At 40.6% G+C, this 103,382-nt stretch overlaps 1 protein-coding gene across 1 annotated transcript; it reads left to right on the top strand.

Moving 5' to 3' along the window:
* The first annotated feature begins 1,779 nt into the window (after positions 1 to 1,779).
* RFTN1 (raftlin, lipid raft linker 1) lies at positions 1,780 to 97,167 on the top strand. The gene is made up of 10 exons (XM_037384860.1): positions 1,780 to 2,039; positions 11,797 to 11,952; positions 42,203 to 42,389; positions 52,178 to 52,286; positions 66,186 to 66,606; positions 70,662 to 70,865; positions 79,818 to 79,933; positions 90,683 to 90,786; positions 92,176 to 92,257; positions 95,638 to 97,167. The coding sequence occupies exons 2-10, from the start codon at positions 11,808 to 11,810 to the stop codon at positions 96,076 to 96,078; spliced, it is 1,809 nt and encodes a 602-aa protein (XP_037240757.1). The 5' UTR covers positions 1,780 to 2,039; positions 11,797 to 11,807; the 3' UTR covers positions 96,079 to 97,167.
* The last annotated feature ends 6,215 nt before the right edge of the window (positions 97,168 to 103,382 follow it).

Here is a 103,382-nt window from a genome sequence, read left to right on the forward strand (position 1 = left end):
TGGCACATCCAAATAGGAAAAGAAGTTGGGCTGGGACATTAGCTAGGCTAAATGGGGAACACCTGACTGGACTTCCTTGCAAAACAATCACGGTGGAAGCAAGAACAGGTTATGGTGAAGGAGTTATTAGAAATGTTACCGAGGTAAGTAGGGGTGGTGGTGATGCACACGAGGGCTCGTGGAATCTCATGTTGCTCTCAAAACACGATGTTAACAGTAAGAGGCTGAAGAAGGAACGTGTGGGCCTGTTGCTGAATAAGCACAAGTATGGCTGATGTACTCGGAGCTGCCTTTGCCTCAGTCTTCCAGACCTGTGTGCTTGGAGGCAAGGTTCAAGCAAGCAAAGAGCTACCAGCAGTGGATGAGGATGAAGGCAGGGTTTCTTCTAAGAACTTGACCTGTACAAATCTTGAGACCAGCTGGTCTGTGTCAGGGTGCTGAGAAGAGCTGGCTGATGCCTTGAAAGCAGCTGCTTTCTGTACTCTTAATTTAGAGTGGGGTGAGGGATGTCCACAACTAAAGCAAGGCAAATAAATGTTGCACCCGTTTTCAGGAAAGGCCAGAAGGACCATCTGGGGAACCATGAGGAAATCGGTCCCTGGGAAAATCATTGAGTCGCCTTGGAACAGACTTGCTTTTGTATATTTCACGTGTCTAGAAAGGGTGATATCACGCATCACCAACTGTTTGCCTTCTATGATAAAATGGCTGCTTGTGTAGGCATGGGGATGGTTGTGGGTGCTATGGCAACTTTAGGAAGGTGCTTGGCACGGGCTGCTGTGCTATTTTAGTATGTGCTTAGGATTCTGTAGTCTGGGTGGGTGGACAGCTAGACGGGTAAAAAGCTGCTTGTGTGCTTGGGTTCAGTCGCGGTTTAATGGTTTGCACTTTGCCTGGAGGGCTGTAGCAAGTAGAGGCCTGTTGTATTTTAACATCTTTTTCATGGTCCTGGAGGAGATGCTGGGGTTCTCTGTTGCCATGTTTGCACATGGCTGTGTACGGGGGGGTGCGGTTGATGAGCCTGGGGGATGGCTGCTGTCCAGAAGGACCTGGGCAGGCTCGGGAACAGGCCAGCACGATTAACGAGGACAAATGTTCTGCCTCTGGGAAAGGAGGACACCTTGTGCAGATGGGACTGGGGCCTGCCTGCAAAGGCTGTGGGCACATCACGCAGCAAGCTGACCATAGCCAAAAAGGACAACAGAGTGCCAGTAGCTTGGAAAAAGCGATTATCCTCTTCTATTTGGTGCTTACTGGGGCTCTTCCAGACCTCATACCCTGTCCAGGTGTGCCATCCCCCCTTCACAATCCCGCGACAAGAAGGTTGGTGACAGCTGGGCCAGGCTCAGTGGAGGGCCTGTGGCGAGGGGCTGAGGGAGCCGAGCTTCTTTGCCCTGGAGAAGGGGGGGGGGGGGGCGGCTTGCCCCAGCGGGGGAGGGTGAGCGAGCAGGCACCCTGAGGGAAGATGCTCGGGCTGTAACGGGGCCGGTTCCGCTGCGGTGAGCCCGGGTCTGGCGGGACCCCGCGGCAGATCTCTCCCGCCGCGGGGCGGAGGGGAAGGAGCGCGGCTGCTGCCGGGGGAGCGCCGGGCCGGGGGCTGAGGCGGGCAGCGCCCGAGGGACTCCCAGCCCTGGCCCGAGCCCCCTCCCCTTGTCGCTGCCGCTGCCCCTTGCCTGGCCGCGGCTCCCGCTGGGCGCGGGGCTCGGAGGAAGAGGAAGTGGCCGCGGCCGCCGGGCTCGGCGCGGAGCGGAGCGGAGCTGCCCGGCACGGCCCCGCCGAGGTGCCTCCCGGCGCCGCCGCCCCCGGGCTGCGCGCCTCAAACTTTCTGCCGGGCAGCGGGACCGTGTGGCGGCGCGGCGCTGCCCCGGCACCTCCCCGCCGCGGAGCCGAGGGGGGAGCGGCCCCGGAGCGCGGCGGGCGGGCACGGGCGGCAGCCGGAGGAGGAGGAGGAGGAAGCGCTGTCAGTGGGGCCGGCCGTCTCCGCCCGCTGGGCATCCTTCAGCACCGCCGGGCTGCGCTTCGCCCGCCGCCCGTCCCAGGTACCGCGCGCACCCGCCCGGCCCGGCGGGCGAACTTGGCGAGGGGGCGGGCGGGGGGCCCGGGGCCGGGCGGGGGCTGCGGCGGGGCAGGGCGGGGGAAGCCGCGCCGGGGCTCGGACTCGTCTCGATCCTTTGGCTGCCGAAGTTCGGAGGGGCGCCCCGGCTGCCCGGCGTGCCCGGCTTTGGGGGCGCCGCTCGAGGCTTTCCCGGGGGCGCGGGGGAGGCCGCTCCCGCCCCCTCCCCAAGCGGATTTCGGTTGGCGCAGCGCTGGGGAAGCGCCGCTCCGAAGGGGGCGGCGGTCCCGCCGTGTGCCGCGGGGCCGGTGCGGGGCCCGCCGGCGCTGGCCGTTGGGCCCGGGAAGGCGGCGGGGCGGGCGCGCGGCGCCGTCCTGTCGGAGGCTGAGGAGGGTGCCGGGCCGGGCCCCGCCGGGGCGCTCCGCCGCCGGGGCGCTCGCGGGGCCGGGGGCGGCGTTGCTGGAAATCGCTCCCGGCCAGCGCCGTTGCTGGCGTTCCGGCAGCGCCGCGGTGAGGCGGCGCCGGGGAGGGAGGCGAGCTCCGAGGGCAGCCGGGGTGGGTGCCCGCCCGCCCGGCCCGGCGCCGCTCGCCACATGCGGGCACCTGGAGGCGGCGGTGCCGCGGTGTGCCATCGTGTGGCTAGCTGGGGTCTGCGACTGTGCGGTTGTTATTTTCGAAGGCTGGGCTGGGTATCGCCCTTGCCGCGATACCGTTTCAGCGCGTTTTCATTACAGCGTAAGGAGGGGCAGCGTGGACGTGGGTCAGCGGCTGTGGTATCTTGAGTGTGAAACGCGTCTCTCCTCTCTGGCTTATCTAAATTCTTGTCAGAGCAGCTACTTCTCGCAGCCTGTGTATTTCTGGAAAAGGGGAGTGTAGTCGGATGGGTTTTTAGAGCTCTTCTGTGTAACTTCCAACTTGGTCAGATAATTAATGGGACGCATTTGTTCTGCATTACGACTGAGCGTGCTGCGCCGCCGAGCGCTGCCAGCCCCGGGCCGGGGAAGGACTCGAACCCGTGGCAGGCAGGGCTGGGGCCGGGCCGGCCGGTGGTCGCGGCGCGGGCGGTGTCCTGCTCCAGCCAGCGCTGGCCGTAAAATAATGAAAACTTCACTACACCTGGCAAAACGTTCTTTACTGTTTTCAGCCAAAGTTTGGAAGCTTTGGTACGATTGTGTACTGCTTCTATTTTTATTCCCGTAAAAAGCAAATTGTGTTGGTTTTGGTTTTGTTTAGTAGAAGAATAACTAACGTTGTCAAGACATAGCTGATCTCTAGTTTACAAGGGGAAATCTTGTTGTACATCTGCGTTTATGTTTTATTTTTAATGACTCCAATCCATTTCAGCTTCTGGTATTGAATAACAAGTTACTGGCAATAACCCTCTTTTTCACAATACTAGTGGTCACATTTGTGTATTTAATTTCTGTTTTTTCTAAGGAAAAAAAGAAAAGTCTCAGAATGAAGGGTTATTTTAGGAATCTAACTTAACCTCAAGTCAGTTTCATTAGACAAGGGGCTTTCCACCTCTTGAATGCTGGCATTCCCCGGGTCTGAGAGCGAGAATGTAGCACAAAATGAGTAGATACAGCTGTGATTAAATACCTAGGGGAGTTCTGAGCTGTGGTACTGGGAAATGCAGATACCATATTGGGTATAACGAAGTGGCCTCAGAATCTGTGGTGAAAAAGCTGGAGCCACAGGCTTTCAAAGAATAAAAATAAAAATTCATGAAGCCTGTATTTAAAAGAAATAAATAAAAAATAGTTGCGTAACTATTATTCCATCCCCCAGCTTCATGTAAGATCCCACATCTTCACACGTGGCTCCAGTGGTCCATTTTTTACCCCAAATTGGTTGGCCAGGGTTTGACTTCATGGCAAACTTGCAAAAGACAGTAAGCATAGGACGGTCAAGTCTGTCTAGCGTTGTGTTTTACCATGGTTTTACTTTCTGTCCTGGAAGCTACTGTGCATACATTGCAATATGCATCTGTTTTTCCTGCCTGTGGGTTCAGCGTGGTGGGGGATTAGCCCTAAAGGAAAGGTGGATTCGTATCTAACATTCCTATGCACGCTTCTGTTGGGTCCATTCAGTCTTTAATTTGCTAGATTATAAATGTTAGCTGCTACAGTTTCCCCTGAAGTTCTTGAGAGTAGTTCTTGAGTCCTTCTTAGCATCTCCATAATTTCCTGTCTTCATGTGGAGGCACCTTGCTTTAACTTTTGCAGCTGTGGTATTTCAGGAGAAATTTTACCTGTGCTTTGTTGAGTGACATCTTTGTCTTGACCAGAAACGCCCTGCCTAAAATTATACCGTAGAAATATGTGGTACCGTCTGAATCTTTTGCTGTACTGAAAGACAGAACCATGGTATCGCTCAGTATCAAACCTTGTGGATGAAAGTTACGGGGTGATGTGGGTGGGGTAAAAAGACTGTCCCGCCAACTTTCTGTTCCTCAGATTGCTCCCCAACACCAGCACAACACTTGCCTTACTCCTCCACCAGTTCTCTCTGATCCTCTTTTTCCTCCAACCCTCTTGCCCAGGTGCACACGCACATGCAGACCAGCTTTGTTTTCCTAGAGGCGGCTAAGCGCAGCCTGATGACGGGCAGGGAGCCCGCAGGCCCAGGGACAGCACAGAGCCAAGGAAGCGTGTGTTACGCAGGGCAGCACAGTTGAGCCCAAGACTAGTGTTGTGAACACTGTAATAAAAACGATAGCACCTAGTAACGTTTTGTTGAAATTGCATTATCGCGGTGGCGTGTTATTTAGCATGCTGCACGCTAGGGTTGTGCTTGCTTTGTGACTTGTGTATGCAAGACCCAGCAGGGCAGTCTGTTCTAACTTTACTGAATCCATATTGTATTTATCCACATATGACTTTGTTTTCTTCCTAAAGCTTAGCAAACTCTTTAGGCTAGACTAGTAATTGCCTTAATTGGCCAAAATCTGTTTTCCTCCTTTTCTTGTGTAGGCAGTATGTTTTCTCGTCTGCCAGGGAGATGGTACCAAACCCGGTGCAAGAGTCTGGTTTTTTAAGTCTAGCAATTGGATCTTCAGTTCATCATGACAGGTCTTCCAGAGTTCTTGGTATGAGTCCAAATCCGTACTCCTGATTTGCACTCTGCTTCCGTTTAGTTTGCGGTATCTTTGGCCTCTCTAACTGGGCTTGACTTGTGGCATATTTCACTTTATGCTGGTGTTTCTTGACCCGAGACCGTAGTTTCCTCTGCTGAGCTTTTTTTTTCTGTCCCTTGAAAGCACTCTTGCTTATTCTACCTTTCCTCCTTTATTAGGTAATCCATCTCACTGTGTCTGGAAACCTTCTTGTGAATTCTCTTGTCACTTCCTTGGGTTCCAAATTCTGCAGATATTCGTATTATAGTTTAAACATGATCCAGACCTCCGCTGTGCTCACACCCTCCAACTTTTCATTCCTGTTCATCTCACTAACGAGTTCCTTTAGTTTGAGATTTGCCTTTTGACATGGAAAACCTTAATTGCAGATTTACTTAGGTTGCTCTGCTGTTTAATTTAAATCAAATCAATCATAAAGAATAAATCTGGTATTATTCTTTCACCAGCCTTTCAATAAGCTGAGATTTAGTTATCAGCTGGAAGTCTAAAATCCTGGTGGCGCTAATCAAATTGGTAAGTATATGGTGAAAAAAATTGGTCAGCTGTGACATCCAGCAAAGATAGGACTGATTTATGGTAATTGTTCTTCGTATTTTCAAAATAAGTCGTCCAGAACCTCGGTAAACGTTAGTAAGTTAAAAAACTGATCCCTCCCCCCTGTATGGTAATACTCTTGAAAAAAGGCCAAGTGGGTATCTCTTGGTAAGGAATTTCCCTCTTAATGGTGTAATATCACAAAAAGCCTATGCAGTGGTAAGTCAGGGTGGGGAAAAATGGGGATACGTCAGGAGCATGGGTCTATTCTGGGAACCTGTAAAGGATCATCCTACCATGGTATTCTCCTTCCTTTGTTTTCCTGGACACCCAGTTTGTCAGGTCTGGTGGTTTTTAATCCTCTGCTTCGGTTATGCTTCTGTGCCTGATTGTTTTTTTGCCTTGTTATTCCTCCTCTGTTTTGTTGCTTTAACTATGCTAGGAAAGGGACTCACCCCTAAGTTGCAAGCTCTCTCAGAGTTTGTTTAGAGCTGAATGGGGGACTAAACACTGGTGTTTTGTAGCCTGGGAAGAATGCAAGAACTTAGTGACCACATGCCAGCAAGTGAACTGAGCTGAGCATGAAGTGCTTATTATTTTGAAGATGGCAAGATTAGGATTACAGGAGTGAGTGTTTAAGAAAATAAGTATGTCTCATTACTGCACGACAAATGTGAAGTCCTGTAATTATTTTTAAAAGCCTTCTAGCATCCCTTTGAGGTAGCTAGGTATTACCCATGGAAGGAAGAACCAGGGTGAAAGGACTTAACCAAAATCAAGAGAGAAAACCTATTAATAATTGCAGCTACCTTGTTTCCCAGCAGCTGCATTAACCAGTAAGAACACTGTATTCCATAATTTTGTGAAAGGAACATTAGCGGTAACTTATGATATGTATTTTACAAAATAAATTAATTTGTGATAAAGCTTACAAAACGAGGTCACTAGTTCTGGACAATAAACATTTTAAATATATTAATGCAAGCAAGTACTAATTGCACTTAAAAGCAAGTTGGCAGTAGCATAATTTGCCTGTACAGCACATTTTCTTTGGATGCCATTGTAAATATTAAAACTACCTTGTTTCTTTTGGTAGTGTATTGTGCTTACAGGTGTATTAGAATATTCAGTTTAATGCTATATGCTTAGCAGTTGACTCCAATATTATAATCCTTTAAAAGGTTTGTTTAGGAATTCTTTTCAAATCATCCCTGTAAGTAGTCATCAACATGATGCTTTCTGTAATATTGATACAGCTGAAATAAACTATTTAGCCAAAATATACTTAGTTCATAAACATCCCTGGAATTACTTAACTTGGTAATCTATCCAAACTTCCATTAGTCATGTGGTTCTGTTAGGTTTGGATGTAATTTTCATTCTTATTCCTTGGAGATACATTGTTACGGAGCTCCATAAAAAGAAGGGGCAATACATCAGAAAATTATCTCCATTTGTTCCCCAAACCGACCCCAAACAGAAAATCGCGTAGAAGGTAAGAGTTTTTTACCTCTCTTCCTGCTGAAAAGGAATCCTCGGGCCTGAACCATTATTAACAAGAAAAGTTGTTAGCTACATTATATTGTTTTATGCTTGTTGTTCTTTGCTAATTCTGAAGTTGTTGTATTTCATCTGTTTTGAACACAAGCTAGAAAAGTGAGAAAGCGAACCCAAGCTGCAGAGTGTATTTTAACACAGGTTAAGTTCAGAGATCATAAGCTGAAAACTTGCCAGATTCCTAAAAGAGCTATAAAAATTCCCATAATTTATTTAAGATACGCTCATTTTCATGGATCACAGAAGTGCTTAAGAATGGAAATACCAGTGTTCTTTTTTCTCTTTCCGAGTACAATTTCTTGTAATTTTTTGTTTTTCATGGCAAAGGATGGTACCAGTTTCAGTAAACCTTGCACTGGGAAGCAGTTTTCGGGGGCAGGTCATTCACCCTGCACGGGTGGGTTGCTGGTTTCTGTCCTGTTCCGCCAGGTATTTGCCAGAGCTCCTCTACTCCTAAAACACACGATGAAGGACAGTCATGGGGAGGAGGAGGTGGCAACAAGAGGCTTATTCTGTGGCTTGCAAGTTGGACATTTACTTGGGATGTACAAATTCCGGGTTAAATGTTTGAACTCAGTTTGCAGAAGGAAGCTGCTCATTTCCTAAGCAGTGGGGACCTTTGCTGTCATTCACAAGACAAATTTAGGAATAAATTGACTCTAGGCTTTGCTGTTGTTCTGCAACTCATCACAGTTTCCATTTTGGATGTTTTGCAAAATTAAAATAAGACACAGACTAAAAAAAACCAATCTGTAGCTAGATCTGCGTTTCAGTTCTAGTTTTATCATCACGTGGCTGAATACAAGAACAATTTTAGAATTATCAAGATCATAGAGTATGCGTAAGATTAATTCATAATATAAATGAGTTTGTGGACAGAATTAGCCTTTCCAGCATATGTAGCTGTAAAAGCCCATAGTGAAATCTTAATTTTACTGGTTAATATTTTTCGTTAGATGTTACTTTTTCTATCGCTCAAGGTATTTTCTTGTAAGTATGGAACCAGTGAGTCGATAATTAATTTTTGCATTTAGAACCTACTGCAGAGTAAAAAATATTTGAAAATTTGGCAGTGTTTTTGAAGAATTCGGGTTTTTTTATTTGCTCTACTAAAAAGTGAATATTAGTGATAATATTTTAGTAATAATAAAAAAAGTACAATTCACATGCAGGTGTAGGAAGCCAGGATAAATATAAATAGTACAGTAAGCTTAAGCATCCCTTATAGCGAAACAATATACCTGCTGAAAAAAGGTATTGAAGCGGGTTTAGATTACTTTGAATGCATCAATGATTAACATTCCTTACAGGACTCTTTGATAACTTCAGCGTAGAAAATGAAGAAGGTGAATAATGTCCTGTTGACAACTAGATTTGTAGCTGAAAAGCAAGGAGATATTTTAAGATGAGGGTAGAAAGACTCAGAACAGCACTAATTTTGCTGCAAAGGAAAGGAAGGAAGAGGGTAATAACTAATGTTAGAAGTCTTTGAAAGGTTATAAAGTAAGCTGTCCCAGTAGGAAGTTTGTGGGATAACACTGAGCAGAATTTGGTGATTCAGTGATTACTTGTCATACACGCACCATCAGTCTCTTCAAGAAAAATTTTAAGTATTCATACATCTCTGGATTTTTTTAAATACTTACACTCCTATATTAAAGTAGAAAATTTATTTCTTAAGATTTATTTTCTACTGCTGCAGCACTTGCATCCTAATTACTGTGGAAAAGATTGTGATTTTGTGAAAAGTATTTTTTTTACTGATACCTCATTTTTATTAAAGTGAAAACATCCTTTTCCATATGTGTGCTTCAGTGACATAAATTTAAGGGTCTGTAGTGAACAAAATTGAGGAAGTATTTATCCTCAAGGTTACTAATTGAAGTTTTAGCCAAGCAACGGGAAGATGAAAATCAGTCTTCTGGTAAGCAGTCACTCGGTGAATTAATACAAAAAAATGTATGTTTTTAGTTCAGTCCCAGGTGGGCAGGTATCTCCATGCTGAATGACTTGTCTGTTGGCACTGTTTGCAGAGACTGTTACTTGAATGGGCAGTGAGGGTGGACTGGTTTTCTCAAAAGGGCTGAGGAAACGTTTGCTAAAGAAGCACAGAACAGTGTCTGTGGCTGCTGCTGGAGGAGCAGGCTTGTATTTTCTAGCACTTTCACCCCAATTTAGGAAAGAATGCAAAATTCTCCGTGATGTGAAATACCGAGTCCCCAAGGCCTCCTTCTGCAGCCATCGCTGTCTGAAGAGTTCTGTGGATTTGACTTTTTGTATAACTAAAGGTTGCAGGCAGTGCAGCTTAATGACCTCTGAAATGGAATTTTATTCCTTACAAAATGCTGTACTTACAAGAATTACTGGGGCATCAGTGAAACAGGAAATTTGATACACTTGCTAACACTTACTGCTGTCTTAATTCCTCACTACAATATATTGAAGCACAGATAGACTGCTAGATGTGTTCTGTTACAGTCCATGGAAATATGCATAGTATCTTGTAGGGCACATTAATATACAATATACTTTTACATATTAGAATAAATAACATTTTAGACTTAAGTTAATGATATTGCACAGGGAAAAGAAAGGAGCTGCTGTATATATGAACGAATAATCATTTTCTTAATGGTGATAGTTGTCATTACAAAAAAAAAAAAAAGTAGAAAGTATCATTTTGGGAACAGTAAAAGATACTGAGGATTTTTAACTTTAAATGCCAAAATAAAAAAAATGAAACTCCCCAAACCTAGCTTTCATTCATAGAAATTGTTAAAATAAAGTAGTTTTTGCTTTTCTCTCAAAATGAATAGGGAAGGGCTTTTTTCTGTTGGATGAATCCACCAAATACTTAAAGTTCAGGAACATGTATGACATATCATCCATTTTCCTTGATGCTGCAGGTCTTTCTAGCAAATGTTTTTTCTGCTTCCAGTTTCAGTGTGATCACGTATTTACTATGGTATTTTTTTAAGGTTTGATGTGTTGCTCAGGCCTATTTTGATGTATTTATTAGTGACTTTGCAATAAGATGTAGGTGTGCACTTACAGACTCTGCAGATGATATGAAGGTGGGCAGCACTGCTGAGCCTGGAAAGACTTCCAGCTCTTCCAGGGGTGCAGGAGAATGGGATGAGATTATTACTGAGTAGCAGAAATGCAAAGGAATAGAGCAAAGTTATGGGGGATGGGTTGGAAACTCCTCAATTAGCTGTGTTGGATAAAAATAAAGACATGGGTTCTTTGTCTATTGGGAAGCTGACAGTAAACTGTGAATGTGATTCAGCTGTGAATGATGATTTTAGGTGCAGTGGGCATGTTACTTGCAGCAGAGACAGGGAAGCATCAATGTTACTTTAATAGGCCGTGTTAAGATCTCAATTTGAGCATAGGGTCACCTGTGTTCACACAGAGAATTGGAAACAGGAGTGATGAAGGGAGCAGAGATCCTGTCTCCTGAATGTGAAAGATTGATCTGTCAGAGGTTGCAGGGAGGGTGAAACAGCAATCTTTGCGATGCTTCATGCGGTGCGTTTAAACTGAATGGATCCCGCGCCTCAAAGTGTCTAGGGTGGCCTGCGGGAGTCCCTCTTCGTCGCGGAGTGTTTATTGATTCCCCTCCCCATCCCCAGTGCATGAGTGTCTCCGTGTAGGCGGAGGCAGGATGTTGGGTGGGTTGTGATGAAAAACCTCAGGTGCCTAACTGGTATGTCATTATTTGTGGATACTCACTGCTGGCTGGAATAATTTGCCTCAGTCTGACCAGCACTGTTGAAAAGGAATGAGAGCATTCTGATCGTCCCTGTATTTTCACCAAGCAGCTCTTCCATTCTTTCATACTCAAATGCAGTGTAACCTGCAGGGCATTGAGGAGCATTTATTGGGGAGCAGAAATGGTTGTCAGGAGTAATCCTTTAAAATGTGTGGACTTGAAGCTTATTCTTCTATAAAGTGCCATTATTTCCTGTGGTTTACCTGAAAAAATGAGGTGGAAGGAAGCGAGGTAGTTTTCTAAATGGTGGTAGTTCTCCGCAAGCCTGCTTTTTCCACTGAATTACAAGTCTAGGTGTTTGAATGTTATGGAGAACGATGTAAAAGATAATACTATCTGCTTTCATAGTAACTGCATATATAGAAATTTTATCAAGTTGTCAACCTTTACCTAAGCAAGTTATTCTGCATTTTCAGCCACTTTTTATAATGGAGTTCGTGTCTTTCAGAGTATTATTCTGAAATAATTTGAAAGATGCAAAATACATGTATTAAACTATCAATTTTCCAATTAAATAATAGCATGCCTGAGGGCTGATATGAGTAATATATACCTCTGTTACTATTTAAGCATTTATTTAATTATACTATTTCATATAGGCCTGTAGGTAGCTTGTATTTAAAAACCAAGAATCACCATAATGTGCTAGTGTGGTACATGAAACCAGAAAAAACCAAACCAAAATGAATGTTGTTTTATGCATTTTCCCTTTTCCCTTTCCCTGCCTCTTTGTATCAGGAGCTGCTGAAATGGGTTGTGGATTGAACAAACTGGAGAAGCATGACGAAAAACGACCTGGTAATATCTATTCAACTTTGAAGAGGCCCCAGGTAGAAACCAAGATAGATATTTGCTATGAATATCGATTCCTGGACTTCACAACATTGAATGATAGTAAGTACACAATATTTTTCTTTATATTTTTTTACTATTCAAATAAACATGTTAAGTGCTCCATAATGTTTTTTGAATTGTAATTAAGTTTTTTTAAATGTCTTCAGTTTCTTTAAGTAAATGCCATCTCTTCAGTTATAATGCTTACATGCAGAGATCTTACTGGGAATTTTATGTGAATTTTTAACCTTTGAGCTAGTTGTAGGTTATCAGATTTTAGGTTTTTACACCACCCCCATCCACTTTTTTTTTTTTTGTTACTCTAATATGGATGTTTGTTTCCTTAATTTGCATTTTATCCAAATTTTATGTGGTGAAACAATTCAGGTCTGCCAGGTTGTATGCTTTACTGCTATTTTTCTCTTCCTCCCCTTCTGCTCCCTGTGCTCCCACCTCAGGAGTATTTTGAGAGGTTGAAGTTGGTGTTTTCTGTTTTGCTAACTTCGCTTAAATAACTCTTTTGTGGTAACAAATACAGGTGCACCCATGTGGCTGGAAATAGGATAGTGGGAGACATTGAAGGTCTGAAACATCAAAGGGGTGAAGGTGGTGTCTCATGCAATTTTTATGTTGGTTTTCTTTTTTCTCCTGTCTGAAATAGTCTTGCTTTAATTCATATGACAATCCACAGATATTTCATTTCTTTCCTTCCTGATTGACATCAAGCATCTCTGCCAGTATTGCTCACACCATCGCCTGTGCCCTCTTTCACTTCAAAATTAGCCTGTTCTACAAGCAATTACTCCTCACACCATTTGGAAATCTGAAGCTTGAGCAGAAGGCTGGGACCTGCTTCTTGCTATATATAAAACAACACAGTATCAAAATCTGTTGTAGCTAGCTGGCAGGATGCCAGGTAGAGCCTCTATGCTTTGGCCCTGCAGTGTGCTGCTACTTCTCTTGTTTTGCAAGTCGGGTCAAAGGAAAAAACAAAGCGGTGCGTCTCTCACTGTGTGAGACGAAGAGCTGCTGGTGTGTCGCTTGATATGATGCCTCTAGTGCTGTTCAGTATGTTCAGCCCACAGTAATGTGAATTTGTTGTTTCTTAAAACATGCTGCAAGTGAACGTGAATTTGGGAAAAGGTGGAGGTTTGGAATAGGTGGTTGGACAGGAGTGTGCTTTTGTAGGCAGCGTGGCAGCTGAGAAATTGTGTCTTTCAGACTTCTTTTAGTGCCTGTCTCCTCCACTCATGAATTCTTGCGGTTTTTGTTACTAATTGGGATGCACTGCACTTACTGAGAGCACCAAACAAATGGGAGAGGTTTTATGTTTATGTATTGTAGTTGTTTCTACGTTTATGTATTTTTATTTCAAAGTGAACTGTTTACATCCTTTGATAGTTTGATAACTTTTAGTGATATGTACTGCACGTTGTGTCATTAGTGAAAATGAATTAATATTGAGGACACTTCTATGGACTTTTCTGGGATGCCCACCACTGTTCTGTCTCATTGCCTCACAAGCTTTAGCGTGTGCATTCTCCTGATACCTCATGAAGTCACATCTTTGTCTCTGCATGGAGGAGGAATCAGTACATGCGATAGCAATGTGACTTGCCTCAGGCACAGAGGATGTCTGGCACAGAGCAAAAAATTAAACCCAGACTTTCCAAGTCTGGTTAAATGGATAGGTTTGTTGTAAAGCATACTCGCACATTTTTCTTAATCATCATGGATTGTTTTATTGTGATTTTAGGAGGCATGTTTTTAAAGAGACTGTAAGTAGAAGCACTTATACCAAATTCTTTGGCTTGCTAAAGTGTAAGTTATCCAGCTGCCATTGAGTTCTGCTTTGGCATGTTGTGTTCCCCTCACCCCAGTCGCTGAAGATGCTGGTGGACAGGCAAATGAGGAGGGGATGGAGCTGTTGTTCCTGCTCTTTTTCCTTGGTATCACCCACGACTATGTGCTCTCAGGATTGGCAGGGCAACAGCTTGTGGTTATGCAGCTCCTTCCCTGTTCATGTCACTGGATGTATGAAGGCTTGTGTCACACTACGTAGCATTACAACATTCCAGGTTTTTCTCAATGGTGACAGCATCACGGTTTCATTTATATTTTTGTTCAGAAGTAACCTTTGCAGATAACCAGAGTTAGTGATGAATGTTTTGCCTATTTCTACATGGATTCAGAGGCATTTCTAAAAATGAAATGCTCACAGCTGCGCAAGAAAAACTTTCCGATTGTGAAGGCTGTCTTCTGTGAATCTACTTTTGCCCTTTCAGTGGGTGTATATATATCCTGATGTCATTTCCCCCACAAGTTTTCTGCTTCCTTAGGTTTTTAGAATAAGCCAGGCTAAATTACAAGTGACTGCAGAGTATTTGTTGTATCTTTATGCTAGGCCTTATTTACAACCCTAGTGAGCTTGGCTCTGAAGACAGGTACTCATTTTTCTCCGGGGCTTTTCTACAACCTTTACCGCTCTGATAAGTGCATCTCTCACAAGCGTTTAATCTTAATGGTGAGAAGGATGTGGTTATCTCCATGTTGCAGGTGGGAGCTAATACGCAGATTACTGCCAGAGGTTTTCAAAGTCCTTTGCGTTTCTTCATGCGTTCCAAAAGCAGCTCTTGTTGACTTTAGATGTGAAGGTGTATGCTGGTCGTATCTGCAGTTTGGAACTGCATGTGTTCTCAAATCAGTATCCAGATAATCAGAGATCTCTTCCAGAATGTGATGTGTGTTTTAACTGTGGTTTCACAGGCAGCTAGGTGGGCGTGAGTTTTCTGCAGCTGTACGTGGGGAGATGCAGCTGACCTCTCTCACCTTCTATCAGATCTGTGAATAGATTCAACTCATGGATCTGGCAGAAGGCTATGCAGTGTTTTTTTTCTAGTTATCCTGAGCCAGATCAGTGTCTTGTGGAAGTGTCTGAAGAATTCCAGAGCTGGTAGAAGTGGCTGGGAGTATGCAGTCAGGAAAAGAAACAGGATCTTCTTTAAATCAGCTCACGTTGTTATGGGCTCAATCCCTTGGCATCACTCTATTGAAAAGAGTGAAAAGATAAAATACTGTTCTGCTGGTCATTTCTCTGGTATGTTAGCCAGAAACTTAACCTTGCTTACTTGCTGTCTTTGGTTATTGTGTACATTTTTGTTTTGTTCCAAACTTGAGCCTTGCTCTGCACTGATGCAGATGTCCAGTGGAAAATACTGTTTGATCACTTACTTAAATACTGTATAGATAAGATAATGTGTAGATGCAAAAGACAAGGTTTTGCATCATTAAGGTTACAAGTGTAAACTTCATTCTGACATTTCCCAGTGTTACAGGATTGATGTACTTGAAAGTAAAGTTTCTGGAGACATATTTCCCAAGCTTTCAAGGAGAGCCGGTTATGAAGAACCCATTGGTTTCCATTGTGTGCCACAGCACTGATAGTCTGCATGGTTCTTCAGAACTAAACTGGTTAGATTTGTCACTGTCTTTTTACTTCTTGAGCAAGTGTGATAATTGACAGTAGCAAAGGGTTATCATCTGGTGTAGATTGGCGCTTGAGGAATGAAGAGCACTTGCTAAGATGTTTCAAAACCTGGAGGTGGGTATGCTCGTTTTGAATTGTTGGCTTTCTAATGTCTGCTTATAAGACTTAGGTATCTTGTTTCTGCTAAGGTGTTCTCTTCCAAAAAAACAGTCTGTCTTTAGTGTTGTCCCTTGACAGTGTCATCCTGTGTACTGGCCAAAGCTTGTTGGCTGCTGGTCTTCCTCAGAAGAAATCACACCAGATTTCACCCAAATAAATTGATAAAATAATCATATATATTTTTAATTGTTAAGAAGACATTAATAAGTTTTAAGTTGGATGGCTCATTGCTGGGTCAGAGCAGGATCTTTCCTCTGTTGGTAGCTGCGAGCTACTAGGTTTCCCTGGCTGTAACATGCAGCTTCGTTCCTGCTGTGCTCATCCAGTTCCTGAGCTCTACCCACCTCACAGTCATCTTGTAAAGCTCATTCCTTCGCTGGGTCAGGCTCGTCTGTCACTGTACAGTCCGGTCCTGTGTCATCTCCATCTTCAGCTGGTTTCTTCTGACAGGTTTCTACCTTCAGTCCTTTCTGTTGCTGCTCTCCTGAGCCGTTCCGTCTCAGAGACCCACCGCTCCCAGCAGGGGCATGGAACAGATGCAGGTAATGCCTCAGAGAGTGTCCACTTTAACAAACGGCTTTACCTGCAGTTTGAACGCTCTTCGAGCTCTCTGCTGGCTAATCCTCACTTTGGAGTTGGTTGGTTGGTTGGTTGCCCTGACTTGGAGACAATACAAATGCTAAGTGGCAATGATTGAATTTTATAGCAATGTAACAATAAAAACTTTGAGGAAAATAAAAGGCAGTAGCATTAGATGAATGTTGCAGCCAACCTTTTGCTACAAAGCTTCAAGAGATAAATTAGGGTCTAGATGTATATACTTCAGGCCTTTACTGGAAAAAAAGCCCGAAAGATTTTATCACTTGTCCAAAAGAAAAAAAAGTTTATTTTGCATTCCTTTCTGTATAAATAAAAGGAGATGAATAACGATAATCTTGTACCTTTCTTATCTCCAGCTTCTATTAGAAATAAGAGGTAAATAAACGGTGAGTGAACCTGAAGGAGGATGTGTGTTGACAAATAGAATAGCCTTAATTAAAAGTAACCGTGTTTTCAACAGAGACTCTGTGGGGCAGGCTGGTTTGTTTTGTTTTGTTATTTTGGTTGAGAGAGAAATATTTCAATAATCTGCATTCCTTCCCTGCTCTTATCTGATCTACTTGTTTTGGAAAACTTCACTTGCAATGACAGTTAGTACAGAAACTGAGCTCTCCCTCTTCTTCATCCTTTTCTTCCATCTCATTTCAGTTGTGATGACCACCTGATGGAAACTGGGAATCTGATAGTTATTTCTTCCCTTCTCAGAGTAGTGTAGAGTTTTTTGGTATTTAGGGGATTTTTTTTTTTTTTTGACTGACTTGATTGGATCTTTTTTTTGCTTTGCTTTACATTCCTATAGTAATTCATTGGCCTGATGAGTTACGACAGGTTTTGGCCTTGAATAAAGTTGGCATGAAACATATGCTAGCCATGTGATGAGAATGAAATGGGGGTATAAATTTTTTTAAATGGGGAAAGGCTATACTCTGAACAAGCAGTTTGTGCTATAAAACCACTAAAATCCAGATGTTTTGACTAATGGAATGAAAAATAGCAATACTTCACATGTCCCAAAGAAGTTCTTAAAGTTGTAATGTGAATACGAGGGTGTATAGTTTTTGTAATCATTGTCAAGAATTTGTCTCTTTAGTAAAAAAACAAATATTAAGAAAATAATTTAAAAACTAAGGTTATTAATTACATTCCAACATTTCCACCGTATTTTTTGCTTGAGTGTTTTAAGGGTTGTTGTCCAAGGACATGTATTTTACCTGGACATTACTTCTAGTATAACAAATTTACTAGACACATAAAGCCTTCTGATTTGAGGCATTTTTTTATATATAGATGTGTGTATATATATATGCATGCATATATATATATATTTAAAATTTGAAGTGTATCTATCTTTCAGGTTCTGACAAGCTTCTGGATACTATACAGTAATGTTTTGGAACCAGTTATACTGCTCAAAAGCCATTTGTTACAGTAGTATAGTAACTGCAATGGCTGAGATTTTGATTTATTTTTATTGCTTTTTTTCCTAATACAAGACATGAATAATGTGTTAATGAACCTTTACGAAAGACATAGTTAAACATTTCAGTATGAACATATTCTTAATTTGGGATTAAATTTCAGTTGTGTATAGGCTTAAATTAATAAAAGATGCTCATTTTTCCCCTCAGAGTGGGGGGAAAAGTAGTCTAACTAGAACTTGGAAGTGTCATGCAATGAAGAATGTGCAAGTTGAGGATAGAGAAGGTATTTTTACTATAGAATATGTATGCATTTTAAATCAAAAAATACTGTTTGCTACAGAATGTAATATTTGTTGTTGACTTCAGTGCTTTCTGTCTCTTCCTATCAGTAATTTTTATATTACATTAAGCAGTTATTTGTGCCTGGCTTCTGCTTTCTGTTTCTCTTCACCATTCTCTTAAAAAAACCACCAAAACACCATCAGAAACAAGCAAAACCCACCCACTTCCCTGATCAAGTGGCTGTTCATCTGAAAAAATAACAAACCCCGCAACCCTGCATTTGCAGGTGTTATTATTTGATTTAAGACTAGTAAAGGCAATTGTTTCCCCACTGGTGAAGTTATTTAATTTCCTGTTTTCATTTCTGTAAGCAAAAGAACATAAATGAAATTAGCATTTGAGTTTTGTATTTCAAGTTGACCAGGTCTGTTACCACCATTTTGTCCGCAGGAGTGATGAAATAAAATTAGCGTGGCAAAATATTGTTAGGTTATTAATGTGATGTGATAGATTGAACCAGACTGTGTGTAGATCATCTACGACACTCTAAAACATTGCTTCAGAGGAGATTAGTAATGGGTTCAGAGTTGTAAGATAATGAGTAGAAGAGGCCAATGGATTACTTCTGTGTAGTCCAGATTCTGCTAATACTTCCCCTTCGTTTAAGCTTTGTCCACGTGCATATCCCTTTCAACTTAGTTTGATTGTATGCACATGATAAAAAGTATCAGCATGAGGGCTTTGCTGGATCTGGGCTTCAGTCCTCTCTATTAACGCAAACATGAACAAATGAATTTTTTTGGCTTCTCTTGGTATTCTGTTTCAAGTGAATTACAGTCTGTAGTAATATGTAACCCTTCAGGACTTGCCACTGTAAGTCACAGCAAAATGAAATGTTCATGCTGTAGCAGTCTATAAAACTTACTTGTGCGTCTTGGGAAACTTGCAGTTTGACATAAAAGGAGCATGCCATATGTTAGTAGTTTAATAAATGCAATAAATTACATCATAAATGTAATTGTTCTAAATATTGTTAGGAATAATTTCAACTTCTTTACCATGGTTGCCTTTTTTAACAAGGATGCATAACTCAAGTAAAATCTGTTAGATATATTCTAGTTTCTAAATACGAGCTTTGCTTTCCATAATTATTTTATCTAGATCCTTGTTATGGTAGACTGTGTGCACATGTTCTCTCTTCTATATGTATAAGTGTATCTGTACATCAATAATGTGTAATACATATGCACATGTATATGCATTTATATTATTGAGAGGGGTTATTCATGAGGACATGAACATTCAATCTTTTACATGTTGCTGTATGGCTACGCTTAATTTTACTACAACAGAAAGTATGAAGAGCTTTATTTAAAGTCCTGTGGTGACTGTGACTGACCTGGGAGTAGGTCCTGGGCAGTCTAGTGCTCGAGCAACTAGCTCATGGCCTTCAAAGCACCCTTCTCACTGAATCTAAAGCAAGAAGCTGGTCAATATTATGAATTAAATTTCCGAGCCCGTATCTTAACAGTTAGATACCTCCAAAAAAGCTGCACCTTTCACATACTGTCAAATGGAAAAAAGATAATAAAATTTGCAGGTATTCCCTGTCTCCTCAAGATCCAACTGAACTGTGGCAGTTGATCTGCTATTTTGTGTTAGAATAATAAATTATAGGCCAGCTGAAAGCTTAGATACATTGTGGTAGATATATTAGAAGTCTGAAAAGTGTTAAAGAGCACGCGTATGAGTGGGTGTGTGCCAATGAAAAAATGTACTGGGGAGGGGAGGAACATATGCAGGATGTTTTCTATTTATGCATGTTCCACATTGTGAAAAAATATGGATCCTGCAGTAGTCATGTTTGAGCTCACTTTCCTACTTCCTACCCATTCTTAGACTGAAGAATGCGTAGCTATTATATCCCATTCTTACAATGCAGTCGTTGATTCTATCTACTCTTAGCAGAAGCTTCTCTGTGATGTAGTTATTGAATTCTTACAGGAGATGCATACTGTACATCACACACACAAATGTTGTAATTAACTCGCTTCATGGAAAAATGGTTACAGACCTGTCTAAAAATCACTCTGAACTTCCAAGAAACTTTTCTATCAGCAACTCAGGAATTGCACATCATCTTTCTGAGTGGCCCTGTCTTTTCTTTTGCCTCAGGCTTTGCACATTTTTCCAATCTTCATGTGGTTTTCATCCTTCTGATGCTGCTGTTCAAGAGCCAAGGAGCTGGACTTGGCTGTCTGCAAGTCTGGTATTTCTGATGGAATGGCGAAATCCTTCAAGCCACAGGGGCCCAATCCTGTTTTCTCAGAAACAAAACTTCCCCTGTGTTTAGCTGGAAATGCCGCATGGTTCTATTATGGGAAAGAAGTGATTAGGAGTCATCTCTGTAGTAATCTCCGTAGTCTTTTTATAACTTCTTACTACAGATTCCTTGACATCAGCCAGATAAAAGGTGATATACCAAATCTATGCAATATTTCAATTTTAATGGAGTTTTTAATAGTTTACTTTGTAAATAAGTGTTGTTGTTTGGCTAAAATCCCTTGAAAATGAACGGTTTAGAATTTGTTAATCTTGAGTGGAGGATACCTGCTTTCAGAGAAAACAGGACTTGTTTGTGTCAGCTCTTCTTGCCTGTGAGAAGTCACTTTCCTTAATCATACTGAAAACACTGAGTAGATGTACCTTGATGGTGTGGGATTTTTTATGTTTGCATTTGTTTTTCTAATCTTTCTGTATGAAGAATAAAGAGTCCATATTGTGATGGAAACGGTGTGGACATTTAGGTACTCCACATAACCTAAAACAGTGTCTTGGGGGTCAGACCCAAGGGTCTGCGTAGGTAAGGGCTGGTGTTGGGCCATGCACACCATAAGCCAGTAGCATGGTGCAAGAGGAGTAGACAGCCAGGTTGGAACAGTTGTTTCTGGGTGAGTTTATACTGCATTAAATGCATTTTGAGGGTTTTACTTCGGACAAAAGTTAGTGTCCTCTGCTACACTGAACATCTCACTGCATGTGTTTCAAAGTAGCCTGAAGGAAAGGCACCTGAAAAACATTTGCTTTCTGGCTTGCAAGCCCTTCTGGAGGCCACTCTAGGAGATGCCATTTTGTCCCAATGTCTGTCTCACGCAGATGACTGCAGCTTGTCATTGCTTCTGCTAGCGACGTTTGTAAAGAGATTTTACATGCAGGAGTAAGTTTAATTTCTGTTCTACTTCTGTTTCGTGTTTATTGTCTGTTCCTGCTTTTTCATACGTGCTACCACTGCACCTACTGCCTGATGATTTCTACTGATTCTTTTTGCCACTGGCAAAATAGGTGAGTGTCCTCCTGCAGTTATGGCAGCTACTGTGTGAGCACACCCCAGACAAGCTGACTCCCTCCTGCTCCTTCCCTACTTTTTTTCTGAGGAGGATGTGGACTGTGATTTACTTTCCTGAGTTTTCACTCTTCTGTGTGCTCTGACCTGCATCCACTGGAAGGAACTATGGGTGTGGGACACAAGGTTGGGCTGGTAGGGCTAGTGGTTGCCTGTCTGCACTGAGGATGGTGTGGTATGTCAGAACTTGCTCTTGTTACAAGCTACTGCCATGACTTTGCCATTAACGGATGGAATTTTGGGAGTCCAAACCTGCTTTCACAGGTGTGGCTGTCGCCCTGTGGAGTGCCATGATTGCAGTACATATTGGTCAGTGGCTAACCAGTTTGGGGAAGGAGGGCAAGTTTGCAGTAGGCAAAGTCACAATCGAGGTCTGCAATGCCATCATCTAAATGCTGCTCCAAACAACTGCCCTTGCAGAGAGGCACAGCAGAGCTGAGTGTCTGGAAGTGATAAAATTAATTATTTTATTGGTGGCATTTAACCATTTATCCCTTTTAGGTGGGCAGGGTTATTTTTGTGTCTTACCTGACTCTCCGTGCCCGTTTTGACTTTTTCTTCCTGTTGGCAGATGCCTTTGCCTGCTGGATCAATGGCCCTCAGGAAACCTAACACATTTAGGACTGAATTCTTTGCTAAGGAAAAGCATAGCTGAAAAGTAGCAGCAGCACACCATGCAGGAAAAGGGAGGGGTAAGGGTGAAGCTTGTGCCCTGCTCTTCTGAGAAGTGACAAAGGAGGGAGAGCTAACAAAGGGAAGAGGGATAAAGTCTGTCCTTTTCCTCCCCTGACTTGGAGAGACTTTCAAGGACAGGGAAGGGGGTAGTACAGGCTGATCAAGTCCTGCAGTATGGAGATCAGCTCTCCTCTATTCTCAACAAGACGACATGCATCTCTCCCTAGGAAGCATCTGTTCCTTCCCCACTTTCCTTTTAGCTTACTGAGGCAATGGCCTGCTTGCTTAGGCTTTTGGCTGAAGCACCCCATTCAGAGCAGGACCGTGCCCTGTCAGCTGCTTGATAGGCTGTCAACACTCAGCTGACATGTCAGCTCATCTGAAGCTCCAGAGGGTCTTCATAGCCAGAATCCTTCCATGCTAGAAACTGCCGCCACGTTCTTTGCCACAAAAAATGCAGCAATCAAGATGTCTGTCAGCCTTGTGATGAGCTGTAACATCCCTAGCCCAGGCTCCCTGCCATCGCGTTCCTGCTGCTGCACCCCAGAAAACGCAGACATCTAAGGCTTCTCCACTGAAAAAGTGGAGTGGAAGGCACAGCTGCAGCTGAATAGCAATGCATCAGAGAAAGAGTTCAAGCAACACCTTTGCCAACTTTATTCTTAGAGAAGGCCAACATGGCCCAAAAGTTATAAGGAAGTGAAAAGCAAAGGAGAGAGAGGGGGATCTGGAACTTCTGGAGCAGGGACAAAGATAGGGAAAAAGGGTGATGAGGTGTCGATACGGCCTACAGCAGAAACATCCCCCAGTGGACCAGCATGTCCAGAGGATGGGGCAAAAACTGAACAGCAGAGCCAGCTGGGCATCTGGCATTGCACCTCTAGTCGTGGGCAGAACATGAGAGGTGTACGCCCTGTGCAGGCTGCATGCTGAAATGGGGGAGAAAAGCAAGTCTGTACCCAACATCCTTCCACTGAACAACTCCCCACTTGCCCCAGTACCATCACACACAGCTGGGAGGAGTTCCAGGAGCAGAACCATGCTGCCGCTGTTCCCCTCAGGGAGTACGTGACCCAGGTGACTTTTCTTGAGTGCAGAAGGACACGACGCTGCCCTGACAGCCTCTGCCACCTATTGCTCTTTCTTCTAGAGAGGCAGGACCACCCTGGCCTGGACCCATGCTGTTGTAGCTCCTGGGCATGGAGACCCCGGACATGGCGCGGTAGTGCCGTTGTGGTGTCAGCTGCTTTGTTCCCAGGTGTTGGACAGGGAAGGGGCTTCACAGCAGTATCTCTGCGTCAGGAAGCCTAAAAGGTGTGTGTTAGTGTGACACTTCATATGCCCTGCTCTCTGTGTTGCCAGGATAGATGTGGGTGCTCACGCATGCTGGCAAGAGGAGACAAGGTCTTCAGAAAGGAGCGGGCATCAAGAGAAAGTGGGGCAGGTACAGCAGGGAAAGAGTATTAAGGGACAGGAGGAGCTGAACACAAACTGGAAAACCTTGAGGGTGATGGGTGGCAGTAAAAATGGAGAGACAGATATAATTTGACTTGTTGAGTAGGAAGAGAAGACGTGGCATTGTTTTCAGCGTTCTGGGAGCTTTCCATTGCTAGAGGGATGCGTTTTTGTTGTGTTCGTATCAATGAGGCCCAGCAGGGACTGCGGCTGACATTCTGGCAAGGTTTGCTCTCAAGTTCTGCCTGAATAAAACCCATGGTATCGTGCACAAGCAGGGACATGGTCTTGGACTGAAGAAGCCAACTTAAGTTTCTGGGTTCAGATCCCTTTTGGGTCTTTCATGACAACTTCTTTTGTTTGTTGAATCTCAGTGTGACATGAAAACCCTTCCCTGAGTGCGTTAGACTTATTTCATTACTGAACAGGGAAAGGTTACTTTAAACCTTAAAATGCTATCATTTTTAGGAAAGATCAACATTCTAATTAAATTTTGTCTGAAGAATAACCTTCAAACATTTAGGTAGTTTAAATCTATCTAATCTGTTGTGCATGGAGACTGCAGGATTTCTCATGTTCTTTGCCCAGTTCTGTAAATAGGTAGATTTGTTGCTTTAGCAACAAGCATAATTGTGACTGCAATTTAAATTAAGGTTATGAATATTGTACTCAGCAAAATCATGTAGTTTGCAAACCTTAATGATTGTGTCTCAAGTGTTATCTATTCTTCAGGTTGGTCTGCTTACAGCATTTGCATGGCTTTTGTGTGCGAATGCCTCACCTGCGTTTTCTTTACCTTGACTTTGTACAGAGAGAGGCCCTGATCCTCTGTCGGTCATAATGCATTATCTACATGAGACCTTTGTTTCTGTTTGGTTTTCAGTGCCTGCATGTATGTGCACAGGCGATAGGTAGCCTAATAAGCGTTCTGTCTGTTCAAGATGTAAATATACTGCCAAGCAAACGTCTGGAATGGGGCCTGGTATAATGCGCCTTTTTGCAATAGGTCTGTTTAGTGCTACATTCCAGGTGCTTCTGCTTGCTGATCATGGCCAGTCGGCAGCAATTTCAGAACTCTTCAATGCGATTTCTTGGTGAAATACTATTGGAACATTACTGTCTTACAGCCGTAACATATTACAAAGCCAGTAAAGGCTGATCCAGGCATCCAGATTGTGGCCTTCTCTTTAAGTGATGAGTGAGTCTGGAAAGATGTTCATGGCTCGTGTAGAGCACAATAACTTATTACCATTTGCTGATCACTGTCCTAGTCTCATTTCCAGTTCCTGAGCTAGCTCCTTTAGCTTTTGTTCAGGTATGTTGGCAAAGCTCTGACATGTGTTCTATATTTTTGCCCTGTATCTTAAACACTAAACACAAGTCTCAGTGGCTTGGTTTCATCTTACAGCAGTCATACAAATGTGTGCTATCTCCAGGTGACATTATTACTGCATGAAATTGCAACTTGCTTTCTGTGATATAACTTGCACACCCAGCAAACTCTTGGTTTGTGTGCAGTCATGCCTTTGCAAATGATTTGGTACTTGTGACATACTGTGCTATGTGATAAACTCAGGATCAGCAGCAGTCTTGGCATTCCCCAGATACGAGGTGGCACATGAGAAATTTCAGCTGAGTCTGATGCTTAGTCAGCTGCTGCAGCTAACTGGTACGGCTCTTACTGGTGTGGGGTAACCCATGCATTGTGATAAGATACAGGAACTCAAAGTTTAAGGCTTTCCAGCTATTTGGGTTTTGCAAACCCTGCTTGTTTCATAGAAATGGAGTTCTGTTTAGTTGAATTGTAAAGAACTCTGTTTCCTTCCTTTCCTTCTCCCCCCAAATAATCATCCTCTCAACTTGAGACTTGCCATGATTAGCCACACATTCTTCTTGAAAGAAACAGTCTTTTCAAGGGAAAGGGAATCTCATTAAGCCTTTGCTGTGAGCTGCAGCTCTTGATCAGCACACGAAAGACAAGCCTGACAGTCATCAGGTGAGTTTAAGAACTGGAAAAATATTACCTGTCTCTGTTAAACAGTCATCAGCTGAAAGAGTTCATCCCAGTCTGAGAATGCAGAAGCTTTTGCGTACTATCTGGCACATAAAAAATTAAAGACATCAAGGACGTGAGAAGTCCTAAAGATGCCATGCATTTCCACATGAGTTGATAAAAGGCCTTAAATCTGAAAGAGAATGAAGTATGAGGTTTACAGATAAATAGATGGAATTTTGAGAAAGTTAGAGATAAGCCAAGACATGGTTACTGGTGAAATATAAATAAACAGCAGTCGACTGCTGTAGTTCCTCAGTTGCTAAGCCCCCTATGGGTGTTCTTTTATTTGAACAATTGTTTCCTGAATTTCTTAATAACAACTGATACAAGAATTGACAAATAGTGCTAAATTGCATGGGTTAATTCACTAGCAATTATTGTACAGATTATTAGTAAGCAAAAAAAATTAGCATCTACTTTTATCTCAAATCACAAAACAAAAGAACAAAAAGAGAGTGACAGAATAAATGGTCTTTTGTTAAGTTATTGTCTCATAAAGTTTGGAACTGTGTCAGAATTGCTTTTTTGTTTTGTTTTGTTTTTGTTGTTTATTTACTAAGGAATGCTCAGCTCAGATGCAGCATCTGTCTTTCTCTGCAGTCGTCCTTCTACCCGATTTTTCCAGCTGGGTTGAATGCCTTGATGAAGCCTTTCAAATGATGAAATAGAAGAAATTGTACATATTCTATGGGATTATTTTCATTGTTCTTCACCACATGTTCACTGAATTAAAATACTTTATAATTGTTAGACACTGTTTTCAAGCTGCACTCTTGCACAACTTGTTGGCTTCGTTGTTTGTTTAGGTTTTTTATTATAGTAAATTTTGGGGAAAAATTGGTCTGCTCATCAACAGGTACTTCCAAGGAACCCTTCCAGAACCATTGGTGAAAACTCAGGCTGTTTTATTGGTGATACTTCGTTATTAGCCCATAGCAGGTCTGGCCTTTCTTGACCTAAAAGGGCTTTGAAATGATTCTCTGTTTTGCAGAACACACTTAGGAATGGAGAGAAGTGAAAGTGTCCTGAACATGACATGGGTTGTCATATGATTAGAAGTCAGAGCCATGTGAGGCTGCTTGTGACTTCTCTTCGGGCTGCATTATTGGGAACGGTGAAAAAACAGTATGAGCTGAGGTACAGAGGCAGTGTGCTTTGCATACCATCACAGGTTTGCTCATGAGGCATTATTGCCTGTGCTAGCAGTAGCTGGCAGCAATAATAGTGAACAGTTGCGTTGTGTGCTGGCTGTGAATATGCATTGTCAGACACCACCGTGACACCTATAAAGTTTGTTTTCTATTCCTTATAAAGGGGACTGAGAAACTGACCTATTTATTTGCTTCTGTAATTTTATTATTTAATCAGTAAGAATGTGCATTTTGAAACTAATTTTTTGATGTCACTAACTCAAAAGGGTTCCTATTCAGAGGTAAGGGAAGTCTTAGATCTTAAGATTGTCTGTATAACGCTTTTTAATTACCACCTTCATACCACGAAAGAATTCTGTCCCTGTTGGACAGGACATATGTTACATCTTTATTGCATATACTTATTACTTTGGGATTAGAGTATAATATTTTCATTAACTCATTCTTTGGCAGCTTTGAAGGTAAGGTCTCTGCTTCTTGCCTTTTCATTTCCAATAAATGTTTTAGATGCAGCACTTTTTCTGACAGAACTACACTGAGAAATAAATAAAGGTAAAGTAAAAAAGATGCCCTCTCAAACATCTGGAGAAATACTCTGCTTCTTGGCAAACAAAATTGCAACGACCACCATTTTATTGCAAAATAATAATAATAAAAATTATTATAATTTGGCTTTGGTCATTCCATTTTAATAATGCCTGAATTTGTGGCCATTTTCTCATGACCCGTATTAAACAATAGACTTGCACGCTATCAGGACTATTGTGTGGGAATTCTTCACTTGAAAAGAGAAACTGGCCACATTTTTCAGAAACGAGGGAGTAGGAGTTCAAATTCTGGAGAGTGACAGGAAAATTTGCTCTAAGCAAAAAAAAAAGCAGGGTTTTTTTTGCCAAGAAAAACTTTTTTCTTTAGTAAATCCATCACCCATGCTGTAGCAGGCTTGCTTAAAAAAACAAAACAGTACTTTTGGGAAGTGCTTTGTTAACTTTTAACAGCCTTTTCCACTACTCTTTGGCTTTCTATCAAGCGTTCTTGCCAAGTTGAAGTGATGTGGTGTGTTTGGCAGCGACATACTTCTTTTAGATGCCAGTGGTGAACTATTGCTTGTAAGTAGTTTTCAATATTCTGTGAAAGCCTTATCATTGTTAAATACACCATTAGAGGTGTTACAGAAGGCAATATCCTGTAATACCTTTTGTAGGATTTTCTTTTCGGGCCCTTATTTTTGAAGGATTATTTTTCAGACTGTTTGGAAGAGGTGGTGCGATGGGTTTTTCTGTTTTGTTTCTGAACTGGTTTCCTAGGGAAACGAAAGTTAAAAAAAGGCTCCCAGTCTGTCTGTCTCATTCCTCCAAATAATTGTAACTGCACAATTTCAAACCAGTTTGCTAGAAATTTTGAAAACAATTAGGCTGCTCCTAATTTTGTGGAAGCTGGCAGCTGGGTAGAGGACAGAGACCTCTGTTGACAGGGGAAGGTGAGCAGAACCAAGGCATGCATACTCCTCCTCGGGGACAGCTCACTGGCCAGCAAGCCTGTGCATCGCTCCAACGTAGCCGCAGAATCACTGTTTCTCATCAGCCTGACGAATCTAAGGGGTGGAATGAAAACAGAAGAAGGGAAATTTGAGGCTGTGGCAGCAGAGAGGTTGGAGCACAAAAGCCTCATCAGTGGGAATCAATCTTCGTTAGCTACGCTACTGGAAATAAACCTTGAGTAGGCATTTGTATAGTAGCACTGTATATAGTGATACAGGTAGCAAAAAGTCAGCAAAAAGTATTTTATCTGGTACCGATTTTAACCAGACCTTTAACCATCTTAGTGTACCAATAGAATTGGAAATCCAAGAACTTACCAACTGGAGCGTAGGTCCTCTTTGGGATAGCTCTAACTCTCCTTCACCTCATTTCTAAAGGATGCGGTTGCCTGATTCATTGCAAAGTTAACTGGACCATTTGGTGATTCTAGCTTTATAGCTTCTGGAATTAGTTTTAGTTTACACGGTCATTCTAAAAGTCATAGAGGGGGTAATGTAGAGGAATGCAGGCAGCGGGTTGATCAGCATTGATAACATGCAGCTGTGGCCTTGCCGCAGAGGCAGTGGGTTGATTGACATGGACGATGTGCAGGTGTAGCTCGTTCTGCTGAGTGGTTAAATAGCCCTGAGGATGGTGGAAAAGGGGGTTGGATGGAGGAGGAGCAGCAGTGTGGTCTGACCTCTGGAGGAAGGAGAAACGGCACAGACAGTAGAATCTGACCAACGGTAAAGCCTTGTTGCAGCCTACTAGTTTAGAGAGTGCTGCGATAATTAGTGCCCTCTGTGAGGCCCTTCACATTATGAGACTGAGCGCAATGAGCGGCGACAGCGGTGATGGCTGTGCCAGGGGCACCCAACGTAGCAGAGACAGGCGGGAGAGCGCAGACACTGGTACGGGTGAGCTGTTGGGTCAAGGAGAAGGCAGCAGGGACTGGCATGGAGAGTCTGTTGGTATGAGATGGTAAAAGCCCTTGTTGCAGCCGGCTGGTTTGGAGAGTGCTGCGATAGGGTAATACATGGTTCTTCCACATGCCAGATTGATCAGGAGCCATTGTGGAAATTGCTTGATCGGCATTACTGCCACTCTGGATTTTCATACGTTCCCAGACAAATCTTTGCACGTTAAGTAGGTAATCGGAGAGAAGGTTTCCTGTGATAATTTTAAACAGTGAGGATTTGGATCACAAGGTCTTCCTCTTCAGGCCCGTTTTGTTGCAAATACCAGAAAAGCTTTAGTTCCAACTGGATTGCTCCCTTTGATACTATGGGGTAGCTGAGATCTGCAAGTACAGCTAAAGGGTGGCACTGAGGGCAAGTCTTGTGAGGGTGACACAAGGTCTGCTGTGACAGTAAAATTTAAATCTTGCTTGTGTACAGACACAGATTCTTTGTGTGAGATTCACATACTAACAGAGGTATGCTTAGAATACCTGCAGTGATGGGAATATGTTCCCATTATCAATGCAGCTGAAGAAAAGGTAGCATTGCTGGGCAGGAGAGCTGAGAAGAATGTAAAAAAACTTCCTGGACAAGGTTTTGCATTTGATTTTTAATTGCAGTTCCCCAGGTAGGCCTAATGATTGGAAACAAAGACAGACCTTATTTAGTTTTTACTCCTTTTTAAAATCTGAAGTTTTCCTGGGAAGTTTGATGGAGTTACGTGGATCAGTTTGGCTTCTGTTTATAATCTAGCAGCTGTTGTGTGTTCTGTGTCTTGTATAGGTGCCCATGGAACTGTTTTTCTTAGAATCATGACAGTGTAATGTGATTTAAAAAAAAATCCAAACACATTATATTTCCCTTTCATCTAAATTTAATTTACCTGCCCCTGAATATCTCCTGTTTATAGTGAATTTCATCATGTAGCATTCTCTTACCCAACTTTCTTCTTTCAAACATAACCAAACCTGGAGCCAAGCAAGACTGCTTGCTTAGTTATGCAATGTATGTTACATTTTTGGCTACTTTAATATATATTTAGTTTTGCCAGTAAAGCTGAAAAAAATGTAAGAGATATTTATGAAAAATTACAGGATTTTCCAAATAGGGGAATATGATTTAAAGGAGCACCAAAAGAACACTGGGAAGATACACTTTGTTATCTTCCAAATGAAAAACATGCATAATTTGGAAATGTCGTCTTTTTATCTAAAAAATGAAATACTTCAAGCCAGGAAAAAGATGAAAAGATGAAAGTCACTAAGATAGTTTACCTATTAGAATTTTAGATATTAAGTGATCAATATGTACCACTACTTACTGAAGAAAAGGAATGTTATTGGTTGATACAGTCAAGAAACTAGAACATCTGAAATAGGGTAATATATGGACTTCAGTGACAGGGTAGGGAAAAATCCATTTCTAGCTTTTAGAAAAAGGAAACAAACTTGGCACACATCATCATCCTAAATAAGATTTTACAAGAAAGACTGGAAACACCTATTACAACAGAAGGGGAAAATGCATGTGAAGATTTAAGGTGAAAAGAAACAGAAACCAGCAGGTAACATTTGAATAAAGCCTTCAAGCATTTATAAAGCTATCTGTCTTTTTCTGTATATATAATGCAAAGTGTTATGTATAATATATATACAGGCATGACCTGCCAAGAGGATTTTGGTTTCCCTGGAGACTATCAGTTCTGTGTTGCACAAGTTAGCTTGGGGAAAAAGAGCTATCCTGATAAATCCAAACCTTTCTTCCTGAGGTTATTGGATATGTCAGTGAATTCAGATCTTTGTGTTGAAGGCTGAATTTATAAAATGCAAACTTTTAAATGTTTTCTTTAATTTCCCATTATTTCTCCTGGCATGTGCTTACAACATGCAGCAATTTTGTGAATTGGGGGAAAAAAATATCCCTTTATTGTAATACTTTGATGGTAGTTCTAACTTGTTTGTCTGAGTTGTGCCAAGTCTTTGATTTCAATCACCATTTTCAGTGTACCATGAAAAATGCACATCAGATCATAGTGCATGTATTCAGCCACAGTTACTACACACAGTTGACTTTTCTCCTCCCTTTTCCTTAAATGTTTTGAAATCCTGTTGTCATTTTTCAGTTTGGAAACTAGGCTTCAATGAGATTTATAGTTAACTATCTCGTGAGTATGGAAAAAAACCAAACTAATATAATGCATGCAATCTACTTTGTTCATTTGTGCTTCATTAAAAATAAAAAAACTAATCTCAGGGTTGTTCTCAGTTGGTTTGGATGGAAGTATGTAGATTGATATATGAACCTGTCTGCTTTTTAAGTCGTTGAAGAGTTGGCACATGCAGTGCGCAATTTTATTGGTAACAGGGTATAGTTATTTGAAAAGCTTAGAAATGCTACAAATGCCATTTCAGAGATTTTTCTCATCTAGAAAGTATACCATAAAATGAATAAACTCTGCATAATTTGGAACTTACTAAAGTAGGCAATTTTTTCTACTCTTCTGAGGATATTATCTGTGCTTTTTACAGTTCCTTCACTGCAGTCCAAGTTTGCTTATTGTAAAATTTGCAGAGAATCCAGTGCTGCTACTTTGTTATATTCTGCAGCTCTGAAATCTGAAATGAAAAATTGCCAGAAACATGGAAAGAAAATCAAAGTGAAGCATAAAACGGAGAGAAGGAGAGGAAAGGGAAAAGGAGGGGATTATGCCAGAAAGAAAAGACATATATGTATTAAAAATATGAGAAGGGAGAGAATGAGAAGATTCTGTAGGCTGCAGATTGCTAGTGAAACTTGTGAGTATTGCTGCTAAGAAAAATGGTGAGCACCTTAGCTAGAGTGGTCAAAGCAAAAAATGCATCAGCCCTCCAAATTTTATGAAGTCACCAACTAAGATACCAGATCTCTTCAGGAAGTTTCACTTTTATTTTTCTGCTTGGGTAACTCCTCTTTCCTCCTCCTTTAAAGTATGTGATTACTGGCTCCTGGATGTGAGAGGACATAGCTTGCTGCACCACTGATGGAAGTGGTGGCAAGTCCTATTCCACTGCTTCCTAAGCCGTTCAAATGAACGGCATTCAGTGTTTGACTGTGGCAGCTGAAGTGTTGCCATCAGGGGATTAACTTGGTGTCTAAAGGCTTTAGGGCAGGGAACCAGTGCTTTTTGGGGGCTTGAAATAGATGTGAATTGACGTGCTGGCTCTTCCTGTAGTTCAGAATTAACTCATTCTGTCCTCTGGAATTCAATGTAATACTTGCCTTTTGGAGTTTATGCAGATAACAAGTCTGTATGAATAAAATATTGCAACTTTGAACACTTTCTTCTTTTGGTTAGACATAATTGGAGTTTTCTTGGATTTGTGAAATGTAAATTATCTGTCTTTGTTGTCTGTGTGTTTGGACTGCATCAATTTATGAAGTAGAATCAAGAAGGAGGAAGGGACAAATAAAAAATACCATTTCAAAGAGCTGCTCAAGTACAGAAGGGATAAGATTTGGTTCTTTTCTGTGCATAGTTTAAATGAGAAGTCCCTTTCCTTTTTCATCTTTTTTTTTTTCATTTTGTTTTTTGCACAGCCATTAACTCGTCTTGCATCTAGTAGATGGTCTTAAATTTGCCCACTGTGTATAATTCTGCTCACAAGCTAATATATTAATTTAAAAAGTTCTTGTCAATTTATTTCGGTAACTAAACTTCTGTTTAGTGGTTTGTTTTTTGTTTTTTTTTTTTCACTTCATGGAGGTGATAGCCTGGGTATTTCCTTTTCTCTGAAACACCAAAAATGAAACCATTTCATCTATAATCACATCATGTTTGTGCCAAATGTACTCGGTTCTTAAGATACTTATTTTATGCTTGCAAAATACAGAAATGAAACTTTGACTGGACAACAAAAAGGTAACTCAAAGATGCAATGACATTAGACAACACAATTGATGAGACAAAGTTGTCTAATCTTATTGCATCCCTGAGTTATCTTAGTACTTTCTCGATTTGACTAATGCACACATCTACTATTTCCTAAAGGAAAGAGAAGGATGTTGGTATATGTGTCTCTGTGTGTGTACATATACATAGGTGCACAAATATACATGTGTACATATATATACACATATCTATATACATCATTTCAAAGGGTATGCATGCAGTTTCACAGTCTTTCTGTGGTTTTTCCCCTCTCTGCTTTCTTAAGATACAGTACTTCTGAATATTTTTGAGTTCCATTATTACATTTTCACTAGAAGTAAAAGCAGGAGCTTGTGGAACAGTCATCCTTCATTTAAAGTTCTGATTGGTCTTGCATACTCATTCTTGCTTTGATGGGGCCATGTATTGTAGTCGCCTTGAAGATTGAAAGAAAACCCACTGAGGATATATTTAGCGTGACCAAAGAAGCAACATGATATGTTAACATCTAGTGCCTTGCCTTTGCCAAACAACCTGAACAGTAATGCACCTGGACTGTCTTGTCTTGAAATTAAGGAACCTCTGTATACACCTTAGAGAAGCTCAAGCCCTATTAGAAAGGAAAAGAGACTAGAGTACAGATTGTATAGTTGTTACGTGAAAAGCTTGAGCTTTTACTCATTAAATTTTAACATTAGTGTGTTTCAGGTAATTAAAGCAGTGTGATAGTTTCAGAAGCACTGTATGTTTTCTGCTAGGTTAGTTGTACTGCTTTAGCATGTGTTTGGTAGGTTTTAGTTCAGAAACAGTTTGGAATGCCTCACGAAACTCCCCAGAAATCTGTTTACTGATTTGGGTATTATTAGTGGGTTTGCCTTTATTTTCATTGAAAGTACTCAGATTCTCTGATAGGTTTTTGTTGTTGTTGACAAGAAACTATTCGTGTGTTGAATGAGGAAAGAATATTTATAGTTAAATGAGAGTAACATGACTGCATTGTTTTGCAAACAATTTGTGCTGTGTAGAAGAGTTTCCTAGTGTTTGTAACAAAGAATGATATTTTGCAATAGATGCCTTCGTTATTTATTTTTTTTTTAGATTGATACTGATAGGAAATAACCATGTTCTCTCAGGATCAGTCAATAAGTGTTTTGATAATATTCAAGTAACAGTTTGCTTTCTGCTCTCCAGAGTAATGAATTGGCCTTACCATGCCTTCTTAGTTGGAAGGGATGATGATCTGGATTCCTTCAGCTGTTCCAAACCAACTGCTACATAAGTCAGTGAAAAGTGCCTTGAAAACTTTCTGATTTATAATACAGAGAGGGGATCTTTCTCAGTCTGTGCCGCATTGTTAAATGAAAGCAAACACTTTGCAATAAATTTGTACCCTGCACCTTCCTCCAGGTGAATTCTGATGTTTACCTGTCTCCCTGCAAGGACCTGTGTTACTGTTCAGCCCTCAGAGCCTGCACAGGTAAACCCAAGTACTTTGGCAAAGTGAAGAGAGACCTGACAGGATGGTCCGTGTTGGTTTGTGTATCCCAATTGTTGGGAGTGTGTGCCTTCTGTCATTGCAATGAGATATCACAGTAATAAGGGAATGGCAAAATTTCAAGGAGTGGAAATTCACAGAACCACTGAAAAAAATGTGCTTCTTTAACCACTTTGATCGTGTAAAACATTAATACCTTTTATTTAAACTTCTGAACATCATCCAAATTAAAAACTTCACTGCATTTGACATGTTCCTACAGAATGTAGGTGGAACTGCATCTTCTGACAGTTTCTAGTTACATTTTTTGCAAAGACAATGCTTTGCTCTACTAGAACTTAGTCTGCTGTAGATTCGATTAAATTTGCTGGAAAGGAGTTAATATTAAATTAAGAAACAACAATTCTCATTCTAAATAGAGGAAGTGTGCTTGCTTTGGTATTCTATAAAATGATCAGGGCTGTTATGAACAACCATAAACCTCTTCGGGAAGTGCCCTGTGTGGAAACTTGGGAAATTTTGTGGACTTGGGCCAGATTTTTGTGTCCACTCACACATGTGCTTGGTGATACAGTCTTTTCCCACATTATTGTCTCCATTCGTTGTTGCTATTTAGTTTCCTGCCAGAAAACAGGCAATTACAACCACCTTGTCGGGATAAGTAAGGCACAACAGAGTTAACTAATGCCATTTTCCATGAGGTGGTCACTGAAGGCAGGAGCTAAATAGCCAGATCCGTTATAAAGCCTTTCAGGACGTCAACGGATGGTGTTGGGGTAGTGACTTTATTACCATATGACCATAATTTTGCTTGTACCTTGTTTTCATCTTACATGCTCGTTGCTAGATCTGTTAAGGACTGTGGATGCTAACACCTGACCTCTATCCAGATTCTTTCAGGTGGTCTCCTACATGCTTTGCAGAGTGTCGGAGGGAGATCTGGGTGCTTTGGAAGGGCAGCAGCAAAAAAATCGTGCTGGGTAGGGAGCTGCGTGGAAGTAGTGAGTGGGAGCGACAAAGTGTGTAGCGTGTGTCTGAATGTTTGCTCCTTGCTAGCTCACAGGCACAGCCCTGCCCAGTGGAGACAATTTGAGGCTGCAGCGGGGAGAGGGAGAGCTGCGCTGTGATTGCCCTTGTTGTTCTTCCATCACCCTCATCCCTCTGCTGAGGGCTGCATGAGCCTTGAGCTATCCTGGAGAGGAGATGTGAGGACATTGTCCTTTCCGTGAGGCACCTGGAACAGCTGTAGCTTTGCAGAAGGGGCTTGCAAGGTTGGTGGTGTTGGAAGCAAAAGGTATGGTGAGGACCGTGAGTGACTCTGTAGCTGGCTGGCTCTGGGTGCCTCAAACGGGAATGGCTCACAGGAATGACCACGGGTTTGGGAATGGCCTCATCCTGCGCTTTGAAAAAGAAAATAGTTATAACTGTATTTCTTGAAGGGCCTGAGCCTGCTGATGTCTGTTAGGCCTGATCAAATGACATTGTGGGATCAAGTGCACCCTCAGCAAGTTTGCAGATGACACCAAGCTGAGCAGTGTAGTTGATGCCCTAGGGGAGATGATGCCATCCAGAGGGACCTGGACAAGCTCAAGAAGTGGGGCCCGTGTGAACCTCATGAGGTTCAACAAGGCCAAGCGCAAGGTCCTGCACCTGGGTTGGAGCAGCCCCCAGTATCAACACAGGCTGGGGGATGAAGGGGTTGAGAGCAGCCCTGCCGAGAAGCACTTACTTGGGGGTACTGGTGGATGAAAAACTGGACATGAGCCAACAATGTGCACTTGCAGCCCAGAAAGCCAGCTGTATCTTGATCTGCATCAAAAGAAAAGAAGCGTGGCCAGCAGCCCAAGGGAGCTGGTTCTATCCCTCTGCTCTGGTGAGATCCCACCTGGAGTTCAGCGTCCAGCTCTGGAGCCCTCAGCACAGGAAAGACATGGACCTGTTGGAGCTGGTCCAGAGGAGGGTCACGAAAATGATCAGAGGGATGGAGCACCCCTCCTGTGAGGAAAGGCTGAGAGAGATGGGATTGTTGAACCTAGAGAAGAGAAGGCTCTGGGGAGACCTTATTGTGGCCTTTCAGTACTTAAAGGGGGCTTATGAGAAAGATGGGTACGAACTTTTTAGTAGGGCATGTTGCAATAGAAATCTACCTTCTTTCCGTTTGATATAAGGAATAGTTTTGGTTTGTGTGGTGGTTTGGGTTTGGGTTTTTTTTTCCAATGAGGTTGATGAAACACTGAAACAGGTTGCCCAGAGATGTAGTAGATGCCCCATCCCTGGAAAAATTCAAGGTCAGGTTGGATTCTGGGGCTCAGAGCAACCTGATCTAGTTGAAAATGTCCCTGCTCACTGCAGGGGGTTGGACTAGATGACCTTTAAAGGTCCTTTCTGACCCAAACTGTTCTGTGGTTCTATGAAATCGGAGTATTGTGCTTACAGCTACCAGGTAACTGAGCTGCTGCATCACTTAATAGCGTGGGTCGTTAAGTTTGCCAGTCTTCCTTTCTTTGTTTAGGACCCTATTTCTTTGTTTAGGACCACATTTGGGGCATGTATTGGTGTAAAGTGCTTTCTTCTGTACCCAGTATAGACAGAGAGTGCATACACACCAATTCAATCTTTGATTGTTTTAATATAAAGGAAAAAAGCTTATTAATGTTTCATAATAAAATGAGGAACATTTTTTTTGAAAATGCAGATGAACACGAAAAGTTTAAAAGGGAACTAGTTGAAAGGAGTCCACTATTTTTGTGGAACATTTTCATGTGTAATGTGAATCATCATTAAGGTAAACAACTGTAACTGGAATAAAAGCATAAAAGCTTAATCAGGAAACTGTTAAAAAAATGAAGACCAAAAAATCCCAACACTTAATTTGTGTTGTAAGAGTAAACAAGTAAGCACTTAACACAGGATAATAGGAATTTAGAGTAGAAATATGTGCTTGTCCTTTTAAATAAAGTATTAAGGATAAGCACTGAGAAACTAAAACATATCTGGCCCTGAATTTGACCATTTCATAAAGAAAAATCAAATAAATGCCATTTTGGCATTTAGTATTTTATTTTTCCTGCAGCATAGCTATCATTCAAGTAGAAAGAAATTAAAAACCAATGAAGTTTGTTTTAGCTTTGTCATAAACATAACTAGCCAGAAAGGAAAATTGCTGCTTATGAAACAGAATATAGTTAAAAGCATCTGATTCTGTTGAGTCTATATATTTTTTTTATATATATGTACTGTATATATGTGTGTGTAGATATATATATGAAAGATTTACTGTAGTTGATTTTCATTATTAAGCATGGGCTAACAGGTGAATCCATGCTTTATTTTATAAAGCATAATATGCTTTTCTTTTTTGAAAGTGTTGGGTGATCACATCTCAAAGGTACCCAAATCTATTGTTTCAATATAGAAAAAGTAGCCTAGTTGTTGGGGACAGTTGCTGTAACTGTCTTTTCTGTTAATATTTGATTGGGATGTATCTACCTCTTCAGCATGGACCATAGCGCAATTGTCAAAAGTCATACGAGATGCTTGTTTGAAGCTGGTCGGTGGCTGTTTGACCTCTGTGATAGCAGCCCTGGATGACCCACTGGGAGGGAAAGCGGAGCTCCTTAACACAGGAGAACCAGTTCTCTCCAATACCTGTCTCCCCAACCATATTTCTCAGCCTGCTCTCAGTCCCTCAGGATCCCTGTGGCAGACTGCACCACCTTCCTCCATTTCCCATAAATTGCTTTTTGGAGCTGCAGAGATGTCCTCTTTCAAATATACATGACTCAAATTGTAGATTTTTATGTCAACTCAATCCTTTTATTGATTTTTCTGTGGCAAGGTGGGGACGGTGTGAGTGTTTGGATGGGTTCTTACATTAGCAGCAAAGAATGTGCAAGTCCCCAGACCCAGGAAAGTCACCTTACAGTGTGTAACACACAGTTTCTTTTGTTTTAAAGGGATCTCTAAGCTGTAGTTTTCTGTATGTATCCAAGGCTTGCTGTCAGTGTTTTCAGCTTCAATTATCGGTCGGGCAACAAGCTTAATTTGCCTAGTAATCAGTTGAAAAAGCAGTCAACACTTATATTTCCTCTTTCAGCCTTAGCGAAATCGAAAACCACAGCATCTGTAATTTACAAGTTTCTTACACACTAGTCTAGATGTAGACAGAACGAACAAAGGAATCTTCTGAGGTCAGGCTGTGAAGTGCAACAATAAATAAGGAAACGTGAAGCAGAATATAAAACTTGGAGCTAGCTGCATTTCAGAAGCAATGTGGAGGCTGCTAAAAGAATTCAGATTTATCTTTTGGCAAAAGAGAGGCTTATAGTAACTTCTGGAGTTATACAAGGTTTTATTTGGTTTTTCATTTGCTCTTTTATGCAAGTCTGTGTTGTACACAATTTTGGTTTTCCTTGTTCTCTCGAAAGTGGCATGATTAGAATTCTCTTTAACAACTAAAACAAAAGATGTAATGGATTTTATTGGAAGTTTTCAGGTTTTCTGAAAATGTTAGCATTTTTCTGAAGTAAAATAATGAAAGACTAGATCAGCAACTGGTTCCATAAATTCGGTGTTTTCAAGTAGATTGAACCTAAAGTAAGCCACTTAAAGGAATCAGCTGAAGAAATAATTGAAATCTGACTGTTTAAGTTTGAAGACTGTTGGAGGATGAATGTGACTTTCCAGGCAAGTGTGACATCCTTTTCCAACCTACTTTAGAAGAGACCTGTATGATTTTTAGCCTAACTTAATGCCTAGAAAGATACTGGAACAAATAATTTATCAAATATTCAGAGGATGCTGAATAGCACAGATTTCTGGGGAGGAATATGCATCACACAAACCAGTCTGTCTGTGGGAGAGCAACGAGAACGCACAGCACAGGTCTGCAGACCCAGGAAACTCATGTAGACTTTGTGGGCCTTGATTGTGTAAGAGGAACTTCCTTGTCTTTTTGAAGGATCTCTAGTCCAAGGCAAAATTAGCAGTAATTCAGCATCACACTGCAAAGACGTATTAACTGTAAGGCTTAAAATGGTTTGGTCCAGAGCCTGTTAAAATTCACTGCTTTCATTTAACTATTCCAGCAATAGACTGCTGACTATGTTTATTGAGGTTTGCTGACCTGAGAAGTGCTGTTTGCACTGTGGACGTCAGAATCACCTTTGAAAACTGAAAGAAAAAACTCTAAAAATCACTAAGAGTAGGGACATTTGGCCAGTGCTAGTTGTGGGGAAAAGAATTTCCTTCCCCCCCCAAATGATGCAAACTGACATGGGATGTATAATAAGCATGAAAGACCTTTTCCATTCTACAAAGCCGTGATGAGGCTTGTACTGGATCACTGTGGTGACTCTTAGATACCTGAAGAAGGATGTGGACCAGTTGAAGGGAAGCAGGAGAGAACCATCAAAAATTATTTAGAAATCTAGAAAACACAAGGGAACAGGAAACATTGAAAGGACTGAGTTTATACAATCTAAAGAAGGTAAGATAAAGGTGTGACAGGTATCAGGAATTGTAAAATGCTGGTGCAAGAAAGAAATACTCTAGTGAGGAAGCAGCACTCTTGAATTTCAGACAGGCAAATTTGGGCCAGGTGCTAGGAAAAAGTTTTGAATAGTAAGACCAGAGAAGTACTGAAACATGACTTATGGGGGCTTGTGAATCTCTATTACTAAAGGTTTTTTAAAAATAGATGAGAAAAATTGTGAGAAATAGCTAAACTAGAGCTGATCTGGCCTCCCTAGGTAATAAGATGGACTTGCTGGATGATCCCTCCTGTCTCTGTTACCTTTCTTTTTCAATCATCAAATGTACATCCCAAGGCTCCAATTCCATGTGTTTTCACACTTTTCCCTCAAGTTTAGCTTTCAGGAGGAAGCAGTTGCTCTCCCATGTTAACAACTAGACTTTCTACTAGTTTTACAGAGGCATGCTCAGAAGAATCCAGATACTAGACACATATGCAAGGCAAGCACCAGTTGTCATAGATGGTTGTTAAAAAGTGGAGCATCATTACCAAAATTAACATTGCTGATTTGTGTTTAGCCATTCCATTGTATTCACTTAAATGCCTCATTTAGAAATCTGTTCTGGCTTTTATATTCTTTTAATTAATTAAATTATTTGCAGCATAGTCTGAAATTTTTGGAGTCTCTGAGCCACAGGAGAGAAAAAGTAGTTCTAATGTATGGGTTTCCCCGTTTTGATCCCCAGTAGGGTCCAGTGAATAACAGTCAGTTTTATTATTCATTATGCATTATTCATCATGCCATCTCTTTTTATGACTCTGAAGTGATTTGTATGCTGTTGTAGAAGGTAGAGCCCTATTGTCTGTCAATGTACATGTTGCTTGGATTTCTCATTTTATTTGCAGAAATAATAAAAATTCTGCATCTTGTAGTTCTTGGTCAAAAAGTTCCATTATCCTCTTCTGGAACATGGTCTTATATGAAGATAAAGCATACCAAGCACATCTAGTCTATTATTATTTAAATCATTCCTCTCTATTATTGGTTTTGAATATTTATTAGTTTTTTGACAACCTCTTTCATTATTCATAAAGGGTAGCCACACAGTTTGATGAAAAAAGCAGTACAATGAAACCTTATTTTGCATAGCTGGCTTCTTTCATAGAAAATGTTCTCCAGTGCTTTCTCTCTTTTTTTTTTTTTTTTTTTTTAACAAAAGACCTGCAAGGTGCTGGGAACCTCTGTCATGTTTCTTGCAACGTTTCCATCCTATTGGTTTCAGTGGGAGAGGAAACCACCCGGAACCTCACCACCCTATGTGCTCTAGCATGGTTAGGGATGAAATAACAAATACCCTCCAGGAGAAATTGAAATGAAACGGCAAAGGTCAGGAAAGAAAGATCTCTTTTCCTGTAAGATATGGAAAACATATGAAGAATTACTGATGTAGAGAGAAAGAGAATGGAAGGTTGTTTTAGGTGATTTATGGGGCTTTCTTTCGAAGCCCACAAGACTCCAAGGAAATAAGGACAATTGCCATACTGACCGCAGTACCTGAATCTCAAGGATCTGACTGGAGTCAGCATCGAATGCTTCACAGGAAGGCATAAAACCCCCCAGTAAGCAGACTGGGGAAGGACTATGTTCATGTACAAGGTCTCGTCCTCATCTCTAATACGTGTAGGTTTGCTTAAACCCTGAGTTATAAAGTTTAGTGTCTTATTCTGAAACAAAGTACTCTTTAGACATCTTGGTAGGTATTTAATCTCAACAGCATTTTGTGTCAGCGATCTCTTAGTCTGATAGTACAGCTTTCATGTAGATGGAATATTTTGTTTATTGCTTTTGAATTTGACATGTTCTACCTTCGTTGACTCTCCCCTTTTTCTTGTTTTATATTTTTGACTCATGGCTTGCTGTCCTCAACTGGCATTACTATGACAACTACTAAAAATTAGAATATCTTTTGACCAACTGCCTTGTTTTTACTAAATCCTCCACTTCGTCTCTGCCAGACTACATAGTGAATTTGGCATTTTAATGTATCTGACTTCTTGTTTAATTGCAGCAGTCTCTTGTGTGAGACAAGTCCTTCGCCAAGACAGCCTGCTTAAAATCTGAAATATAAAATGGGCTTCAGGAAGGGTCAATTTCTGTGTTAATATTGTAGATCAGTGTGAAGCTTGCTTGATTCTGAAGAGCCTGAGCTTAAAAAACCGTGATAGTCCAGTGTAGGATTATTGACCAATTTCTTTTTTGTTTCCAGCTGAGCTGCCAGGATCATCTGCAATCAAGCTCTCCTCTTTGCGTGATCTTCCAGCTCAGCTGCAAGAATTGTACCAGCAGGGCTTTGTCTTGGCTGCTGTCCACCCTTTCGTGCAACCAACTGATGAAAAAGAGAAAACTCCCCAGGAACAAATCTTCAGGGCTGTGCTTATCAAGAAAACAGAAAGGTAAAGCACTTCCAATGAACTGGGATAAAAATAGACAATGTGATTTCCTGCTGAGTTTTGACCTACATCAGGAAATTACAGCAGAGTTTACTGTGCAAGACTTGATTTTTTTTTTTTTTCTTTTTTTCTTTGGGCTTGAATAAGCTTAACATGTTCTTCATCTTTACAATTCATCTGCAGTTTGGCAGATGACTCGGAGAATAAAAAGCTGAAATGTGGTCCATATTTTGGGATGCATTGTCGTGAGAGGGAAACAAACAAGCCCTGCGCCTGACAATTTGTGATGATGGTCCTGTTGGTACCCTTTAAGAGTTTATTAGATTAAATTAAGACAGAAGAAATGTTTGCTTAGAAAAGGCATACTTATGGTTACAGTTAATGCAATTAATTTGAGAACTGCAGTACTAATGCATACTTCTTAAATTTATGCCTAGACTTTAGGCTCATCTTTCCTCTAAACAATACAAGTTCATTTAATTTTTCAGTGGGTGGAAACTCCCTAAATAAAAAGATGACTCCCCTATTTTGTTTAGTCTCTTAAAATGTATTAGGAGTGTTTTATGTAATCAAAGTCTGAAGATGAATAAACAAACAGGAATAATGTTCTTTTATGTTTTAATCTGGATTTAAAAAAAAATAATCAATAGAATGTGCTCCTAAGTAGCCCAGAAGAAAATTAGAATGTGAATATTCATAAACATATTTATGATTTTTAATTAATGATTTAAAACATAATTTAATGTTATCTGACCGCTCACAACTCTCTAGCTAGCTGTGTTGTTGCAGCCCTTCTGTACGGTTTTCCTACGTTAGTTGCATTCCCCAGTCCACCCCTTCTTACAGTGACCTGTACTGAAGGCTGGGGATAACTAAACCTCTATTTGTCAATCCTCTCTCTTTATGCTGACGCTTGAAAGAAAGGATGTAACTGTTTTAGATACCTTTTTAAAACTGAAGTAAAACCACTATTCAATTTGCTACAGCCTGGTAATCAATCGGTAGCAATTATAGATGGGGTTGAACTTCAGTCTGTGACCTAAGGAGAAAGTTTTGCATTTCATTAGCAAATATATGTGGGCGTTGGGGGTCACAGGCAACTTTAGTTTCTAAAATAACTCTCAGTTTACCTTGTCTTGCTTTTAGTTTTATTACTACAGAGCTTCATGCTGGCTTGCCTGATATTATTGTTTAAAGGGTTTCCATTCCATAAAACGTTTGGCTGAACAATGGATTTCCTGAGTAATGCTGGGCTGAGCTTGCCTGGTTTTGGGGCCTTGCTTTCCCTGCCTGCGGAATACCCTGCTGCAAATAATGAAAGTATTTACATGCATAAGTTGGCAATGTTAAGTAAGCGCTTAAGCACTTCTGCTGGACTGGGGTCCAAGGGTTCAGCATCATCCAGGACTAAGCTGTGAAGACATCAGGGGGAAGCAGCACCCTTCTCAGCAGAGCGATCTTCTCTTCAAGCCAGAGCGCTCCGTGTGTCACTGCTGTCTTGTACCGTATCCAGTAGTTTACATCTGTGCAGAATGATTCTGAAAGAGTACAAAATCTTAATTGCCTACTCACTCACTTGGGTGCCAGTGTTTCACACACTCTAGACAGCTGTAAATGACTGTACAAAATTGAAGACAGCAGAGAGTCTTGAACCAATTAGATTTCCTTTTACATTCACACTCCATTTCTTTGCATTCTCTTATCTGTCACTTCTGACTGCCTAGGGAAGCGGAAGAGACTCGGTGCAGCGGGAAAAAACAGAGAAGTACCAGAAAGGGAAATGACATCAGTTTGGTGTTTCATGTAGTAGTTTAAATGTTCCTGAGTTTGGCTGAGAGAATGGGAGAAGCTGTGAAGTTCCTTCCATAGTGTGTGGGTGCAATGAGTGTTTGCATTGCCAAGTGCAATGAAGGCAGGTGGGTGTTGCAGATTTTAGATGACTATGGCCTGCATAGAGATTATCACATTCCACTGACAGCGGGGGCGAAAACAAAAATGCAACAGGAGGAAAAAAAAAAAAAAGACATACTGTTATTTTTTTTTATTAACCATTCTTGTTACACTGTCAATTTTACTTTTTTTTTTTTTTTTTTTTTTTTTTTTTTTTTTCCCCACTGAGGACTATCAGGTCTCTGGCAGTTGTAGGCTGTCTCTATATAAAACAGTTGAAGTCTTGGGTCACGGTTAAGGTCTGCTTAGTATTTGTGTTGATCGGATGAGTGTTTATTTCTGTCATAAGATTTTAGGAGTGTAAGTAGTCCAGGTACCGTTGTAGGATCGTTAGTAACATTATTTATGCTTTGATGTACAAAGTGGTCCCCTGCTGTTTTCCGTAATGGTGGTGCCAGGCGTTCATGGGGAGCCAAGGAGTCATAAAAAGCTCTGTGCCTTGGTGTGGGGCCCACTCTGCAAAAAACCTGAGGCTGTAGCTCCTTTTTTACTGCAGGTGTTTTACCATGGATGGCTCCAGTGCTACATGCTTCATATGTCAGCTGTCTGGCAGGTGCCGGGTACATATATCTCACCTTGCTATTTTTGTTGCCTGAATGGAACAGAAATGAAACTGTTGTATTAGTGCCTCTTTAGTACAGCAATATCAATTCTGTGTATACAGAGACAGAACTGAACTCTTGTATTGGTCTTTAATCGGTGTTGCATCTTTATATGTCGGTTTTTTTGTTTTAAAATGAATACTGTTGACTCGTATTTTGAGGGCTTAGTGTTACAGCACTGCCTCTCAAAAGGTAAGAAGAGGCTATACTGGCTGCAGCACATGTCGTGTGTCAGGAACCACATGCTGCTGCTGTCACCGAGACTTGCAGTACCTTAGTTTGTTGAAGAGTAAAATGGAAGAAATAGCACTTAGACATATTATGCGTTAAAACTCATGAAAAAAGTACCTATTAGTGTTGTTACTCCGATTTTGCTTTCGTCCTGGAGTTTTAAAGTACTCACTGTAAATTTGCGGTGTCATTGTACATTTAAGGTGACTTTTAAAGTTACTACAACGGTTTTGTGTTTGATCTGCACTGATATGTACATGCCTTCATTATCTTAGCTGTCTAATGATTTCTGGTAAATAAGGAAGTGGAAGTCATTCCTGCTCTAGGACATTTAAAGAAACACATTCCTAACGTATATGGAAGCTGTAAATATTGAAAAGCAAGGTTTGTTCCTTGGAAATGTTAGGGAGAATATGAAAATAAAGGACAGATTTATTTTTGAAACATCTACACTTTTTGCAGTGCAAACAATTGTATTAAGTTCAATTAAAGTAAATGAAGTCATGTAGGAGTGTTTAATTCTTTAGAGGCACTTGGCATGAAGGTAGTTTACCAAGTAGCTGAAGGACTCTGCCATTGCTCTTATTAAATTGAATGTAATAAATTTTAAATATTTCTGTAGCACCTAATTGCATTGTGGACACTAGCCAGTTGATTTGGTTTGGAAGTTGAATAGAATAAGTCAGATAAGAGAATAATAACTTCAATGTTCCGGTGGATACTTTCTATCTCTAAATTTCAATGGACATCTTAATTAAAAAGCAATTGGCTTTTACTGTCGGTGCTGTATACTTGAGTTTCTCAGAGAACACATAAAATAATATGCAAAGAAAAATCTTCAAGCCCAGGTTTTTAGGGCTTTTTTTTTTTTTGGCTGAAGGCTCCAGGTGTGCAGTATAGTCCCTGGCCTCCTGGTTTGCATTGGTTCACACTTGAGAAAAGTTGGTTCACACTGATTTATGCTTGAAGACAAGAATCTCAGGAAGGGGGATGTATGGTGGTACCCTGGAAAGCATGAACATGTGACAGCACGTCTCTCCTGGTGGAAGGGACAGGGGAAGGTCTGTGCATTTGGAAAGTTCTGGCTAACCAAGATAAGGAGAGTAGCATGGATTTCATGTATGTTCCCCCAAGGAACAGAGATGGTTAGGTCTTCTTGCATGTAATGACCTTTCTTTCTTTGCCTTTTTATTTCCATACTCACTAGTTTTTAATATAAGACACCTAAAACAGAGATTTTTATGTGCATTACTATTTTGGAGAGCTTGTGGCTGAAGAAATTGCAGTCAGCCTTTGAACAAAATTGTAATAAAATCATAGCACAAAACTGCTCTAATTTATTCCCAGTGCCCCGTAGTGTCACTCCCCTGTCTGGTATCTTAAAGATTCTAAATTTAATGTCCATTAAAATGTTTTGATTTCTCTTTCTAAATACTGTGCACTAGAAAACAAGTTCCATTCTCTTCCAGTAGGAAAGAGACATGGTCCAGGCTCATAAACGGTCTGCTTAGAGCATCTGCAAATATGTCAGAACTATCCTATTTCACCACAGGAGAGTGGCAGGGGATATAAATTGAATTCCAAAGAGGTCTGTCTTTCTGTTGTTCCATCTATCTCCTAGGACATACCCTTCTACAGATTTTGCCTCCAATCAGTAAAGCAATCGGCAGGGAAACATTAGTAGACTAAGTAGTATAATTTAAGAGTAATTTTTTTTTAGAGTAGACTTCTATGTTTACCTCAAGCAACTTTGCAGCTGTTTTCCCTTTCTGTAAAATAATGAGGTGTCAGGTGTTCCAGTGATTCATTTGATGAGATGATTCTGATTCTATTTCTATAATTTCCCTATACCAATTAATCCCGATGAAATGTAAACTGTCATCACTAGGCCAAAAATAATTGTATTTATCTGCAAAAGAATTTGACAGAGTGAGTTCAAAAGTTTAATAGTAAAACAGGATTTTTACAGGGTTGGGGTTTTTTTTGTTGGTATGCAATGTTAATTCCAAGTGGTTTCAATTAATGGCATCTTCTGAGATACAGCTAAATTTTTGTGTCCTTTGTGTCATTTTAAAGTCTGGATTTACAGAAAATTTAGAAAATGGGTTTATAGAAAACGTAAAGTGGCGTGGTGTAAATGCAAAAGACTGAAATGGCTTAAACATGCAATGTGAAATGACTTAAACAAAACAGTAGTCATTGTATTGCTTCTTTGATGCTATGTTTGTATTTCCATTTGTCAGTGTCCACTTGGTATTTGCTTAATTATGTTAACTGGAGGGGAAATTCTGTTCTTTCACACCTGAAAAACCAACTCTCTCACTCTTTTTCCAGTCATACTAAACTCCCCTCGTAATATAGCAGTGAACAGCCCTTCCCATGAATAAAAGGAAACCTGTATTGTACTAAGGAATGGATGAAATATGAAAAGACATAATTATGTAGGGAAGAAGCAGCAGCCCCCATAAGTGTTATGCTTTGTGAAGTCTTGGTTTGGTCCTCTGGCATTTGGATTTGCACATTTGCCTTCCAGAGGCAAAGGAAAATGTTTCTAAAACATTCTCACACCTTCTAGCCCCCAAAAGCTTTTCTTCTGTTCAAGCTTTTTTGCTAGTCACTGGAAACAGGGAGTTCTTCCTCTGGCTTTCTGTGGAATTTAGTGCATAGAGCCTTGAGCCATGACTGGTGCCTCTGCCTAGCAAGTCTGTCTTTGAGTTTGTGATGGATATTTCTATGTGAAAATTTCACGCTCTATGTGAAAATTTTTCATGCCACGTTTGACCTTCAGTGGCACATCCCTGTATAAAATGCACACAGTGGCCTGGAGCTTTCTTGGAGTGCGCGCTCTGCCTCATCAGCTGCGCCCCCTGCTCCGATGTCATTTGCAAACTTGGCAAGAGGCACACCTTGTCCCCTCCTCTGTGGCATCGATGAACATGTTCAACGTGACATGTCCCTGGTTGCAGACCCCTGGATGGGGACTCCACTAGTCACTGGCCTCCAGATGGGGCATCACCATTAACCATGGAACTGTTTTCACTCCTCTGGTTTTCCAGCCTATAGTATCCTAACTTGCATACAAGAATAGTGTGGGAGCCAGTGCCAAACCTCTTGCTAAAATTGCCTCCAATGACAGCCACTTGCGTCCCTCCACTCTTCCACAAACCCGCTCGTTTTAACACCAGAGGCCATCAGGTTAGTCAGGTATGATCTACCCTTGCTACACCTGTGCTGACTGTTCCCAGTCCCCTTCTCCTTCACCCCTGAAATGTGCTACAGAAGACCCCTAGGACCTCCAGCTGAAGGAAGGTGTTTTACAATGACACAATCTGACAAAAAATGTCAGTGATCTACTGTAGTGCTGCTGTGCTTGCTTGAGTTGATGAAAGTAGATACTTTGCATTGGTACAATGTATTTTTAATGTAAATGTAAACGCGTGTGTGTGTGTATGTGTATCTATTTGGTTTTCACATAGGATTTAATCTTGAAGACGTCAAATGTCAGACTTTGTCTTCATCAGCGTTAGGATCATACACATTTTGTGTGCAAATGCAGCGTGTGTTGTTGCTCTCAGCAGGCTGATTTCAGCTTGCTGAAAAAATAATATTTATTCCATACCCAAGAGTCAACAGATATCTTCCTTTAGCTCGAGGGACAATGGCTTGAGTTTTTAAAGCTTGTTATTTGTTTCAAGTTCAAAGAAATACATATTTCCTCACAATAACTTCTAACATTCACCCAAAATAAATGTTCTTTCATCTGTGTTCTCAAAATTATAAACACTGCACGTTAAAGATGCCTATGTATCCATATGTGCCTGCACTTTTCTCAAGAAACTCTATAGACAGACATTAAAAAAAGTTTATAAAAATTTACTAACAAATAATATATATTCCAGTGACAAAGTTTCCTATATGAGAAAATTCCTAGTAAAGAAAATGTTTAGGTAATAAAGTTAAAACAGTGTCACGTGGATTAGAGATGAGGTTGTCATAATACAATATACCTGCTTTTATTTTTATAAAACCCTGGGTGTTTGTTGGGTGGGCATCATAAAACCTTTGCGTTTTTAATTTTTGCCTTCTTGGTTTTCAGATACTCTAGTTTTACTAGGTTTTTAACCTGAAATTATCCAGATACCAACCGTTCTGGTTAATCATCTGGATGTGGGCTTGGTTTTTTGTAACGTAGATCAGTTTGTTGTAAAAGTACAGTTGCATTTTGAACTGTAGAGCTGTTCCTACATAGTGGAAAATCTCAAAACTGCACTTATATTCTTAGCATAACCTTAATCAAATAGTCATTTTGGAGAGTCTGCACAGCTTACAAGTGTGCTTATTGGCTTGCCGAGTTTATGGGCATGGAGAACATCGGGAAGATTAGGACCAAATGTTGGCTCCCTCATTTCCTTCTTGTATCTGAAAAGGATTGGAAATCCAGTTTGTAACAGACACTGAGTTGTCAGCTTTAATAGTTACTGTGTAAGTTACTGGTACTCTACAGCCGGTTATGGTTTATCTACCATGAAATGGCGCTTAACTGCAAACAGCTGTGCAGGAAATGACAGCCTACTGAAACAACCATCGTAAAATATTTTTGGCCAGTGAACTCCCCATTATAAATGAATATCTTATTTATTCTATGTATTTTCTTCTTCTTTAGTGGCACTAGAGGTCCTATTTAGGATTCAAGATGCCACTGTCTTTAAGTCTGTGGTACTCAGCCTTTTCTGTAATGCTTGAGGGTGCCCTCCTCCCCTGGGCTGCAAACGCCGTCCCCCTGTACAGCACCAGGCTGATGTTCCCTCTCAGCTCTTCGCAACACCATGGTTAAGATGGCCATGGTGGTCACTGAGGGTACCTACGGTGACAGAAAAATCCTTCTTCAGAAAAATCAATGGAGAGAAACAAATGATGAAGTCTTTAATGAAGAAAAACATAGCTGAGGGTGTATAAGATACAGTGAATTTTTCTGTCAGTCTCCACGATTAACCAGTGGTTTGTCCTCTTCTGGGGCGGCAGGCAGGAGACTGCCCTTCCCCACTGTAGGTGAAGTGCTGGTGGTGTTTGCACTGTCCCTTCTGTTCCCTCAGGTATCGCAAAATGTGTCGTAGTGAGCACAAGGTGTTGTAATGTGTCAGGGTGTACCAGCTTCTCTGGTTTGTCTTCGTTTCCAACACGAGTGCAGCATTACTGTGTCCAGTTGTGCTTCTTTCAGAGCTGGGCCATTTCTAATTAACCCAGGGATTTTTTTATTAAAGGAACAAAGGTAATTAAAATAACTCGAATATTTGCAGACAATGAAGGGGGGAAGATTCAGTTTTCCAACCTAGGAGGAGGGAAGGAAGAGGAAGAAGTCACTGACTGTACATCCAGAAGAAAAGGAAGATCTTTCAAACTGTTGGGGCTTATACATTTTTGTAACTAAACTTATCTCAGCATTTCTATTTTTCTTGCTTTTGTTGAGAAATTGTATATGATGGGAAAGTGGAAACGAAAACCATTGTTTTAATTTTAAAATATATTACATATTGGACCCCCAGTAACTTCCAGAGATATAAAACTGATAACCCAATAAGCCGTACTCTGGAGTCTCTTATTTCTCAAATGATTACTCTCGGTCCTTCTTCAGAAGAGAACGGGGGATGCAAGTGCAGGGACAGGACTGAAGCAGGAGATCTGAGCTCTACTCTTGACTTTTCCTCTGACTTCTGTGATCTTGATAGATGTGCATATTTGGGGGGTCCTAATTCATAGTCTGGAAGGAAAGTGGTCCCGAAAGTAGTCCCATTAAATGAATAAACCCAAAACTATAATAATTTCTGTTCAGTATAGAATTTACCTGTAGTTATATTTAGCTAATTCTCTATGTTTATGCTAATAATATTCAAAGGGGTTGAGAGACTTCTGTGATCTTTGTGAAATACTTTATGATTCATATCTGAAATGTATTGTTTATTGTATAGAGGCTGGAAAGAATTTCTTGCCCACCTGGATTTACTCAGAAAATTATTTTGTGGTCTGTGACATCCACAGCTATTTATTATTTTCATACGAAAAACTATGACTTTTGTTTTTGACAGAATAGGCTCTTAGATTTTTCTACCAGTATAGACAAAGACTTGCTTTTAACATATCTGGACATGTTTTACTTGAAAGCATGGAAAATTCTTTTTGGTAGTATAAAGTACTTCTGTTGGAAGGTTTTAACTAAAGATTCTGTAGCCTTCAGTAGGATCTGTTACGTGTGTTCTGTAAAATAATGTTCCTAACAGGGTGCCGTGGTATTTGATGGAATTTCTTTCATGAGCCCTAGTGAAGTTTAGAGGAAGAATTCACTGTCTCCTGTTTCCTTAAATATTCACAAGCAGCAAGTGTATTTCAAAGTAAGTGCTAGTTAAAGGAGAAAAAATAAACAGGTCATTTTAAGCAGTTGCAGCAAGAATCACTGTATTTTTATGGATATAATCTGTATCACAGATAACTCTTACTCCTTTCAAAGAAGCTGGGAATGGGTCCTCCAAAAACTGCAGAAAATCAGAGCCCAGGGAGCCATTGAGGGGGAGAGGGGGAATTAGGAGACAGTGGTTCAAGGGCAAGCTTCACTCTTCCTTATACCTGTGTAAACCTCACCAATATATGTGGGGCCCAGAGCATCTGTCAGCTCATTGCACTGGAACCCGCTTTCTGCGTGTTCTGAGTTGCGTCACCTCTGCATCTCCTTGATACCAGGTTGACAAAGTGTTTCTTGGACAGATAAAGAAATTTGGAAGTCCCCAAGACATTCCACCATCCGCAGTCATTGGTATGATTTCTTTCCCTAGCAATTAAGTGAGATGCTGTAGCTGCTGCTTGTCAGAACTGTGTTGAGCTCAATGGAGTCAATGTACCGGGGCTGAAGTTCTGTCTAAAGTTTAGCTTTCCGTGAGAAATGTTTATAAAGGACGTGTCTGGGTATCCAGTGTTAACAACAGAAACTAATTCTTTTTTTCCTGTCTGCCTGTTTAGGTCTTCAAAAGCTGATGTCCATAGTGAAGGATATGTCTTGGAGGTAGAATGCTGCTCCTCTTTAAACCAACTTTCAGACAAAAAGGAGATACCTGATTTTATTAAGAAAGTGAGTAAAAAAAAAAACCACACAACAAAACACTTTTTGGTTTTGCACTATATATAAAACAGTATGATTTTGCACTATAATTATTGCTTCTAGTTCTGTCAGTCTGACAATAGGAATATGTGTACACTTTGTGCAGTTGAAACACTGCAGTAGAATTAGGTGTTTTGTGATTTTAAATATCTGAAGGGCAATTATGTTTATTGAGAGAAAAATAATATTTGATCATATTATTATAGAAACTGACTACAGGAGAATGACCTCTCTCAGATTATATTAATTAGGTCACCAGTGTAGAAGACAGTCCTGTAATAGACATTTTAAGTTGAAACAATATATATAATTTCTGGTTTAGTGTCAAAATATCCTGTTGGATAGTACTGTAGCTAAAAGACCTATTAACTCCCAGAATCCCCCAGATTACTTAAGTTTTGTTTCATTATCACATGATGTTAGTAATTAGAAATGGTACTGGTAAGCTAAAACCCTTTGTCATCCAGAATAGTGTGGCTTTCAATGAACTTTTCTATATGCTGGGGTATTGAAGAGAGACCTGCAATTGTTTATTTGTCGCCTTCTTTTTAAAATTATTTTTGATGCTGTAATATTCTGCCAGACTGGAAATTAGCAGGTTATGTCCATTTTAGTGAAGAGAGATTCATTGTGCATGTTTCAAATTTTGCAGCATCTGTTGTGTCCTATCACATGTTATAAAAACTAGCATTAAATACTATATTTACTTGGCCACATGGTGCAAGGATAGTGTGAGTAGGCATACTCTTCTAGCTTTAATCCATCTTGCAGTGATAATAGTTCAGAAAATTCTGTAAAACAAATTTCATCACAGGCTGTGTGAGCTTGATAGGGACTCAGCTCGACAGACTACGCTCATGTTCAATCTTTCCTTTTTACTGTGAATTGTAAAAACTGGATTAAAAATAATGCAGCTATGACTATATGATCGTCATCATCATACTTAAAGATATACAGATTTTGGTATCAGAACAAACAAAAAGTTTTCTGAACACTTAAGATTGAAAAGTTGGAGTCCAGATTGACTTCAGGTTTTAATGTGGTATTGCACTACTATTCTGATGCTATCTTGGACTCTTACAGTATATTCACACTTAAACAAAGCTGGTGTATTATTGTGTATCAGTTTCAACATGTTTGATTTTGTTCTTCAGTTCTTTCAGTCAGAGTAGAAATAAAGGCTTATCTGTCACAACTGGTAGCAAAATTTTGCATCATTGCAACAGAAAATTTCCTTGCATTTGTAACTTCAGGAAGAGTATGGCTAACATGAAAACAAAATGACAATCTAGGAGTCATCTTATTTCCATAAACATCCAGTTCTGAGACTCTTTAGAATGCTTTTCTAGATACGGCAAAGTTTCTGTTGGTAGAAGCCATTTGATTATGGGGTTATGAATATGCCTTTTTGAAAGATAATAATTTAAATTTTAATAGCCGAAACGTATATTTACTGTTTCTCTGTAGGCTGAGTATGTGTCTCATCCTCAGATGTTTTTTGATGTAGAGGAATTTGAAGTTCTTTGAAGCTGTTGCTGTCAAGTGTGTGGTGTGTCACTGTCTATATCTGATTAAACGCATTGTGAAAGTCTCAACACTTTTATGTAAATCTAACTCGGCGAAACAGGACTTGTTTGGGAGTAGGGATTAATCGTCATATTAACTAATTTGTCTGAGCAACAAAAATGTCCGTTTCTTTTAAGGGCATATAAACCAGATGTTTACAAAAAAAAAAGAAAAATAAAGGCTGTTCTTCAAGGAAAGTAGTAACAAAAAGCTGTTAGAGGGGGCAATCACTTGCTTTTAAAAAAGAACAACCCTATAATTCCTCTCAAACTGTGGAATACAATTGAAGTTAATAGAGTGCTGTAATTGAATAGGCAAATTCTTGATCACAGAGCTTTTCGTAACAGAGGCTTTTAGCACAGGTTTACCATCTTACTGCATTGCAAATTACTATGTTTAAAAAAAAAAAAGATACCAGATAGAGTAGCCATATTTTCAAAACAAATAACAAGTCAAAATTTTCTCGGTGAATTTACTAGAAAAAAACCCACTCTATCCTGGAAAAACTAATTTTTAATATTTTATTATGCACAGATGAGCAAGTATTGTTTACATGGAGTTTGAACAAGGATGCAATTTTAGTGACTACTTTTCTCAATTGACTTTTTGTTGCATTGAAAATGTCTGTCATATTGAATATTAACTGCTTGCTTCTGGCAAACATAAAACAATTCTGCAGTGCCATGCAGCATGGGTAATCTCTTTTCTTCTTCTGTAACTCCATATAAATGTTTAAGAGTAATGAAGTAGAAACAAGGATGTTATTTCACCTAGCGAATGCTTCTTGCTCACTGAAACAAAGTGCCTCAGTACAATGTTGACTGTAAACCATTTAAAAAATGACAAAGACTCGCTGGTCAAACCTGTGTTCTGTTGCTGAGATCCTTCTGTGCTTTAGGACTCGGTCCCAATTCTTTACTCTCTTCTGTAAATTTTGGCCACTACTGTGGCTTCTGACCGTGGTTAAGAGCCATGGAAGACAGGAGGCAGTTAAGTATTGGGGACATAATGTTGCATAGAATACACTCTTCCTGTAGCTTAATGTTGTGTTGACATCACCCCGTTGTTTGTTCTTTCACATCAATGTGGATCTGTTGCGGCTCAGCCTGTCCTAAAGAGTTCCAACCATCCCATGGTCTCTTTGTCACATAATTCCTGGGCAATGAAAGAAGTAACTTAACTGTTGTGTATGTACTTACTGCTGTATTGGTATTAGCACTCCTGTCTTTAGCTCTCAGGCAAAACAGAAATTAAAGATTTGCTCATTTGCTTTTTAATGAGCAAAGCTAACTTCTGAACTTCTGATCGCTGTGGCTCAGATCATTCTGAAGTTGTTGTAAGTCAGAGATGTTACTTCTAAGATACCGTGTTTTGTAAGACTTTGACTTGCGTCTCATGTAAAATAGGGTAGCCTTTAATTACTTCCTTAGTTGCTCTTTATTTCTGTGTATTCTATTATCGTTTTTTTCATCTGAGAGTGTTCTCCTGAATCTGCTGAGACAAGTAAGGGAAGGAGAAGCTAGGCTGACATCCCAAGAAAAGTTATTTTGGATACGCAGTCATATATGAATGCCAAATATGTTTCTCATTACCTGTTTTCCACATCAGTTACGTGCTGTAGAAGAACTGTAACAGGCACAAGGTTTTACTCCTGTGTTCACATCTTTGTGGTGTTGGTGAAAGGTTAGGAAATGGAGGCTAATTTCTGTACCGTTTCTTCCCAATTCTGACTTCTAAAATTTAGGAAGCACATTTTTGTATCCTTAGTTGCCTGCAGAATAATGCTCTTTCAGAACTAAATTCTTGTATGTTAACATGTTTTCAGTTTGAGCCCATTGCAGAGTTCATATTTCTTGTCCCTCGTCGACTCGTTATCCTTCCCTAGGGAAGTATGTTAAACATGGAAAAGCGTTTAAAAATGCAGCAGTTTAACTGAAACCCAAATGCTGGCATCTTCAGTTTGTGTTTTTGACTAGACGAGGACCCCTCTCCCTGCTGATCTGTCCTTACTTGACTCAGAATCGAGTCTAATTTCTTCCAACAAACCTAAGGCCGTACAGATGGATAATTGGTTTTGCATTTTCAGACGTGGACCAGTTCAGCTCGGAACACTACTGCCATCTTGAAAACACCTATGTGGTGTTTATCTTGGGATGAAATCTGCCATATGAGAGTCCATCAGATCTGCTCGTTGCTGTTCCCTCTGTTCATAGTCTTGGTGAAGTTCAGTGAGCATACAAATGCCAACACCAGCAGTAGCTCCAGAGCTGCCAGTAACTTGTCACTTCCTTAAGTGGTCCTCTGAACAACTTCCATATAGTCCAAAGCACCTTAGAAATAATCTGGACTCCTGCAGATGTAGTGACTTGGCCTGTAAGTTTGACATTTATTTTACAGTTATAGCATTGTTGGGCCAAGGAAGTGATGGTACCTCTCAGACTTAAGTGAGTTGGGATCCCAGGGAGGAATATGCCAACGAAACACAGTGCAAGGACACTGACACCCATGTACTTGTTCTAGAGCTGGCGTCTGAAACGGTAACTCCCAGTTCTTCCTGGTACAAAGGCAAGTTGCATGGGGAATGGGACTATTCTGAAAGAAAGGCCATACAATACTAACACTTGTATGAAGAATTCACATCCTGCGTTGAAATATGGTTCTACCGTATTTGAGCCGTGTTGCCAGTTTTATGGAATATATGGTATCAACTGGTATTTACTGGAATTTTTCTAAATGTCTTTTAAAAAAAGAAAATATTATCAGGAATAGAACTGGCATGAGGAATTAGTACATTTCGAGTGTTGGTTTGTGCACTCGACATTCATAGACGTGACTACCGACAAGTTCAAACTGTAGTTGAACTTACTCAGTGTAGTCCTGAAAGGCAAGACGTTTCTTGGAGGGGTTGGATTCTCCTGCCTGTTCCCTGCCCTCTCTCCTTTGGAGGAGACAACAGGCAGGAACCTGTCTGAGTGGTTGGGTAAGGGATGGCTACACTCTCCGACCAACCGCAAGTCAGCCTTGCTGCGTGTTTCTGCATATGGACATTTTTATCAAACTACTGAGATACTTCTTTTCCTGGTCTTGTGGGGTTTTTTCCTCCATTCTTCTGTAGCTGTTTTGGTGTTATCAAGAGAACTGCTGTATTAGTTCATGCGCGTTGTTTTCTGGAGAGTCATCTGTGTTACGGCATTAATTGGTGAAATATTTTTATATTAGTATTGCTGTTAAAAGACAGGTTAATTCTCCAGCTTCTCTTAAGGTAGAAGCAGGGTTGGAGTATTTACGAGGACTTCTGTTTCTCCTATAAAATAAAACCCGAGTACCTATATGATGAATTCTCAAGAGCTTTTCAAATATCTTCCATAGATGTTCCTACTCAAGGGAGTGATTCAGACCAGACTTGGCTCTTCACTTATTTCCTACGTATTTACTTATATCAGAATGAACATTTGTCTTATATGATCAAAACAAGGGACTTCACATATCCATATGTTGTGTGAAAGCAATATTAAATGATTTTGAACTCTCAGCTTCTGAGTTTTGAAACTCAGAACAGCATCTAACTATGAAACAGTAAGAAAATGAGAAATATGTCAGAAAAAATTTGTCCATGATAGTGTGTACTTTTTATATAAGTATATATTATTTGTGTTTGTAACAGTATGGCAAGCAAATGAAGTCTGCAATTCCCTAAAAAAAAAAGTGAAAACTACTAATCTTGTCATTTTTTTTACTTCTATTTATAATTAAGAAAAATACTGGTTTTTTATATAACTGTTCCAGTATTTCTTGCATTCTTGTCTCTTTTTGTTTGTCTTATTCTTCGTTTCTTAATTTTTGCATTGAGATTTCTTTAGAAGGAACAAAGAGATGCAGCTTATGTGCTCTGAAGAGCACTAGACTGACTGTTGGATTTCATGACTCTGTGGCTGCAGTCCTACGAAGATCTCTCCTGTGAAGTCTCCGATTGCTCTGTTGGTGTCAAGGTTCCTTAGGCGGTTATTGTAATCCTAAGCATTATTCTTTACTTTAAATATGTTTTAGCTGGCCTGTTCAGAAGTTTCTTGCAGGGTATGCAGTCAGAGCAGGTGGCAGTACAAGCTGGAAGAGGGGAAAAAATTGAGTCTTTTAATATTGCTCAGAGGATCATTCTTCAAATGAATAAGCAGTTTAAATTTACTTTTGTGGCTAGAAAATGACCCCTCTAGAGTACTGTTTATTACCTAGGATTACTTATCTAGATGTGATCTCAACCTCTTCTAAAATCATTTCCATCCTTAAAACAAACCCAAAAAATCCCACCCCAAAACCTTCACTCTCCAGGGTATTTGCAAAAGAACAATACAACATTTATTTCTTTAGTACATTGTAATGGAAACCATTGCTGAGCACTTAGTGGACTGCTTTGTTTTCTGCATGTTTTCAATGCAGACAGAGCCTCTATTTTATTTTTAAGTATTTGGATCTTAGAAGTAGATACGGTCACAAAGCAGAAGTTGAAACTCAACATCAATGGTTCAGCTGTTTATGATCTGCTGTGATAATATTTATTAAAGTGCATTTTGTTAACATTTTGTAAGTGTATATATAACAAGAGATGGTAAAAAATAGCATATTCTGTATTTTAAACAGCCTGGTGTGAAGGGAAACATCTGTTCCTGGTTAAGCTTCTTTCAACTTCTGTTCGACTAAGCCCTATAAGAGCAGTGTTGATATATATCTTCCATGAACATTGCAAAACTATTTTCAGGACTCTCCCAGGAGCTTGGTTGTGCTTTTATAATCCTTTGCCCCCAGCAACTTTCAGAGTCATCTTCTTGACCAAGATAAAAATAGATGTTATAAAGTATGCAGTTGATGTTTTTAATGATACCACTTCTGCCTGATGGGAAAAATAACGTTTTTAATAACAATAAATATGATAATATTTTATGCTGTGCTAAAATAAAATATGGGCAAATTTTTCAAATTGTAATTTTGGCTACAAGTAACAGATGGCTTGATGAAACAATGTGATTTTCAAGAAACACTCCTTGGTTTATATAAAGTGTTCCCTGCAAATTAAATGTGAAGTCTGTAAGTTTGAGACTGGATTCTTGATTTTTAGAATATTCCTGTTGTCTTGAACCTTTTAATTTTTTGTTTTCATTGCTTAGGATAGAGATGGACTAAACTGATGTCCCAGTTTGCATCACATTAGTGCTAGTTGATCACAAATAAGTGACTGCTTTCTCATGTTCTCCAACGAACACTGCATTGTGTTCATCCAGCTGAAACAATTGTTCGATACAACACTCAACTGTCCATCTCTATAAATCTTTATTTTCCCCTTGCTTGTGTTCACCTACTAGTGTAGGAGTTTCTCTCAAAAGATTCATGCAGAAGACATGGTCTGCATTTTGGAAATGCCTGTTCTCTAGAGCAAGTGCATGGGATGGAGTTTGTACAGACTTTTTGACAGTTCTAGTCTGTCTAATATATCTAGTATTTGGATTGAGTGGGCATAGCTGGCTGCTCTGTAGCAGTTTATCTCGGGTCTAAAACAATTTTTAGGGAATAAATCCTAAGTGATGTGAGTAAATTCAGGAATTCTTTTAAGAGTTTAATGATGTGAGTAAATTCAGGAATTCTTTTAAGAGTTTAGGGCAAGGATGGGAGGGTGCAGGTATGTTTTTGGGCAGGTACCACAGTCAGTGAACCTTTGTAGCCTATGTCCAGCAATGTTTGCCCTTTGCCAGTTCTGTGAAGGAACAGATGCTTAAATAAGATAATTTGGGAAGAATCATCACACCCAAGACTGTAGAGGATGAGACAGTGTGGTATCATGAGCTGTTATCTAGTGAGATATGCTGAAAGGAACGAATGTACTTGCACGGTGCTGCACTACATGTTTAGTATGGTTATATTGTTCTCAGGAATGACTGTACACCTAATGCAAGCTGAAAAGGACTTTCAAGTTGTTGCTCTTGTACCTGCCTTGGCTGCAGTAGCAGGAGACATATAGCTTGCAGCGCTGTCTTAAGAGCCTCTCTTCTATTTTACTCAGCATAGCAGTTAAGTTGCAGTAGCAACTTGCTTCGCTGTGATTCTCCTTGTAGCTTTCATTTCCCTTTTGCAGAAGCTACTACCAATGGGTGTGTTATAAAACGGCAAAGTTTGCTTTCTTTTCCGCGTTCAGTGACTTGTTGCGCTCTACTACAAATACAACAAGAGCTTAAAGTCTCAAGTCAATGGTCGTGTTGAATGGGCTGTGTCTGTGTACTGCAAAGATGGAAAGTCAGCATAGATCTGTTTCTTCAAGAAACTGATTTGGTTTTAGACTTTTGGGGGTTTTTTTTGAACTCTGTTATCTTCTTTTGGATCTGTCTGCTTCATTGTAGTAGTCTTCTCTAAAGTTCTGAATGATAGAAGTCTGGTCAAGGTTTTCATTGAAAGTATTGATACAAACACTGTCAACAGCACCGCTTAAAGCATGACTCTTTGGTTTGGGATTATGGTAGCATTTTCCAAGGCATCCCTCCAGTGTTTTATCCCTGATGGCTGTTTTAAAGTAATTGACAGTGAAAATACTTGGTAATTTGAAAGCCTAAATGCAGGCTTGGATTTGACTTTCTACAAGCTACATTTGTATCTACTTACCTATCTCAAATTCAGAACTGGTGAGTGTAAACTGGAAAAAGTAAAAAATGCATGGGAAGCACAGGCCTAAGTGACAGAGCATCCTTGTCAGAAAGGTTGCGTGGTTTGGAAATCTGCGAGCAGTGAAACAGAGTCTCAGAGTAATAGGACAGAGAAGTGATTAGTAGTTGCTCCTTTGCTGGTTGATTAGTAGAATTACCTTTTTTGGTAATGTAGTGTGAGATGCAAAAACGCCAAAGTCACAAAAGCTTTGAGTTGTTCAGAAGGCCTAAACGCTTCCCTCAGAACATGGGTTAAGCTTAGCTGGTTTTAAAGTAAGCCGTAAACTTTTGCTGACTGTAGCTGTCTTCTCAGGAAGGGGCATGCGAGACCTACAGAAAGTATCAGAAGCAAGCTAAAAGCCTGTCTTAATTTTAAACATCTGTTTTCAGAAATGGAAAACTAGAAGGGGTGTGCGCAATATTTGTGATGAAACATGTACCGCTAAATATTAATGAAGGAGGACATAGTTGGAAGACTGTAGTCTTGAACATCCTTTTCCAGTTCCAACTGCTGGCATGTAGTGCATAGTGTTCTCCTCAAACCACAGGATCATGTTCTTTGCATGAAGAACCGTGGTGCTGTGTCTGTTGTCAAAGGCAATTTGCTTGAATCCTAAAGGAAGGTAGAAAAATAGTGGTCTTATTTGGGTACACGTTAGGAGATCTAACGCCTCTAAGATTGTTCTTTTAAAAACAACCAAATAAACAGACAGACAAGCATTTCTTTTTATTGGCTAAGAAAGTTTTTGCTTGGTTTAAATAGATAGCTCTGAGCAAAATTAACCAGCTATTGTTTCAAAGGCCATATGTTTGGCCGTCAGTAGGACTAAGTAGCAGTCTTTCCCTTAGTTCACTGCAGAGCTAACTAAATGCATCTGACCATTGGAACATCAGTTCAGGGCTCCTAGAGAATGTTGTCCTTTCTCCAAGCACATTTTTGCTGTGTGTGCTCTCTGTAAATTTTCTGTTGTTTTTATATTGGCAGCAGTCCCCTTTGCTGGTTTGCTACAACATTCTTTCAGTATTTTGTTATATCGTGAGCCATACAGCAAACCTATTAATGAGATGTTCAGTCCTAATGCCTACGTTTTGAAGGTGGGTTTTTTCCAGGTGATCAGGAAGTGTAAGGCTTGAGACTGTTTAGGACTGCTATAAACTGGAATGCTCTGATGACATCAGAGAAACGGCTTTTCCTCTGGATGCATCCCAAAAATGTCCAGCTCCTGGCATACAAGAGTTAAGAGAAATTCCTAAACTTGTCTTATTAAATCAATTGTTTGAAAACCCTTATCCGAAAGAGGGGTCATCATTATTAAATTGCTGCGTGTTATTTCTCATATTTTATTGATGTGGGTGGAATACTGTCCTGAGCTCGTGGGAAGTGTTTGATTTGCTGTGTGCCATCCCATGAAAGAAATGTACAGAAGTTTCCTGTAAGCAATTACTGAAGCGGACAAAAAGTACATGATTCTGTTCAGCATGATATCTCTGTCCTTGAACTTCGGTATTTATAAGTGGTGCCTTCATGCCTGCTATGAACAGGAGGTTATTACAGAGCTGATAATGCAATAAGAAACACAGAATCACAAACAAGACGTGGACTGTATGATGTACTTGCCAAGTGTCTTTATTCTAAATAGATTTGAAAAGAAAACCTCTCTGTGGCTGTTCAAAATGAGCTTTCAACCTGGAATCTCTGCATGTCTTTCATGGCTGTGAGGCCTGTAGTTTAAAAACAAAAAAAAAAACCCACCAGAAAAGAGGATTTCATCATTCGGTGTGGTTTTAAAGATCTTTAAATGAGATTGTCAGCCATTTTCTAATTAGATAGGGAGCCTTCAAGAGAACCAGAAGTATTTAAAAAGATGGGGCATAGATTTGCAACATCAACATAATGTTTTCTGACACCGCTTTGTGCTGCTGCTGGTTCCTTTTTTCCAAATGCGGTATAAAAATAGTGCTCAGTCCGTTCTGAAATAAACAATAACACTCCACAAATGTTAAGAATGTTAACACAAGTGCCCCAGCTAAAATTCAATTAAGGTAGTGACATCAGGGTTGGACACAGGGCTTGTCCTTATTCCTGCCAGAGTTTAGTGGGAGATTTGATATTTGTTTCACAGTTAGCAAAGGCTACATCTGTCATTTCTTTTTTCCCCTCAGGAAAAATGCCAGGTTTCTAATCAGACAAATTATAGGGACGACATTAAATTCTTTAACTGCCTCAGCCCTCTGTACCTATGAAATTTCACCCCGTCTTTAAGCAGGTTCTATTTTTAAACTGGCGTAAATCAAATTTGTGGCAAGCCAGTTATAAATGAATTTGGACGTACCCACTTGGGAGTTTATCCAGATTGAAATAAATGAGTTAAATTCTGCTTCTGATGTTGAACAATGACATCTTTTGTGATGGAGACCTTTTCTTGTATTTGTGGTTGATATCATCCAAGCAGCACTTTATGAGGCAATAAAAATGTTTCTGTTCCTGTCTGGGGAAAGAATCAAAGAACATTTTTTAAAAAAAATAATTATTGGAATTCCCCTTTTAAAATTTTCCCAAGATGTAAAGAGAAAGTATGTAGCATGTTTAAACTACAAAAAAGGTCAGTAAAACAGTTGAAATTAGTATGTAAGGGCCTTTTTAATCTAGCTTTTTTTCTGATGCAGTAAGTGGTAGAGATGTAGTTCTGGTTTTTATGCTTTTTCCTCTCATTTAGTCGTACAGCGTAGTATGACAAGGACCTTTGTTAGTACCCTTGTTAGTCCTCTAAACTGGCACATGAAGACAAGTGATTGTGTAGCATTTCTCTGATCTGAAATACGTTTTGGGTGACCCTGTCAGAGTAGCATCACGTTCTTCCCATTCAGTTCAACTTTACCACTGCTTTCTCCCCTGCATTTCTCTCTTGCTGATTACCAACACCACATATCTGCCAAGGTATTTTCCCAAAAGGCTGACGCAGACAGGATCTGTCTGTGTGTATCAGCAAGGATACTTCAAGGGGTCCAAAACCTACAGGTGGCTTGTAGAAACAGCCCTTTTGCCATGTGTAGCTTCTGGACACGACCTGTCTAGGTGCTGAGGTTTGGGCTTGTTTTAAGGCTGGGATTTTGAGTTTTATCATTCAGATATTTGATTTTTCAAACACAGGAAATGGGAACGTGTACTGGATGGCATAATTCACTCTGGCTGTGAAGGCACCTAAAATTTTGTACAATTTAAGCTCTCAACAGGATACTGAAAAATCAAATTGTCCTTGTTTGTAGTTTGAAAATGTGCAAGCTTTTTACTTTATTTATTATAACAGCTAGCCTCTTCATGGTTTTGTGGAAAGTTGGAAGGCAGGACTATGTCTGCTGATACATCACTTTGCTGTTCTTTGCACTGTTGACGTAATATTTCCTGCTAAATTGACTTTCTTGAAAAAAATGAGATGCTTGGTTCTGTCTTATGTAATAGGGAAAATTTGAAATATAGGTTTAAGTAAGATTTTGTATTCTGCATGCTATGGATTAATTTGTTGGGAAAGGGCTTTGAAGATACAGTCTTTCTAATCTTTCTGCTAAACTATTAGGCTAATACGCCTTAGACTATCATTCAGTCCTTAGTTTCTCCTATTTCCATTCTGAGAACAAGAGTCTCAGAAGAAAAACCTCGCCATCAGGTATTCCGTAGAACAAACACATTTTTTTGAGTGAGCCAAGACTGTAAAACATCGCTACAATAGCTGTGAAAGCTGTTCTCATCCAAATCACAGCGTGGGAGAGTCTGTTATAGATTGACAAGCAGCAGTCTTTATTGACCAAGACCAATAAAATCACTACATATGTACTATCCTCAAACTCTTAACAGTTGCATACTAGTTAAACTTCTATAATTAGCTGCCCTCCAACCTACTAAACAAATGTAGTGGTGTGTCTGTAGATTAGTGATGAGAGATGAACTGAATTTGCAACTCTGTTACTTACTGTATAAAAAAATATTTTTAAAGTTACAACAAGGAGTCAGGATCATTAGGCATATGATGAATGCATCTGTCAGTGACACTCACTTTAAACCTTTCTGAGCAAGCTAGTTAATAACATGTTTTGTAGAATTCATTTGATCAGAATAATGCTAGTAGTATTTTTATTTGGAGGTTATTGTCCTTTTTAGTAATGAGCTTGAAGTCAGCATCCCCTGTTTGCCAGGCTAAACACCTGTGAAAACTATTGCCTTGTTCCCTGGAGAGCTCTGTTCAAATTCCTGTGATCACAAAATCAAGAGTTAATTTAACATGGAAAATGTAATAGTGGTTTGGAAAAGGAAGTGCTTGTTGTAGATCAGGTATCATCTGTTGGTTTATGTGTTCAGAACAGTAACCACGTTACCAGGAAGCAGATGATTCATTTTAAAAAAATAAATAAATACATTCTGGGTAGGGAAGATGCAGAAAAATAAGCTTTACCTGAAATAAAAAAAATAAAATAAAATAGTTGTACAAATTTCTATTTACTTGCTATTGAAAATTGAGCCTCAGAGAATAATAGAGACACCTTAACTCTCTGGAATTACATGGTATGCAGGGGAAGTGAAATAATTTCCCCATTTTCAAGGCATTTCTTTTTGAAAGTGTTATGTGTGTTTAGACTTTATGTTATATGAAGAGTATACATTACATGGAAGCCTTTCCTTTTTGGTGGGTGATTCTGATAAATGAATCGGGAGACACTCATGTGTTTTCACAGAAGTCTGGATTTCACTGCAACTTCTCCTGGGTTTGAGGAGTGTGAGGCTGGTGACTCAAATGGATGGTGCATCCATAGTGCTCAGTCTGCTTAAAAGAGATTTCTCTTTCTGCTTCATCTCAAACCTTCCTTAGTTAATTCTGGCTTTATCTAATTGTCATTACTACTAGCCCAGTTTTTTTCCTTAGGATATTTTGTGATTTGATTCCTTTGTTTTCCTCCTTTACCTAAAGTGTAAAGGATTAATAATAGCACCCCTTAGTTTCCATTTTTCTTCTTTTTAGCTCATCTCACAGTGCCTTTTTCTGTTCCAAGTTCTGTACCTTCCCAAAAGTGATGTATTAAAATAGCTTGACTTCTATGTACTCATTCTGTGAAAGTTTGCCATTTGTGTCTCAATCCAAAACAGGACAAGCAACAACTGTTGTTATAATGGTGCATATAACAGAGAGAATTAATAACCTTTTCCTTGCATAAATGTCGTAATCACACACCTAATACAGCAGAAAATGTAATATTAAGTCCCTGACTTCGTAAGGGTGATACTAAAGCTTTTTGTGAGTAATACCACTTCTTGTAATTTAGCATAAATAAACTTTTCAAACAGATACTTTATCCCATGTGAAGAAATATGTAGGCATTTTCACTGTGCCCCCCCCTTTTTTTTCCCCTCTTTTTTTTCTCCACTTTTGCATTATTTCAATGGTTTAGGGAACTTTTCATCCTGCTTCTCTAAATTGTACCTTTTTATGTAAATGTAACATGACAATTTCTTGTGGTAGTGGACTAAAGTAGCAAAATGACATGTTAGCTGCCTTGAAGGGCGTTATTTTCTGTATTTCTATTTAGCGAAGACAACTTGACAGTTAAAAATCTAATCTTCCACTTGTAGATTCAAGATGCTGCAAGTCAAGGCTTGAAATTTGTTGGAATTATACCTCAGTACCATTCCCAAAAGAACTGTCTTGTCAGCACCTCCCTGACACCCGCCAGTAACAACTCTGTAGAATCAAGAGATAATAAAAGTGTTTCAAATTACCCTGAGGATCATGCTTCACTGGATGGTGAGAAAATAGATGACGTTAATGGATGCAATACTCCAGCACTGAGTGAGGAAAGCGCTGACCGATGTGCCACATCCAGGGAGGGCTGGCAGGGTGAAGGACAGGCTACCGAAGAGCTGAATCTCACGCCTGCGAAGGGAAATGAGCAGATTCAACATGCGAACACAAGTGTAAGAGAAGCAGCGGACAAGCCAAATGGACTGGCGGCGAATGAAACACCAGCACGATGCTTAAAACCTCTTACTGGCAGTAAGTATTGTAGTGACCTCTCATACATAAAAGCCAGGTTAAAATTGCCTCAAATTACGTTCCTAGCTCCTTTGGGGGGTGAGGATGTGGGGAGGACCTTACTGCTGTAATAGCAAAGAAAAGATGCCCCGAGTGAGCCACTTAACCCGATTTCAGCATGGTTACACAGTTCACAATGACTGAGCGTTGTCAGATGGCAAGTGAAGAGGTGATAGAAGCAGGTGCAACTTTGTTATGGCCCATTTGTATGCCTGAGAGTAATGACTGATTGTTGTCTGCTGTTCAGCTGAATTGGTTCATTTCTGTATTTGTTGTGATACCCTGAGAGCTCTTGATCTTTGTATCCTTTTTGTCTGTTTGAATAAAAAGCCCTGCTAAACCGCCTGAGAAAGTTTTGCAGCGATAGAAGGAAGAAGACGTAAAGTCTTATCAGAGTTAGCCCCTTTGTAGTAGGTGAACAGATAGCTGAAATTAAACCACATCAGGAACAGCAAGAATGTATGTGATCTGGACTCTGAAGTCTCCTAGTATCCTACAGGCAGGCTGGGGTCAATGCTACAGTAAGAATTGTGATCGCAGGAAAGCAGCAGTTATTTTTGTGATGGCTCATGTTTGCCGCTTCATTATAAAGGTCCTCTTGGTATTGGTGCTCCTAATGATTTGCCTTCCAATTCTTATTTTTTTGTAAGATTATTCTTTATATTTTCTTTCTTTCTTTCATTTCTTTGACATATTTCTCCTCAAGCATGCTTTCCACTTTTAAATGTCATTTTGTGCCATCAAAAACAAAAGTCTCAGCTGAGGTCTCCAAATTAAGGTGCTTGTTGCTCTGAGGTTACTTCAGTAGGGAGGAATCATAGTTCAGAACAGGACGGAGGACAGAATAATTTAGAAAATGAAAAGTCATCAGGAAAAAATATTCTTGCCCCATGTCCAGTTTAAATCTCAAAATATTTTTCTTTCCTATATTTTCTTTTACCCTAGAAAACTACATGTACACTTATTTCTCTTACTGCTTGCTTACTTTCCTTACAAGCTACAAACCTATGTAAGAAGAATGTAGATGGAATTTTTTTGGCTGGTACTGTCCTTGACTTTAATTTATTCCTATTATTTATGTCTTGATGGATGCAGTTAAACAATCCTCCCCCTTTGGGGATTTTGTATATAGGACCAAGAATGACTTTGCATTGTAGCCTCCTTGGGCTATTGTCTTGGTTTCCGTTGCATTTTGGTGTAATTAGCTTTTTGCCATCAAATTTGGATCGTGCTCTAGTAACCTTTCACCGTGCTTTCTTCAGTTTGTGTTGGACAAGGGAGCACTCAGTTTCATTCAAAGTATAGCTGCTATTTGGATAATTGTTCTGGTTTACACTAGAATCTTACACATTATAAACCTCTTAGTTTTATAATTCTAAATCGGTTATCTACAAGTCTCATCAGACCAGTTCTTTCTCTTTTATATATGCTGTCTTTAGAGAGTTAACCTAGCGAGTTTAAGCATCTTTTTGGTGTTCTTCTCCATACTGAACAGTGAAAATCTTTTGCTGCAAGTAACCACGTTCTTAACATTCCTGTGCAATACGAAGCTATTCACCTCCAATCTTCCCAACTTCTGTCTGTAACCGCCCAGGATTTTATGGCAGCTGCTGATTTGCCAGATAAGAGGGTTTATTTTAAAAATGCATTTAGATTCCTTATTTATCTGTCTGTCTTAGAGTGCTTTTTTGTTTCATTTCTCATACATTTATTTAAAATGGTGAGTTATGCAAATACTTTCCAAGACTGAAGGTCTGGGAAGGCAGTTTTATGCAACAGCTCACCAATAGGAGGATTTTCCCAAGTCTATTGCCTGTACAACATTGCTGATTTCTTTATTGCTCTTGTATGAATTTTTGTTATTACAGCACTCCCTTTTCCTCCTATGGAAAATGTATTTCAGTCTTTGGCACCAGTTCTCCATCCTTCCTCTGGAACGTGAAGATGGAAAGCATCAGGGTTTTTTTGTTGGCTTTGGGGTTTTTTTTTCTTCCAGTTAGCCTACTTAGTCCGTAGGAAGTTACCACTCTTGAACTCCTTCCCTACATAAAACTTAAAAAAAAAAAAAAAAAAAAAAAAAAAGGTAGTATTTCCTACTATTTGTGGAATCTTAAGTTTGTTCTTTATTTTAGCTTTTATACTATTCAAGTGTTCTTTTTATGCTTCTTCATACTTTTTCTAATATTCTGTAGTGCGCGTTTGATTTCCCTTTCGTTAAAGGGCTTTTCAAACCAGTGTTGACAATTATTTGCCTGTGAACAAGGCACAGGCATTCCACTGGTATGTCCAAAAGTGCTGTGTTACCTAGAACCCAGCTGAAGGTCCATGCGTGAGCAGTTGGACTCATTGGTGAAGTCTGTTGTCAGCAGTGACTTGAAGAGTGGTTAGGGCTGGCGTAGTGTACACTCGGTAATGGTGGCAAATCAAGTCAACCACTCAGAGTCCCACACGTCTTAAACGTATGTCGTCTACAGGCCAGTGTCAAATCCAGATTCTCCTCGACCTATGGATTTTCAGCTCCATTATTTGCTGTTGTTAGTATAATGTCTTAATAGGCACCAGAAAGATCTTAATTTCCAATGTGAGTGTCTTTTGAGGGTCAGAATCAAAATGATCTTAAAAGTTTTCTACGTGTGCTCTTCTGAGATTAACCACTTGTTTAGAAAGAACATAATTATGATATCAGCAAGAAGATTAATGTTAACAATTCATTCCTTTTTACTCCATTTGAATCATGGTTCATGTCTGAGGTCTCTTGTTCATGTTTGGTTATATCGTGAGCTTCCTGCTCTCTTCTTCAAGTGCTGCCAGCCTGTCTCTGAGCATCTCCCTTCTACTCATTTTTTCAGTTTACACACTCCTCCTTGCTCAGTGATGTCTTGTCAGAAAGCAATCTTAACATTTCTCTTAACATCTCTTTCTTTAATACTTGAGGTTAGAACATAATAACTTGGAAACAAGAGGAGCTTATTGAATGAATGAATTTCCTATAAGGTCTTTACCTTTTATATTAATTTCTTCTGGGAGAATTTTTGTTGTTTGGAAGTCATTAGAAATTTTACATTGATTTCCATGTCCATTAATAAGTAAAATGTCCAAAAAATGTTTATCAGTAATTTTATTGATGGTTGTACCCTTCTGAGAATTTGGAAAGTGTATCTGCACTTAAACTTTCTTCCAATTTAAGGCTGTGAAAGCTCAGTTTTGCTGTCAACAATGTCTTTTTTTGTGACGGTAAGTATACATTAACTACTGCTATGATACACTAGAGGAGAAGGGGAGCAGAGTCTAGAAAATGTTCTCATTTGTAAGAGCCTTCACAATTCCACTTTCAAAATTCATTTGCTGTCGTGTTCATGTCTCACCTTGGCTCAGACCCAGAGTAAACCAACAAACCAGCAAGTGTCTTCTCTACATTAGTGATTCATTGCATTTTCTTTAGATGAGACTACTGCTTGCTGGTTCCATGCCATTGTGTTATCAAAACCAAGTTATTTAATACTTTTGTTTAACGGCCATGAACTATAGATTGCAGTTCCTCCTAAATTTGCAGTAAGATTTTGTATTTGAACTGTCCTCAGTGTCACAGCTCTGTTAACAGTTCAATCGGGAGGAAAAATAAAGGTACTCTGTGCATTAATTTTTAGTGATTTTGTGACTGCTACAGTACTTAAAACACCGTGTGGAGAGTGTTTTCCTATTGTGGCTTACACTGATAACTCCAGTGAGGGGTTGTGCATTAGTACTTGAGGTATTACTGTCTTTAAATGTTTTATTGTCAAGATTCAGTCCTTTATTAGTAACAAATATTGTAACAGCAATCAAAATAACATATTGGGGTTTGGGACTCTACTGTGCTGGACACCGCAGAAACGTATTAAGGAGGTGACCGCATCCCAAAGTATTTTTTGCAGTGGCACAGTGTAATCGGGCAAGGGCAAACAGGGGTTTTACATTGTTTTAGCTGAAATATTATGATATGGTTGTTGCATTACTCCTTTTTTACTTTTTGGTAGAAGCAGAGATCTTTGCTCTCTTCAACAAGCCAAAAACCCCACAAAGATGCAGCCAGTATTATACGGTGACTATCCCTATGAGGATCTCCAGGAATGGGCAGACTGTCAACAGCTTAGAAGCAAATTGGCTGGAGCACATGACAGATCACTTCAGGAAAGGAGGCTCCTTGGTAAATGCCATCTTCAGCCTTGGAATGGTAAATGGTATGGAAATTACAGAAAGCATTATGCTGTGATTATTTTCCTTTCTCCTCTAATAGAGGTCATTATCTTTGAAGAGAAGACATTCGGGAGGTGCTTTAATATAGGCTTGGGGCAGATTTGTTTTGGATCAGCCTGTTTCAGTGAAATGGAATGAAAGCACGGGAAATATTTTGGCATTTGAATAAGGAAAATAGATCATGTATTTTATAAACATACTAGAGATGATCCTGTAATTGCAGAAATAGACAGAGTTAATAAACAGTACCAAGTAAAATGAATTAAACTAATAAGATTGTAAAGCAGATGACGTAAATGAAAGAGTGGCTTTCCTCTTGGCTGTCTGGCCACACACGGCATCTGGGTCTGATTACAGGTCAGCGTAAGGACCCTCCAGTTTCATCTGGCCAACATGTAGTCAGTTACTTCCAGTTCTTGCAGAGACCGTTTCCACCTCAATGGCACAGTGTTTTACAGAATTGTCCTCTATGTTTGTTTCATCCTAGCTAATGTGTTCATTGGAGTGATGGATAAATGTTGATCTTACTTTAGGAGGAGAAGTTTAAAAAACCAGATTTTTGCAGGTTGTAAAAATGTGACAGAGTCCAGCTTAATGCCATAGCCAGCCTGTACTACACCCGTGGCCGCTACGGCTTTGAAGATAGGCCTGCTGTTCAAAGAAAGGCTTTGGTTCAAAGTAGAGGTCGGAGAGACATAATAAAGGGACCAAGAGAACAAACCAAGGGAAGTACTTGAGCATAAAAATGTTGAAGTTATAGCCAGATTAATTTTACTGGACAATTACATGACTAGTATACTTCATGGTTAAAGTGCTTATGGCTGAATCTTTCACCTAATTTTGGTTTGTTTTGCATTCTTCAAAAGGAATGTGGTTACCCATAGATTGGGGACTGCTGCTAAGATTCATGGGTTTGTGCCTCAAAATTGTAGGGGAACTGCTTCTGCAGCATCTTCTTCCTGTTTTGCTGCTGGTCAGAATTCCAAGACCCACGATAAAACACAGTAATATGAGTTGGTTCTGGTAAAAGTCAATCAGGAAATTAACAGGCAATCCTAATTTTTCATTTTGCAAGCCAGTAGTAGCAAAAAAGGAAGTTCTAAAGTTCAGCTGATGGAATGCTTTCACATGGCTTCCTGGAAAGCCTTGTAATTGCTAGTTAACTTGCTTAAAAACAAATGGTCACTTACTTTATGTGTACAAATTGCAAATTGTAGAGGCAAACCTAATTGGCTCTATCAGGTTCAGTGTTTTCTTTAATAAAAACTGCTTATCAGCGCGTACTAAAATGCTTTAAACACAGCATTTTTCTGTTATTTAAACTTCTAAAGTTCATTTACATAACAAGAGTCCTGGGGGAAGTTCATGTACTTGGATACAGAGTGAGGAGAGCTGGATAACTGCCTGCAGACGCAGATAAAGTAGACTTGAATGACGACAGTAAATTTTCAACACAAAACAGGACAACAAATTATGTAAAAGTGGAGAGGTTCTGGATTAAGTTAGATTAAAGATTGAAGGTGAATAATTGATGAATATTTTTGTTAGCATTTTACAGTTACAGGAAGAACAGGTTTAGAAGTCAAAAAGCTCAGTCTTACGGTTTCTAAAAACGTATTAATTAGAACAGTTACATTAAAGCACTGTGAACATGCCCATGTTATCAGAAGAACATTTGCTAAGAACATCTGTAAGTTGCTGTCAGTTGCAGTTGAATGTTTATGATTTAAATTCTAAATTTTTCCTATGCTGCAGAAAAACGGAACAGCTTTTTCACTCATATGCCAACCAGCATGAAAGAACCCAGGGTAGGGAGGAGGGGAGAAAGAGGGGTCTGAGGGCTTCTCAGCTCCTTACTTTTTTCTTGTCTCTTACGACAGCCTGACCAGCTCTTCATAGCTGGCTTATTCTCTGATTAATCCTCTTCCAAATTAAGGTAATATTAGCATACTTTCTTTAATTGGTTCTATCTCATTTCTTTGTACTGAGGGCTGGTTTTCTCTTTGGCTTAAAGTATGAATTCATTATTTTGCTTATTAGACTTAAAAGCAGGGTTATTATCTTCTTCTTTTCCCCGTTGTCCTTGGAATGCCCAATGAAGTGAAGATTTCCAGATTGTCAATAGTCATAAATCTGTTTCTTCCTTCTGCCAACAGTTTAATAATTAGACTTCAAAAGAGTTTTAAAGTTCACTGATAACAATTGTTTCTTTTTGCTTATTGTACAGATAATTATAAACAAAAATATAACACAATTGCAAATTACAATATGTAAACCACACGGAGTTACACTGTATATTAAACGTGTTCAGATTTCACTACTAAGTTAGAAACAGCAGCTTACTTGGTCCTTGAATGTTCTTATGTTGACAAATAAGAGTTATTTAAATTGGGAGTTCAGTTGCTTGCTGATGTTTTTCATCCAACTCATGTCATTGCTAATACTGCCTGTAGTCCCAGGTGTAAGCTGATGCTGCGTCGTGATCTAAAGTGATCATAAGAATTCACCCTTGCCCTGTTCTAGTGAGAAGTGGGGTGTAACAGATGGGGTCTCCTTTCCTATGACAGTGAGTCTCCAATTAGCAGTGTGAGAAGGGAGGAAGAGTCAAAGCTAGGGTTGTATTTTGATGCCTTAACGGAGTAATCACACACCTGCTCATCTTTAGTTGTTCTGAACTGCAGGTCTTTAAACGCCTGGCATTCTTGTATTTGTTTTCACCCTTCTGCCTGTGAATTTCCCACCTTTCAAACTTACAAAAAGCCAGCCAGCCAACCAACCAGAAAACATTGACAGTACTTAAAGCAAATGAAAGAAAATGTGAGTTGCTTGGAAGAGGAAAGTAGACAGGTTTTTAGAGGGTCAGATTGATTGTCTCTGTTACATTCGCACTGCCTCTGACAAAGGCGAGCCAGTGATGCATTTGACCGGTTATAGTCACTGAAGTGGCTGGGATTTTTGTCATCCATATGGAATTATTTTCTCTGTGTATACTGAAGGCGAAAATATTCAGGAGAAGGGAGGAATACAAATATGAAGCAAAGGCCAACATTCAGGTCACATGCCACATGAAGCCACAGATACCTAGTTTTTCTCATAGAGAGCAACAGCAGCCTAAAGGTTAGTTTCCTAGATAAGGGGGATTTATAGTTCAAAGGCAACGGGGAAAATTGTTGCCCATTAGGAAAGCTGTCATGGTAAAGTAGGAAATCTTTTCCTGTATATTTCTTGTAAATCAGAAGCAAGAACATCAAAATAGCTTTTTGTCAGCTGAGCTACATCAAATATTTATACAACCCAGTGAAAATAGCTTTTTGTGCACAGTAGGATACCTTAATAAAAAATGCAGTGGTAATGGAACATTTTCAGAGGAAGGACAGTGATTATAACCTTTACGTTTAGAGCCTTTTCTTTAAGAGTGAAGTTATGTCAGTTAACAGTGGAGATTGAGGAATGATACCACAAACAGCAAAATTAAAATGGTTTGGTTTATTGACATTCCTTACTGCCCTGTTGCAAATGAACTAATGTTTGGAATTCCTAAAGACCTTTTTAGTGTAAGCTTGTGTAAGTTCCAGGAGCTAAAACTTGTTGAACAAGAGATTACCAAATACAAGAATACAAAGAGAATACAAATGCATCAGAATCAGGAAATACCTTGCATAAGAAACAGTGGAAACTGGAAAGACCAACTCACCATCTGAAGCTTTAGATGGTTGGTCTTTGTCGATGGGTGAGGTAAAGTTCACATGAATAAATGTAGGCATCTGCCCTGCAGGTATCTGCATATGAGTTGTCATCCAGAAGTACTGTTATCATCAGTGGAGGTCTAGGCCTAGGCCAATATAGTCGACAGGATTTGTGTTGTGATCCATCTCATCCTACATCAGATGAGTGAAAGAGATCAGATGGATTGAAGTGGGGGATTTAGTGACAGCAAAACTAGATAAAACTGAGATACTCTGTGCCTCCTTTGCTTTAGTCTGCACTAACACAGTCTTCCAGGCCCCCAAACTTAGAGACGAAGTTCAAGCAGTTGCAGGACTAGCAGCAGTGGATGAAGATCAAGACAGGGGTTGGTTGAGTTCCTGAGACTAAATGGTCTACATCCAAGGATGCTGATGTCATAATGCGGCCACTCTTGGTCATCTTTGAAAGGTCACGGAGATCAGACAAAGTTTCCAACACTTGCAAAAGGCAAAGGTTGCAGCCATCTTTAAAAAAAGGCCAAAGGGACAATCCAGGGACCTATGGGGTGGACAGCCTCACTTCATGCCTGAGTAGATCATTGAGTAAGTCCACTTGGAACACATTTACACATGAAGAACGAGTGATTTGGAACAGTCAGAATGGATTTAACAAGAAAAAATCATACTTGACAAAACAGATTGTCTTCTGTGATAAAATGACTGGATTTGTGGATGGAGAGAAAGCAGTAGATGTCATTTTGAGTGAATTCGTCAAGGTTCCCACAATATTTTTGTGTCCAAGTTAGGACCCTGCAGCCTAGATGGGAGGACAACTAGATAGGTTAAAATTGGTTGCATGGCTAGGCTCAGAGGGTCATGGTTAATAGGTCACACTTTACCTGGAGTAACAAGTGGAATACTACAAAGATCTCTCCTGGGACCTGGTGTGTTTAACAACTTTTATCAATGATGCAGAGAAGGCAACAGGGCTTGGTTTTGTCAAATTTGCGGACAATCGCATACTCAGGGGTTCAGTTGATGTGCTTCAGAACTAACTGGGCTGCTGTCCAGAGGGACCTGGGTGGGCAGGAAGAATGTGCCAGCAGGAGCTTTTTGAAATTCCATGAGGACAAATGTCCTGCCTCTGGGAAGGGAGAGGCCTTTTCACTAATCCAGGCTGGGGACTGCCTGGCTGGGTAGCAGCTCTGTTGAAAAGGTCCTGGGGGATGTTAGTAGGCAGCAAGCTGAAGATGAGCCAGCAGTATGCCCTGGCATTAGGGAAGGCAATGGCTTGTCAGGCTGTAATGACAAGAACATAGCCAGCAGGTAACAGTGATTATCCTCCTCCATCCAGACCACACAGCGTGTCTAGTTTTGGGCCCTCCCCCAAAGGGGGCAAGGAAGATGCTGACAAACTGCAGCTAGTTTAGCAGAGGGCCAACATGGTAGTTGGTGGCTGGAGCACTTGTCCTGTGAAGAAAGCCTGAAGGAGCTGGGTTGGTTCAGCCTCGAGAAGGGATAGCTTTGAGGGACGTAACACTGCCTGGCAGTGCCTAAGAGGAGACTGTCAAGATGATGGATCCAGGCTCTTGACTAAAGCGTATGGTAGGAGGATGAGAAAAAATGTGAGGAGATTGAAGCAAGAGAGGTTCTGGCTGGATATAAAGAAAACCTTTTTCATCATGAAAACAGTCACACTCTGGAAGAGGCTGCCCAGGAAGTTACGCAGTCTCCATCTTTAGAGATTTTCAAGATACAACTAGATAAAGGCTTGAGCAATCCGGTCTGCACTTGTATTGAACCTGCTTTGAGCAGGAGATTGGACTGGAGAGCTCCTGAGGTCCCCATCCACCTGAACAATTCTATAATTCTACGAAACTTGATCCCAAATGAAATAATGATTTCTCTTCATCAACTGTAAAGAGCGCCTTGGATGACTTAACTCAGCTGTAGACCTCTATATCATAAATATCTAATGCTAGATTATATGAATCTCACCTAGCGGGCTGGCTCTAGAGCATGTGACTGTGGACTTAAGTTGCTCTTAGAGCTAGAGCATCTGTGTGGTAAAGGTATTGCAGGTAGACTGTCCATCCTCTTGCCCTTCCACACCTCTGTGTAAGAGTTTCGCTGAAATTCTTGCCGATCCTGTCATCTTAGCATCAGTTATGTGAGCCTTTTTTCTAAAACATGACCCTGTTAGCTCTCTTTTTTGCTGATTTCTACTTTCCCCCAGTTATTCTCAGCATCACAAATGCTTCACATGTGAAGGAATTAATGATTCAATTATTCTTTCTTTTATCTCCCTCTTTTCTCTGGAAGAGTAGTAAATGACCCGTAGAAGTGAAGATGTGTGGCCAAGGTGTGAGAACTGACAGACTTCCATTCACGGCATGAAAGTTTAAACATTGTGGCATGACAGGTTAGAGAGGGTGTTGGTTATGGTTAAGAGGGAAAAACTTCGTAAGTGTCATCAACCAGTTTCTATTGCGGAGTTTTTCACCAGCAGCACTGTTGAGCAGACACCAGTATGCAGCAGCTGTGTCTCCCTCATCATTTTCCCCTTCCAGTTTTCTCATTTTCTGTAAGTTTCTTTCCTGTATCCTAAGATTGTCTGGATGTAGCATTCAACAGTAATCATTGTACGTCCAGAATGGAAGCAAAGTCGTAGAATCAGAATTATTTAGGTCAGAAAAGACCTTTAAGATCATTGAGTCCAACCATAAACCTAACACTGCCAGGTTTATCTGCTGCCTGTAGGGTCGCACAAGCTCAGCTATTAGTTTCTAAAACATTACATATGCGCCATAACGTTCACATATGTGGAAGCTGTGAACTCCATGAGTGGAATGCGCAGCAGAGTGAAACACGAAGGATGATTTATGAGCGAGTGTAAACACACACATGCTGATGGTGTTTTGATCACTTATTAATTAGCCGGTAAACTTGTGGGGTGAGCTCAAGCTGCAGTTGTGCCAACAGTGCCACACTGGATTTCATTAAGAGAATTCACGATACAGGAGCAGTGCACCCGTGCTGCATAGAGCATCCCTGGCAAGATGTGGGTGTCTGTGTCTAGTGGGGACCTACAGGTTTCTGCTTTCAGCTGTAGGTGCCGTTCTGTCATCCCTGCTTTGGAAAATGAAAGGGGTTATTTGTACATTATGCATCCTCAAATAGATTGGGGTACAGGTTTGGGTGTTGGAACGTGACATGTTGCACAGAAATTGAGTCGGTTCCCGCTTTGAAATGTAGGGTCCTACAAAGTGCCAGTTCTGAATGAAATATGATAGTTAAATGTTGTACCCATTTGTGTGTGGCCAGTTTATTCTCCCTGTATTTTCTGACCTGTAACCCAGCTACTTAGTGATCTGGCCTGTTATTTTACAACAAAAATGTCTGTTCTCCTCACTTGGATGAGAAATCTATCCAGATGACAGGAGTTACTACTTTGTAGTCCAGCTCATCCTCCTTGGAGCAATGTGTATTACAACCTTGCTGTAGTGGTGAGGAGTCTTCGTCTGTCTTTATTCTAAACGGTTACAGGAAACCTGTCTGGGGAGACAGTCAGCGTGAAAGTAGACCGTATATTTTTCTGCAATCCTAACAGAATCCCATGAATCCCTAGTAAGTGGTTTACAAATTTTTTCCTTCACAACCAAACTAAAAAAAAAAATAAATGCTTTATTTTTTATTATATCGTGTTAGTTTAGATACAAGTATTTGCATCTGCTTACTTACAACCTAATGGTGGCTGAAACTGGAGCAAGAAAGAGTAGTGGGCTGTGCAAATAGAAGCAAGGGGGTGTGCAAATGCTTGACACCTGCAGCAACAGTCTTCCTGAAGTGTATTTGTAGACATAACCCTCCAACTGCAGGAGTCTGGTTTGTTGCCCACAACAGAGTGATTTCCAAATAATAAATTGAATTTAGATCATTTAATGACATTGGAAGATGTTTACTGAGATTGTGCCACAACAGGTAAGAACCCTTTTAATCCTCTTCACTGCCTCCTTTGTGAGGATTGGTTCGGAGTTTTCTATATGTTTTCCCTTGGAGGCAGCAATGCCTTCTTGCTGGCATTTCTTGACCTCGTAACATCCACCAGGGAAAGTAGGAGGACCTGATGAAACAGCTAAGCAGACTTATCGAGAAGACTCTCCTGTCAGTTCAGGAATCTGTCTGGCATGTGTGGTTGCATTTCAAAAACATATGTCATACCAGTGCAAAGAACACAATTCTTCTAAAAACGTAAAGAAACTGTCATGCAAAATACAACACTTGAGGAGGGCGATGAGCAAGGTCTTTCTAACAGTCATACGGGGTAAGTGGATTATTTCAACTAGAAAGGCTGAAACACGCTTTGTGACAATGTGAGAGGAGTTGTCTGTGTTCATAGAGTTCAATACTGCTTATTTACAGTTTTTCTAAATACAATTCTATTGCTTCATCATTTAGCTTATTTTAGCAAAGAAAGGTAAGTTCCCCCCGCCCTCCCCAGGTTATTCTGATTCTGTTCTCTCTTGGAGCTGACAAAACTTGAGTTCTTGCGTATGGGGGTGATTGCTGATTATGGGGTATACAGCTAATTTGAAGGAGAAAGTGCTGCTCGAGTAACTCTAATAGTATGCGTTGTCTGAAAAAAGGCTGAACATGCTGGGAATGCAAATGAGAATAGAGAGGCACTAAAGCAGATGGTCAAAATGCCTTCATAAATTGATTAAATAGTTATGAATGTATCTTTTCTTTCCCCACCATTCAGCTATGCCAGATCATCCTTAGTCCATGTAGATCACTGTAACTGCAATGGCCGATCTGTATGTAGGGTTCTGACTTGTGTGAATGAACGGGTATAGTCATTAATGTCAGTGTACCTTCAAAAGCCCTTGAAAATTTGACATAATAGATGGTCTTTAGCCCCTAAAGTGTGTGTGTAACTTCAAGTGGGTGAGCAGTACTGCTGAGCTGAGGACTGAATTAATTTTACCTGTTCAAAATGGGTGAGCTGTGTTTTTTGATGACAAACTCTGGACTAAGAGAGTGGACAGTGAGGTTTGCTGTTAGAGAGTATGATTACTCTTAAAAACTGCTAGAGATACTAGTCTTCATTTAATAGAGCTGGACTATCAGAGGAAGATCTATGCACTTTTCTATTAACATCCTTGGAAGAATTTGTTAGTAATATTCAAATGCCTCGCTGCACATGGGGTGCCTTCCATAAAGTTTACAGATAACTCTGTCTTTTCACAGATTCTTTATATGGGACAATGGATGGAGTATTCCTCTTTGAAGATGTTGCTGTGGAAGACAGTAAAACCATGCAGGGCTATGATGCAATTGTTGTAGAGCAGTGGACCGTCCTGAAGGTATGTCTGCAGTTTTCTTTCTTTGATTTTTTTTTTTTCTTTTTTGTAAATCAAAACACTCCAAAACTGTGAGGCAGACTCACATACTGATCTGTGAGCTTCAACATACCAGACGGGCAACTGAGGTGAAGGGATGCGACATAACAGCAATGCCAGTTAACCACACTCTAGGTTTGTACAACGCACTTTTGATTTTGATAATCTCTGTGCTTTATTGAGGGGGGTGGGGGGCAGGAAATATGAGCTATTGTGAGCAATGAAACTTAGGACAATCTGTCCCAAAATTACAGATGTCTGCTAGATTAAAGAGGATCTCCATTGGTTGTCAGGGCAACATGATCACACAAGTCACTGTAGCATCGCAGCTCTAAGGAAGGCGGCCCTTTAGGAAGGCTTAGCTGCAGGACGAACGCACAGATAACTGCATTTGCTTCCATCTGACCTCCTTCGTATGCTGGAAGAGCTGTATATTCTGGATAGGTCCCTATAAACAAACCACGTGTGTCATAGATCAGCTTTTTACTGATCCAAATGTATGCTCAAATAAGTAGAAACACTATTTAGATCAGATCAGTCGGTACCGATCTTCCACAGCAAATTTGGTACACAGATAGGTATTTGAAAAGCTGGGCTTTAAATTCTTTGTGACTTGAAGCAAAGATGGGGGAAAAGAAGATACTGTTGCATAACTCTTAGAAGCGGGGTGGTTTTTTGTTGTTTTATTTGGTTACTTGTCTGCCAGAAAAAGCTGTTACGTATCTATAAAGGCAGTATCTGATCTTTTCACTTGGAATATATTGTAAATAGTGTAAAATCCTGACAGACAAGCAAGGCGCACGCACATGCCAAAAGGATGGATTAAGGGAAAAAGGGACAGATGCTAGACTAAATGTGTAAAATTCCAGGAGACTAGGATTAAGAGGTTTGTTATTAGATGAGGACTTTGTAGCGTAGCAAGAAATGACCATCTAATAAATGGCTTGAAAATTCTTGAACAACAGTGTAATGCATTAATGGCAGCTTTTCTTGTGCATCTGAACAAACGATTCCTGTATTATATTGAATGTTATTCTAGTTATTACAGACTTGACTGTAAGTTCTTGTTCATTTTTAGGGTCAAATTATGGTGTTGCCCAGTCAGGAGCAAGGTTTTGGGGTAATGACAGATGGTTCCATGAGTGCATTAGGTCGGTGCTGATCAAGGAGGCAAATGTTAAGGAGCATTAATGTTAACCGTATATTAAAATCTGTTGGGAAAGGAATAGAGGGTGAAACAGCAAGCAAGCATATACTGCTACATATTACTGTATAAGCCACGGTTTGACGGCAACTTCTTTCAGTAGGTTACGTTAGCACAGTAATTGTTCAGAGAAGAGCAGTAAGCATGATCAACGACACAGCATTCATATTAGGAAGACTTTACATGGTGTGTCCTTCCAGCCTGCAAAAGAAAGAGTTGCAGGGCATGGAATAAGTAGAGGTCTCCGAAGTTGTGTTGAGGTACGTAAATAGGGATTGACTGTCAAAGCCATCTCTTCCAGTATAAGAACTAAGAACTGTCAGATGGCACTAGTCAGGGCCAGGTGCAAAGCAAACAAAAAGGGGATAATTCAGCTAATTCTTTCTGTGGCAGGCAGCAGATACGTGGAACTCTGTTCTGAAGAATGCTGTAGGTTCAAGAAGTTCAGATGGGTTCAGGTGGAAGCAATGTTATTTTTTCCTCTACCTTATCTATCTCTGTGTTTATACAAGCATTTTAATTCAGGAGTGTGTTTTTGAAATGAACCTCTTGGTCCTCCCCACTTAATACGCCTCAGCTCACCTCACCCGATGGTCTCATATTGCAAAAAACAGATTCCTTTCATTAAAAACTAAGCCAGGCATACTGAGAGGAAGAGCACTAAATATTTGGGGCAGTTATCCTACGTGCTTGCCCTGATCTGTATTCTTCTTCCTTAACTGTCACAGCCACGTTGGAAACGGCTTTCTGAACTAAATGGGTTCTTGGTCTGAATCAGTTTGGCTCTTAGACAACCAGTGAAAGGTTCTCTGTCTCAGTAGGATATTGCAACAAAATCATGCATAACGGCCACTACGCACCTCTTAGTTTGCTCTGTGTGGACACAAGAAAGTTTGTCTCAAGCTACATGACAAGGACAGCATCTGATAATAAGGACTGTGGGATGGCAGTAGTGCCCAAAACACTGGGACACAGCAGAAGAGTGTCTTCTAGCAGGGCCCCTTGAAGTGTTAGAGCCCTTGGAGCCCCTGGTAGGTGGAGCATCATTTGCCTTGAATCCAGCAATTCCATGCTGGAGACACGGCTGGTCAACAGATTAAGGAATCAACATCGCAATGCCATCTGGTGTGTCAAGGGATGCTGTGGTGCAGCACGCTATGTCTTTGGGAGGGCTAACAGGGAGAATCTCTTGTTCCAGACATAAGATTTGGTATGTGCAATTTCAGACCCTGACTGATGGCATGTACACAGCTTGTTGGTATGATCAGATTATTCTTTGCTGTAATTTAAGATCTGGATGCTGGGTATTCCCTGGCAATTTTCTTCTTCTGAGATGAAGTGCTCCTCTTTTGGAGACATGATGAGTTACCCACCAGCTTGAAAGTGGAAGAGTATGGAGAAGAAAAAGCCTGCTGAAGGAAGGAGGTCGAGGCATCGGGGAACTCTTGCAAAGGTCTTATCCATTTAGAGGGACAGCAGAGCTGACCACCTGTGTTTTCTTCTCCTGGGGTTTAAATAACTGCCTGGATATTTCATGCCTCATGCTTTCTGAGACATAATAGGCATAGGTAGGTAAAGTCATCGAGTGAAAGAAAGAGTGGAAGCCGGGGAATCTGTAAGCATTTACCAGTGTTGTACCCAGAAGACCAAGTCGCCTCTCTGTTAGACCCTGTCAGAATTCACTTTTATTTATCATAACCATGGAATAATGCAGTGGCAGAGGAAAGGGCTGTTAAAATAGAGGGAAGTAGGCAGTTCAGTAGTGACAGATGTCCAAAAGCCAGTAAAGGCTTTGGTTCTGTTCTGAGTACTTCAAAGTATAATTATCACAGAGATAATTATGGAGCAGTGGAATGACTCATTTATGTAGTTTCTTAATTTTTCGGTATAGGTTTGGCTCTGATAGATTAACCTTTTCCATTTGTCATTTTTGTTTGTACCGAGGGTAGTGCAAGAAGCCCTGATGGGCAGTACGATGTAAACGTGTATAATAGATCCCTATTTTAAATTTGTATCAGATTTGATTACCTGGGTGAGCTATGGACTTGTTCAGATGTGTTCTGAACTGAATGTAAATTTATTGTGCTGTATCCCAATTCAGAAGAAGAAACAACCAAAAGAATCCCAGCCACGGCAAAAGAGAGCTGTTTTAAAAAGGACGACATGTAGCATGAATCTATGCCCTTAGTAATAAAAAGAGAACCTTTCTAAATGAAAAGGTAAAGTTTTGCTGCTTAACCATGAAGGCAAAAGAGAGGGGTTGGCACACCTCTTAGCAGAGAACGTGCTGCCTTTTTAATTGCTAAAGGTAATAAAGAAAAGAAGCCGAACAGGGTGATGCACAGGGTATGTGTGTAAAATGTCAGTTTGTGGAGGATGTAAAGCTGGCAGCTGTCACAGTATGTGGTCCCGCCAAGCAGCAGACAGGATGTAATAGCTCTGAGTAATTTAACTCTTTCTTTGCAAAGCAGAGGCATGGCATCCTCTGCAAATGACCACAGGACTTCTAATGGCAAAATGCTGTTCTCGTCCTTATCACTTTAACTCTAAACATGTCAGGGCGTATTATTTCCACCACAGCCTCTGAGATCCAGCCCTAAAACTTGTTTGATGGTTTTAATTCTGCTTGTGCAGGCAAATGCGGGTAGACAGTTCTGATTAATCAAGCCTCTACCCAACTCTAATCTGTCACCTTCTCTCCCCCATTAACCAAGACAAGATAGCTAATACTGTCTTTAAAACTGAGTGCCTGAAGATTTATTTTAGATTTCTGCATTGTTCTGCTTCTGAAGCCTTGTTCATTTTGAAAATACTGTCCTTAATTTACAGGTATTTTCTCATTGAAAATCTACAGCTGGCAATTCATCACTTTTTTATTTTCTGCTATACCGTATCTTTGGTGTACTGACATGAATTAAAATCTCAAATACATCATGGTGCTGCCATTTCCCTGGCAGAATTGAATGGGGTCAGCGTCAGCTGTAGACATGGTAAACCTTCTAAAGTGCGATGTATCGAAAGATTTAAAAAATGATCTCTGCTGAGCCTAGGCTGCACGTTGCCTTAATGTAAGCCTTGAAACAAATTCTCTGGAAACGAGGATTTGATTTGTCTGTAAATCTGATTTAGGTCATTTGTCAGTTAAGCTATGTTCTGTGGTCTCTGGCCATGGGAGAAAGGCATGACCCAGGTCAGCAAAGGAGCTGATGGTAACTGCATGAAAAGCAGTTGTGTGCGTGACCCTTTTTACCATACAAAGGACATACATGTTGCCCGGGCATGATATTTCATCATTGTGCCCCTTGTTGCTTTTTAAGAAAAGCTGAACAAAAGCCTTCAGGAGCCTGTTATCTTCAAAAGGTTTTTGCAATTCTTGTTTTCGTTCTTTTACGTAACATATGAAAGCAGCATATATATTTGTGTGCTGAACTCAGTAGACACGCTCTATACAGGATTAAAATCCACAGGCTAATCTTTCTTTGGTTTTGTTGATAAATTTAGTAATAAAATCGAGCAAGGCAAACTTGGTACTTTCTTGATACTTTCTTGTGATGCCGCTAGTATTGAACATATAACAAGGCAAGCGCTTCCTCCGCAAGAGTAAAAGGCACTTTAAGTAGACAGAAAAGCACAGGACTTAAAACGGTACGAATAAAAAAAAAACTTAAAGCACTTCTATCTGTCACAGTTCGCTTAGGTTTCTGATAAGATCAGAGGTAGGAATTAGTTCTCTGCTCACCCGTAAAAATCTTTTGGGAAAAAGTGAATGTGCCAGGTTGGAACTTCCCACTTAAGAACAAGCTGAGAAGTCTTTCATTCCTCTTCTATACTTTCTAAAAAAACCCACACAGGGCACAAGTAATGTTCATTCCCCAGGCAGGTAGCTGCTAGCTGGGAAGTGGTGCCTGACCTGATCCTGTGCTGCTGCCGGTGGGTGTGGGGGGGACCTCAGCATTTTGAGGGGCGCTAGAAGCAGGTGCTGGGACCCTGCACATTGCATACACAGCCTGCCTGTAAGTGGAGGGGGCCGTGCCAACGTTTGCTCTCCTGCTGCCCGAACCAGTGGCAGTAAGAGGGTCTGCGCTTCAGCTGCATTTCTCGCATGGAAATTGATTATTCATTCCATAATAGCGGAGTGGTGCACAAAGCCTTTTTGCAAAAGCCAAGTTTTGTTTGAGAATAAATGATAACCAAAGGAAATTGTGTTGGGGAAGCTGTAAGGAGATGATTAAGCTGTGGGTAGTAAGGCACCCTGGAGTATACAAGGTCTCAGGTTGTGGTTTTCTGTGGTGGTTTTTCCCCCCCAAATCAGTTGATGAGCAAGTGGTAAAATCAGCACTCACCTGGAGGTACAGCACACAAGCATTGCAGGAGTTGTGAAACTAAAAATGCCAGAGTTATATAAGAAAATACACCGATGAATTGCTAGATCACATTTATTTCTTGTGCTCCGTGGCCAGTTATGTGAAGTTGTCCTATCACGTGTACGTTTTCTGTAAGTTTAACACATTTCATAAGATGCTTCCACGCTTCCTTTGGGGACAACCCTCCATGTCAACACGTTCACTTTGTGGAGCTTTTACTACATACCCTGTGGTTCTGTAAACGCAAAATTGTGTTGCTGTGCAGATGTGCTTCTGTGTTACGGGTGCAGGCAGTATCAGGAGCACTCAGACATTGTTATTTATACATGTGCTAGAGAGCAGGATTTGCATCTGCAGAAGTCACGGAGAGAAGCGGGCTTTGTGGGCACAGAAGGGTTTTTTGGTTGGGTTTTTTTTTTTTATTTTACCCTAGATGTTGAGGCAGATGTAAATGCTACTCATCAGCCTATGTGTGTATTGAAATTGTGACCAGATACATCACAGAAAAACTGTCTTAGCAGGATGCTACCCTATATGGTGTTATAGCTGCCTGACAAAAAATATTTCACAGTGCATGAACTCACATATATTAAGTAATCATAAATAAATTACATATGCCCAGAATCATGAACAAAAAGCTTGCCTGTAGGTTTATTTATTGCTTTTTTTTCCCCATTAACTTTCCACTAAGGTTCCAATCTGACAGCTAGTCTGTGTTGGTCAGTGACCTATCTGCTGCCAGAAGCCACTGATGGTTTCTAAGGGTGCAGGAGCCATCCCATCCCCCTCTGCTATACATATACAGATGTATAGCAAGTGTCTGCTAGTGAGGTGCTGTGGCGTGTTACACATGGAAATTTGGGAGCAGCTCAATAGTAGAGGAGCGTAGTCTAACTGTTATTGCTGAAACAGTGGGGTAACTTCTGGTTTGCTTCCAGTGGTTTTAATGGATCAATAATGCTATATTGTTCACAGAAATTACCTTTTGGAAGAAGGTTGAGAAGGAAAAAGGCAAATCTTTCACAAATTTAGAGCTTGGATTTAGTCTGTGTTACTGCAAACATAAAACATTCGCAGCATGTTTTTACTGGGTCATTCTTGCACAGCCCATCTATTTAATTTCTCTCATTTTATTTTCCTTCTTTTCGGCTAAGGCATAAGCCTCATCCCTCCTTTCAGTGCCCTAGGAGAGAAAGCTCTGGCTTCAGCAGTGGGTGAGGACTGGTAACCAGCCCTGGCTGGGGGTGCACGTTGCCACCCTCGTGGGCTCTCCCCACTTTTTTTTTTTTTTTTTTTTTTTGTAAGGAGCTGAATTTGAATGCATTAACCATTTTCCCCAACAAACAGTAGGTTACACTTTCAAAATTACTTGTGTTTTTTACTTCCCATCCTCTTTGCCATCTGTCTGTAGATCTTAGTATGCAGTCTGTTAGGATTTGTCAATGAAGATTTTATTAAGATTTATTTAAAGTGGTGTTCAATCTTCCACTCTTTAATCCACGTTGGAAAAAAAAAAAAATTAAATAGTGAGAATCCGTAGCTGCTTTGTAACTAAATCACACTCACTTAACCCAGGAAAGAATGATTTCTAAAGAACTTCTGTCTCACAAGAGCTTAGTAGTTGTCTTGTTTATTATCTTGCTGTGGTTAAAATTGCCACAGTAGGGGGGGAAATGAAAAGAAAAATTGTTAATGCAGTTGTTTGTGTGGCTTGTCCTAGATATTATCGTTATCACTTTTTAATCTTTTCTTTTTTTCTAATGAGCAGAAGCAACTGTGAAATGAGAAAAATGCTGAAAACAAACAGTAAAACTATAAATAAAATGAATTCTTTTCATGTGATGCAAGTCAAGGGAAAAAAACCTAGCTCAATATGCTCTGGCTTCTTGACACTCAGGGTGTGATCAGAGATTACTTATCATCCACAGGAGAGTGGGAAGCAAGTTAATTAAAATTTTCCACCCTTTCACTGAATGAAATGTCTCCCAGTTTGAGACACGTTATTTGAACACTTCCTTTTCAGTAGAGCTCTGGCATGTACTTTCTACTTCTGGTGTTCAAATCCAATATTTACTAGCTAGAAAGAGCACTGGAATTTTCTTCTTACAGAACTTATGTTTCAAAACAGTATGTTTGAAATTTTATTTTCATTGTCTCTAATAATAATAGATAAAATATTTTTAATTATTGCATTAAACGTAAAATTAATACAATATGACTGTCTTCCTCTGGACCTGTCCCCCAGTGTATTGTTTGTTTAGAAGCATTTTTGCTTTGGAAAGTATTTAATATGGCACCAATTAAAGGTCTGTGTAACTGTGACTCCCGCTGGCACACAAATTCCAGTCGTGGGATGGGATTACCACCGATGATTCAGGATGGGGAGGGAGTAGCCATTTCTTGTGGTCTTAAAGAAAGCTTCAATTATCTGTATTTGCAAGTAAGGAGCTTGAAGCCCACATGAATTACACCTGTTGATTCAGGAGTGACTCCTTTCTCTTGTCTACCATCTCCAAACGCGGCCAATTATTAGGAGTAGATTTTTCCCCCAGGGACCTGGGGAAGAGGTGTGGTGTCTGACTCCAGAGAACCGTCGTGCAGAGTTAGAGCGAGCTCCTTAAAGAGCGTGTGGAGCTCAGAGGAGGTGTGCACCTCTGCGTAGTATAATGTATACGCTTTGTTCCTCCAAACAGCCGAACGAGCAGATTGTGCTGTCAAGTGCCAGCACATACAAAAAATAAGAGGTCACCTTTTTGTAATAGTTGCACAGCATTCTTTTGACAGTTTTTTACATTTTCAGATTTTTAAAAAAATAAATGATTCTTCAAGCCTCTAATTGACTTTAACCTTGAATTTATTTTTGGCTATCTTCACACTTTCGAATGTGCTTACCTGCTCTTTTCCTTTCTGCACCGTTGGGATTGTGAAATAAAACATCGTCTGCTGCAGATGATGCTTAATCCTGACAAGTCAGACAGGTCCAAAGCCAGCCTTGTCTCGCCACTCGGAGCCTGCAGGGACAGTGGGTTGTGGCTGGAGTGACAGCGTGTCCCTGAAACAATGGGGCTTCTGCAGCAGCCAAATGAGCTCTGTGTGGTATTGATGTCCTTCCTCGTTGCCGTAATCTCCTTCGGATTTTTGATGTTTGTTGTGCATCCTGATGGAAGAAGAAGGTTCTCCTTGCTAATTGCCAACCTTAGGCAATGAATTCAAAACAGAAATTCACTTTGCAATGTAAGATGTTGCTTGGGGCACAAACAAGGTCTGCTGTGCCAGTCTTTCCTGACCTGCTAGTCTTTCACCCTCAAATGAATGAGCTCTTTCTGGTCCCTTCACAAACCCTGTTTGATGGAGGGAATGTTTTGGTCAGATCCTTTTATGTGTTCTCCCAGGCATCTCGTGGTGGGCTTGCTGATGTTGGATGCTCTGACCTTATTCTTAATGCTCATGTTGGATATTTTCATCTTTATTTTTGGGAGGTGTTGTTGACCAATCTCGTAAATCTCAGTGTGTTATTGATGTGTTTTCTTGAGACATTAGCTCTTCAAGGCATGTCGATACGTCATAATTTTTGCATTACCCTTGGACACTCTATTGTAAAAACTGGAAGAGGGTGGAAATATCCAGCTTACAGAGGGAAATGTGAGCCTGAGGAGACTTGGAATCTACCACAATCACAGCTACAGGATAAGTTCTGATCGCTTCATGGTATTGCTCCCCTCTTGCAGGGCATCTCTTTCCTTTCCTGGAGTTAGAAGTTCTGGTCTCTACATGCTGATGTTGTAAAGCAGCAGTATCTCTGTAAATCCCTGAAAGCCTTTGTACAGAAACCAGAAGTAATGTTAGTAGACTGTTTTCTTGCATGCCCTTTCTGGAGTGGAGTTTTTAAACATTCTTCTTTTTAAGCAGGAGTGATACAGCTTCTTCAGCTGTTTGCATTTGTAGTCATGATCAGGTTTTTAATAGGTATAGTCAGGCAGCCATTCGGTTATGAAGATATCAAGTGACCTAAATTACAGTTGTTAGAAGAAAGGAATAGCTGAGATTGGAATTCACTAAAATACCTTGAAATGACTACAGCAGGATTTGGATTAGTTCTGATTAAATGACTATTTTATTACTGCAGGATAAATTGATTTTTTTTGGAGCTGCAAAACTATCGTGCCTTACCCAGTGTTGAGCTGTTAAAAGCTCTTTGCATGCACACAAAATCAGTGTGAGTGCCTGAGCTTTTTGGCAAATATAATTGTTATTCCAGTGGAATGTAGTTATATTTGTTGAGACTAGTAGTTGCCATTTGCCTGCTTTGTGTTTATTAAAATTAAAACCCAGTAAATATGCTCTAGCATCTATGCGTTAAATTACTGGAAGTCTTGACACCGCACTGCAGCAGTCTTTGTTGGAACCACCATTGGTTCCTTCTGTGTGAATTACAGGGTCTGACATTTAGTAGAAAGAAAATTAGCAAGGCTCTGCTGGGTAGATCTGCACCCGGAGCCAGGCTTCTGCACTCAAAGGCAATGCCTTTGGTCTCATCCACGGGTTTCCTAATTCAAAATAACATGGAAGTAAATGCCTGTTTGTGGGTGATAAAAGGAATGGACCTGTACTTATATTTTATTTTTGTTATTGTTGGCTGTTTTGCTTTTGGTCCAGCATAGTAGGGTAACCTGACATGTCAGTACAGATCCTCAGGGTTTGCTCTAGCCTAGACAAGAACAGAATCGAGCAAAGCAATGTTGTCGTTTTTTAACTACTTGAATATTTTTTTGCTTGGGAGGAGATAACTGGTAAAATACCATTCATTTGACCTGGTCAGATCTGGAATCAACTAAAGCTAGATGGATTACTCAGGCAGTGTAAAAACAAGATCACGGATGTTCTCCATTTTAAGCAAACTCATTTAACAGTTTGGGATGTATGGGGTGATTGGTCCTGTGTCTCATGTTTTTGAACGTTTTCCTTCCTGCCTCGCTGAACATACAAAATGACCCACTTCAGTACAAAACCCCGTTCTCCCTTCCAGAAAACACACACACATGTACATTTTTTTTTTTTCTTGTGAGGGTTTTTTTTTGTGTGTGTGTGTCAAACTGAATGTCACACTCCAAGTGACGATGCTAACTGTTGATTTTTCTTTCCTAGGGAGTTGAAGTGCAGACAGATTACGTTCCGCTGCTGAATTCCCTTGCCGTGTATGGCTGGCAGCTGACGTGCGTGCTTCCTACTCCGATTGTGAAGACAAACAGGTAGGGAGGGGGTGGGTGCTGCCTTTTTGGTCAGGGAAGTTGCTGTGCAAGCGATTCTCTGTGCAGTTAGTGTGGATTTTCATGCACGCGTGCAGTAGCTGCCCTTGCAAACCCTGCTGCAGCTGTGCTCTGAGTTTTCCGAGCATCGCAAGCCACATGTGGCAGGAAGCACATGACTGGCAGGCAAAACACTGCAAAGTGGCAGTGTGGTTTCTGCATGAATTTTCTGGCTATTGTCTTTGCCTCTCTCAAAAATCCTTGACTGTAAAATTCCTGCTGTGGATCACCTGGTAACTCCTCTTAGAGCGAACACAAAACGCGTGGTAATGTTTGGAGAGAAATGTTGCCTGTGTGAAGAAAAGTCATTTGATTCTTCATCAGTGTTTGTCTAATGCTGCTGAGACACACAGTCTAGCTGAGCAGATTGTGTGTGTCATTACTCTAGTAGCCTTGTTTGATAATCATTCTATGGTCTGCTTTGCTATTATTAATATTCTGAGGTTTTAAATATAAATGCAAGTCACTTAAAAATATTTTTCATAACTGTGGTGAAAAACAGTCATCCCACTTGTTAATCATGAAGATGGCGCTTTCTGAATTTTCACCGGTCGAGAATATATTTTTATATATATATAAGCATAATCAGTCATGATTTTTTTATCTTCAAAGAGTAAAAATATGCCCAGTTCTTTATGACATCTAGATGAAGACTACTCCTACACATAAAAACCTAAAATGTAAAGGCCATCTGTGCTGGGGGAAGAATGGTATTTAAGTTTTTCATATATGTTTAGCTATAGGAATGAATAGAAAATCACAATTATAATTTGTAAGCCCTGTCTCTTAAAGGTATCTGTGATTTTTTTTCCTCTCTTCTAGCTTTCTGTATCCCACTTATAAGTTCAGTAACAGAGGTCAGGCTGACGGGTCGGAAGGGCACCCACCCGACCTAACCGCTGGTGGTGTTGGGCTGTGCCTCCTGCCGTGCTGCAGGTCTGTAGGGAGCACCCAGCCCCATTCTGGATCAGTGCCCTGGCAGGGAGGGAGCACCCCAGTGTCACCGAGACGCTGCTATAGACAGGCACCAGGGTGCTTGGGTTTCTTGCTTTTTGTTCCAAACAATTTATTCTGTGTTTATACCCTAACGCTAAAATATTCAGCAAAAGTATGTCACAGGCTGACAGGCTCTGTCAGGCTGAACAGTTGCTCTTTTTTCCCCCCAGAACGCCAGGCTGCTCAAAGACACTGGGGACAGGCAGTGTTTAGGTCATTCTTCATTTTGCTCTTCTCTGACCTGCAGAAATAAATGACTGAGATGGATTTTCGCTTTGAATGATGCTGGATGTGAATTTAATTCATTCTCAGGAGTGTGCATTTGTTTCTTTTCAGGGAGGGGAATTTATCTACAAAGCAAATTGTATTTCTTCAGAGACCTTCTTTGCCCCAGAAAGCAAAGAAGAAGGAATCTAAGGTAAATAACCTTGAGTTCCTGGTTTCTTTGGTTTTTTTGTTGGTGAGATTACAATATTGCAATTGATTTCTTGTGGAAGTAAAAATGGCTTATTCAACATTTCAGTGATACAGTAGCAAGACACAAGGAATTGAAGTGTTCAAATGAAAGAAACACAGAATGCTGGTGTGATGTGAAAGCTCTCATATTTCACAACATTCTCTGTTGAGCCGATGGCAGCAGAAGAGATGTAGATTTCTCCCTACATAAATCAGCCATAAACCTTCATATGTGACTTAAAGTTCTCTGCCTAATGTTCACTGCCTGCAAGGTGGAACCAGTGTGGTTTTCTCTTACCTGTTGCCCGTCTTTTCTGTTTAAATTGCTCTCTCTTTCTTGCGATGTGTTTTGGTAGAGCCCAGCACAGTACAGGGCTGATCTTGGCTGGTGTTTCTCTCGGTTGTGTGAATGCGAATGAATTCTGCTAGAATTTAACCAAAAAAAAAAGCCTTCTGAATCCAGCTAAATTAGCTGAGAACATACCTGACAGCTAATGATGGATTTATGTGGATACACATACGTATTCCCATTTCCATTTTTTAAATGTGTAGCAATGGGAACTCCTGTCCAAACCTGTCACGCCGTACCACTGAGAGGGAAATACAAGGAGTGGAAACTGGGAAAGTGCTGACCTTCCTACTGTACCCGAATTTGCCTTGCCATTTCGGTGTGCGAGGGATCAGAAAAGCCAGGAAGTATGGAAAAGATCTCTGAAACCACATGGTGAAAAGGTTGCTAGTTAATACAGCACTAACGTGAGTGCTGGCTAGCCCAGCATCACCCGAAGGGGTGGTGACCTCAAGATCCCTGCAGAAGCTGAGCTGGGGTAGGAGATTGAGAACCCTAAGTGGAGCTGAGCACTAGGAGCATTTTACCCAACATTTGAGATAATTACCGATAGTTTTCATCTATAAAGCTCTCGCTATTTTGGAGCCCGGTTCTGTGAAAGTCATCTGTTAGATAGAGTGGAGACCAGGAGAGTATTTGAACTGACTGAAGTAGAAAAGAACCACTGGGAGCATAGCTATGATTTAGGATTTATCCTCTCTCATTAGCAAAGCTGAAGCCCAGAGTATTCTGTGAACATGTTACAAAGCCCATCTTTCTTGGTTTTTCTCTTTGTTTTCAGGTGATTCTAAGGATCTTGGGATTGAGGGCTGGAGTGCCTGTGTTTGGTCATTCTTTTCCTACCACTGTGTGTGGTTTTAATGGGGGAGGGGTGGGAACCCGTAAGAAATTGTATGTCTTCAAATAGAGAAATTAGTACGATACCGATTTCTTGTATTATAATAACAAATACATCCCATCCAGATGACTCAAAACTTTGTTTGAATTTTTTTCTTTTGGGGATATTAAAAATGTACTTAGCAATGTCTGGTTGACAAAACAAGGGATTTACTCATTGGCAGTATGAAATATACAGACATATTTAAGGACAAAAATCGCTACAGCAAGTTTTCAAACCAAAGGTCAAGGAAAAATGGGGTACATTGATTATAGTTAATTAACAAGACTGGTTCAACGTCTGTAAGTGGTGGTTGTGAGTCACATCAAAGACGCCAAACCTAGCATTTAAGTTGCTGAATATTCTGCACTTATGTCATCACAGGCTCTTGGGTTTTTTTTAACTTGTGATACGGTGTGTCTAAAATGTTTATAGATAACCCCTTGGAGGAGGGAAATAGGCTTATAAGATTAAAAGGACATTGCAGTGTTGGCAACTGATCCATCCTCTATTTATGCACACCGGCAAACTGCTGTTCATTTAGCGAAAGGAAACGCGCAAGGCGTGTTGCAACTTATTTTTTTGTCAGTAAGACAGAAGTACTTTTATTAGTGCAATATTCAGTCAGTGATAAGATAATCAGATGCATTCACTTTATGCAAAAGTGACGCTTATTTCAGCAGAAACTCTGTGCATTTTTGGTGAAATATAAATACCTGAGTAAGTATAGATACATTTGCATATACACACAGAGTCTCCTACAGTTTGATCTTTATCACATTTAGGGCCCTGATCTTACCTTCCGTTAAAGGGGAGCTGTGGGTGCCCAGCACTTCTGCAAATCAAAGAGGAAAATATTCAGGTGTCTCTGAATTTTGAGTAGTTGTGCCGTAGAACTGGGATGGTATCCTTCCTCTTTCTCTAAATTGTAATGATATTTAAGTGAAAGATAGCTTCCTGTAAGTAAAACCAAGAAGAATCTTGTGAAGGCCAGTTTCTTCTTTTTATTTTTCTTTTGCCATTAAGTTCTGGCTAGCAGAAGGAAAGAGCATTGCTCCATCTTTGTAATCTAATAAACTTAATAGGTTCTGAATGGCTTTTTGATTAAGTACCTAGATGAAAAATTTATGAACATGAGTCCTTCTTTGGACCAACCTCAGCTCAAACCTGGTTGCACTGGAGAAGTGGCTTTTGGACCACACCTGAATTTGCTGAACGTGCTGATGAGATTGTTGGTGCCATCCAAACCTGACCCCCTAACCAATCCCCGAGTTCCCATAGCACAGACACTGCTGATGAAATGGTTGTGCACGTTCACGTGTACTTGGAAAACCCGCGTAGGATGGCTCAGCAGTGGCTTGGAATGTGGTCTGGCTTTCCTTGGGAAGGTCCATCTATTTTTTGACAAATAGCACACAAATTTTGACAAATTAATGGCATATTTGTCAACTTTATATATGTTACACCTGTCGAGTCAGGTGTAACATATATATATATATAAATATAACGAGAATATTTCAAGGTAGTGCTAGGGTTTTTTGTTTGGGTTGGTTTTTTTTTTTGGTAACAGTAGTTAAAACAGTTTTTCTGAAAGGGCGGCTGTGGCAAGTGCTGCAAGAGGCAGCCTCGTGCTTTCTCATCAAAAAACACTTGTACAAATGGTTCAGAATGTTTTACTGTTTGGGTATAGTCTTGGATATGGTGCTAGTTCTGCTGCTGACCTGGTGAAAAACCTTGGAGTAATGCCGTAGGATTGCTTCTTCTGTCTGCGCTTGTGCAGCTTTGCGTATTCTTGCTTTCCACCCAGTGCAGGTTGGCTGCCAGGGTCTGTCGGCCTCAACAGACACAGCATGTGGAGAGGAACCCTCTAGGAACAGCAGAAGCAGGATGCATCACAGTCTCCTCTCTGTGTATTACATATATATGTGTAGGCACAAATGATCTTAAGCCATCTGATGTAGTCGTGTATTTATTTATTTTTTTTAACTTTAGGTCTTTTTGGTCAAACTACTCTTTAAATTAAAGCTAAATAATATAAACTTTTCTGCTCAGGAAAACAAATGTCCATGTGAGATTGTCTCTAATGGTCTTTAACCTTTGGATCTCTTATTCGTAGTTTCACTGGAGGTTCTCCAAAGAAGACATGCACAACAAACAAATAAAGAATTCCACAAAGGCTAAGTTAAGCACTAGGGAGAAGCAAGTGGCCGAGGAGAAGCAGGAATTTGAAGTCACAGAGAACACAAGAAACTTAGAAGCACAAATCTCAACAGCAGGCAAGCCTGATCCAGAACAGCAGCTAGATGCCGTCATAGACTTGGGAGATGAGGTAGCTGGGACCAACAACAGGGGTCCCCATCATGACGGGGTGTCAGAAGAAGCGTGTCCTGCCAGTTCCACCGATGACAATGAAACGCAGGTCTGCCTCAGCCAGAGTGCTTCTGGCTCCTGTGCAGACCAGGTAACAGAGGGGGGAGGCTGCGCACCAGGCTCGGATGGCTTTGGCTTCGATGGCAGTGATGGGGCAGGGCTGGACGTGGACTGTTCCTGTGAATAAGAGCTACAGTTCAAGAATCCTGTGAGTTGCTGATACTTTGCCAAGACAGAAGAACAGATTTTGCCAATCGCCATCGCTAACTCATTGCTCAATTCAGCATTTCTTTGGCATTGTACTTACTTTGGTCCTTAGCACACCGATACCTTGATGTTTTAAGTAACTACAGGGCCCGGGCTTTTTAACCCACAGAAATTAATTGCAGAATTCCGTCTGCTGTACAGAGTGGGAAATGCCCTATGCTATCTCCTAGAGCTACACCTGAAATTAAAAACTAGGGACAGAAAACATGCTTGGGTGTTTCTATGACCAACCTTCACCATCTAGGTTTGTGTCTAGGTCAGGGCAAACATTCCACTCGGTCAGATTTTACTCTGTAATACTTTCTTGTCCTTTTATCTTTGCTGGAGAAGTTATTGTGCCATATGTTATTTTGTCATTAAGCTTGTAGTGTCATGAAAATGGTATTTGGACTTAAACAGGCTGAAATTGGAAAGCTTAGATAAGGTGGCTTTTATCTGTATTTATCTCAAATAGCATACTTACTGATGGTATTCTCTTCTGAATTTTATTAACCCTTGCAGATCGTTAAGCAATAAGCAAATCGTGTACCTATTTTAGGCACACTGGGTAAACAAACGCCATGGTAAATTTGTGCGAGGCAGATGATTCCAATATAAAATGCAATTTCCTATTTGCTCGCATTTACGTTCTCTTTGCCAGTCAACAGTTAATCAACATTCAGGGGGGCTTCAGGAGGTAGAAAAATGGGAAACAAAAAAGCAGGTCAAATGTACTTCTTTCAGCGGCTATCTTCACTAAAATTGGAATTAGATGTTACCTCCTGACCCTTGCAGGTAATTTTGCACCACTTTCTCACTCTTATGAAATACATTGTGAGAAAGAACTGAAATGTACACAGGGGTCAGTGGCCAAAAAATGTCACTAAAAAACATTACAAAATGCAAATACCTTAATGGGGGGGAGGGGGTTTATATGAGTAACCATATTTTGGGACTGATACCTAACAGAATTCTGTAAAATTACCAACATTTCTATGTTTGGAGCTACATTAAAATATTTACAAGTGAATGTACATGTGTAATATAGTTTCTATGCAATGTTCTCCAAGTACATCAGTATTCTTAAAAATGTAGGAAATAGTGGTTTCTCTTTTCTTAACTTCCTTCATCCTTATTTAGAAGCAGTCAAGTCATCTGGTAACAAGGTAAGAAATACGTTCTAAATTCCTCTGCTTTTTTTTTTTTTTTTTGTAAAAAAGCAAGAGCTCTGTAAGTGATTTGCTGTTTTTTCCCTTGACTGATTTGTGCTTGATAATTTTCCTTAGTCTTCAAATCAAAATGCTGTACAAAGAACTATGCTCTGTGTCAAATGCGTTCCTAGAGTGGTTCAAAAGCATCTTCCACACCTAAAAATTATACAGTTGATAGAACATTGCAGAGAAGGGAAAAATCATATCACTTTGAATATTCATTAATTGGAACAGCACTCAAGTTTGAACCATTTGATTTCACACACACAAAGCACGGTGGTATTTTTTGATTGATTAAAGAGGATTTTTTATTTTAAATTCAGGGGTTTAACCACAGGGCTATAAGTAACTTCAATTTCTGGTGGTATTTTTCAGTTATTTCATTCTGTTTCTTGAGATTAGACTGGAGTTCCAATAGCCTCAAAAATAGGTTGTTTCAGTTGTTCTGCTTGAATACAAGGTCTCTGCTTTGTACAGTTTTAAGTACCTGTTTGCAAATTTTATCAGCGTAAGATCCTTCTAGTGATGGCTTCTATTTCAAGGACTTGATTTGTATTAATCTTGTTTAAAAATTCACTCTATTTAATGAACGTTTTACTAGTTGAAAGTGTTGCAGTATAAAGAACTCTCTAAATACTTTTGAATAGAAAGCACCTACTGTATTGTGATTTGACCTTGTTTAACTGGATCCCAACTGCTTACAAAAAAGAGAAATAAAGGTCATGAGGTGATTTCTTACTTGCGATGCTTGCACAACTGTCAGGAATTTGTCCCCAAAAGGAGAAACCCAGGGTCTCTATGTGGTGATGGAGGGGAACCTCCGTGTGAGCGAATTAGCTGCAGTTACTAGTGCTAGAGAACTGGTGCTTGGTCTTCTGTCACCAGTCTGACAGGGGTCTGTGAGGAAGTTGCACTTGTTTAAGTGAAAGTTTGGTTTAAAACTTTTCCTGGAAGTGCTGGAGCGGCTTAGGGTTGGGATGCTTCGAAGAGAATGTTGGTGTTTTTTCAGTTTAAAAATGACAAACGGTTTTCGTTTTATTGTCACACCGTCGGTTCCAGCTCCTCTGGGTTAGCTCAGCTGAGCTGTGTGCGTGCTTTCACCGCGCCCCGGTCTCGGGTAAACGGTGTGAGCTAAAATTGGCTGGTGGCAGGATGGTATGGGGTGCTGGGGAGGTGCCACGGTCCACTCGGCGGACTAGTGATGGTTCGTTAACTAACTATGATCTCGAAGCGCAAAAATCACGGCGACCACGCCAAGGGGTTATGGTTTAATCAAACAGCACAGTTTTATTGTTTGCCTGTAAAGCGGCGTGCGATAGGTAGGAAGACAGAAAGTGACGAAAAGATAAAGTAAAAAGAAAAGGGAAGAGGATTATAGCTACCACCATGGGTCCAAGGCATCCCGATGGTCCCAGGTCCAGGCAGCGTCCTGCCAGTCCTTCCGATCGTCGTGATCCTTGGTGGGGAAGATCTCCAAAGTTCAGTTGCCAAGGAACAGTCTTTTATGCCAAGCAGCACACCTCGCTCCTCCTCTGGTCCGTGGATTGTTGCCAGTCTCCATCTTCTCGAGCCAGGTTATCATGCGTGTCCAAAGAGGAGTGCCCAAGGCGTGGTTTGCCTTAGAGGCGGGTGGCTTCAGACAGGAGGTGTGTTTTTGTATTATAATGACGTTACAATGGAGAAAGTTCACCTGACGTTTATGTTTTCTGGTTCGTTGTTATGACCGCGGTTGTGATCCATCTTCTGGATAGAGGTTATGCGGCCTTATCGTAGTTGTTCCTTTCAGTCCCAGGTGGCAGGGAGCGGCACCGCACTCCTCGTACCGTGCAGTTCTCTTTGCCAGGGTCTTTGTGTCTTGGTGTCCATGAGGACCACATTCCATCTCCAGGTCTCTGTTGGCAATGTTGAGACAATATTGTTCTCTTTAGACCAACTCAACTGGGGCACAGCACAGGCTCTGCAGCACCTACCCATGTCTTATCTCAGCTGCCTTTGCCATTCGGGGCTTGGAGAAGCAAGGCTACCAGAGCGGGCGAGGAAGTGAAAGCCAGGCAAGCCGTCATCACCTTATTTGAAGCCTGACTGGAGAAGAGAAAGGGCCAGAGCTGAGTTCCTGTCTCTGAAAACCTGACCGGTGTGGGGAAACACGTCGGCATGGATGTGGGAGAAGCTGGAGTGGGAGCCTGGCTGCAGAGGTACGGCCCCAACCTTCAGCTCACGAGGGCAGGGCAGCACTCCATACTGACTTCTTACCCAGAGAAGCCACGGGTACTCCGAGCCACCAGCTCTTCACCCAGCAGAAGGTGAAGAGAAGCCAGGCCCTTTCCCACAGAGAGCCACCCTTTTAAGCTAAATCTATTTATTTGCCCCCCCCCCCCCCCCCCCCCCCCCCAGGCTAGACAGAATGTCCCAGTAAGGATGCTAACTAATCTCACCGTGTCTCTCTTGTAAGGGAAGGAGACACCAGTGAGTATTGCCGGCATGGCTAGGGAAGGAGCTGACGGGTTGTGCCACCACGTTACCGATGCTGGCTGACGACAAACATGGCACCTTGGTGTGTTTTAACGTGAACGTGGCCTCGTTAGACCAACAAAACTCGCATGTGTAGATCAGTCCCAAGAGTTGCCCGTCTCCGGGGGAGGCGCACAGAGGCTACTCTCGGAAGAAGGAGTTACGCGTGCTGGCGTTTAGAGCAAGGGGTCATCTGGACAAGGCAACGGTTGTTACGTGGGATGACTTCAAAGGAGAAAAATCCAGCTCGGGGAAGTGAAGAAATGTCAAAGCCGAGTGAAGATGGCAAAGAGGAGCGGCTGAGTTAAATGGAGGATGGAAAAGGGGTTTTATATTGAAACAGTTTGGGGCAGGGGTAGAACTAAGATGGGTAGAAGTCCAAAATGTTGCAGCATCATGATGAAAACAGTTTATGTAGAGGTTAAATGCACAAACGATTTGACTGGCACTTCATCTGGCATAATTTCTTTGATTATTGGATCTACACACTTGAAAACTGTATAATTAGAATAGCTCAAAGTAGCTTTAATATATGCATGGAAATGAAGCTAAGTACAAAACAATATACTTTTTCTTTTTTTTCTTTCTCCTATTTTGGCTCCTCTGTCAGCCTGAGTTTCTGAGGTGAGCAGAGGAAGGGCTCTGCATTTGGATACCCTGCTTTTTCTTTGTAGTTGCCGTGACTGTACATTTGCCTCAGGGAGCCAATTATAGGGCAGAAATAAAAGCACCATCAGCTTTTCATGCAGGAATTTCCCGGAACTGAAGAGTGTAAGAAGAGCACGTACTAATTCCTTGCTGATAAATGCTGCTCAGAAGTATGAGGAATGCTGCCTAACAATACCAACGCACCTATGAATTAAGAGTTGTAGATGCAATTCGTGTGTCTCCAAGGCTGTTAGTGGAGATGTGCTTCTGCTTTTAAAAGGCGATCCTCGCCAACACCTCCGGCAGCAGAAAGGTGCCTGTGGTGCTGAATGTGGCAGCTGACGCTAATCAGTACCTTACCTATACGCTGAAGGGGGGAAAAAAGGCTTTTCAATGTAAGTGCTTTCCGTTATTCACTCTAAAAGCACCCTACGAACTAAAATGATGTAAGGATAACTGAATAGCCACCCTTTTCCCCAGTTAATTAATGCAAATCCTATAGGAATACTTCATACTCATTGTACCAGACAAGCACACAGCAAACTGGTAAAATAAATGTCATGGGAAGAAGAAAAAGATTCAGTCTAATAAGGCTGTAATGCCAGGTAACTCACAAGCCATCTCACTAAGCTTACTAAATGTGTAGATGGATATGTCACTCCTTATACTTGGCTGCAAAAGAAAGTATCATCTGTGGTTTTTCCCCTTAGTTTTCTCCTTACCTGATGACACAAATGTAAGAGGAGTAAACATTTGTCTAAGATTACATGCTATGAGTTGACAACGTGATGAGAATATTTCTCCAACTCGGTAGCTGCTGAACAGCAGGGCTTGCTCTCTGTTCCCAACACTGTAGGCCAATAGCACATTTCTTTCTTTGTAAAGCCGGTATTTATTTAGGTTAATTTTCCTGGTTTTCTTTTTCTCTTCAGTTCTGGTGGGATTAGATCCAATACTAGACTTTAAGGTGAAACCGATGTTTCACTACAAAAGCACTAAACTCTAGAAAGAAGACGCTTCCAAAAGATTCTTAAGGGTCAACAGGAAAAGGCTACAAAGGAAGGGGATATTAACAACTTTCCTGGCTTCTTGGCTCAGAAATGGCATTTATTACCAGTCCGTGCATTACGGAATGAAGGTGTTCTGTGCCCTTTGGCAGGATAACTGTTCAAGGGAAGAAAGAGCTTCTTGTTAACAGTAACTGAGGTTACTGGCATTTTGGGGGTGGGGAGGGATGAATTATGTTTTCCTCCTCCACCTTTTGGCGCTCTGTGTATGTGTTTAAGACCACGCTTCAAGCGGGTGAGCCCATACAATTAGAGATGTGTCGTTGCCCCACAGCGCTCAATCTGAGCATAACCGGGGATGACAGAAAGAGGTTAGAGGGAAAAGAGGATGATTACAGAAGCAAAGGGTTTTGAAATGCCTTTTATTAAATGGACGTTTTGGTGCAGGTCTGAGGAGTGGCTTGTGAAAGAGATGGCATTTGGGCTGAAAAAAGCCTGTGCATTAAGGGGGAAAAAAAACAGTAAACCAGTTTATAATCCACTTAATGATTTAAGTCATAAGAAAAAAAAACACCAAACATTTAAAGGCTTTGCAGAAACATTACACTGTTAAAATATGCAGGAGCCTAGTGCGTGGTTTTTATTTTAGGACACCAGTACTTCCCGATAGCAACGTATTGCACATTTCTAGAAAAAAAAACCCTGCTTCCTTCAAGCATCAAGCTCTGACATGTCGATTGTGATCTTTGTGAACACAAAATCCTCTTGGTTTTATTTTTTGTGACAAGCACGCTGTCCCATTTACATTCTAGAGTGAACAAACGGAACCATTCCTTGAAACAGGGGTACTCGGAAAGAATCTTCCTCTCGTTTGAGTAGGAAGGAATTTGATGAGCCATCCCCTCCGGGTCTGCAGCGACTGCTGAGGAGGCAAGTAATTTTAGCTTGATGTAGCGACACATGGTACAGAAGCACAAACCTGAGTGGATGAGGCTGCTGCGGGCACCAGATGAAAACTTACAGGCAAACCTTCATCGTGGTACTGTCCCCAAAAGGCAACTCTTTAAGGTCTGTCATTCGGCGTCACCTCTTCCTGACTGAAATCACAGCCCATTCCTTCAGTTCTGTTTATTCTGAGCTGCAGTAAGTGTGGATTTTTCTCTTTGGTGTTCAGGAGGCACTAGGGTTGTTTCAGTTGTTCAACCAACTTGTGTAACAATTACAGTAGTAGCCTTGTGCTGCACCCAAAGCAAGGGCCTGGAGTTTCCCAGTTCAGCTGTCTCACTGGGTTTTGAGGATAAAGTGAATGTGGATGCAGCAGCAGGTATCCTACAAGCTGTAAAACTTATCAAAAGGCTGATAAAAAATAGTTAAGACTAGAGGCTAAACTTGGCAGCGTGACACTGAAACGGTCTCTTGGGAGAGAACTGCAGCTGGGCTGGAGGCTTTTTTAGCCAAGCACGGGGAAGTCGTGCTTGAAAAATAAAGTGCTTCACACCAACAGTCCCGTTACAGGCTGGAAATTGGGTGATGGGATTGATATTTTTGCAACCTCTGTTTAAGGCAGAGCAGAGGAATGCTGATGGCACAAACCTTGCTGCATTACCTCTTTGACTGTTGTCTGAAACATTTAACTCGAGGAAAAGAACCACTAACAAAGAGAAAGCCTTATCTGTTTAACATTTTAGTCATTCAATAATAATTTAGTATTTTGAATAATTTAAAGGTGCCTTATTGAGGTCTTCTAATGTACAATGGGAATCTCTACCACTTCAGGACCTGAACTGTCCATACAGTCCATAATTAATGAACTCATTATGGTTTTTTGTTAGTGTCCTCCTTTCTATGATGAGTTTTTTTGCCAGCTG

This window comes from Falco rusticolus, chromosome 4 (assembly GCF_015220075.1).
Source record: "Falco rusticolus isolate bFalRus1 chromosome 4, bFalRus1.pri, whole genome shotgun sequence".
In the NCBI taxonomy this organism is placed as follows: Eukaryota; Metazoa; Chordata; class Aves; order Falconiformes; family Falconidae; genus Falco; species Falco rusticolus.

Bases quoted from the DNA above. Each gene is read 5' to 3' on its own strand.
- RFTN1 (XM_037384860.1), top strand. From the start codon at position 11,808: ATGGGTTGTGGATTGAACAAACTGGAGAAGCATGACGAAAAACGACCT. The intron at 11,953-42,202 runs GTAAGTACACAA...TTTTGTTTCCAG, and splicing joins CTTCACAACATTGAATGATA to CTGAGCTGCCAGGATCATCT. The intron at 90,787-92,175 runs GTAGGGAGGGGG...GTTTCTTTTCAG, and splicing joins CCGATTGTGAAGACAAACAG to GGAGGGGAATTTATCTACAA.